Source organism: Euprymna scolopes, chromosome 15 (genome assembly GCF_053919585.1).
Source record: "Euprymna scolopes isolate OS-2025 chromosome 15, ASM5391958v1, whole genome shotgun sequence".
NCBI classification, from domain to species: domain Eukaryota; kingdom Metazoa; phylum Mollusca; class Cephalopoda; order Sepiida; family Sepiolidae; genus Euprymna; species Euprymna scolopes.
In genome coordinates, this window is record NC_136496.1 from 99,946,803 (window position 1) to 100,090,981 (window position 144,179).

The following is a 144,179-nucleotide window of genomic DNA, read 5'->3' on the forward strand; positions in this document are numbered from 1 at the left end:
ACAGACATAGTGAGATTTATATATTAGGTAATATATATCATATATATGAAACAGGTCGATGATTTACGTATTATTTGTAATCATGTTTTGCGTTTGTTTCTCATATCTTGAAGTTTTTCATTCAATAAATTTAAGATATTCGCTTTTTTAAGGAAGGTTCGTTTGTCCGAACGAAACCGGTCCAGTGATTTGTGTATATTTGTTTATGCTGTTATGGGTTTATGTTCATGTACGCATGCGCCAACAGAAATCGTAAACCGGATGTTGGGTTACAACACCCGTTACAAGGTCATTTGAGTTTTATAATTATACTAGACTACCTGTGACCCGTTGGGTCAGTATGTTATATTAGCTATGGAATTAATGTATGAGAGTGACACTTGTGAGGCAAAGAAAATAGTTTTTGTGACATAACAGAACCATTTTTATGAAAGTATATTAAAATGAAAAAGAATATAGATAGATTTCTATGAGTCGTTCTGTTTATAATTGTTTATTTTTGAAAAAAAACTTATAGCCATTTAATTATAAGTGGTTTTCTACACTTATAGGTATAATTTAAACGCGAGAAAAACAATTGGGACGCTGAAAACGTACACAGTAAAAAACGTTTTATTGTCACGTTTATTATTTGTTTATGTACGCATGCGCAACCGGAAGTTTTAAACCGGGTGTTGGGTTACAACACCCGTTACAAGGTCATTTGAGTTTTATAATTATATATATATATATATATATATATATATATATATATATATATATATATATATATATATATATATATAGTAGCAGGGAGACCCGACGTTGCCCGGGATTCAATGGTGATCAACGAATATTTCACACTCTTATTTTTATTGCCATCGAAATCCGTGAAATCGCCCAGGAGGACACTTCACATGCCTTCATGCAGTAAGTTAGTCCAAAATATATGTTACTCTACATTGCACTCTAGAGAACCTACTGTTTCTTTTGTAAAATTATTTTATATAAACTTCTTTCCAGTTAACGAAAAAAAAACACATTAAGAGATTTACGCGCGGCGTTTCAACGTACAGACCATATCATGCATAAAAAAACATGTAAATTGCCAAGTCTTATAAAATCCTTTGCAGTTAATGAAAAATAATAAAGAAGTTTGAACCTACAGATCACGCTATGCCAAAAAAAAACAAAAAAAAAACTCTATTAACTTACCCACAGTAGAATTTTCATGGTCCGTTTCATGGTCCTGCTAAGCGATGACATGGAAAAAATGGCTTCACCGATGATAGATTACTTAAAATAACGGTTTCGATTATCGGTAATTATCGGGGGTATTCTGAGATAAAACTTAGCTAAGATCACTCCCAGACTTATACACTAAAGTTCTGTAAATTTTAAAGAAACTTTGTTCAGCCGTTTCGGAGTATTAGGAATGGACTTACACACACATACAAAGCAAAGTTCAATTTATATATATATATATATATATATATATATATATATATATATATATATATAAATATATTTAGTCATCCACATACAGTAATGTTTCGCTGTTTCACAGCTCATCAGTGCGGCTAGACAAGCAACTACCTCGAGCCAGGATCGAAACTCGATCGCCCAAACAACAGTCGGAGGTCCTAACCATTGCGTTATTCGGCTGCTGTTATGCAGGTAGTGAATTAACAATGTTTTGACATTATCCAAATACTTAAGCTCAATTTGTTTACACAAAGAGCCTCGCATCATATATATATATATATATATATATATATATATATATATATACTGGGTATGCAAAATCAAGACTTCAAAACAAGGTGTTGATGGCAACAAAAAGTGTATTTCATTTTACGTTACAATTGTTTCAATGTCCAGTTCGACAATTTCAAGCATTATATCGTTTGAAAAATTTTCAAAAACCAGCATTTCTTCAGACTTCATGAATAAACCCACTTTTGGCAATGGAGCATTTTTTGAAGAGAAAGAAAAAAGAGGGAAAATCCCTAACGGGAAAAGCATGCGAGAAACATTTACCTTGGCTGTGGTTACGGAAAATAATTATTGAATTATCTTTAAAGGTAAATAAATATTTCTTTAAAACAAAGCACAGATCGTTTTAGTTTTGTTGAATTTCAAAATTTTAATAACAAATAAGTAAACTTTTACAAAATTTAAATATCTCTTATGTTTACTGTATTTCACCAGCAATAAAGTGTCTCTTTTACTTGCACATTTTTAAATGGAAAAGAATTCCTTGTCTTTAGAAAAAGAAAATAGTCACTTTTGAACGATTTTGGTAATTCCCTTTGCAACTCGATACAACGGAAGAACTTCAGATTTCATTCTGTGATATCAGCAGATTACATGAATTTAGTGCAAAAGCCATCTTTACGATAATGTACGAATTGTCTACCTTCCATTGCGCAAGAAGGTGACGTCACGAGAGAAGTGTTATTCCTGTTTTGGTTTCCACATTTTTTTAGGTCGAAATTCCGTCCACTTAGAAATTGATAATAGGTTATGCATTGTTCATTCTGTTAATGCAATTTCATAAACACTGTAAATGGCGTTTTCTGTATGGACAAGGTTTAAAAGACTCGGATTTTATTCGAGAGACTTTTAAGCGTAATCGGCATTTTTTTTCGCTTTTTCCCTCATTCCTTTATTGTGTGTATTAAAAAAAAAACAAGTTGATGTACAGTTCCGTATTATAGTGAAAAAGTTTAAGTAACAAATATAAACCTGAAAATAGATACGCAACCTCTGATATACGTTGTGTTTCAGTCAGCACTATTAGTAAAATAAAATCCTTATTTAAAATAACACGCTTTATCATGATAATTACGTTGACAGGCAAAAGATGAATATATGGGAAACACGATGTAGATAGGTACATTATCTAATAATTAAATAAACCATTCGCAGTGTGTAAGATAAATATCTTCCCCGGACTCACAAATAAAAGAAAAAAATGTCAAACTGAATTCTGGTTGTTATCCCACGGGAATGTCACTTTATCATCTTTATATCAAGCACAACCAACGCGCAAAGCAATTCATTCTAATTTAATAACAGTAAATTACGCACCCGATTTCCATCGGCTTTTAATCTATACATTCTCTTATCAAACGTTTTGGAATAATTTCGGCATTCGAAAGTGAAGATCACTTCAAATAAAATATTCACGCATAAAAAGAAAATACAACATTCTGTTAAAACTGAGAAAATAACCTAAAATGAAAATGAAACTTTCTCAGTTAAAACGTGTAAACATATGTGTGTGTGTGTGTGTGTGTGTGTGTGTGTGTGTGTGTGTGTGTGTGTGTGTGTGTGTGTGTGTGTGTGTGTGTGTGTGTGTGTGTGATGGCATCTATATGTATGTTGGGGGAAATATGCTTATTCAATTATATTTCACCTATTTATTCATACCAAGTCTTTTATTTAGGAGCGATGTAACTACAGAGCATATATAAATAAATGACAAAAGGTCCGTATTCCAACTTTCCAGATCTTGTCAATCTTACTGTTTATTTCTTTCACCACGTTAAAATGTTTAATTCCTGACAGCACCTGTTTCACAGCAGAATTATTCATCTAATTATTATGTCAATTTTTTAGTTTATTCGATCCTTTGCTCATCAGAAGAAAAGGAACTCCTCAAATTTAAGAAATAAAGGAATATGGGTATGATTACAAAATCCGAAAATCGGAAGAGAAGTTACAATCGTGTTTCTATTATTAACGCAATGATTGATTTTTTTATTTGCTTTTTAAGTTGATGAGTTCCTTTTCTTCTGGTGAGTTAAGAGCGAAATAAATTTTTGAATGACATAATAATTACATGATTATATGCGTTATGAAACAGGTGCTGTCATCCAAATAAAGAATTGCACATTTTAACATGCTTAAAGAAATAAAAGGTAAAATGGACAACATCCTGGAATTTGGAATGTAGACATTTTGTCATATATATATATATATATATATATATATATATATATATATATATATATATATATATATATATATATATTAAGTAATGTGATTTATAATTTAAAAATTAAAAAAAAAAAATTTTAATTTAAAAATCAAATTTTAATTAAATTAAAAATCAGTTTCATAAGAAGGAACAACAACAAAGTCAATTATCTGTACGATCGTTTCGGAAATCCGTGCTTTTTATTTGTGGTATACATGAAGTCACGTAAAACAATTATACATAGTTTTTTTGGTAAGCACGGTCTCCTCATCAGCAAATTTAGGAGGATTTATATTGAATTGAAAAGACACCAAAAATAAACCTAGCATTAAAAGTAAGGCAGATGAATCTGAAAAATTGAAGTAAAAGGTTTGGATTTAAAATTTATAAGAAAATTAGTATAGGTTAGAGATAGAAATGAGTAGAAAAAAATTTTTTTTTTTTTTTTTTGAATTTACATAATAAATTTGATTTAAAAATATATAGATATAGTTACCTTTTAGTTTTTCTTTTTTTTGAAATCAGGAACTGTATTTAAAGTAGTCATTTAGATGTTTGCTATAGCTTTTTATTTTATTGAATGATGAATTTTAAAAGGGCGACGCTCGTGCAGTAAATTGTTTCCGTTAGCGTATTTTGATTTAAAGACGCTACAGTTAATATCTATAGAGAGAGAATATTTATTTTGCAAGTTTTTAAGGGGAGATAATTGTCATGTGTTATTGGCTTTATTTATTATTTGATTTACGAGTCTAAGGGCGGTAATTGGTCTAACTTAATTTATTAAAAAAAAAAAAAAGTAATCTATTTTTACTAATGAGTAATTTTTAATGATTTAAGGTGGTTTATATTTATTAAATTTAAACCAACGTTTATGATTACATGATAGAAGCTCATGTTTTGAATTTACTAGTTTGGTTGTGCCTTTTATATCTTCATATTTTAAATTTTTTAGGGTTTCTTTTGTACATAATGTACAAAATTTATCTCCTGGTTTATATGATTTGCAAGTCTCAATTATTTGCCATTTTAAGTTGAAAGAAATATTGCTATTTTTTAGTTGCCAAATATAGTTGGATAGAGTAGTTTGGTTTGATAGAGAGTTATTTTTAAAAGAATGTTTGTGCGTTGAAATTCTATGTTTTATTGGGCCAGATGTGGAACCAATATATATTACCTCTTGATTATTATGATTATTTTCCGTTAGGTCTATTGTTGGATTATAATGTGGTGGGTTGGTTAGTAATTGATCGGTAGATTGATTTAAGTTGGTGTTATTATTTAATCTGGTAGTTGAGTTATGGCTGTTGATAGGTTCTTGTATATTTGGAGTTTTTGATACTGTGCAGCTATAGATAGCATTTTTAATTTTACATGAGCCTTGTAGGGGACATTTATTTTTTCTTCTACAGTTACAGTCCGATGTATTTTGTATAGTTGTATTTTGTAGTTTATTAATTTTATTATTATTAGAGCTAATTATTTTCTGATGAAGGTTAGGCATAGTAGAGTAAGAGACTTTAATTGTGTTCTTATTGAAAATCTTATTATATCTATGGGGGGGCTTTAAAGTTCTTATCTAATATTTTAAAAAATTCTCTAGCTATGTTTGTTTCTAGGTTTTTGGAATATGGGGGGTTGAACCATAGGATCTCCTTGTGTCTATTCTTACGTTTGCGGGTTTTAGTTTGTTGTTTATTTATATTATTATCTAATATTTGTAGTTTGGTTTTATCTTTTTTTGTCTCCTGGTTATTTTTCTTAACTCGTATACGGGAAGACATTGCCATATTATATGTTATTACGCTCTTAATAGGTTTATTTTTAATGCAGTTTATGTTTCTATCATTTTCATTTATGAATTTAATTTGTGAATTATATCCAGAGTTTTTAAGGGCTTCATTATAGTATTTTTCATTTTTGGTAAATATTGATTTAGTAGAAGACAGTCTAGAAATTCTTAGAGCGATATTGGGAACTATTGATTTTAATATTGATTTAGGGTGGTTTGATTGATTGTGGACATATAGAAGTGATTGGTTAGGTTTATGGTATGGTTCAAAGGTAGAATTTTCAAGATTTAAGGTTATGTCTAAGAAATTAACAATTTTTTTATTAGGGTCGATTTTTATACTAAGTCCATAATTTTTAAATAATTTATGTAGAGCTTTAATTGCTTTTTCATAATTTTTATTAGTAGAATTCGTTATGAAAAGTGCATCATCTCTATATAGCCCTCCTTCAAGTTTGAATTGTTTATGGAGTATACAATGTATTTCATTTAAAAGGAAAAGGCCAACTAGATCAGTGACCTGAGTCGAGTCCGTCGATCCCATTAAAATGTTGAAGTGGTTAGGGGTATTTTTCCTGGTCCAATATTTATTATCAAATGTTATTAAAGACTGTCTAGCTATAAGTATTAGTTTAGTTTCGTCTTGAGTTATATTAGTTAATTTTCGTGCCATTAATAGAGATTTATTAAGTAGGATAGGTGATATAGATTGGTAATATGATTCAATGTCAAAAGAAAGAAATTTAATATTATTTTTATTTTGAATATTAGAAAACCAGTCGATTACTTGGTTGGAAGATTGCCACAGTGGGTATTTTATTATGGATTTAATTTTGGGGATAATTCTATCTAATATGTTTTTACTAACCAGTCCTATATCTGATTTCGAGGGGCAAATGAGTCTAATAGTAGGGTTAATATTGAAGCTGTGTTTGTGGTCTTTTAAAGTAAATCTCGGGGTACCTGGTACCGTTATTTCTGTGTAATTATCTATTTTAAGTTTAGTTAAAATGTTTTTTGCATCATTATTTATTTTATTTAGTGCTGATTTATTAGTAGTTTTATAATTTTTATTAAGTTCTTTATATATTAGATTTTTATATTGTATATAGTCCATTGTGTAGAAATTTCCAGTTTTATCTGCCGGTACTATGAGTTTATTTTGGTGGCTTGTAGAAATAGATTTTGAAAATTTATTTATTTTTTTAAGTGTTGGAGTGATATATTTTTTATTTTTCTTAAATTTAATATTTTTAATCAGGTTGATTAAGTCATTTTCAAAATTTTCAGTGTCTATGTTTCTCTTAGGGTTTTTGTATGTTTTTAGTCTGTAGTATTTCGCTGCTTTTCTTTCTTCATTGTCTTGTCTGAGGATGGTTTCTTTTATTTCTCCAGGTTGGTGGTGTATTGGTTCTGTGGTTTCACTTTGGTAATTATCAAAATGGTAGGCTTTCCATCTCAAGTTCCTTATAAATGTATTTATACTTGTAATTAAGCTGATTATAAAGGTGTCTTTAGGGGGTATGGGGATGCATTTAGTTGATAATTGTATGTCCTTCTTATGAAACATATCTACAATTACGTATATAAACTCAACCTGTTATAGGGAGCTAATAATTTAAAGGAGATTAGAATAATAGTCTAAAGAGCTAAGTGTATTTTAATGTAATAGTGAAATTACTAGTTTAATTAAAATACAGGAAATGCTCGTTGTAATTTAGATATATAATAAGCTCGATAGTTAAATGTCCTAGAGCTAATTCAATATTAAGTAATGTGATTTATAATTTAAAAATTAAAAAAAAAAATTTTTAATTTAAAAATCAAGTTTTAATTAAATTAAAAATCAGTTTCATAAGAAGGAACAACAACAAAGTCAATTAACTATCGAGCTTATTATATATCTAAATTACAACGAGCATTTCCTGTATTTTAATTAAACTAGTAATTTCACTATTACATTAAAATACACTTAGCTCTTTAGACTATTATTCTAATCTCCTTTAAATTATATATATATATATATATATATATATATATATATATATATATATATATATATATATACTAGCGGGGAAAGACGTCCGGCTTTGCCCGGTCGTAAAATACGGTTATATATGATATTTAAATTTGTCCAGATTTCGTGTATATATCTATATAATTATAAAACTCAAATGACTTTGTAACTGGTGTTGTAACCCAACATCCGGTTTACAACTTCCGGTTGCGCATGCGTACATAAACAAATAATCACCGCTACAAAAAACGTTTTTCACTGTGTACGTTTTCAACGTCTCAACTGTTTTTTTTTTGCGTTTAAATTATACCTATAAGTGTGGCAAACCATTTATAATTCAATGGCTATAAGTTTGTTTTTTTACAAAAATAAATAATTATAAACAGAACGACCCATAGAAATCTATCTATATTATTTTTTCATTTTAATATACTTTCATAAAAATGGTTCTGTTATGTCACAAAACGGACCTTCCTTAGAAAAGCAAATATCTTAAATTTATTGAATGAAAAATTTCAAGATATTAGAAGCAAATGCAAAACATGATTACAAATAATACGTATAATCATCGACCTATTTCATATATACGATATATATTACCTAATATATAAATCTCACTATGTCTCTCTGTGTGTGTCTGTCTCGGTTTTTCAACTTGTATCTCCTCCTAGACGGATGATCGTTGGAAGGAGTGCAATAGCTCAAAATATTGCAGAATTTTATTAGGGTCATTTAATCGATAAAAACAATTGCTAAGGGCTTAAAAAAAGGGTTCAAACTTGAAAGCAATAACACCTTGACGAGCGTAGCACAATGTTATTGGTCGCATGCGTACATCGAGTAAAAGAGAAATATATGTATTAAGATATTTCACAAAGTTACTAAGGCTGTTGTACCTTTGGTGCAACGGATAGCCTGACCAATTATTAGCGCAAGTGTTGCGGTTTCGATCTCCATCAGCTCCTTGTTTTTACATTCTGATATTCTTGATTTTTAAATGTTATGTAATAAATACACAAGAACACTTTTATTAAAAACATACAGGAGAATGTTTTTGATTTACCAAACGAAAATGTCATATTCAAAATATATATGACATATCAGCTTATTTGTCACATTCCAAAAATCACATAAATAGATCAAGTAATGGCATTTGTATTGGATCTACTTCTAAACTAATTAAACGATCATTATGAATTATTATTATGTGTATATGCTGATATATTTCTATGTATTGGATTCACTTTTAAACTAATTAACCGATCATTATGTACATTTGTATAGTCATATTCCAAAAGTCACATACAATGATCAGTTTTAATGTGTTTGTGTGTACAAGAAATTCTATCAAAATAATAAGGTACTTGTGTAGTATAGTACTAATGAAAAAACAAAGAAAATCTTATCTGTGACATACATGAAAGTTAATAAAATAAAAATCACGTTTAATGTTCGAGTAGTATGACTTACATATGATAAATAAGGTGCTTCTTCACTATAGCACACAGATAACAAAACAAACAAATTCTTACCCCTGGCGTACAGAAAATGTAACACAACAGAAAATTATATAAACGTATCGAGTTTTTTTCATTCTTACATTAGAAAAAACGGTATTTGTACAGTATCCTACCCGAGAAATAAGGTACTTATACAGTATAGCACTCACATGAAAACAAAGGAAATCTGATTCGTGGCGTACATAAAAGTAATCCAAACCGAAAATTATATAATATATTCGCGTAGTATGATATTTATATAAGAAATAAGGTGTTTCTTTAATATAGCATTCTATTAAAAAACATATATATATACGAAATAGTTCGCCCAACAGAAAATATGTAAAATCATCAAGTAGTTTCATCTATATATTACACATAAGATACTTGTCCATTATCCTAGACAAGAAATAAGGTACTTGTGTAGTATAGTACTCATATGAAAAACAAATCAAATCCTACCTGTGACGTGCATAAAAGTCATTAAAACCGAAAATCCCGTTATATAATCGAATAGCATGACTTTTAAATGAGAAATAAGGTGCTTCTTCACGATAGCAATAGATTAAAATAACAAACAAATTCTTACTTTAGACGCACAGAAAATTTAGCACGACAGAAAATTACTTAAAAGTATCGAGTTCTTTCATTTTTAAATTAGAAAAAATGGTACTTCTACAGTATCCTACCCAGGAAATAAGGTACTTATACAGTGAATTACCCATATGAAAAACAAAGAAATTCTTATCTGTGACGTATATAAGTTATCCAAATCGAAAATTATGTCATATATTCGAGTAGTATAACATTTATATAAAAAATCCGGTGCTTCTTCACTATAGCACTCTGATGTAAAAACAAACACACTCTTAGCTGTATGTGATATACCGAAAATTAAGCACAACATAAACTTATTTAAATAATTTTAAATATGTGTTGTACATAAGCCACCCTAGGTAAGGAAATTTTTCCACATACGTACTGTAAATTTCCTATCCAATAAGGTAAAATTATTCCATACATAGGTTGTGTAATACCCGTTCTAGCGTAGGTAAAATATTCCTTGCTCAAGATGGCAAATGATATATATACATAAAAAATTCCTCTATTCTAAGAATAACAGGCATGTTCAAAATTTTTCTCATTGTCTTATACGGTCCCGAGCAACACCAGGTGACCTTGCTAGTACTAAATAATCAACGCGACAAAAAATCGTATTGTTTTACTGTGTACGTTTTCAGCGTTCCAATTTTTTCGCGTTTTAATTATCCAAATAAACAATTGTTAATACTTTCTGCTTTTTTTTACATCGTTCATTTCCGTATTACGTTTATTTTAACGCAATTTTCTTACAAATAAATCTAATTTAACCCGTTGACAACCATAAGAGCATTCTACAACGGCGATTTACACACCGCCTTCATTTTTTTTAATTTATTCTCCATTTTTTTAATACACCTTTCTTAAAAACATTCATACATTTTCTTTTACACTACCAACATAAATAAATAACCCCGAAAATATCTTGTTTGTTTTATTTGCGTTACAAATAAAAAATCAACGCGACAATAAAACACATTTATTTACTGTGTATGTTTTCAGTGTCCTAATTGTTGGTTTTTTTTCACGTTTAAATTAAAATATATATCAAAATTTGAATTTAACTTTAAGTATTATGGTATCTGTTCTGAGCACATTTACCTATAAGTGTGGGAAACCACTTATAATTCAATGGCTATGAGTTTGTTTGTTTTTTTGAAAAAAAAACAACGGGTCACGCGTAGTCGAGTATTTTTATAGATTCTTGATTTAAAAAGTAAATAAATATATATATATATATATATATATATATATATATATATATATATAAAAGTTAACGTGTCTGTCTGTCTGTCTGTCTGTCTCTGTGTCTGTGTGTCTGTCTGTCTGTGTACATTTCCCTACGCAATAACTCTGTCAATTTTTAGTCTATAGACTCGAAATTTGAAATACCGGGTACTGAGATTTGGAAAAACCGATGTCACGGGTGTCAGCCAGAAATTTTGCTGTTAAGGGGTCAAATTTCAACGATTTGACCTTTAAGAACTCTACCAAACTCCTCCGACAATTTTGGGTCTACACCCTTGAAATTTTAGATATAGGTTCCGTGGACATGGATCTAACGTAATAACTTGATTTGAGGCCAAAACAATAAATTTTCAGGGGTCATAATAGGGGTCAAAGTTTAAAAAATTACCCCCTTTTTTTTTGCTCAGCATACACCTCTAAACACACGGGCAACGCCGGGCACCCATGCTAGTATATATATATATATATATATGACATCAGCTAGAAACGAAACTGAAAGCAAAACTGTAGCATTCAAAGCTAAGGAGAATAGCTGTTTAAGCGTTGCCTTAAGGAGAAGTGTTTCCCAACACCCTGGAAAACCCTATCAGTATGTCCTGTATTTATGAATTCAGGTGATAGATCATCTCCCTCTCAGTACAGACCAATAAGTCTCATGTGCATCATGAGTAAATTACTGGAGTTCAAATTAAATAAAAAGAACTCAACCACCTCAGCAGAAAAAACCTCCTTAGTGACATGCAATATGTTTTCCGTTCTGATAGATCTACAGCAAATGTGCTAACGGTTTTATCTCATAGGATTAGCGAATCTCTCGACAAAGGCTTCCTTTCTAGGGCAATTGCTCTTGACATATCAAAGGCCTTTGATAGGGTATGGCATAAAGGCCTAATTTACAAGATTTCCAGCTACGATATAGCTCGAAATGTCTTCTCGATTATTAGATCATTTCTCTTTTGTGTCTTTGTTTTATCGTTATTTCCATGGCAAGTGCTCTTCTGAGCTCCAATCCCTGGTCCGCACTCGCCAATCTTTCACAATAAACACTCGTCTAACTGAAACCACTGTCAATAATTTTCCCAACTCTTTGACTGCGCCTAAATCAAAACGTAGATTCCATGAACAATTTCAAGTCAACATACACAAATTCTTGATGAACCGCCCCCTTAAGTTATCTGATCTACCAAATTTCCATTACTAACGATTACTACGATCTTATCCCATTGATTACTGTACACCCAATAACCCTTATCCTCGAGTGGCTTCCGGGCCTTGATAAGCGGTGACTCTCATGTAAAAAAGGTGATGACGTTACCACTGTAACAACGTGATACACATATAAACTGATTAAAAATAAACTAAGATGAATGTACAAAATGTATAATCCTAATGGAAATCTATCTATAAATAAATAACCCCTTTTCTCTTGAACGCTAACAATCTACTCCTTCCCACCTATCCGCCACTAAACTCCCACATTGCACCGCATTTGTAGTGAATTCGCGAACTTCCAGCCCCTAATCCTCACATGCAAACTGTTTTAATAGCCATCACTAAACATCTATAAATTTCTACCTCTAAGGGATTTAACAGCATAAACACTCAGAGGCAGGTATTTAACAACCAAAGTACTCAGAAGCAAAGCGATCTGCATTACATAACTGTCTCCTCGAGAGTTTTGCAACGATTAATACGAAATTGAACCGACACCCCTTGTTATGCAAAATGTCCAATGACTCTTACTTGAAAATACCTACAATTCCAACTCTATTCGCACCTACTGAAAACCTGCCCATATATCTATTCACCTAATTACGCATGACTCAAAACTTGCTGTTTTATCCATACTATATTGCACCTACATCTTAACCCTCCTATCATCTAAAATAGTTTGGGCATAACTCGTAGCTCAATTCTTAATACCTACTCATACTGTAAAATTATCCTAGACGTAAGCTAACATAAATAAAATAAATAAAAAGGGTAAGACTCAAACCACATTATCTCCTCCCTAACAAGCTTTCTTACAATCATAGATGCTTACACTGCATGAACTCCACTCATCCCCTTTATCCATTAACAATTAAATAGCAATATCCCTAAATCACTTTGAGGAGTGTAACTAATCAGCAGAGATATAACCCCCACAAACGAACCCAGTAACACTAACTAACCACGCGGGGTCGCAGAAATACCTGGATTAGAACCTAGGCGCGGAGAAAACCCTCTCAGTGCTGACGTACCCAGTAGCTCTGAAACTAAACCAAAGGGGAGGGAGGCCTCTTCAGTCTTGGATGACAACCTTCCTAGAGCTGGTGACTCAAAAAAATTCACCGGTTTGCAAACCTAAACTGCTTAAGGAGTAGATAGGTTCTGTCTATCGCCCGGCTTCCATACTCCTTCTTTGTCTATTAGTCAAGCGCAGAGACACTATCTCAGTGATTCGACAGAAACACCCAGCGGTAGATCTTGTTTCCTGGCTAGGGCAACGAATGCCGTTTTTCCCCATTCCCAGCACACCCCACCCCTAAAACTGGACATTTGGGAGTGCTTGAGTATGATATATGCCTGAGCAATTAGATTGGGTTGACCTTCTTCTAATGAGTTGAGGGTACCGGATTGGCAGTTCCTGGCTGCTGTTCCCGACTGGTAGTACAGGTGCCCTAACTCTTTGGTAGCGCTTAGAGCGGCTGCTCCATCAACAGTTGAATAATATCGGGTTGTTTGTAGTGCCATGACGCGCATGGAAAGGGACCCTGCACTCATCCCCGGTGGGCTTTCCTGAGGCCACAATCCTAATTGGAGAAAGGTCAGCTGATGGTCTACTTGTGATGCATGTCTGATGCTCTGTATAACCTCTTGTTTAGCTCCCCCTTACCTAAACCGAAACTCTTTAAAAAAAAAAATATGATGACAGTACAATCTAAAAATACGCTTAAACCAGGCCTAGGGACAAACAAATTCAACTTGCCTCCTCCCTTGAGGCTTGCATTCACAAATATCCGTGGGCTTAGAACTAATTTAGCTGATGTTGAAGCATTTCTCTTAACAAATACCCCGGATATCTTAGCACTAAGTGAGACTAACCTACACTCCTCCATCCCCTCTAACCACTTTAACATGCCTGGATATCTCCCCCTCTGCCGTAAGGACTCTGACAGACACATGCACGGACTTGGAGTTTACATTCGTAATACCCTCCCCCTGACTAGAGAAACAAACCTAGAAACAGATGATCAAGCCTTTATGTGCTTTAGACTAAACATGCAACACAACATTAGCTACTATTATTTTCTCTACCGCTCTCCCTCGACTCAGGACTGCACCATAATAAACAAAGTCTCTGACAGCATAGACACGGCACTGTCCCTCGACACTAGCGCACAAATACATGTATTTGGTGACTTTAATGTCCACCACAAAAACTGGCTTTGATTATCTACTGACACAGATGCAGCGGACAGCACAACTAATAGCTTCACTATATCTCACTCCCTATCACAAATTGTTACGTTTCCAACCCGTTTCCCTGACCAGGAAGAATAACACGCATCACTTCTAGATCTGTTTTTGACCACAGTTCCCGATGACTGCATAACGAAGGCCCACAGCCCACTCAGGAACGCTGCTCATGCAGTGATAAGTGTTGAAATCGCCCTAAACTCTAGAGCCAAAACTGAAGAGCTAGTGCTCAAAGCAACGAGATATTATAAAAAGGCTGACTGGGATGCCATCAGAGAACTAATCAGAGATGCCCCATGGAGAAATATTTTTCTCTCCCTGCTGAACAGTGTGCAAAAGAGACCACTGACTGGTTCAAAACTGCAATCGAAGCGCATGTTCCCATGCGGAAATTTTATAGTAAGCCCCACTCTCCCCAATGGTTTACGTCGACTTGCGCAACTGCCATTGCTCAAAAGCAGCATGCATACCGTAGGTTTAACCGACATAAGTCCAGTTCAAACAGACTGAAGTATATAGAAGCTAGAAATAATGCTAAGAAAGAAATAGCGGCAGCTAAGAGAGAATTTACGGAAACCACTAAAAAGCGCATCGAGGCACAAAAACTAGGAACTCGAGACTTCTGGAAAATCTATAACAGTGTAGTAAATAATGGGCAATCAACAATTTCCCCACTAACCAACAATCACGAGGTTGTCTCCTCAGCAACCGACAAGGCTAACATGCTTGCCAGTCGGTTTGCCTCAAACTCCACACTGGACCCTTCCAACCACCCTCTACCTGACTTTCCTATGCGGACAGACGCCACGCTAGACGATCTAAAAATCACTCCTGCTCAGGTGCATGCTATCATAAAAAACCTTGACACTTCAAAAGCATGTGGACCCGATCTTATCCCAGCTGTGCTATTAAAAAAGTGCTCAGCCGAAGTAGCTCCAGTTCTCTCCAAACTTTACAACAAATGCCTTAATGAATCTTGCTTTCCTGCCTGTTGGAAAACTGCTTCTGTTGTACCAGTATTCAAGAATTATGGCGAAAGGACTGACTCATTAAATTATCGCCCCATTAGCCTTCTCCCACTTTTTGCAAAAACATTTGAGACCTTAATTAACCATGCTCTAGTCCATCACCTTACAGATGCTAAACTTCTGACTGACCAACAATATGGATTTAGACAAGCCCGTTCCACAGCAGACATCCTAACTGTAATCTCTGAACGTATATACCATTCACTGGACAAAGCGGGGGAGGGCAGAGCGGTAGCTCTAGATATATCTAAGGCTTTTGACAGGGTATGGCATGAGGGTCTCCTCGGGAAAATTAGATCATACGGTATCACTGGTAGAATACTTAACATAATTAAATCCTTCTTAGATAAGAGACAAATCCAGGTTGTCCTCGACGGGCGTACATCTAAACAATATGATATAAATGCGGGGGTGCCCCAGGGATCTATCCTTGGGCCTCTATTGTTCCTGATATTCATAAATGACCTCCCCGACAAAATTGCCTCTGAGATGGGTATATATGCTGATAACACTACACTCTATGGCAGGCACGACAGGAAGACGAATGAACACATTTCTAAAGAAATGGCAGAAACACTAGAGGAAGACCTCCAATCTGTGGTGGAATGGGGACAAAAGTGGTTGGTCGCGTTCAATGCTACCAAGACTAAACTAGTTTCATTCAATAATTACAAGAAACCCTCTCTACCACCTAAAGCAATGGCCAACGACTCTTTTTCTGAGAGTACATCTTTCAAACTCCTTGGCCTAACGTTCACAGGAAACATGAGTTGGAACAATTACATTGAAGGCATTGGCAGGGCCGCTGCAAGAAAGGTGGGCTTTCTCTACCGTGCTAGACAATTACTAACACCCGAAAGTATCCTGTACCTCTATAAGGCCACCATTCGCCCATGTATGGAGTATTGCTGTCACATCTGGGCTGGTGCATCTGCTACTAGTCTCTCGCTCCTTGACAAGGTTCAAAAGAGAGTCGCAAACCTGATAGGCCCTGAACTGACATCTAAGCTTCAGCCTCTGTCCCATCGACGAAATATTGCATCCCTCTGCCTGTTCTACAAGTATTTTAGTAGTGAATGCTCTGACGAACTGCAATCACTTGTGCCCCCACGACGTGAGCACCCTCGACAAACGCGACAGGCTGCTAAATCCCACCCCCACACTGTAGAGATCCCTAGATGTAAAAGATCTTTTTACTACAATAGTTTCTTCCCCAGAACCGCTAGACTCTGGAATTCCATTCCAGGTCCCTGCTTCCCCAACAGTACGGACATGCAGAAGTTCAAGTGTAACGTGAACCGACATCTTGCTGCCCAAATCCCTACATAGTACCTAAGTAGTTGTTGCCCCTGATCGTAGCCCCCTACACCAAAGTGGCAATTTGCCTTGTTTGGGGTGAAAATGTAATTTAAAAAAATAATAAAATAATGATTTTTTTTCAATTTTGACCCCTTCTTCGCCCTTTAAAAAATATTTAATACCTTTAAAAGGACGGTCCATAAAAAAATCTAATCATTTGAGACCCCTAGCGCCGCTCTGCGACTTTTAGTTTCGGAAGAGATAGAGTTTGAAAATATGGGGACAGACAGACAGACATATAGCCTTTATATATATATATATATATATATATATATATATATATATATATATATATATATATATATATATATATATATATAATTGTAACTTTTATTTTCTCAGCTAAAACATCACGCCCCTGTTTCCTCGGATAGTCTTTCAGCTATGAAAGCTAATGTGTCGAGTATCGCACATTCCTATAGCAACACGTCAATCAATTCGAGGAATTTTGTCTGGAAAAAATCTCATTTTTCTACTGTTCTTAATTTTAATAAAAATAAAGATATTTATCTTTCCAGACCTGATAAGGGTTCCGGCGTAGTCGTCCTGAACCGAACTGATTATATTAATAAAATGTTATATATTTTAGATGATACTACGAAATTTCTTAAACTCGGTCCGGTCGACACATGCGATAATACTTTAAATATTGAAAATAAATTACAAAAACGCTTGCATTTCTTATTAAAAAAAAATTATCTCTCCAAAGAGATTTATGAGAAAATACGACCCACTGGATCCTTGAGACGTCGACGTTATGGTCTCCCTAAAGTTCATAAAAATAATGTACCCTGTAGACCGATTTTATCCATGGTTGGCTCTGCTTAACATGCCCTTGCCCAATGGCTCACTGAGTTACTTTCACCTGTCCGTGCACTCTATTCTACTTTTTGTGTTTCTGATTCGTTTACTTACTCCAAAATCATTAGAGATACTACTCCCAATCAAAACAATTCTTTCTTCTGCTCGTTTCTAGTTTATTTACTAACATGCCTATCGATGAGACTATTACTATTTGCTGCGATGCGCTCTATCGTAGTGAACTTGTTCTTCCTTCTTTACCGGAAAATATTTTATCGAACTCCTTTCTCTTTGCAAAAAAATCCGTCGAGTTTAGTTTCGATAACGTGATGTACCAACAAATTGATGGGGTTTCTATGGGCAACCCCTTAGGTCGTATTCTTGCGGACATTTTTGTTGGGTTTTACGAATTAAAACTTTTCAAATCACCACATAATACCCTTGCTTTATATTTCCGTTATGTGGATGATACGTTTGCGGCTTTTCTTTCCCAGGACCTTTAGATTTCTTTAAACGTCCCGATGCCTTACATCACTCTTTATCTTTTATTATGAAGATTCTGGACGTGTTGATTGAAAGGTCCAGAGCAGGTTTTCTTACTTCTATATATAGAAAACCTACCTTTACCGGTCTATATACTGAATGGTGTTCTTTTACTCCTAAAACCACGAAGTTGACGTTAATTTATACATAGGACCTTGGTTATTTGTTCCCCCTGTCAACTAGATACTGAAATTACTGAAATTAAGGAAATTCTAATCGATAATGGCTACCCAGAATTCTTAATTGATAAATGTATTGAATTTAAAATCAACCAATTTAATAAAGATATGACCTTTGGCTCTTCAAAGTGTCCTGTATATCTTAAGTTCCATGGGTTGGGGAAAAATGTGTCCCTCTCATTAATCAACTTAAACAGACTATCAACAATTGTTTTCCGTCTGTTTTACCTCGAATTATTTTCAATACGAAACATGCATTTTCTTCTTTTAAAAAGGGCGGTTTGCCTTGCATTAAACTTAGCAATATTATATATAAATTCCAATGTCAGTGTGATGCTGTCTATGTCGGGCGAACCAGCGTTCATTTTGAAACAGAAATTAGACAACATGTTCCTTCGGGCTTTCGAAATAAAAATAAAAATAAAATTCTCCTCAACTCCACCCACAATAATATAGATTCCGCAATTGGAAATCATTTATTGAATAACTCATAATGTGGGCAGACATATAAGGACGACTTTTTTCGATTTTATTCCGAGGCCGATCGAGTAGTCATTTGAAAACTCTCGAATCCGTCTCCATTGCACGCTTGAAACCCTGTCTCTGCAGGCAGAAACGGTTTGTGAATACTCTAGACCTTTAAGGCGAATGATAGAGATACTTTAGATATGATTCCCCGTCCCCCTCTCCACTATAATTATATGCATGTTATCATTCCCCATTCGTGATAGTTTAATTTTTTTTGTGAATGATATTCATTATCTATAATATAAAGCTGAATGTGTGTGTGTGTGTGTGTGTGTGTGTGTGTGTGTGTGTGTGTGTGTGTGTGTGTGTGTGTGTGTGGTCACGAATAGGCTCCTACATGGTTGACTACTTTAAAAACTGATTACATATAATGATAGAAGATGTATCGAGATACAGGAATGGGTATGTTTGATCTGGCAGAACAGTGGTTCATTAAAATTGTGGGGTCTGCGTTCGCGCCTGGTCCACAAAGTATGGAAATAAAAAATTTAAAAATAAAAAAAGACGTTTACAAGTGTTTTTGATATAGATGTAAATAATAATACTAATATAAGTATGTTTTAACTTAAATAGGGATGGTATGATAAAATTGTGGGGTCTGTATTCGCGCCTGGCCTCCATAGAATGGAAATAGACACAAACTTTAATAAAGACTTTTCATAGCTATCTGCGTAAGTATACTTTGATAATTTTGTTTCAGTTTGAAGAAATATGGTATAATAAAATTATGGGGTGTTCGTTCGCACCTGACCTCCATAGAATGGAAATATATCACAAAGTTTAACAAGGTTTTTTAATATAGATCCACAGAATATTGTGAGAAGTGTTTCAGTGTGAACAGGTATGGTATAATAAATTATGGAGTTTATCTATTTTATTTTTACTTTCATCATATTTTGCTTTGGTATTGATATCCACAAATTCAACCCAAATTTACAACACTTCCTTTTCATAACCTATCATACTTTCATAAATCAGAGTCCATTTTCTGTAGGCTGTTTCTGAACCCAGTCAACTACGGGTACTTTTGCTATTGATATATATATATATATATATATATATATATATATGTGTGTGTGTGTGTGTGTGTGTGTGTGTGTGTGTGTGTGTGTGTGTACGTTAATTCATGTTATTTTATCTTTTCCCTTTCCCTCTTCCCTGTACATATATTTTATTATCATTGTAAATAAGTCGTTCTCATTTTTATCATTAATTTTAATTTCTTCCCCATATTTTCTTTTTAAAAAAAGATAAAAAATGCCATCGTTTGCCCCTGATGAAGATGGTGAAAGACGTCTAGGACCCAAAAGAATTCTTTTTCTGTCATTTGTAAATTCTGTACCACAAATAAACTCTCTCTCTCTCTCTCTCTCTCTCTCTATATATATATATATATATATATATATATATATATATATATATAACTACTTAATTTACTCACATAAAATTAATATACGAAAGTATAGATTTATGCGTAAACTTTAAGTATTTACTTCAAAAGTGCTCAATACGTAGGTAGAGCTAGTAAGTAATTTATAAAATATATATGGCGATTACGCTACACTGAATATTCCGCGTTTCATCCACTCTCGGACTCTTCAGGCTTATGTGCGAATTCTGTGGTTGTTTATCGCGCATAAGCCTGAAGAGTCCTAGAGTGGATGAAACGCGGAATATTCAGTGTAGCTTAATCGCCATATATATTTTATAAATTACTATATATATATATATATATATATATATATATATATATATATATATATATATATATATATATATATATATATATATGGCCCTGGTCGCAAGGTGTAAAATTCGAGCTGTGTGGGGTTTTTTTTAAATATTTGACTGTACCAACTGCTGATGGAAATTCTATCTAGTTCATTAATAATGTTAGGAGTAGAGATCGTATACATGTTCAGGACGCTGTTTGATAATTTAGCACGGAATCGGTAATTGTATCGGAATCCGCAAAAATATGAGAATCGCCCCATCATTAGTGAAAACTTAAGATTAGAGGCTGTCTAAAGGTCATCTACAGATGTATTTCCTATTCTCTATCAGTGAAAGGGTGTATAAATGTGATGGCTGAGTTGTACACTTATGCGAGGTGAACAACACTCAAACGCAGTGTTGTAGTTCAGGATGATTGAACAGATATGATATAGAGCGCAAGATTAACCAGAGAGTTTTCTTCTCTTAGATAGATGCTCTAACAAGAAATACAGGTCCATCGCGCCTAGTGGACTGACTTCGGGCCTGGCTACTATACACATCTGCATGGAAAAAAACGCACATTCGGTTTCTACTTAGTATAGGTTCTCTCATTTCTTCCTCACAAAATTAATAGGCTTCACTCGAATAATTTTAGAAAATAAATTACTTTTACTGCAAGAAAACCTATCCCATCAAAAGTTGAGAGAAATACCAATGTCAATATGCATGTATCGCTGAGGGTAGAGAAATAAAGTAAAAAAATGGAAAATAAGGTAATTTACTTTTTTGTTTACTTTTGAAATCACTACTGTAGATTGAGTACAATAAAATAATCAATAGTTAATTGGCTCTATAATAATAAGTACGAATCTGCATAAATTAAAATATCATAGTTAAGTCTATTTTACGACTGGGCAACGCCGAGCGCCTTGCTAGTATGTATCTATAATATTGGGTATGTCAATACATTTATGAATGTGTATTTTCAAATCGATTTCTTTTAAAAAAGGAACATAAGCGTCTGATTATAGAATCAGCGATTGAAATCATAGATTCGATTGATGTTTCCTGATTGGCAAACTGACAGATCTTTATATATATATATATATATATATATATATATATATATATATATATATATATATACAGAGAGAGAGAGAGAGAGAGAGAGAGAGAGAGAGAGAGAGAGAGTTTCTTATTTGCACACACAAAACACAAAAAGCAATGGATATTGCATTAAAACAATACCAAAATTAAAAAAAAAAAAAAATGGTCTAGCCATTCACTGACTCGGTGTATTCAATTATCTGGGCATGCAGTTTCAATATCGGCATTGGCTTTATTATGAAGAAGCGGACATCCCGTCTTTGAATGCTACTGACCAGCAAACAATACCGATACTAAAATAAAAGGATTAATTCTCGTTCATTGCGATAAAGATGAAAGGCAGAGGGGAAAAATACGCATTCAGTTGATGACGTTACGAACTTATTTTTCCTTCTTTTTTTTATACTCTAACCATAGAAACACCGAGAAGTAACTTTGCTGGATAAAAAAGAATACCATTATCAGTATTTTTGTTCCGGATAATCTTGCAATGTTTTAAACAGTATATTTATTTATCCCCTCCCTCCAAATGTATATTATGCAGAAATATTACACATAATTTATCAAAAATGTATACCAATTGAAAGGATTGTAAAAAAAAAAGAATCATTTACTTCTTTTAGAAAAATATAAACACGTTTTACAGGCAGTGTTGACGGTAAGTAATTTTGATATATATATTTTTATGCTAAAACTATCCGCCATCAGGTGTGTACTAATTTAATTCTTATAATTATTTTTAACTGTATAACTTACATTGCATTAAAATATAAAGTAAATTTACAATCTAATTTATATATATACTAGCAGGGGTGCCCGGCGTTGCTCGGGTGTTTGGGGGTGTATGCTGTGCAAAAAAAGCAAAAAAAAACAAAAACAAATGGTTAATTTTTTAAAACTTTGACCCCTATTATGACCCCTTAAAATTTATTGTTTCGGGCTCAAATCACTTTATTAAGTTAGATCCAGGTTCAAGGAACCTATATCTAAAATTTAAAGTGTCTAGACACAAAATTGTCGGAGGAGTTTGGTAGAATTCTTAAAGGTCAAATCGTTGAAATTTGACCCATTAACTGCAAAATTTCTGGCTGACACCCGTCATATCGATCTTCCCAAATCTCAGTACCCGGTATTTCAAATTTCGAGTCTATAGACTAAAAATTGACAGAGTTATTGCGTAGGGAAATGTACACAGACAGACAGACACACACACAGACACACAGACAGACACACAGACAGACACGTTCACTTTTATAGATATAATATATATATATATATATATATATATATATATATATATATTCCAAATATAGTTATGTTTACTATTTATTTAAGTAGGATTTTTATCTTCATTCGATTTTGTTTTCCCTTATTATATTTTGGATTTAAATAAATATTCGATTAATAGACAAAAACTAATATGCACATATTAAAGTTACACATAGACGAGAAACACACACATACACAGACACGTTGGATTTTTTCTAGTTTTATTAGTATGCCCTAATAGATTTATTTATACAGAGATTCTGCATGGTAATACGTTTAACTACGAGCCACGTCATACCGAAAAGCCATCAGTAATACGTTAAGCTTGCTGCAAGAAATTTAGTATTTCTTGAGAATAGAAAACAGATAATTATCGGCAAAAGTCGACAAAAATCGGAAACATTTACGATTTACTATGAACCTCAACGTTTTCGGAAAATAGTCGGTACTTGTGCAGAATAGTTCACCAAATGATTTTACGAAGATTCTCGAGTTTTTACAATAAATTCCGAACTTGACCGAGATAAACAGATGATAAATTGGTCGATATAGATAGTTGGTTGAATTGTCTTCATTAACACAAACATTAACCCTAAGTCTGAGGTGGCAATCGTACAATTGGTGAACTTCATTAACCCAATTGCTAACGCTGTGTCAACGTATTATGATTAATCGTTTAGTTAATGAAATGCATTCTCGTATTAGCCTCTACAGGCAAGATCTTCCTTCGCAAAAAAAACAAACTTCCAAAGAATGCACATAAAAGATAATAATGAAAGAAATATAAATTACAAGACAAAACCATTAAAACATTGCACGGTAATCATGAAAAAATGTACAATTTTCGTTAAATAAATTGTTTGCAACAAAAAGAAAAATTAGTTATGTTCGTCGAACGTGTGAGTACCTACATCAAGACCCATAATTCTCTGTAAGTACTGAAATTCGTTGTTGTGCAATTCTGCAGAAATACTGAAAGACATTGGTGCAAAGATAGATTCGTTTTGTTTTTCTATCAACCAGATGCGTATGATTTTTTGTTTTGTTTTGTTTTTTGCGATGGTTATTCGAAATTTCCTATTAAGAAAAATCAAGTTAATATTTGTCTTTTTTAGAAGTCACAGTTAGTTTTACATGTTAGTTTTGTTTGTGTTAAAGGTGAAGCTTGTGACGATCGTGAAAAGACTGTTATTATTGTGTGTTCGGATACATTTTGTTAGGGCAAGGGTTAATTACTAGTTAGTCAAAGAAGTATACATTACAAAGTATTATATTCATTGTTTATTGTTAGCTGAATTTCGTTTTGTTGAATTCACTTTTTTCAGTCGTAAAATGTTGTAGAAAGGTTTAGCACTTTTTAATGTCTCTTTAGACAGATTTTTAATTTTTTAATCCACCGTATATATATATATATATATATATATATATATATATATATATATATATATATATATATATATATCAACGATAGCAATAATATATACTAGCACGTAAAGGATAAGATAAAAAAATGTTTAAAATAAAAGTGATTTTGAGATTATATCGTCTTTTATTGTCTTGAGAAAGCATTTTTTAAGTGATGAGTTAAAAAAATAAAACTCAGGAAGCTTCCAGAGCACTACTACAAACACTAATTAAAATTAAGGAGGCACTAAAAGCACTAATAAAACCAAGTTTATACCTCCCCTCCCTCCTTTAAGAGAAAATATTTTTTAAAATAAAGCCTGAAAAAAATCGTCAGAATCCACAGGAGCGCTACTAAAAGCATTAAATATAGTTATAAATATTATTATAGTAATATATTGTATATTTATATTTGAATCATTTTTTATTCAACGAGATAAATTACATTTATTTGTAAGGAAAAACGTTAAAATAAGCTAAAACAAAAAATATTGTTGATCTATTGTATGCTCTGAATAGCAGCAGTGGCTTTTAATATCGAACTTAAACTGGGCGGCTATGAAATATGTAAGCAGACGAATTTTTTAAAACCGGAAGTCACAAGCCGGATGGACGCAAGCAAGCAAGCAAACTGATCTTTATATATATATATATATATATATATATATATATATATATATATATATATATATATATATATATGATTACTTCATTAATATACGAAGATATTATTTTATGCGTAAATTTTTCAGTATTTACTTCAACAGTGTTCGATACATAGGTAGAGATAGGTAGTAAGTTATGAAAATATCTATGGCAATTAAGCTACACAGAATATTCCGCTTTTCATTCTCGTGAGAATTCTCACGAGAATGAAAATATTCTGTGTAGCTTAATTGCCATATGTATTTTCATAACTTACTCTATGGCTGACTGGGATAACTTCCATACATTCATATCTGATCTACCTCTGCATTCCATGTTTAAAAAGGATGTGTCCTCTATAGTATCATACCTGACCGAATGGTTAATTGCAGACATAGACCGATTCATACCATCCAAAAAATTCCAACAAAAACCTAACCGCCAGCCATGGTTCTCCCCGGAGTGTGCTGCTACCATCGCGCACAGAAATCACTTTTTCCATAGCTACCAACGTAATTAGATGTACTGAGACTAAAACTGCTTTCAGGAACGCTAGCAACCACTGTAAAAGAATAATAAAAAATGCAAGAGACCTATATGCTCAGTCCGTTAAACCCAAAGTAGCTGAGCAGCGGTTTGGTTCCCACCAGTTTTGGCAAATAACAAATAGGATCCTGAACAGAAGCGTGCGTTCTATCCCAATCATTATCAATGGACCAGGGGTCATCTCGTCAGCATCAAACAAGGCCAAACTATTTGCCAAGAACTTTGCAGCTAATTCTACCCTATGCGACGAAGGCCATCAATTCCTCCTATAACACACAACAACTGGCCCTGACGACATCCCAATTATAGTGTTAAAAAAGTTTCAACCAGAACTTGCTCCCATACTTACAAAACTGTTTAAGCGATGCCTTAAGAAGAAGTACTTTTCAACATCATGGAAAAGTTCATCAGTTTGCCCTGTATTTAAGAATTCAGGTGATAAGTCATCTCCCTCTCAGTACAGACCAATAAGTCTCCTGTGTGTCATGAGTAAGTTGTTGGAATCCATATTAAATAAGGAAGTAGTCAACCACCTCAACAGAAACAACCTTCTTAGTGACATATAATATGGTTTCCGCTCTGCAAGATCTACAGCAGATGTGCTAACGGTTATATCTCATAGGATTAGCGAATCTCTTGACAAAGGCTTCCTTTCTAGGCCAATTGCTCTTAACATATCAAAGAGCTTCGATAAGGTATGGCACAAAATTTCCAGCTACGGTATAACTGGAAATGTTTTCTCAATAAATCATTTCTCTCTGATAGGCTCATAAGCGTAGTGGTTGATGGAGGAAAATCAGAGGCCCGCAGTATTGATGCTGGAGTCCCTCAGAGGTCCATCCTGATCCCAACTCTCTTCCTGATCTACATCAATGATCTCCCAAAGCATATACTTAAATCATTCGTTGGCATCTATGCTGATGACACGACCATCTATGGCAACACATCAAAGGCTGCAAATGACAAAATTCTCTCTGATTCTCTCTCCTCTGATCTTGAGCGCGTGGTTCAGTGGGGGGAGAGGTGGTTGTTACCATAATGCATTTAAAACCAAGCTCCTATCCTTACATCATCAACGCTCTGATCCCCATCTGGCATCAATTGAAATGGATGGCTCTCGTCAAGGGGAGGCCCCATGTTTTGACAAGCTTTTGGGTTTGACCTTTACTCCTGATCTGAAATGAAACACGTACATCAAGTCTGTTTCCAAGGTCACTGGAAAAATGGTGGGATCCTTCTACCGCTCCAGAAGATATCTCACTACTGATGCAATTCTCTATCTGTAGAAAGGCCAAGCACGTCCAAGGATGGAATACTGCTGCCACATCTGGGCAGGAGCTGCTAAAAACAGCCTATCCTGCCTTGACAGAATACAAAATATACTTCGTGATTTAGTGAGGGATGCCCTTTTCTCTTCCCTGCAACCTCTCTCCCACAGAAGAGACGTTGCAAGCCTATCTTTGTTTTATCGTTATTTCCATGGCAGGTGCTCGTCTGAACTCCAATCTCTGGTCCCCCTCGCCAATCTTTCACGATAAACTTGCGTCTAGCCGAAGCCACTGTCAAAAATTTTCCCCAGTCTTCATCTGTGCCTAAATCAAAACGTAGATTCCATGAAAAAAACTTCTTTCTTAGAAGTGCACGCCTGTGGAACTCTCTGCCGCTTGATTGTTTCCCTCCTGACTTCAACTTGGATGTCTTCAAGTCCAACATAAACAAATTCCTGATGAACCGCCCCCCCTAAGTAATGACACTTTATCAAATCTCCAATACGAATGAATACTGTGACACTATCCCATTGATTACTGTACATAAAATAACCCTTATCCTCGATTGGCTTCTGTGCCTTGATAAGTGTTGCCCTTCATGTAAAAAACATATATATATATATATATATATATATATATATATATATATATATATATGGTGCTTGTGTGTAGAGGTGTAAGGCTAGTTGAAAAGAATCGCATCAGAGTGATCAATTATTAAGAAAAAAGTTTATAGTTACTTATTTATATATATGTATTACAGAAGATCGGCAGAACATCAGTGTCGTCGGTGTCAAATTTAAAGAAAGGGTCGACTATGTTACACTCTCATCAGTCTCTGAAAATATCAGTTGAGAGTCTGTCCTAGGAGACCAAACATAAGTCACCTCTATTTTCTTCGTCCATTTCCTTTTTATAATTTTAACCCGCGTAGACCTAAAAAGTCAGCAATGTAGTCCCTTCCTTTTTGAAAACTTTGGTGATCCCTGGTCTATACTACTACTACTACTACTACTACTTCTACTACTACTATTATTATTATTATTATTATTATTATTATTATTGTTATTATTATTTATTTATTTATTTATTGATTTATTTATTGATTTATTTTACTCACTGCAGTTTTCTCTGTGGTGTTCCCTGAAGTGTAGGTGACAACAAGTCCCCCCAGATTTTCAGTACTCTCCACCTCTTTCGATAACTTTTGCAAATGAACTTTCGTTATCTTAACTGCCATTAACCATTGATTGGGCCTTCACTGAAATTTCGGTAGCAATAAGCCTCCACAAGGTCATTACATGGAGATCTGGGTAGTATCTCTCTCCTCGGTCTTTTCATGACTCCTTGCCTATTTGGTATAGTGTCACTTAATGCCGACACTACAATTTTGGAAGAGGGGTAACTTAAAATTACATGGTTTCAGCCTTCTTGATTCCATATAGCGTTCCTATATCTTTTTGTTTTATTACTGTCTTCTGATTTTCTCTTTGAAAGTTGATTTGATGGTGTCTGCTTCCAGAACTCTCATAAATTTGTAGATGTTATGTTCGCCTAGTGTCCTCATTTCCCCTTCGTTGGGTAGCCTTCCATTGCTCCAGTTTTCCTTTTTTATAACTAGTAGTGCGCGCTTTGCCCATTTCGAATTCCGTTGGAATATCCTGGTTGAAGATTTTGGTTGTGCTTATTCGTGTTCATAGTTCCTTTTTGTTTCTTGCAAAAAGTTTTAGGTCGTCCATATACATTAGATAGTTCATTCCTTTATCTGTATTAGTAAACTTTATCTGGCTTGGCACTTCCATAGTATATTGTTAAGAGCATGGCTATGACGAACAAGAGTGGTCATAGGGAATCTCCTTGGAAAATAAATATTTGCATTTTTAATCTCAGCTGTGTGTTGTTCTGCGGCGACCAGTTTATTGCTTTTTCAATTAAATTGATAATCTTGTCTGGTATTTTGTACATCCTCATTCTTTTTGTAGTCGATCGATGCCATTGCTATTTTTCTACTTTTTATCCTTTAGGATCTTTTGGTCTTTGTATAGTGGTTAAACCATGTTCCTCCTTTTTCCTTTTCGCTAACTTTTCTGTTTTTTCGGCGAGCAGTTCACGATTATTAAGAGAGTGGTAAATTTGTTCTCTAAGCTGTATTAAAATTTCCAAATGTTTGGTAAGTAATTTATAGGTCTGTAGTTGCTTGTGATGGTTCCCTTTTCAAGTTCTTTTTGTATCAATGCGGTTCCACATTTGATCATCCATTCTGGAACATCTGTTTGGTGGATACATTTTTCCAGGTTTTGAATTAGCCTTTCATATGGTGTGATTTTTTTAACCAGTATGCGTATATTCCGTTGTGACTTAGTGCTCTCCAGTTTGCTATTTTTCTTAGGGTTGACTTGAGGGTTTCTTTGCTGATTTCATTCTCTGGACCTTCTTCTATTTGGTGTGACTGTTCTTTCATGTCTTTCAGCCATTCGGCGTTTCTATTGTGATTTTGTCTCTCTTCTCTTGTTTTTTGTGGAGTTTTGTTTCTGTCGGTCCGGTTGTTCTATTTTACATTTTGATAGAATTGGTTTTCATTTGTTCCAAAGGTTCTATTTTGCTTGCGCTGTTCTGATTTGTATCTGTACCGAATTAGTTTGTCGTCTCTTGCTATTATTTTTCAGCATTAGTTCTTAATGTTTCTTGCTTAACCTCTCCCTGCGAAACACATTTCTCTTTTTCTATCCTTTTTCTGTTCGTTATCATCTTCTAATAGCTTTGACTTCATTTTAAGTATGTTGATCTGGATTTCCAGTCTGACTTTCCTTCCATGTTTTGTCCGTTCATTTTATTCCCCGGCTTTTCTTACATTCACTTTAAATTTCATACTTACCGTGTTGTTTGCTTTTTTCTACTTTTGCTGCTTCATTCTCTGTTAGTTCTGTTGTTTTATAGACTCTGGTTGCATTGTTTAAGTTTTGCAGGTCTTCTAAAATACAGCTAGAATGCTTAAAGTCAAAGGTAACTGATCTGATGTTCAAGAAAAAAATCCAACTTAAAATCATCCAAAAGTTAAAACTACTATGAAGTAACAACAACAACAACAACAACAACAACAACAACAACAGTAACAACAACCACAACAACAACAATAATAATAATAATAATAATAATAATAATAATAATAATAATAATAATAATAATAATAATGTAGCGAGAGACACGGAAAAAACAAAAAAAAACAGAAAACAGAGAGACAAATAGTAAAACAAGAGAAGAAAAATGGGAAGAGGAACAACTGCACGGGAGATTCGGAAGGATAACAAAAGACAAGTATAACGAAAACACCTGGATGTGGATGCGGAAAAGACACGTAAACCGAGAAACTGAATCTCTCATAACGGCAGCACAAAATAACTCGATAAGAACCAACCACATCAAAGTAAAGATCGACAAAGCAAAGGCGAAACGAGAAAGCATATAGTAAGTGAATGTAGCAAACTGGCTCAAAAGGAATACAAGAACAGGCACGACGAAGTAGGAAGGGCAGTACACTGGGAATTGTGCAAAAAACTGCACTTCGAACGCACGGACAAATGGTATAAACATAAGCCAGCAACAATAATTAAAAATGAGAATTACAAAATCCTATGGGACATGGACATATTAAACGGATAACCCCATCAAAGCAAAAAGACCGGATGTCGTAATTATTTACAAGAAAGAAAAGACCTGCCAAATCGTAGACTTTGCTGTTCCAGCTGACCACAGGGTGAATATCAAAGAACAGGAGAAACGGAGTAAATACATCGAGTAGCCAGAGAGCTAAAAGGGATGTGGATGATAAAAAAATCAAAATAATAACTATTATAGCAACAGCACTAGGAACAATTCCAAAAAAGTTTGAAAAGAAAAAAGAGGGAGAAATTGGAAGAAAGATACAACGAATAACAATAATGAAAACAGCTGAAATATTAAGGAAAACCCTTGAATGCGGAGACTAATACACATAAGCCACATGCACGGGCTACACGAGCTACTGCAGAGACAAAACATGAAGAAGCGTTACATTGAACTAGGAACATTGAAGATGCATATCCTGTCTCCTCCCCCACCCCCTCCATAATTCCCCCCCCCCGAAAAAAATGATGCCAAATAGTCGTGAAGCGTTAAGGAGGATGGAAAGACAGAGGAGAAAACACTGACCAAACCGCCATTGGACAGGTGTGAAGAGACCTGGGACCTTGGGGAGGCATTGCCACTCAAATTTCAGTGGAGACCAATGGCCGTTGCTAGCGAGAAATCAATGGTAAGCGGCTGTTGTGATAATGCAAATTCATTTGTAAATGATATCAAGAGGGGGAGAGTACTGGAAACTGGGGAGACTTGTTGTCACCCAGCTTCCATGGAACACCACAGGTTGTTTTCAAGGAATGGTCCTTTAAAACATGTGTTAAAGCTCCTTGTGAGCCATTAATAATAATAATAATAATAATAATAATAATAATAATAATAATAATAATAATAATAATAATAATAGCTAGCAGGACGTGTGGTAATTCCACAGCGAACTCTTTTATATGTAATACATTGATGTTGGCATTCTGTGGATGTTCAACGTAAATGGAAGACGCCCTGATATTATTGTAGCTCTTTTGTTAAAACTGCAAAAGTATTTATCTAAGCTAGGAGGGACGACCGGCGTAACTCGATCATAGAATACGCTTAATATGATATTTTAATTTATGCAGATTTCGTATATATTAATATCGAGTAAATTTTCTATCGATTCTTACATATCATAAAGTTGTGGCTTCAAAAATAATATATATATATATGTGTGTGTGTGTATATGTGTGTGTGTGTGTGTGTGTATATATATATGTGTATGTGTGTGTGTGTAACTTGGGTGCATCAGCTTTAATCGAAACCCCAAAATCAAAACTTATGAGATATATATATATGTGTGTGTGTGTGTTTGTGTGCGCGTATATATATATATATATATATATATATATATATATATATAACTTCAGTTCCTTCAGCTATAATCGAAACCGAAACCAAAACTTATGAAAAATTCTTGGTAAAATCATTTATTACAAGAAATAGGTCATAACAATTAAAAGACAGTCACTCGGAAGAAAAAAGGTGTAAGCATGGCACAAAATAACACACACGCTATCGTATTAATATATAGATGATGATGACGACGACAACAACAACAATAATAATAATAGTAGTAGTAATAATAATAATAATAATAATTAGTAGTAGTAGTAGTAGTAGTAGTAGTACATTATCCTAGAAGAATGTCTTAACAGTTTATGAATTTTCAACTGAAATCAAAGTGAGTAAAAGTTGTGGTGTTTATAACGCAACATGTACGTTTAGTCTTTTAATAAAATTAAAATTTACACCTTCCGATTCATTCACTTCGAGTGTCGTTTCACAAAGAGGCTGGAACGAGACGAAGAAAAAGGAATTATTTAAATAAATTAAATAAATAAGCGGCGAAAATATCAATAAAGTAGAACCCTAGGATACGGTTTTTTCACGTTAGAATGTGGAATACGATGTTTTTCCGGTCCCTGCTTATTGTATTTGCCTCGCCTGACGGTGTTGTTTATAACGTTATTTTATTATATACATATGTATTATATACTGTACTGTATTTTGTAACTAATGTTTAATATGTACTGTATAGGATTTTGCCTAGGCCCCGCGATACAGGTCCTGGATATGACCTTAAACTATATCCAGTGCCACTGGATTCCAGTGGTGAGGCCCCAGCTTGCGGGCTTTGGGGAGTGTGGAGCCACCCTTTAATTGCCATTGCTCCCAGGTCCACTCTGACCCGGAGTGGTAGTACCTGGTAGGATCCCAACTATGGGTTAAATAGAAACCGACTTGAAAACAACAAATATATTCTATTAAAAAGATTTTCTTCCGAATCTTTGGATTCGGCATTAAATAACTTGAAAAGGGTTGATATGCCGTAAAATAAAAACAACCAACCAACCCGCGATACAGCGATTTCACCTTACGATCCCAACTCCGGAACGGGATTAGTCACGTATACCGGGGTTCTACTGTATCACCATTAGTAAAGAACAGAAGAATACAAGAGAAACTCACTAGAACGAAAAGCTTTCATGGGGGTGGGGGGAGACACAAATAGCAAGATCACTGGTAACGTGGAGAATACAAGAGAAGTCAACACTATCATACATTCAAAACTATTATTACTTCAGCAGTGAAGGGTGAAAGAAGACTTGATTCTGACATAAAACATTATCAACTGGAATTAAAATTTACATTTCCCCGATTTTTTTTTTACTTTAGTGCTAAGTCGTAGTTTTTACAATTACGTGCAAAAGATTACCACCTTTGCTTCCAGCTCAGTAGAAGAAAGGTATCATTCTTTGTTCGTCTTCCTGCTCCGTGGAACAACCTGCTAAGGTTGGTCGTGTCTAGTTTAAAGTGGCATTAGACAAATACTCAGACTATAGGTGGGTGTAAATATCTTTTATTTGTCTTTTGTTTTATTGCACTTTATCTAATTTTGCCAAATAAATTACCAAAGGGCTAAATTTGGCTTAATAAATTACGCTACGATAATTGGCTAACGAAACAAATAATTTACATAACAAGGGGAACGACACGGCTGATTTATATACCTTGGACAATAGTTATTTAGTTACTTTTTAGCATCCAATTGTTCACAAATTTGTTTTAAATTCGCTTAGCTTGGAAAAGACACCTTCCTTCGCCATCGCTAACACAGCACACAAGGTGATGATATTTTGCGGGACGTGATCGGTTATTACTTAATATAATGAAACCACTTAAACGTATATAAATTCCCAAGTAGTGAAGCGAGCGTGACGTAACAGAAATAAATGTATAAATAGACATCGGGATCGGAGGAAGAAGTGAGGAAAAAGAGGCTAGAAAGCGCGTGTTGATACTTGACTTTTGCATTTTAAACTTTATTTAAAACATAAAATAAAAATAAAATTATAAAATCAGCAGTAGATTCTCTACAGTGCAATGTAGACTACAGTGTATTATTAACTAAGTCACTGCGGAGAGCCACGTGAAGCTGTCTACCGGTGCTTCAACTAGAGCAGCCAATTAATCGATTTGATTGAAAAAATGGGCGAGTTCACCGTTTTCGATGAAAATATATAATATGGGAATGTGAAACATTCGTTAATCGTCATTCAATCCCGGGAAATGTCGGGTGTCCCTTCCAGTAGCGTATTATAATAGTTGCTTGCCGTAAATGGTTCATTAAAGGCTGTAAACATGTTTTTATTCAAACTGTTTGTTTGTTTTTTAGTTTTTGTTTTTTTGTTTTGTTTTTTAGTTTTTCTTTTATCTGTGTTGTTTATTACTATTTTACATTTACTTATCTTTTAAGAAAACGTATTTCTATATCTATACTCTTGCTAATGTGTAAGATTTGTCATGCTACAAGATGATGACTCCAAACGATACCAACCATGGAATCGTTAATAAAAAGCACATTTTTTTTTTTGGCAATCTAACCATATTTGATATAAAGTTTACCATAACCAACAGACTAAGTAGCCATTGTTGAGATGGTTTGTTTCCTGTTGACTAAGGTATTATCTAGACCTGTGCGGTTCTAGGAGGTCCATTCTGCCAGGCTTTGCCTTTTCCCTTTCATAAGAACGGGTTACGTTTTTGCTAGCCGTCTGAGGCGCCCTTATCAGGGAATATCGATGGTGATACTCATGCATCATTTTTGCAGGCCAGAGTGCTCTTCATCTAGGGCGCTGGTTTTTCAAATTCCCCTTTAGTATATGTCTGACTTGTCCACCAAGTTTCAGTCACGAATGTCCAACAGCCATAGTTTTATCACCGTTTAATGTTAATCGACTTATCAACAGGAGGTGTGATTCTGAATGGGCTTCATGTTCACAAGATCAATGTAACAGAGCCGGCGACGCGTATGTAGCAGCAGCGGTACGATACATATGCAAATGACCCAGCCAATGCGCGAGGTGACGTAACGGCGTAAGAAAAGAAGGGGAAAAATCGGAGACAATAAAAGGAACCGAGTGGGCGACGAGAGCAACTTGGAAGCACATGTGAATGCGTGAGGAACTTTTAAAGCAATATGCAATAAAAAATTTGAACAAAAAAATGGTCGGACGACTGTGTACTGTGGAACAAGCTGCAGACATAACAGCGAAAAGTAAAACAGAGATTTGAAAAACTCGCGTGGCAGCGATTAGACTTGAGCAAGCGTGTCGACGTGGGAGGAGAAAAAGCATGTGTCTGACATGGCAGAGTTTTGTTAACTACATGACAAACGAAGAGACTTGCAGAACCAAGATGCAGGCGTAGTTCGGAAAGTACCATGAATAAATGACTTTTATTTCAACTAAACAAAACTGAGTTGAATTTCTATCTTTCTTTTGTTTTTCTTTGCGACTGTTTCTGCATGCAATGTGTGGATCCGAATGGAAATGTAAGAACAACGTTACATTAATTCTCGCCCCTCAGATTTTTATCTGTCGGATTATTTCAAATATAATGTTTATCAAACCAATCTTCACATACTATTTTTGGAACCGAAGAGAGCCATCACAGTCAAAATCAGGGCAGCGTTAAGAGATGTGTATGTCAAAGTTATTGACAAGTTTTGCGTCGTATCTAGATATACTTACCATTGAACGTTGATAACAACAAAGAATGTTGAACACTTAGGATCAAAACGTCGTGGACAAGTTAGACAAAAGCTGTAGTTTATTCGCACCAAATATGGTTAAGTCGCAAAAACGATTGTGAATTTTAATAACGATACATGGGTGACATTTTAGGGCGGTCATCTTACATAACTTATATTATTATTATCATATTTGATGATGCCAATATCTCATTGCAGGTTGCGTTTAAAAGACCGAAAATTAAAGTTAGAAACTTTTAAAAGGCGAAGACAGCACCTTTTATCTAAATGAGAAACAAAGTCATTAATGAGATCCGCCACAATAATTAAGTTCGGAAATCAACACGTGATTTGTTTTGGTGAAGGCTTTGCGCGAAACCAACCACACTTTTTAGTACAACCGCTAATCTCAGTCGGTGCAATGGCTGTCAGAGGACAGAGTAGACAATAGACCTCAGATTTGACATCTGACTTTTCTTTCTCCTAAATGCATGTCTTAACGAAGACCGAGAGAGCATCTCTTCCAGTGGAATAAACGCGCCCCAAATACCAACCTAGGAATTTCTACGTGCCGGCGCCGTATATACAGGTATCCAGCACTGGCCAGGCTTATCGTTGTTTGTGTATATATAACGCCAGTGTCTATTAATAAAACTTGAAAGACAGAATTTTTAATAATCTATTGAAATTCAAATCGACCAGACCAAATTTAATTTGGGCGAAATTTTCCGTTATAAGTACGGTTTTTAGTTTACCGGTGCAATTTTTTACTTTACCAGTATAAAATTTTAGTTTACCGGTGGAAATTTTTGTTTACTGGTACAAATTTTTAGTTTACCCATATAATTTTTTAATTTATCGAGATGTTTCTTGTTTTTGTTTATTTGTTTTTTGTTTTATTTTTACTTTACTAGTACAACTGTTAAGTTTGCCAGTTCAATTATTTTAATTTATTCATATTAATTTTTTAGTTAATCGGGAGAAATCTTTTTTTTTTCTCAGTTTTTTAGTGTACTGAGATAATTTTTTGTTTGTTTACCGTTGCAATTTTCATTTGAACAGTTCATTTTTTTTTTTTTAGTTTACTGGTACAATTTGTTTTTACTTACTAGTACATTTTTTGTTTGTGTTTAACGGTAGAAATTTAGTTTACCGGTATAATTCCGTTGTTTAGCAATACAGTTTGCTAGTTTACTGGTACATTTTTCATTTTACCAGTTCGAATTTTTGTTTACAGATATAAAATTTATACAACGTATTTAATTGTTGAAGAGATATCTGTACTAATGTCAAATTTATTTAAGTTTCTAAAGGTTCACTACTTTCTTTACTAATTTTAAGTATTGCTTTAAAAAATCTGCTTATATCAAGTATGTTTTTCGTACGCTCTATAATAAATAGCATGTAATTGTTCCTATTTTCTTGTGTTAAGTTTAGTACTAATATTTACACCGGTAACTTAAAATTTGTACTTTAAGATTTTGAGCATGGGCTCGGTGATAGGAAAAGGCGTCTCGTTGATTCCTTCATATTCAAGCCAAACTAGCTTCGGTGTCGGAGAAACATCGAAAATAAAATATTCCTCCGAAATAAAACAAGAAGAGAAACAGGAAGACGATTACGTTACGTGTCTGAGTCAATGGACAGATGAGGTGACGTACAAGTATATCGCTGTGGCTTTAACAGCCGACCTAGAAAGCAATCCTCGATCCAAAACGGGCGATCATCCAGACCCATCAACAGCATACATGTCTGATATCAGATTAGAAGAAGAAGAAGAAGAAGAAGAAGGGGGAGAAAATGAAGAGAAAGGGGAAGAAGAATCGTCGATAGATAAGATCGAACTCGGAACTTATTCGGAAGCAAATGATTATCTGCATTCGCCATCAACGGAGTCGGATTGCAGCCGAGTGACTGAAGAAAGTGAAGAGGAAGATAAATCGTGTTTGGAACTGGAAAATAAAATCCTCCAAGACTACGACCAGGCAAAAGCGTGCAGATCGTTGCTTTCAGAGGTGAGTAAATGTTTGCTTCTCAAAGTCATGTTACATTCATTCTATGTTTGTTTGTACACATCTGAGTATTCACATCGCTTGACCAATTGTCACCAAACTTGATTAAAATATCGGTCATCGTTTAAATTCTAACTGATTTAATTAAGAAATATCTAGGTCAAAATTCAAAGTCACGCTTTTTACCATAATTTCCATTCTGTTAACTGTAGCAACTCACTATTTGGTCCATATAGTAGCAAATCATTACCTTGCTCTTTGACGTTGACCTTCAAAGTTTGATCAAGTTTGACATTTTGATGAAATTTCTGCTTACGGTTTCAGTCAGAGGTATGCAGTCTCACAACTAGGTTAATTTATTTATTTATTTAAATTACTAGGATATCACAACAGGAGGTACAATAATTTGCTTGACAAAATTCTATTTATAATGTAGTTTTATAAACTGCTACAAGTGGCCTTTGTTGTCACTTTTGTATTTTTCATGGCTGATTAGAAAATTTTTATCAAAGTTAATCTACTTGCACGGTCTTACTTTAAAATACATCAGAGCAGTAATAATCATTTATAATAATAAAAATCTCCACTTAAAAACAAAACAAATAAATTAGTATTACATTGAAACATTAGCAACACTATCAAAACTCTGTCATCTAGTTCGAACCAACAGCGGTAGCAATGGTGTCAACGTAATAAAGTCAAATTTACCTGATTAACAGATCGATCTCTCATCAAAATTCAGGAAGAATCAACATCAAGATCCGTCGTCCTCTTGTTGTCTCTGTCTTTGCGTGTGAAAAACAAGGAACTGCAAATCCATTTGAGTGAAAATAACAACGTTGATTCTAAACATGTGCAGCATATTCCTTTTTGTGTTATGGAGTAAACCTTTCTTGACTCCGTATGCAATCACTGGATTGTAATGTTCTGGGTGACGGGAGTTGAACCACGGCCACCGAGAGTAAGAAGAAGGCCTGTTAACTGAAAAATGTCTGTAGGCAATGTAGGTAAGATTTGTCAGACTGTCAGTACTATATGAGGGCCGTTTGAAAAAGAGCAATAAAACATTTTTAAAAAGAAAAAGGAACACAGTTCGATTACTACTTAAACTGAACTTTATTCAATATAAAATATAAACATTAGCTATGTAAAATTAAGTAATTTTAAAACAATATACAATTTAATACTGATAAAACTGAATTATGAATTTAGGGAACAAACAATTAAAGAAACATTAAACAAATATTTTTTGGCCTTCGGAACAAGATCAGTGTAGTATCTGTTTTGATGCTACACTTTACCTTTTCTGTCTTCGGTCGGTGGAGGAGAAATCTTTCATGACTGAGATTATTTTTGTTCCTATCCAGAGTGCCACTTATTGGGAAGCTGGATTTTTTCCACAAGATTATATCTTGAAATATTTATATAACTATTACTTTAAATACAGGAATTATATATAAAGTTTTGGTTTTCTGTTCTTCTGTGTCCATTATTCCCCCATGTTTTTCATCAAAATGTGTAGCGTATTAGTTATCTCACAAGCCATCATCAGTGATCGCTCACTGGCAGTAACCTGTGGTGTTCCCTGGAGACCAAGTGACAAGTCTCCCCAGATTTCCAGTGTTCTCCACCTCTTGACCACTTGTGCAGATGATTGCATGTTATCGCAACAGCTGTTGTCACTGATTTCTCGTTGGCATCGGCCATTGGTGTTTCCTGGGGTTTAGATGACAAAATGCTTCCCCAAGGTACCAGATTTGAACTGCACACTTCCAGTGGAGATTTGGTCAGTACTCTCTCACCTCGGTCTTTCCATCCTCCCTGATCCTTCACAACTAGTTGGTGTGGTGTGGCGCCAGCCGATGTCATCCACACCAGTTTTTTATTATCATTATTATTATTATTATTATTATTATTATTACTATTATTATCATGATAATAATAATAAGGGTGCTTGTGCAGTGTATGCACCTGTATTTTAAATATTATTTTCAAGTTAAATTAAATTTTAGGTTTGTATTACTGTACACATAGATTCGAAAAAGTTGTCAAAAACAAATATATCACAAATAAACATTACCAAATGCAAGATAAGTTACTCTTCTACCTATCTGGGAAGGTTTTAGTGGTTTTACTCACTTTAAAACGTGTAATCGCTTCGAAAATCATACAATGTTTATCAATATATTTTAAAAAGAAAAATGTCGGCATGTTTGTAACATATCTTGCCTTTGATAACATTTATTTGTTATATATTTGTTTTTGACAACTTTTTCGAATCTGTGTACAGTAAAACAAACTTGTTATGTAAATTATTTACAGTTAAAATGTTATAAAAAACAAAAAATTGAAGTTTTAAATATATTTCAAAGAAATGAATTACGCCCCGTGCTAAAATATTGATAATTCACCAATCGAAAAAAAAAAAAAAAAAAAAAAAAAAACACCGCCGTGAAAAATGCTTATTTTAAAATATTTGAAAATACTCAGTGAAAAGTTTTATTTATTATTAAAAGAACAGACTGAAAAATATTATATAAAAATTGGGGTTTGTATTACTTTACACATAGATTCGAAAAAGTTGTCAAAAAAACAAATAAATGTTATCAAAGGCAAGATAAGTTACTTTTCTACATAACTGGATATGTTTTCAGTGTTTTTATTTAATGTAACATGTTTATTCAGCTCGAAAAACATACTGTGTTTACCGATGTATTGGAAAATTCTAAATGGCGCCCGACTCTCACTTTAACACGGTAAGTTTTGAAAAAGGTGCTATAAATATAAAATTAGACAAAATGCTGTTAGAAACTGGCTCAATATATATTACCGTGACATAGGTTGACATATATTTGGTGGTTTTTTAATAGTATTTTGTCTAGTTTATTATTTATAACACCTTTTCCCGAACTTACCATGTTAAAGAGAGAGTCAGGCGCCATTTTGAATTTTCCAGTACATCGGTAAACAATGTATGTTTTTCGAGCTAAATAAACATGTTACATTGAATAAAAACACGAAAAATATATCCAGTTTGGTAGAAAAGTAACTTATCTTGCTTTTGATAACATTTATTTGTTATATATTTGTTTTTTGAAAACTTTTTCGAATCTATGCAGTAAAAATAAATAAATAAATAAATAAATAAATAAAATGAAATATTCGACTTTCTCCAATAAAAATAAAAGTTCAAACACGAATTCACTTACGATATTTTGATTAAAATTATCCCAAATGTGCAATTATAATAATTATTTTCCGAATGGAGAATTTTTCTTTTTCTTTAGAACATACATGGACAATCGGTAACACATATTGGTAGCCATATTTTTTATGCCTTTTAGCATGATCACGTGGTTGAATACCGTTAGCTGTCTATGCCTACAACTTAATTAGGAAGTGACGTTACGCTATCATATGCATCGGCCTTCTTTCTCGGTAGCCACGGTTGTAATTTTGTACATATAATGAGGGGGGACCTCGCGCAGGTCAGACACTCCTGAAGAATGATCTTCGTTGACTGTGCAGGTCTGATTTGTTGGATAGCAACAACAACAACAACAACAATAACACCAACAACAACAGCAAGCAGCAGAAAACTGTACAATTATGATTAATTATTTTTTACATAGAAAAAAATGACTATTAATAGGTTGCAATATCTGAATTAACTTCGTTAAATTGCATTTCAAATCTCTATCCTCGACATAAGCTTTCTTATTGTTTGTTGCTTTGTTCACTTTCTGCTTCTTCCTTTAACACTCAAACTCGGGAATCTTTTTATCAAACTCTGAAATCCTTCTGTCGAACTCGGGAATCCGCACGGAATTTCAAACGGAACTTTTTATTTAATTCACGGGAGCTTCGTTCCATCAGCCATGACTGGGTAGAAGTCTTAGGTAATTCACAATTGTATTTTAAGTGTTGCCCACACTGAGGTTTGAACCTTCAAGGTCCAGAAGAATATAATTTTATAAATGAATTTTATCGAATACTCTCTCTCTCTCTCTCTCTCTCTCTATATATATATATATATATATATATATATATATATATATAGTCAAACAACCTCGCAGCTCACATGAGCCATGAAAGCCAACAACCCGGAAATCTATTTATTCTACTAATCTGGTGCAAATAGCCACCAATTCCACAAATATATGGAACTAGAGTACCTTCATGTTCTGCAAGGTCGCGATTGGCGTAATACTTCCATTGACGCCACACGTAACGAAGAACTGCCTTTTTCCCCTCCAAATCGTAGTCTTTTATTTATCCGTCTCAAATCTCGCCTGGTCACGTGGGCTTATCACGTTTTATGTCTTCTTACATAAAACCAGGCACACTTCTTGCGTTTTCTCTTTTTCCTTCTTCTTCTTTCCATATACGGGTGGCAGAAAGAACACACGTTTTGTCTATTTACGGTAAGGCTATTTGTGGCATTACTACCACACTTCATAAAATGCGTCGGAACAAATTGTATGGTTTCCTCTAAAAAATAACTGGATACATTAAATGATCACATGTAAGAAGGCTCGGAATCTGAATCTAACCCATGTATCCAATCAAACAAACCGACACAAATCAGTGCGTAGTATATAAATCTTCTGCAGGTTGCAAGATTTCTAGAACTCATCCAGCTAAAAGGAAAGGTTGGGTATACCCTATTATAAACAATATGGGTATAAGTAGAACGCCCTTCTTGTGTCTTTTTGGAAGCTGGTGTAATCTAGATCGCAGCGACCCAGGGGATCTATCATGTCATAAATCTTTTGGGGGAAGAAACACTTATTTTTGAATAAAGAAAAGAAAACGTTTCTGAATTTTTATCTCGATCTTGCAAGTATCAACTGCTATGGGACCAAGATTAAAGAATGTAGATGTATCGCTGAGAATGAATAACAATTTTCAGACGTAATCTGCACGACCCATTACCACAACTCCAGCACATTTACCTGGTTTACAAATATACGTATTAGCTTTATATACCTGTAATTTTATATATCTATCGCATATATGATCTAAATATAGTTTTATGTATCTATTTCATTTTATAACATACTAGTATTTCAGCCCGGCGTTGCCCAGGTGTTTGGAGGTGTATGCTGAGCAAAAAAAAAAGGTCAATTTTTTTAAACTTTGACCCATATTATGACCCCTTAACATTTATTGTTTTGGGCTCAAATCGAGTTATTAAATTAGATCCATATCCAAGGAACCTATATCTAAAATTTCAAGTGTTTAGACCCATAATTGTCGGAGAAGTTTGGTAGGGTTCTCAAAGGTCAAATCGTTGAACTTTGACCCCTTAACAGACAAATTTCTGGCCGAAAACCGATCGCATAGATATTGCCAAATTTCAGTACCCTGTATATCAAATTTCTAGTCTGTAGACTGAAAATTAACAAAGTTATTGCGAAGGAAAATGTACACAGACAGATAGACAGACACGTTCACTTTTATATAGATATGTATAAGTTTTTAATACTTTTACCGTTTTAAATCGCATCTAATTTCAGATAAAATTACTGTGATGAGTGAAAGCGTAGCTATATCGTTGGGCAAAATCAACGAACCTCGATTCATCGTACATACATTAACTAGTGAAAGTATATTGTTTAACTTGAAAAAAAAAACTCGAAAGGAGCAGGGGGTTTCTCTTCATTAATATTAGCAGCGGAAATGCAAAAATCTATCAAAAATCTAAAAAATATGCGTTTGCTTCCATTAATCATATCACAACTACATGATTAATGAAAGCAAATTATTTCATTACTTACATGTGGCAGTTTTATAAAGCCTGAAACCATATATGATATTAATCGAGTTTACGAATTACATTTTTCAAGACTTTAAAATATATATATCAGTTTTAATAACTTTTACAAATTATATTTAAGTAACTTACTAAACTTGAACACCTTACAAAATTTGATATCATATCGGATTTACAAATTATAATTGAGAGTCTTACAAAGTTTGAAGAGACTTACTTACGAGGTGCCTTAAATAGGGGCCCCTGAACATTGTCTGCTGATAGCTGTCTGTCAATGCATTTTTTTTTCGCTTGGTTAATCAATTCATGTCCTTATTTGTTAAAATTCTATCGGATCTGCTCTGAGCCGCAAACTGTCAACTGTGGCAAACTGAAATCTGCCGTAAACTAACTCAAAACATCTAAATATATTAGCTTCAAGATCAGAAATCTTATGTCCGGACCTTTTGTTTTACTTAGCCACACCCAGCTGACTATTCATTTTACTTCCGATATTTATCCTATCGCTTTTTAAGCCTTGTGACTCATTTTTAACCATTGTCATGGCTTTTTTATAGTCCTGACAAATTTTCCTTTTTATGAATCACTTCCTAACACTCTGCAGGGGCTTTCATACTTGCAAATATATGAGATTTCCATCATTCATTCTTAAGACTAATCTTAAGTGTTTTACAAAAACTTTAAATAGATACTTATTGATTATTTTTACAAATTATATATCAGAATATTGAGCATAAATGCAATTTTTAATAAAAGACGATGGTAGTTTGAGAAGGATTTCTGGTAAATAAACATGTGGATATTTATGAAGAATGATATCAATGCAGAAAACCGGAATAGTGTTAGAGAATTTAAACAAAAAAAATCAAAAACAATATATTAATTTCCGCAGTTCTCTATTTTTCAATAGATCTTTTACATGTTATAAAAGTAAATACAAAACTTACTGGTTATAGCCAATATTGTCTGCTCTTTTTCATTTCTTGTTTCTGCGTCGCGTACTGGTCGACAGTGACAAGAAAAATATGATCCATTCTGATTAATGATTATTTTCTTCTCGGGTTTTTGTTTGTTTGACCATGTCCAGACAAATATATATCAGATACCAGAAGTAAAAAGGAGTAAATGATCTTGACTATAACCGACTAAATGTAAGTGTTAATTTTTTTAATGCTTTCTGTGTTATCCTGTTATCTTTTTATGTGGTTCTCCCTTCAAACAGGCAGTCATCTTGGACGTTTTCTTTCTTTAGATAGACTGAACGTTTGTTTTCTCTTTTAGAGTAGGTGAATGTTTCTTCCGAAATATCAAAATCCTGTATTTTAATAATACTAACAGTAAGACTTTACTGTTATAATATATGAAAGAGCTATAGAAAAATATATAAATAATTGTGAATACATAATTGAAACATTGCTTCCGTTTGGTTTTCTTTTTGATTTTCCGCATTGTTATCATCCTTCATAAATGTACACATACTTATTCTTAATAACTTTTATAAATTATATTTAAGTGGCTTTTAGAACTCATGAATCAAGAATGAAACACGTCTATTTTTATTTTTGTATTTTTGTTTCTTCAACTTGAAAATGTACAAAAGTTAATCTGTATTATTTTTGAGAAAAAAATTTTTGATAATAAAGAAAGTAAACTTTCTGAATTTTAATACTATCCTTGCAAGTATCAATTGCTGTCAAGTTTTAAAAATTTAAATGCATCGTTGAGAATTAGCAAAAAATCCAGACGTAATCAATTACTTCCAGCACTCTTATATGGTTTACAACAATAAATGTGTTACATTTGATAGATTTATAAAATATATATTATGTTAAAATCACTTTATTATTCTAGAACTACTTGAATGACATTTAAGCTTCATAAATGTTATTTTCAGCTAAGTTCTCGCCGCAGTTCACGTCGACCGATGGGTATATTCGATGCTAATGGAGTCAGAGATAACTTCGTGACCGGGTTGGAATCCCTCGACTGACGGTAATCGTGACTCCATACACTGATAATTCCTGAAAGTATGAACCACTAGTGTCTGTATGTATTAAAAATAAATATAGTAATAATAAAATATATAACCTAAATATGATTTTATATATCTATAAAATTTTAAGATATAACTTAGAACTCTCATCTCTCACTTCTAATATTAATTGCTTTATTTAAACCGTGTAGAGCTTCTGCTATCTTGATAGATTTATTTGCTAAAATATTATTTGTATCTTTATCACTATTATTAATTATCTATAAAAATTTATGCCCGTATTTGGCATTTATAGGTGTTAAATTTCACTTAATTCGCGTGGCAATTGATGCTGACCCGGAGGTAATGTCCTCGCAAATGGAATCAAAGGTAACTTTATAGTTGAGTTTGAATCTCTCAACCAGTTGTAATTGTCCTTTCTTACACTGATGATTGCGAAAGCATGAAATACTAGTGTATCGAGGTACAAAAATAAGTATTAGTATTTATAACTAGCATTTACGCCCGGCGTTGACCGGGTATTTGGAGGTGTATGTTGAGCAAAAAAAAAACAAAAAAAAAGTGGTAGTAGGAAGGCAGGCTCGAACTCGTACCGCGAAGGAGGAAAAGAATGGGAAAAAAACGTGACGTCTTTGCTGTTACGACCACCGTCAAATTAAGGCTAGACAATGGAAAAGAGGGGGTGACTTTCGACAATATCGGCAAAAAATCAACCCCTCCCTGTAGAAAAGTGCCCAGTTGAGGGTGAAGAAATTAATGTTTTTAGCCAATTTTTTTCGATACATACATTTACATATTGGTAGCTCAAATTTTCGACCCAAACCGATTAAAAAGCTTGCCCTATCTCTGAATACCCTTTATGTAAAATTTCAAATGTTTAGACCAGAAATTGTCTGAGTAATTTGGTAGAGACCGCAGCAGTCAATTTTTTTTAAAACTTTGACCCCTATTATGACCCCTTAACATTTATTGTTTGGGCTCAAATCGAGTTATTAAATTAGATCCATGTCCAAGGAACCTATATCTAAAATTTCAAGTGTTTAGACCCCAAATTGGCGGAGGAGTTTGGTAAAGTTCTCAAAGGTCAAATCGTTGACCTTTGACCCCTTAACAGCCAAATTTCTGATCGAATACCGATTTTAAAAAATTTTCCTAAATCTCAGTACCCTGTATATCAAATCTCAAGTCTGTTGACTGAAAATTGACAGAGATATTGTGTAGGACAGATACTTTCAGTTTTATAGATATATAGATTATAAGCCTATTTAATATTATTAAAGTTGAGCCCTGTCTGAGAAACAAAAAGACAATTAATTAACGTCATGAAATGTTCATGATTTCCGCTCGTTTGAACATTCTTGATTGTTTTACTATTATGCCCATATTTGACATTTATAGTTGTTAAATTTCACTTATTTCTCGTGACAACTGATGCTGGATCGGAAATAATTTCTTAACAAATGGAGTAAAAAGTCATTTGGTAGCTAGTTTAGAATCTTCCGGCCAATAGTAATTGTCGTTTCCTGCACTGATGATTGCGAAAGCATGACACACGAATGTGTGTAGGTATAAAAATTATTATTATCGGCTCACGTGGAGCTTTAACACAAGTCAGCAAACAATCTGATCTGTGGTGTTCTCTGGAAGCTGAGTGACAACAAGTCTCTCCAGACGTCCAGCTCTCTCCTCCTCCTTCGATAGCATTTGCAAATAAATTTGCATCATCGCAACAGCCTCTTACCATTGATTTCTCGCTGGCAGTGGCCATTGGTTTATACTGGAATTTGAGTGGCACTGAGCCTCCCCAAGATCCCAGTTCTCTTCGCACTTGTCCAGCAGAGGTCTGGCCAGTGCTCCCTCCTCGGTCTTTCCATTCTCCTTGACCCTTCTCGGCTCTTTGGTATCACTTTTTAGGGGGGTGTGAAACAACGGAGAGATGCATGATGGGGGGTGTAGAACATGTAGATCTACAGCTTCGGTGTTCTTCATTCCCCGTAACGCTTCTTCGTTATATTGTCTTGTGTTATTCTCCGCATTCAAGGGTTTTCCTTAATATTTCATCCGTTTTCCTTGTCGTTAGGCGTTGTATTTTTGCAGCTATTCATCTGATTCCAATTTCTGCCATTCTTTTTTCCAGGTTTTTCGGGATTGTTCCTAGTGCTCGTACTATTATCGGTACTATTTTGATTTTCTTCATCATCCAAATCCCTTTTAACTCTCTGGCTAGTTCTGTGTATTTGCTTCGTTTCTCCTTTTCTTTCATATTCACCCTGTGGTCAGCTGGGACAGCAAAGTCTACGATTTGACAGGATTTCTCTTTCTTGTTAATTATTACGACATCTGGTCTTCTTGCTTCGATGGGTTTGTCCGTCTGTATGTCCATGTCCCATAGGATTTTCTGGTTCTCGTTTTCGAGTGCTGTTGCGGGTTTATGCTTGTACCATTTATCTGTATGCTCAAAATGCAGCCGTTTGCACAATTCCCAGTGCACCGCCCTCCCCACTTGGTCATGCCTGTTTTTGTATTCCTTTTGGAACAGTTTGCTGCATTCACTTACTGTATGGTTTATCGTTTCGTCTCTTTGTCCACAGAGTCTGCATTTGCTGTTTTCTTGTGTTTTATCGATCCTTGCTTTGATATGGTTGATTCTTATCGAGTTATCTTGTGCTGCAGTTATTAGAGATTCAGTTTCTCGGTTTATATGTCCTTTTCGCATCCATGTCCAGGTGTTTTCGTTATTCTCATCTTTTGTCATTCTTATGAATCTTCTGTGGAGTTGTTTCTCTTCCTATTTCTCTTTTCTCGTTTTGTCGTTTGTCTCTCTGTTTTCTGTTTTGTTGGTTTTCTCCGTATCTCTCGTTGCCATAATTATCCTTTCAGTGTTTTGCATTATGTATTTTTCTAGTTCTTTTTTCGTGTCCTTCACACAGTTTTCTATACAGATCAGTCCTCTCCCATCGTCTTTCCTTTTCATGTAGGATCTGTCAATATCGTCCTTTTGGTGTAGTGCATTATGCATGGTCATGAGTTTCCTGGTTTTCTGGTCGAGCTGTCTCAGTTCTTCTTTTGTCCATCCTATAAACGGTCCAGAGTATCTCACTAGTGACATTGCCCATGTATTTATACCTTTTATTAGGTTTCTGCTATATAATTTCGTTTCTAGGAGTTTTCTTGTTCTCCTGGAGTATTCCTTTCCAATTTTCTTTTTCATTTCTGTTGCTCTGATGGTGTCCGCTTCCAGAATTCCCAAGTATTTATAGTCGTCTTGTTCCCCTAGTGCCCTCATTTCTGTTTGGTTGGGTAGTTCCATGCCTTCTGTCGTTTCCAGTTTTCCCTTTTTTTATAACTAGTAGTGCACACTTTTCCATTCCAAATTCCATTTGGATATCTTGGCTGAAGATCCTGGTAGTGTTAATTAGTGTCTCTAGCTCCTTTTCGGTCCTTGCAAAAAGTTTCAGATCGTCCATGTACATCAGGTGGTTCATTTTTTCCTCTGTATTGGGGAACTTGTATCCGGTTTGGCACTTTCTCAGAATACTATTCAAGGTCATCATGGCTATGAGGAACAGTAATGGTGATAAGGAGTCTCGTTGGAAGATGCCTCTTTGTATATTAATTTCTGTTATGTGTTGTCCATCTGCTGTCAGTTCCAGTCTCCATGTTTTCATTGCATTTCCTATTACATTGGTGATCCCGCTTGGTATTTTATACATCTTTAGGCATTCTATTATTCATGCTTGGGGGATCCTGTCGTACGCTTTTTTGTAGTCGATCCATGCCATGGCTAAATTTTTCCTCTTCCTTTTTACCTCCTTTAGGATCTTTTGATCAACATATAGCAGATCATGTGTTCCTCTTTTCCCTTTTTGGCATCCTTTCTGTTCCTCGGGATGAGTCCACGGTTATTCAGTGAGTGGTAGATTTGTTCCATCAGTTGTGCTGTCAGTATCTTCCACATGGTGGGTAGGCACGTGATTGACCTATAAGTGCTGGGGACGGTTCCTTTCTCCGTGTCCTTCTGTAGCAGTGTGGTTCTACCTTTTGTCATCCAGTCTGGCACGTTTGCTTCCTGTATACTTCTTCTCAGGTTTTGGGCTAGCCTTTCGTGTAAGGTTGTGAATTTTTGAACCAGTATGCATGTATCCCGTCGTGCCCTGGTGCTCTCCAGTTTGCCATTTTCCTATGGTTTTCTTTAGGGTTTCCTTCCTAATTTCATTCGCTGTTCCTTCTTCTATTTGTTTTAATTCTTCTTTCATGTCTTTCAGCCATTCGGCATTTCTATTGTGATCTCGTCGCTCTTCCCATATGTTACTCCAGTAAAATTTTGTTTCTGTCGGATTTGGTTGTTCTGTTTTTGTTTTTCCTCCGTTCACATTTTGGTAGAATTGGCGTTCGTTGATTTCAAATGTTCTGTTTTGTTTGCATTGTTCAGATTTATATCTATATCGTCTCAATCTCGCTTCTTTTGCTTTTATTTTTTGATCCAGTTCTTCATGTTTCTTGTTTAGCCTCTCCCTGAGAGTTACATTTCCAATATTCCTTTTTTTTTCCACATTGCTTTCTTCCTGTTGATCATTTTGGTTTCTGTGTTTGGGTTTCTAGTCTTATTTCCCATCCAGGTTTTGTCGGTCCGCTTGTTCCCGGTTGTTTTTCTGATTTGAGATTCATACTTACCATTTGGTGCCTGCGTAAATGAGTTTGTTTAAGTCTGTGATTGTGTTTTTTGGGATGTGTGGGAGGAGCTTGTTAACCTTCTCAGTTTCTGTTTTTAATTTCTTCTGCTCTTGATTCTTTAACGATGGAAGTTTTGTTTTTTCCTCGTTCATAAATTGTGTTATTTTATTTATTTCATTTGCTTCATTCTCTGTTAGTTCTGTTTCATAGTTCTCAGTTTCAACGTTTTTAGTCTTTGGTCTTCATAGGTCCTGGACCTTTGGTGTTTTTACTTGTGAGGTTTCAATTTGTGGGGTTTTTCTACGAGCAGTTCCATTGGGGGAGGGTGTTTCTTGTTCAGTTTCCTCATTTATTTTTCGCTGAATTTCTGCTAGTTCTAGGTTTAGAGAGCCAGCCTTTCTTGAGTATCAGTCTTGCTTGGTCCGCAATTCTTTGTTCTGTCGCTTGGTGGTCACTGGAGAGGTCCCATAGTTCTTTCATTCGTTTCCGATAACCTCCATATCTATATTCAGGATGACTTCTATTCTCTTTTGTTGTCCATTTCTTTCTTCGGTTTTTTCTGTGTTGTGTTTATTCGGTATCATTTTGTTCCCTGAAATTAGAGGTTATACTTACCTGTTCAGCGTCCATGTTATTTGAGTTTCTGAAATTAAGAAGTTGGCCAATATTCACAAGATGACGACCGGGTCCCCCATGCTGGCTACCGAAGGAGCACCTGCCGATCATGACACTCAGATCTTCCTTCTGGGTCCCATGGTTTGAATTATTTGTACTTGACATTTTTCGTATTTTGGTGTTTGTACTTGACATATTATTATTATTATTATTATTATTATTATTATTATTATTATTATTATTATTATTATTATTATTATTATAATATTGAGCTCTTTCTGGGAAATAAAAAAGCAATCAACTAGCGTTATGGAATCTTCACGACTTCTGCTCATTTGAACACTCTTAATTAGTTTACCGTTATGCCTGTATTTGTCATTCATAGGTGTTAAATTTCCCTTAATTCTCGTAGCAATTAATGCTGGCCCGGAGGTAACGTCCCAGCAAATGGAGTCAAAGGTGACTTTGTAGTTGGGTTCGATTCTCCCAAACATTAGTAATTGCCACCTCCTGCGTTGCTGATTACGAAGGCATGAAACACTAGTGTCTTTAGGTTTAAACATAATTATTAATATTTATCACTAGCATACTGCCCTGTATTGAACGTAACGTTAAATTCCTTTTAAAAAATGAAGTAAGAAAAACGGAAAGAAACTGAGAGATGTGCATGCGAATATTATATTTTTTTAAATAGTTCCTGTAAGTAAAAAAAAAACATACTCGAGCTGAGATCGAACCCAAAACTTAGTTAGTGAGTCAAGTACGATAACCATTAGACCAGCTTGACAAGATCTTTCAAAAGTGTTTTCAACCCTACTTATTCTTAACATAAGTAATCTGCCATGTAAACGATTGACGCTTCGCATTTGTAAAACAGTTAGCAAACAGATAAAAATCCGATGACCCCCCCACGTACCAATTTTTCAATTTTTATCCCTTTAGCAGCCCTTTTTCCAGATGAAACCCGATTAAAAAGTTTTCCACGTGTCTGAATATTCAATATATTAAATTTTAAGTCTGCAGATCAAAAATTCATTGAGTATATAGGTTGAGAAGTGTCCTCACACACACACATTCTCACTTTTATAGATATATAGATTATATACATTCAAGCACGTCTCATTGACCACTCATTTAATACCGGGGCAAATATGTTAACTGTATTCAATAACTAACAAGGAATTAAATAAATAAAATATAAAATAAGAAAAACGAAATTAAAAAAATAATAATAATTCGCCCCTAACCATCCTGCACCCACCTTTATATAATCAATAAAAAAATAAAAATAAAAATAAATTGCTATCAACACACCAAGCCTCAATAAAGAAAAAGGAAATGTACAACAACAATCGCTCCTGACGACGATCGGATGTACCGATAGAAAGCGCTTGATAAGAATATGGCTGAACAACAACTTGTCGGCGCCATAATATAGAACATACGAGCCGAAATAAAAAAGACCGCTCGGCGAATTAAAATCCCAAAAAAAGAATAACTGTCGTGTTCAATCAGACGTGCTTGAATAATGACTTGCTGCCAAAATATACAGATTATATATGCATGTGTGTGCGTGCGCGTTTAATTTTCTTATTTTTGTTTCTTCAACTTCAAAAATAATTATAAAGCTAATTTGCATTCTTTTCAGACGAAACCAAGGATTATATCATTAATGTGTTTTCTAACCTAAAATCTTCGTTATTTCCCTATCTTTCTCCGCGTTTTACTTAATCCCTTTGTTTTCTCTTTTTACTTTTAAGGACGATGTTCAAGATAATTTCTTAATTACCCATCAGTTTTCAAAGCAAGAAAAGTTCGTTTTCACTAAAACTGACCTGATTCAACCGGCCTTTTGTGCGACTCAATAGAAACCGGGAAACAATCATCTTAATTAGCAACAACTTTTTTCTTTTATTTCCTTCTCTTTTTCTTCTTTTTTTTTTCATTTCTTCATCCTGTTCTTCCTTCTGTAATTGTTTATTTTTCTTATCTTAACATTCAGTTTCATTCGACTTTCTTTATATTTTTGTTCTTTCCATTAATTTTATTTTCGGCTGCATATTTGTTTCCTCATCTTTTGCTCTTTTCGATTTTCATTTTTAGATGTAGTGAAACGGTATATTAGTTACATCCAAGTAACTATATAATAGTCTATTCTATCTATCCAGTTCGATCCCCACTTATTCTATTCCCGGGCGTGTTTTAGACAAAAAAAAGAGTGGGCAAGAACCAAATGTATATAAATATTACCAAAAGTTAGGATAAGTTTCTATTTTTGTGTGTTTTAACTTATTTTAAAGTATTTTAGTTTGAAACGCAATATTTCTAAAAAAAAACACACACACACACACACACGAATAAACCTAGAATCCCATCCTCCAACGTAGAACCCTACTACCATGTCTCTTTCTCTAACATCTTCCAGAGGTTGAAATCCAATTACAGGAGACGAAACCGGACATATTCTTTCTAAGCGAAACTGGTATAGGGCCGACCACCTCCCTAGATGAGTTCATAATTAAAGGATACTCTAACTTAACATCTAAATCTAATTATAATTACTAGGTAATTGTTACGGCTTTACCTTATCATGTGCTACAAAAAAAAACATTTCCTATCTTTTCTCTCTTACTTTCCCTCTCTGCTCTGCTCTAACCAACTATACTGACCTGTTCCACAAACCCCAAAATCTTCAACATGAAATATCTCAAAAAAGAAAACACGAATAAACCTAGAACCCCATCCTCCTACGTAGACCCCTACTACCACGTCTCCTTCTCCAACATCAGGGGTCTACGTTCTAACCTTCCAGAGGTTGAAATCCAATTACAGGAGACGAAACCTGGCATATTCATCCTAAGCGAAACTGGAATAGGGCCGACCACCTCCCTAGATAAGTTCATAATTAAAGGATACTCTAACTTAACATCTAAATCTGACCTCCAAGATCGCCATGGGCATAGAATATGTGCCTACATTAAAGATGGCTTCCTATGTGGCAGGGATATCTCCAGAGAATAACCTAATTTACCTTATATGTCCTTCGGGGTTGCACTTGCTTACACCACCGCATTTATATTTGCCCTCTATCGCCCCCACAACAGTGGAGTTACAATCTTTAAGAGTATATATGCGAAAATTGACCACATCTTGTCTGCTCATCCCTTGGCTAACATTCACATTTGCAGTGACTTCAATGTCTATAACGTGGAATGGCTGACTCAGTTAAATAAGACAGATGATGAGAGGGAGATTCTGTCATGATTTTGCTATTGCCTATGACCTCACTCACATTGTTCGCGAGCCCACCCGTGTGCCCGATACTACCGGACAGTACGCAAGTCTTCTAGACCTTTTTCTCTCAACTTCCCCTGAGCTATGTTCATGTTCCGTTCTATCTCCTCTGGGATCCTCCGACCACTCCGATGTATCAGTTAAGATAAAAATGAAATGTAATAAGTCTTCAGAAGTACCTCTCCACCGTACTGTATACCGATACTCTATGGCTGACTGGGATAGCTTCCGTACATTCATATCTGATCTGCCTCTCCATTCCATATTTAAAAAGGATGTGTCCTCTATAGTATCAGACCTGACCGAATGGTTAATTGTAGGTATAGACCGACTCATACCATCCAAAAAATTCCAACAAAAACCTAACAGCCAGCCATGGTTCTCCCCTGAATGTGCTGCTGCCATCGCGCAAAGAAATCACTTTTTCAATATCTACCAACATAATAGATGCATTGAGGCTAAAGCTGCTTTCAGGAACGCCAGCAGCCACTGTAAAAGAGTAATAAAAAATGCAAGAGAGCTATATGCTCAATCCGTTAAATCCAAATAGCTGAGCAGCGGCTTGGTTCCCACCAGTTTTGGCAAATAGCAAATAGGATCCTGAACAGAAGTGTACGTTCCATCCCAACCATTATCAATGGATCAGAGATCATCTAGTCAGCATCAGACAAGGCCAAACTATTTGCCAAGAACTTTGCAGCAAATTCTACCCTATGCGACGAAGGCCATCCTATAACACACAACACACTAAGTAACATACAAATATCTGTGCGTGAGGTCGCCAAGCTAATCAAGAACTTTGATTCCAATAAAGCAACTGGCCCTGACGGCATTCCAATTATAGTGTTAAAAAAGCTACAATCAGAACTTGCCCCCATACTTACAAAACTCTTTAAGCGTTGCCTTAAGGAGAAGTGCTTTCCAACACCCTGGAAAACCTCATCAGTATGCCCTGTATTTAAGAATTCAGGTGATAAGTCATCTCCCTCTCAGTACAGACCAATAAGTCTCCTGTGTGTCATGAGTAAGTTGCTGGAATCCATATTAAATAGAGAAGTAGTCAACCACCTCAGCAGAAATAACCTTCTTAGTGACACACAATATGGTTTCTGTTCTGCTAGATCTACAGCAGATGTGCTAACGGTTATATCTCATAGGATTAGCGAATCTCTCGACCAAGACTTCATTTCTACGGCAATTGCTCTTGACACATCAAAGGCCTTCAATAATGTATGGCATAAAGTCCTACTTCACAAGATTTCCAGCTACGGTATAACTGGAAATGTTTTCTCAATCATTAAATCATTTCTCTCTGATAAGCTCATAAGAGTAGTGGTTGTATGGGCAGAAATCAGAGACCCACAGTATTAATGCTGGAGTCCCTCAGGGGTCCATCCTAGGCCCAGCTCTCTTCCTGATCTACATCAATGATCTCCCAAAACACATACTTAAATCATTCGTTGACATCTATGCTGATGACACGGCCATCTATGACAACACATCAAAGGCCGTAAATGACAAAGTTCTCTCTAATTCCCTCTCCTCTGATCTTGAGCACGTGGTACAATGGGGGAAGAAGTGGCTGGTTACTTTTAATGCATCTAAAACCAAGCTTCTATCTTTATATCATCAACGCTCTGATCCCCATCTGGCATCAATTGAAATGGATGGCTCTCGTCTTGGGGGAGGCTCCATGTTTTGACAAGCTTCTGGGTTTGACCTTTACTCCTGATCTGAAATGGAACACATACATCGTCTGTTGCCAGGGACGCTTGGAAAATGGTGGGATCCTTCTACCGCTCCAGAAAATATCTCACTACTGATGCAATTCTCTATCCGTATAAAAGCCAAGCACGTCCAAGGATGGAGTACTGCTGCCACATCTGGGCAGGAGCTGCTAAAAACAGCCTATCCTGCCTTGACAGAGTATAAAACCGACTTCGTGGTTTAGTGGGGATGCCCTTTCTCTTCCCTGCAACCTCTCTCCCACAGAAGAGACGTTGTGAGCCTATCTTTGTTTTATCGTTATTTCCATGGCAAGTGCTCGTCTTAGCTCCAATCCCTCGTCCCCCCTCGCCAATCTTTCACGAGAAACACCCGTTTGGCTGAAACTACTGTCAATAATTTTCCCCACTCTCTATCTGTGCCTAAATTTCATGAGCAAAGCTTCTTTCTTAGAATTGTACGCCAGTGGAACTCTCTGCCGCTTGCCTGTTTCCCACCAGACTAGAACTAGGACGTCTTCAAGTCCAACATAAACAAACTCCTGACAAACCGCCCCCTTAAGTAAGACACTCTATTAAAACCCCCAATACTAATGATTACTACAATACTATCTCATTGATTACTGTACAAGCAATAACCCTTATCCCTGAGTGGCCTTCGGGCCTTGATAAGTGGTGACACCCATGTAAAAAAAAATGGCGATACGCTTGTTAAGTTGTCATTTCTATCAAGTTTGAACCCCTTTTTGAATCCCTTATTTTAACCGATTAAATATCTCTAATCAAATTCTGCACCCAAAAATTTTTAAATCTAATCAAATTCTGCACCCAAAATGCAATCTTTTGAGCTACTGCACGCCTACAAGCGACCATCCGCCTAGGGAAGTGGTTCTCAACCTTTTTTTACTCATGGACCCCTTTTCCCTTCTTTTTATCTTGGTTGACCCCTTCATAACTATTAGTCATAAGACAATCTTCTATTTTTCACTCATAAATTTTGAGGTTTTAATAATCAAAGAAATATTATTATAATTAAGCTTTATTTTTAAATGAAAACTAATTTAATGCAAATAAAGTATTCTACAACAACTATAATAATAATGATAATAAGTTTTGTTATGTTTTGTCTGTGGACCCTCATAAATATTCCATGGACCCCTTGGATCCATGTGGACCCCGGTTGATAACCGCTGGTCTAGGGAGAGATACAATTTGAAAAACGGAGACCACACACACACACACAGTGAGATTTATATATTAGATAAGTGCAGAATATTTTAGCATCTCTCTGTCCTTCTTAAATGCTATCACTACTTTAGTATTTATTGTTTCTTCTTTACTAGCGGCGGGGGGCGCCCGGCTTTGCCCGGGTGTAAAATACGCTTAAATATGATATTTTTATTTGTCTGGATTTCATATATATCTAGTTATATAAATGCCACTTTGTGTATGTTAATTCGTTCCTTATAGACTCCGAAACGGCTGAACAGATTTTCTTTAAAATTTGCAGAACTTTAGTGTATAAATCTGGGAGTGATCTTACTTAAGTTTTGTCTCGGAATAACCGCGATAATTACTGATAATCGATAATCGAAATCGTTATTTTAATTTATCTATCATCGGTAAAGTCATTTTTGCCGTGTCGTTGCTTACCAACAATGATAGAACAGCAAGCCGTGAAAATTCTACTGTTGGTAAGTTGATAGCGCGTTTGTTTTTGTTTTTTTGTTTTGTTTTTATTTTTCGTTTTTTTTTTGGGGGGGGGGTCTTTTCTTGTTTTTCTTTTATTCTATGGCGTGGTCTGTAGGTTCAAACTCCGCACGTAAATTTCTTCTTTTTTTTTTCATTAACTGCAAAGAATTCTATAAGACTTGTTTGTTTGTTTTTTGTTTGTTTGTTTGTTTGTTTTGTTTTGTTTTTGTTTTTTTTGGGGGGGGGTTAAACCTCGCACGTTTATTTCTTACTGTTTTTTTTTACGTTAACTGGAAAGAAATTTATCTCTCCCTCTCTCTATCTCTCTATCTCTCTATCTCTACATGATGATGATTGCAACGTCTTGTCAGACGAGTGCCACTCCCTCGGTCACTAAAAGTCCATGAGCCCGAAGATAACCTTTTTTTTTCTTTTTTTTTTTAGTCCTGCCAGCGAATTCACACGCCCAAGCAGACATAACATTGAAGACGGTCCTTGGCATACATACATGTATATACATATACACACATACATACACATACATACCCATAAACATACACAGATGCACACATCCATACATCCATACATACATACACAATACATGTAACACATACATACACACATGCACACACATATACAGACATATGCATACACATATATACAATCATATACAAATACATACACATATATACATACATATTCACATACATATACGTACACATGTATGCACATATACATGCATGCACATAAAGTTACCTACATATACCAACACATGCATATATATGCACTTATACGCATACATATATATGCATATATACCTATACATACATACACACAAATATATATACGTATATACATACAAACACACATAAACATATATACACAAAAAATAAATAAATAAAGATATATACACACATATATACATACGTATACAAATAGGTATACATACACATACATACATACACTAATACATATATTAACATACATACATACATACACACACACATATGCATATATAGAATGATGGCAGATCAATTATTACATGCTTCCAGCATTTCAGGGCTACACACGTGACACTTTTTCCATCGCCACGGACAATTTTTATAGACAAATGCCTGAATAAGTACCTGTACAAAGATGATGTTACAGAGTTTTAGCTTTGTACGACAGCTAAGTCTCTCTCTCTCTCTCTCTCTCTCTCTCTCTCTCTCTCTCTCTCTCTCTCTCTCTCTCTCTGTGTTCAAAATGTTGAGATCCAGCAACAAGCATGAGCAAGATAGCCAGCAACAAATCAAACTGCAGACTAGCTTAATGCTGGTACTGGTCTCCCGCTTTATGTTTTTTGTTCTGTTTTTTTTTTAATCAGAGATTTGCTTCACCCAGAGGGGTTGCCTTAACAGAGCTTTTGGGAGTCCTCTCCACCCCACACACATATTGAAATAAAGATATACACGTACACATACAAGCATGCATACAAACAGATGCACGCAAACATACATACGCAAGAACAAACACACATGACAACATGCACATACACACATACATTCATACATACACGCATGTACATACATATGCACACACATGCGTACACATAAACGTACATGTAGAATATATATGAAGGAGCATTTATGATGACGATGATGATGGTTGTTACGAATAGGTAAATTCAACATGAATAAAAGAGTAAAACAATCCCAAATATACAGAACATAGAATAGTGAGACGTTCGCTTCGCCGGTAGTACAACTTTTAAAAATGAACACGCGTTCATAACGGCACAAATCCTAAACGTTCATGACGACGACGATGATGGTTGTTACGAATAGGTAAATTCAACATGAATAAAAGAGTAAAACAATCCCAAATACACAGAACATAGAATAGAGAGACTTCGCTTCGCCTGTAGTACAGCTTTTAAAATGATCACGCATACATACATACATGATGATGATTGCAACGTCTTGTCGGACGAGTGCCACTCCCTCAGACATTTAAAATCCATGGGCCCAAATGCCTGAGGGAGTATCAATACAAAGATGATGTTACAGAGTCTTAGCTTTGTACGACAGCTAAGTCTCTCTCTCTCGGTTCAAAATGTTGAGATCCAGCAACAAGCAAGAGCAAGATAGCCAGCAACAAATTAAACTGCAGACCAGCTTAATGCGGGTAATGGTCTCCCGCTTTATGATTTTTTAAATCAGAGATTTGCTTCTCCTAGAAAGGTTGCCTTCACCACGGCTTACGGGAGCCCTCTCCACCCCAATACACATGTACACACACACATATATACACGGTGCTAGTTGGCCGTTGACCCAGAAAAAGACTTCATTCGCCCTTTGGAAGGTCTTGTTTTTAATCTTCCAGGGAGACTAGCCGCCCTCCTCACCAAACAAGTCTGGTGGGGGAACCAGTTTAGTCGCCGGTGACCCGACCATTAGGCAGGTAATACTGAGTTACATGGTACCAGTAGCATATGACATGACCTGACACATACATACATACATACATACATACATACATACATAAAAGTACTTTGTGTGTGCGAGTATTTTTTATTGCATTTACGTCATTTATTTATTTTCTTCGGGTTTTTCTCGCAGACTACTGCTGCCATTACTTAAGTATTTTCTCTTCTGTTTCATTTACATCATTTTTACGTCACTTTCTTCCCATTTTCTCAGACGTTGTTGTCGCTATGACTACTTTGGTACTTTTTATTTACGTTATTTATTTATTTATTTACGTCATAATTTAAATGTGCTTCTCGTACGGTACTACTGCTACTGCTACTTGTTTATTTTCGTTTTCTTATTTATTTACGTCATTTAATTATTTACGTTGCACTCTTCCTTAATGTTACTGTTGATACTATCCCATTAGTACTTATGCTTACTTCTTTGTTTGCGTTATTTATTTATTCACACCGTTATTTTTCTGTTCTTTTCGGTCGCTACTACTGCTGCTTCTGCTTTAGTATTTTATTTTTCTTCTTTTTGGTGTTATTTATTTACATAATGTTCTTAAATTACAAGTGTGCTGCTGTTATTGTTATTATGCACTGATTTTCGTGTTTTTCGTCCTTCTTAATTAACATTTAATGTGCAAAAAGCCAAGCAAGCAAAACTAGCGATGTTCCAGTATTATATAGATATAAATCTACTCATTGTAATCACGACTTTTATAAATGTAAGCAATCACTCGCTTACCCAGTTGTAATTTAAATGTTATTGCTTACATCATACGATTACTTTCTTTGTTATCTGCTTTTACGTTGACGTCCGAATTTATTTTTATTACCGTGGCGATACACTGAGAGCAATAGTCACAAGCTTAAAATTATTTGGGAACATGTATAACCACCACATCTGTATAGGACGTGCAGAATTGTCAATAACGCTGACGCACTGTTCGCGCCTTACTGCCTTGATTTAGGCTGCGATGACCGTCTTGCGCACAACAGTAATTCAGGGATGGTTTTGATAGATATTATCTTTGAGATAATCTCCGATAGAAATCTGGAGGGTGAAGTTCTGGTGAGTGTAATGTTTATTCGGAATTATAACTCCTGCTGTTGAAAGGTTAGCTCTTTTCAGTACGCGTTTAATGTCGGCCTTGTGTCATACTCGGCCTCCGTAGGGAGGTTGAAGAAGAAGATCATATTATACATCATTATGTGATGTGAGTACCGTCGCAGGAATAAACAAACAAAGGAAAGAAATAAAAATCCGACTCGGCAAAGTGCAAATGAAATGCATTTATTTGTGGCTCCTCCAAAACAACGCGCTTTACCATCATGCAAAAGTTCTTTCGCACACACATGTGCTTTTTAAAAGTCTTACTCGCCTTCGATTTTACACGTCCATTTTACTCGATATATAACTTTGCTTCTCTCTCGATTACGTGGTTTATTTTTCTCTCCTTTTCTTGAGGCGCAAGCTCACGCACACTTGCTAATTTGCGTACGTGCATTAACGGCTGCTGCTGCTGCTGCTGCTGCTGCTAATATTTTCGCTAGCCAGCTATCCCTCAGCTACTTCTGATAATTTCACACGCGCCCTATTACAGGAGAACGAACAGATAGATGAAAAATAGCACGATTTAGATCACGACTGGAAGGGCACTGGGAGTACTGGAACCTTGAGGAGGCTTATTGTTACTCAAATAATTATTATGTTCTAGTGGCTTTTAGCCTTGACAAATGGTAACTTATCATAATTGGGTGTTGTTTTGTAAGTGGTAACTCAGAAAAAAATTCAAAGACAGTCATCAGTCGTTAAAACTTCTATTTTAACAGCGAACAGCTGATGCGAGAATGCAAAATAGATAAAAGGTGATAGAAACTAATGAAGGATGCTAGAAATCTGAGGAGACCTGTTGTCACTTAGACTCCACAAACACTGTTTTCGTTTGTTTGTTTGTTTGTTTGTTTGTTTGTTTTTTTTACCGGTGAACGCTTCTTGGTAATGACTCGTTTGAGAACTTGGATTGTGTAAGAAATACTTACAGAATTAACGCATATTGCACATCTGCCGTGCCATAGGTGCAATTATGCCCAATAGATTTGGAGCTCCAACGTGTACATTATAGTAGTAGTACTAGTAATAGTAGCAGTAGTAGTAGTAAAATTTTAATCTTTTGTTTCTGTCTTTTGCTGTGTCCGTCTACCTGTCTGTCTCTCCCTCTCTCTCTCTCTCTCTCCCTCTCTATCTATATTTGTCTCTCTCTATCTATCTATCTATCTATCTCTATCTCTTTCTCTCTCTCTCTCTCTCTCTCTCTCTCTCTCTCTCTCTCTCTCTCTCTCTCTCTCTCTCTCTCTCTCGCAATTCTGGTTTGTCAAATTGGGTACCAATTCAGTCGTTGAATTCTTCGCGCATTTTCCTGTCTTTAAATAAATGTCTCATCGTTGAATATCTGACTATGATGCGAAAACGAAAAGACGAATGACAAAAGAAAAAAAACAAATATCCTCATTCCTGTTTCTGATGACGACGGCACCTTAAAGTTAGAATAATTGTTCGCACAACGGCTGCAGTTACCAATTGTGCACACGTTCCATGATTAGCAGCCCAATTTGCAAGTGAATTTCAAACAAGTCGATGTGTGCAAATCGTTTTACCCCGTAGACACCTGTTAAAATCGGACAGGTTTTTTTGCCTTTTTATTCTAGTATTTATTTAAGATACTTAATCATTGAATTAACCTCTTCTTCTACTCCGGGGAGGGGCGGTTTTCTTTGTTTATACCTTCAATCAAAGAATGTTTGTTTATTCGGGGTATTTTTTCTTTTGAGGCACATGCATTAGACATTGTTTCAGATTGTGTATTTTACAACATCAATAGTGCATTTAGGCGTTGAGGTCACAGGTCAATGTCCTTGAAATGGAGAGGGTCAAATAAAAAGCTTAGTGATTATATGGTTGGTTACGATTTGGCTTCCATTGGAGACGTAATTGTGAGGTTAATCAAAGGCCAACGCAAGGTGGCGGAGGCTTGCAGCACGAGAGATGATTATCAGCCTCGGGAAATCACAACAGGCAGACATGATTGAAGTTGGGAAGAGAAGACAAAGACAGACAGAAAAATGGGAGACGGGGGATAGAAAATAATAATAAAGCGGGTGTAGTAGAGAAACGGTAGCTCCGACACAACTCAAAATTAGATAATTAACGACAACATTCAATGGCCTCTGTCCTTGGTTAGATGCGTAGTTAATTGGTACGGTTTGCCGGTCAACTTCGAATATTCAAATAAGTTAAACAGTGGTAGATATTTACTTGCTGATCACCATCGCAAGATGTGACACAAGGTCAGAAGGTTCAAGCCAGCACCGCTAAAAAATTGCTTCGACAGCCCTGTCGGTATTCCTCCGTCCGGGCTCCTCAGGCAACAAGTAATAAACTTGCCCCACCCGCAAGCCAGATTGCAAAGCCTGGAGGGTGGGTCTCCTAGGTCCTACTCAGGCGGCGTATCTCAGTCCGACAGGTGCTGGCCCAATTCTTGACTTCGCACCTGTCGGGCTGATTGTAAAGAACATGTTTTTGGCAACTGAGACAACCAGGAGATTGGATGGTCTGGTTTAAACAAAGAACTTGCGACAGCTGTTTTAAATTTTGATGTTAACCGTACCGTTCAAAATTCATTCTTGAAATCTGCATAAAAAAACCTACTAGATCAATTTTGTGATTTTTGGAAGAGACAATTTTCATTCCGTGATAAGTAGGCACAATATAAAAGTTTTTTTTGTTTTTTTGTTTTTTTCGTTGATCGGTATGAGTGCCAATCAGAATAATCGCCAAATTAAGTAATATACTACCATATGTAACTCCACGTCGAAAATGAAATAACGCAACATATTATTTTAAATGAGATTTAATATTTAAGCGCTAAGTTTGCTTTGCATCATTTCTTAGTTCCTAGAAAGATATTTTTGTCTATTGTATCGGATCAAAGTCCAATTTAGAGAAATTATTCCCACGTGATAACTTTGCTGAAGGCTTTAAAGAAATTCAAAGCCCCTGCTGTTTCCTAAAATGGGATCTGTAATTGATATTTCCGTTTGGAAAACATATCTGGGTTTTACTCTACGTTCAACTTGTTACAATAATTAAATCGTGTTTCTTCAAGATTCGAACTTCCTTCTTCATTCTAAAATGACCCTGCATCATTCCTTTATTCGGGAACTCTACTCAAGCATGATATATTTACACGCCATGAACATAATTGAATTTTTCAGCTTGCTGCGATAAAAGAAATCGCTAAACTCTAAAATCTACAACTTAAATTTCTCAGAGATAAGGGTGTTTCCCTATCTGTGCGTTATCTATGGGGCGCGATCGCATTTTTCGGCTATATGATCAAATTTCTCTCAATCCCTTGTGAGAAAGAGTTCATTACTGTCGGCCCACGACGAATGTATTTGTCCAGTACTCCATGTGTTAGTAATGGTAAAAAGGGGATTACCTATGGATTTGAATTGGCTTATCGACCCGGGTAACCAACGTTTTCTCTTTTCTAGCTCTGGGTAAGACAACTTGGGTTTTGAGAAAACATGCACTTGAAACGTGTTAATACGCCATAAGTAGTATACCTAAAATACGGATCTTAAAAATCTTTTTGTTTTGATGAATTGTTCACCAATGGGTTGAACCTGAAGTTCAATATTCATTGCTTTAACGAAATTGTAACTTTATATTTCAAGGAGACGGGATTCCGCCCAAGTATAGGTTATAATAATTTGAAGCATTCCACCTGAGATGGTATTGTAGGTTTAGATCTGATCCAGCGTTTGAAAAAGTTCAATTAAATGCCTAAACAGATTTGACTGGCAAACTCCAAATGGTGTTACTTTTTTCGGACACATCAGTTCCTTCTTGGGAAAAGGTTTTAAGAAAAATAAGGAACTACATTATTTCTCTTCCTTCGCGAATTCTTTTCGTAATCTTCCTAAATGTTCGAGTAACCTCATAGAGGGGGCGTTAAATCGTGTCTCTTCTTATCCTGATTTCTATTGAGAGGGGGATTGAAAGGAGTTTTTATTTTCTCACGACATTATCGTATTAGACAGAAATTCCGAATTGTTGTCTTATGATGAGGACAAATTTAAAATTTTAAAGAAATGATTGTTATGAAGGAGGGGAAATACCACGTTGATTTTTTTTGGGGGGGTGAGAATAAGGTAGAATCGAATTATGTCCATTCTTTGAAGATTATGGAGAGGGTGACGGACTCTCTAGAAAAAAAGGGATTTTATAAAGACTATAAGACTATATAATTTTTTTATGAGAGTATCAAGAGATGGACATTACTGAACCCATACTTGTATCTTGGGAAGACTTTGGAAATTATTATTAGATCCCGCATCGTCCTGTCATTAAACAAGGCACAGAAGTCACCACAAAAATTCGCACAGTTTTCAATAAGTCGTTTAAAAGACGTGGGGACGTTTCTCTGAATGATGCTGCATATGCTGGAGTCAATTTGACAGCCAAACTATTGAGATTTTTAGTAGCATTTAAGAAAAACAATTATATGCTTTCAGAACATTTCAGGAAAGCCTTTTTGCAAGTCTCATTAAGGACTGAAAAGGACAAAAGACGATTTTGCTTTTTCCTGAAGGATAGCGACCGTTTGCGTATTTTCTGGTGCAAATCTATTATTTTGGGCTTTTAGTGCCAGTCCATTTATCTCGAGTTCTATACTCAATTATCATTCCGAACAGTTCCCTTGTGATGGAACATCTGCTGTTTAATCCAACAAGTTTTATGTTGATAACCTGGTCAAGACCAATAGTGATTTGGAGTTGCTCAGGTTTATTTATTGTTGTGTTCGTGACCGACTGAAAGAAGCTGTATTTGATTTACAGTCTTGTAACTCCAATAATGAGAGTTTACAAGAGGAAATAATTAAGGATAGGAATGCTTCCTCTCCGCTTGCTATGTCGGAAAAAGTGCTGGGATATGTTTATTTATTTCCCTCGGCAAGATTCTGTGAATCGTGCGCTCACAGTGAAAGATAATGTTTCCTGATATGGGATCTGTATTAATATTTCCGTTTGGAAAACATATCTGGACCTTATCCAGTGTTCAACTTGTTACGATAATTAAATCATCATTCTTTAAGATTCGAGCTTCCTTTTCCAGTCTAGAAGGACATTGTTAGTATTTCGTTTATTCGGAAACTTTGTGCTCAATGATGATATATTTACCCGCCAAGAAAATTGAACTTTTAAGCTTTCTACAATAAGAAAACTCGCTAAACTAGAAAACCTATAATTTGCCTCAGTTGAAGGAAGAATTACCAGAGGCGCCTATAGTATGGAGGCTCACGTGAACTCGCAAATGGTTTTTCAAATACGGAACAAATTTCAAGATGAGTATCCTAGTTTGCGAATTTCTACACTTCAAGATTCTTTTAGCTCTGCGAAATAATTTCCACAGTATTGACTTTTAACTAAATTTGTATTAATCTAGGTAAGGGAAGGAACTCTGTAAGGACTTAAAGATCCGTGGTTTAATGTTTAAGGTTAATCATGTTTTGTTATAAAGGCATTGTGAATGGCCTCAATATTTAGTCATTTATTAATGTATTATTTTATTTTATTTTATTTGAATTATTTTTATCTTATGAAGCATTCAATGTTGAAGTAAGTATCATCTTTATGTAACGAATATCGTTAGAGCCTAATCCTAATTATTATTACAAAGTGAGTATTTCGTTGAGTTCTAAGTGATTATTCAAGGATTACAATTAATTATTTTATTTTTGTTTATTTTATTTTTTGTTTGTTTTTGTTGGTGGTATAATTGGTGCTCTGTTTCTAAGTTTTTTATTTAGTTATTTAAATATTTACTTATCTATTTTTATTTATTCATATTTATTTGTTTATTTATTTTTCTAACTACATATCCGTTCTCTGATTTTGTAGCTCGGGAATTTATCAGTAAGTTTATTAGGACGCGTTGTGTTTATTAATCCATTTTATTTATTTACTTTAGATCAGCTGCGGTGGGTTCAGTTCCTAGATTGCATTACTGGCTAAGGTTCATTAATTGTTGGTAATTGTAGACTATGCCAGGTTGATGTTCTAATGTTTCTTTCTGTCAATTTTATGTGTATTAAAAACGTTCTTTCTGAGGTACACGTTAAGCAAATAACATTAAACTCATACACACGCACGCACACACACACACACACACACACACACACACACACACACACACATATATATATATATATATATATATATATATATATATATATATATATATATATATATCCAGAGGAAGTCTCGAAATAAAGACGAAACGTTAATGAACACATAACACGGTTTGTTCCTTTTTATTTCTCTATTTTGTCGGAATACTTTTTTACATTATTCTCATCAAATATATATATATATACATATATATATATATATATATATATATATATATATATATATATATATATATATATATATATATATATATATATATATATATATATATATATATATACTAGCTGTACCTGGTGACGCGTTGTTATGGTCCAGTTTGTTTAAATGGAAAACAAACAAAAACAAAAAAGATAAAAGAAAATATTTTTCGAATAAATTAAAAATTTTAGTTATTTCCCTTGTGTTTACGTCAAATGTCACGTGACAAAACAAACATAGTCGAAATCATTTTTTTTTTTTTCGTTGAATCATTGAAGACTTAACTAATTGTGACATGACAATTAGGTAGATAACATTGCTTATTGATGAAATGGACAAAAAATACAAGTAGTTATCATTGTTTTTAAATTAAAAACCAACTTTCGGCTGTCGGATTTCTCTACAATAACGAAGAAGCACGCTTTTTACCGGCTGACCTGTACAATGAACACCCCACATATACTTTTTGAAATTCTTGCAGAATTTGATCCGGATCCTCAGGATTCTCCGTCAATTATGGTTCGAGCTCGACTGCCCATCACTGGATGAAGCTGAATAAAATAACAGATGCAGACGAATATCAAAACAAACCAACCGGAAAATTAGAAATTTAAGAAATAAAAAATAACAAAAACCTACTGAAAATTTACTAAAAATATATATACATATATATATATATATATATATATATATATATATATTCTTATTTTTCTCAAGAAAAGTAGCATTTTGTATTTTTATTTACTTTATTATTTTTATTTATTATTTTTTTTTTTTTTTTGCAATTTTTTATCAACAAAATTTGGGATTTTTTTTTTCAATTGTTAGCCCGAGCCATAATTGACAGAAAACCCCGAGGATCCGGGTCAAATTCTGCAAGAGTACTAGTTTTTTTTTTAAATTTCGTCTTTATTTTTTCAATTTTTTAAGCGGATTGCAAATTAACAAGCTATTGCAAACTAACAAATTAAACTAAAATACAAAAATGCAAAAAATTTAATATTTAAAGATTTTTAGGGATGCTCATCTACCAGTTCCTGAAAAAAAAATTTAATGCGAAAAATTCAATATTAAAAGATTTTTAGGGGTCACTCAGTTTCTAATACAACGCAAGTAGAAGTTTGTGGTGGTTTCACGATGGACGTTGTTTTAACTTGGTATGTTAATGTTATTTTATAAGTAAAAATAATATTTATCTTTTGATATGAATTCAAAAATTCATTTCACTCTAAATAATTTAGGTGACTGAAATAGGTATTAACCGCAATTAATAAAATTGCCCTCAAACAATGATAAACAATTAAGCAAGCTCTTCAATAAATCAGTTTCGTGTATCCGTCGAGTGGTTTCAATATATAAGATAGATTTACCAGATTTTATATCAAATATTTTTAACACTCATTTTATGAACATATTTACTTTTTTTCAAAAGTGATTTGTATAAGATACATTTATAAAATTAAATAAACATAATAAAAAAATGATATTTTTCAGTCATTTAATGTGAAAATATGTGTAAAGATTCATCTTACAGCCGGAACAGATGCCACGCGATCGGTGAATCACCGGCAGTGATATTTCCCTATGTAATATAATTTCAACATCGTTACAAAGAAAACCACCTCATTTATTAAATAAAAATTAAGAAGAACGTATACTTAAAAACAGACATATAAAAACACGCAACGGTACACTGAAAATGCTATACCAAAATGCGAAAACAATCGTCCAGTAGTTTTTAGATTATTGGTAAGTAACAAACACACATTTCCATATATATATATATATATATATATATATATATATATATATATATATATATATATATATATATATATATATATATATATATATATATTCAGATTTCCGCAGCCAGATAGAACTTATCTCGTACCGAACAAGGAACGTGGTCATTGCAACCAACTATAACTCAAGCCAAGGTTTCACAAGTAGAAAGTTTATACTCCTAAGGACAATGCCATCACGACACGCTAACCTAGCTGATTGCTCGCTGTATTTAGATTATAAATGCCAAAAATTAACTTTTGGAATAAATCACATATTTGTACAATAAAAATATTTTTCTGACATTTATTTTAATTTAAAGTTCGCTGCATCTAAAAAAAAAAATAAAAAAAAAAAAACACAAAACTCAAATAGAAAAAGAGCAATAAACAGAGCCATCTATGTAAATTAGTTAGCAGGATAGAAAACAGTTAATGTGTGTCAAACAGCTGCCCCAATTAGCAATATTTGTTTTAAAATCATTAAAATTAAATTGTTTTTCCCCCTTCAACGATTTTATAAAGATATGTGTATAAACATCTTTATATATATTCTTTGTACACAAAAGGACTTTACTTTCATTTTTTGTTTTTAATATATAAGCAAATTGGGTGCATCCTTTTGAGCAGAACATTCTGACATCAATAGAAAAGCATAAAAACATTTATGCGTTTTCGTATTAGTCTAGAGTTATTAGTTTGAACAGCTTTTAGTTTTTCACTTTGGTATTTTTGATATTCACATAAAATCTTCTTTTGCCATGCTGTCACAATGACGTAATTTTTTGTGTAAGAGAGATTTTTTTTAGTATAAGCTTCTGGGACTGACTTTCACTCCAAACCTTAAATGTAGACTATCATCGGACTTTTCGCTAAGGTTGTTGGAAAAATGGTTGGATCATTCTACCGCCCCAGAAAGTATCTTATTCTTGACGGAATCTTCTATTTATCAGCGACGTCTGAAAATGGGGCATTGTTGTCTCATGTGGAGATGTGCCGTTCGGACCGCCATCTCTTACCTTGATAGTACAACATTGATTTAAACTTGGGATGTCCTCTCCTCTTCCTCTAATGTCGTGGGTTGAGACATTGCGCACACACACACAGGACGGTCTGAAGCTAAAGTACAACGAGCGATGGTGTGAAGCTGTCAAAACTGATGTCACGGGAGGTGAATAGGTCAAATAATTGACCCCACAACTGTCAAAGGAGAACAGGTCAATGTATAAGTATCAAGCAGTCAAAAAGCGACACCAGCATGAGCCGCCGCTGAATCCGCCATTTCCTGATCTCCTTCCGCCTGACGCTTGGAACGCACACACGAAGTAATAAATAAAATAATAATTTTATATTTTTCTAACAAACAAATTTTTGGTTTGAGTTTGTTTTTCTTGGTTGACGAGAAACTATTATTGTCTAACCCGACTACATCACACTACAGTTTCTTTCTCACAGAAGAGACGTAGCCAGTCTTTCTCTATCGTTATTTTCATTATAGATGTTTGAGTGCGAATCTCAAGTCCTCCCTACAAAACATTCAAAACAAAAACTTGTCTAGCTACAACCACTATAAATAATTTACTTTTCTTCATCTGCGTGCCACGAGTTGAACGGAACTTCTATGAACAGAGTTTCTTTCCTAGAACTGCTCCTATGTGGAACGCACAACCATGGGACTGCTGCACAAGCACTATAACATGTATGGAAACCGAGTTGCACATACAAGCGAACACACGAACACAAACTGGTAGCATTAAGGTAAACTTAATCATCGCTCTTTAATTCTGCTGTGTCAAATACCTACTTTTTCTCCTCTCCCCTTCACGTCAACATGTCTGTTTGAATCTAGTTGTTTTTTTTTCAAATCTCTTTTGCCGGCAAGTGCTTCGCCTCACTGTCTCCGCCCACGTGGTTCCAAATCTCTCTCCGCTTCCCCCCTTCTTCCTCCGCTGCGACATCACCTCGTGTACTGGCTTGATCATTTGCATATGTGTCATGATGTTGCTGCTGCGTATGCGTCAACGGCTCTGTTACACTTGGAGCGTATGTAAATGATTATCTCAAAGTTATTTATATATCTGTGTGTGTGTGTGTGTGTGTGTGTGTGTGTGTGTGTGTGTGTGTGTGTGTGTGTGTGTGTAAAAGAACGTTTTATTGGTGTCATTCAGGCCCAGGCTTCGAATTGTTCAACCGGTGGTACAATTATATAAGACACACTGATGACTGTGCTTCTGTTTCCATGATAGCTGCAATTTCTTTGTATTTTCTTTCTTTCTCACCGATGTGTTCATTCATCGTCTAGTTGTTCAACCCCTTCGCTGTTGTAGATGTTTATAACTTACGTTTAACCTTCTGAATGTTGGTACAATCAGATTAACAGGGAGCAAAGAAGGAATTTAAAAGCTCGCAATTCAAGAAAAAAAGGTATTAGAGTGTATAAAGCTCTACATTGAAAGGATGGGATTTCGTTGACTAACGAGTTGATATTTCCGCAAATTAGCACCTTGCTCATTGGAGCATATTCCATTAAAATGCTTGTAAAAAGGTACATGGATGTAATATATCGGCGATGGAGGTTGTTAGATAGTGTGGAACATTAGATTAGAGATCCGTTTTTTGGACCAGCTCAGATGTGACAAGAATAATCCATGCATGTGCGAAGTGCTTTCCCACGGAAGAGATGTTGCGAGCCTGTTTCTGCTCTATCGCGATTTTCATGGCAAGTGCTTGACTGAACTCCAATATATGCCCTCCTTTTGCCAAACTTTCATAAAAAAAAACACTCAATTAGCTACAATCACGATCTATAATTTACCCCATCTGTGCCTAAATCTAAACGCAGATTCGATTCCATGAACAAATCTTCTTTCTAGAACTGCCCGCCAGTGGAATATTGTCCCACTGTACTGCTGCCCGGTTGAATACAACAATGAACAAATCTTCTTTCTAGAACTGCCCGCCAGTGGAATATTGTCCCACTGTCCTGCTTCCCGGTTGAATACAACATGGTAGCCTTCAAATCCAATGTAAACAAATTCTTGTTGAGACGTCCTCATAAATAATCAAATTCTACCTAATTTAAACCATTAATAATTACTACATTACCGCATTACATTCATTGACCCTTATCCTCGAGTGACATTCGGGCCTTGATAAGTGGTAACTTCCAAGTAAAAAAAATGTAGGCAGATGTGAGAAATTTGCTGGCTCGATAGAGAAGTGACCATATTTTCTATCTGTTACGCATTTGTTATAATTCAGTTAGAATTGTTTCTAGACAAACACTGGGTATTTACGCGAGGGTCCACATGAAAATTGCTAACATTCTAAAATGTTTCTATGGATTTGAACCTAACGTAGATTATTCGTATTATTTGGATTCATCGGACTACTGGCTTCTTCTTGAGTGTGATTTTCACAATGTTTCAGTCGATGTAACTTCCGACCTTTTTCAGGTGTATCTTGTCAAACTCGGGAATGTTCCTGTCGAATTCGGGAATTTAGATGGAATTTCGAACGGAACCCTTTATTGACTTCACGGTGGTAGCATGCTGTTGTTCTGTCAGCCATGACGAAGTGGTTGGAGTACTTGGAAAAATTCAATTGGTTGAAGATTGAAGGTTCAATACTCAGTGTTAGCGACCGGAAAATGCAATTGCGAATTACTTAGGACCTTTATCCAGTCATGGATGACGGCATAAAAGCATGCTACCCCGTGAAATAAATAAAGAGTTCCGTTCGAAATTCCGTCCAAATTCCTAAGTTAGACAGAAACATCCCCGAGTTCGACAAGATACACCTGAAATAGGTCGGAGGTTACATCGACCGAAACGTTGTGAAAATCACACTCAAGATGAATCCAAATAATATGAATAAAATTCAAAAACGTCATTGACATGGTTTTTTTTTTTTTTTTTACACGGTGGTCACCACTTATCAAGGCCCGGAAGCCACTCAGGGATAAGGTTGTTAGTGTAGTTAACTACTTAGCCAGCATAATTGGCACATTTATATACATTAATGCACCAACGTTGACCCAACGGGTCACGGGTCGTCTATTAAGCATTATTGATTAAATGGATCGGATTTGCAAAAACTAATCGAGTTTAATAATAAAAAAAAACATAAAGTTACCGTCAGTTTTAGGCGGCGGTGGTTATTTGTTGCTCAAATTGGTGTGTTATCTTGAATTTGTCACCGATGACTTGCTCATTTCTCCAGAAGAAATAGGATAAATCACCGAATCTCACAAATTACCGAGCCATTGCTCAAACAAGCTTGGCAAGACAATTATGTCGTTAAAAGAAAGAAAGAGAAAGATGTTGGCTCTGGATCTAGTCACGTAATCACTTTTATGATGCAAGTTGTATAAGTCATGCAGTGTGCACTTAAACGCGCCTACCAACACCGCAAGAAAAACTGTTTTTTTGTTTATTTTTTATGAAATGATTGTTTCTGTGTGTCGAATGATCTTCAATGTGAAATCGCTTCTCCATAGCTAAACACACAATGGACGCATTTTAGTCTAGACGCGTAGAAGCATATTTATAAGAAGCTCTGTTTGTTGACATGTTTGCATATTCATCTATCTAATATCGGCAATAAACAATGAGAGAATATTAGCAGTTGGAATAATTTATTGATACAGTAGACACGTGCTGCCTTTCTCAACGAAACAAGGGAGATAACTAGGTTGGCGCATGTTCGCGTTGACATTGCATTTCCATCACAGAACGTGAATCAACGCATCATATTTTAGATGTGCAGGTGTCTCCATAAAAGTTTTAAACGCAATTTTCGTCGGTCTGCCATATTTCAATTTGAATTTTAAGATATCATTCTTCATTTGTCTGTCAGGCTTCAATGTGAAATAGCATTGTAGTCTGTCTGTCACGAGTAAACTTGAAATTACATTTTCCCCGGTTTTTACGATTAAATTTGAAATAATATTTGTGGTGGTCTGTCATTATTAACATTTTCGCCGGTTTGTCACGATTAGATTTTAAATAACATTTTCGTCCGTCACAATTTAATTCAAAATAGCATCTGAACACATCTCCCAACTGGGTGTAATTGTAACTCCCTGCACTGATGATTTCCGAACGGATGAAACACTAGTGTCCGGAGTCATTAAACAAATAATTATAGTATTCATTATGTCAGCCCCATTAAGGACTCGGTTCTAGTTGAGCACTCTAAGTTGAAATTTTAAAAAGTCGGTCACTTAAGCTCACGTGCGCAGATCATGATATTATAATCATTAGATCACTCTCGCCGACTTGACATTTATAGAAATGTTTATTTCAGCTCGATTTGTCGCGGTTAACGTTTGTTCCTTGCTAATAGAGTCAGAAATGGCTCCGTGGTTGTGTTCCAATCTCCCGACCGACTGTAATCGTAACTCCCTACACTGATGATTCCCGAAAGAATGAAACACTGGTGTCTGTAGGTATTAAAATAGAATAATAATAATAATAATAATATATATATATATATATATATATATATATATGTAGTCATCGACATACATGCTGTTTCGTTGTATCACAACTCATCAGTGCTGCTAGACTAGCATCTTTGCCAAGCCAAGGACTGAACCTAGAACCGTCGTGTTGACAGTCGGCAGTTCTCCCACTTGACCACAGAAGAGACACGCGCAAATAACTCGTCGGAATGTCTATTTAAATAGACATCCGCCACCACTCTTACAGTGCTCAAACCGCCTGTTTGTAAGCAAACAATCAACGAGCTTCGCATTTTTCAGCCAATTAAGTAGCGGGTGAGATTATTTACGACCGTGCTCTACCCAAATAGGGGGGCTTAAAATATATTTGTAGCCATCGACATATATATATATATATATATATATATATATATATATTGTAACATATGCGATAAAAGGGGGGGGAGTTAAGTAACAAATAAACTTAGGGGCATGAAAGGAAACTTACAATAAAAGCAAATAAATCATAACATGTTACCAAAGGGGGGGAGGGGTTAAGTGAATTTACGGGAAAGCAAAACCCAAGTATTTTATCGCACATGTGATACGGGTAAAGAAAAACAAAGGAGATACGAAAACCGAACACGACAAAAACACGAGAAAGAACGAAGTAACAAACACTTTTCCAGATAATACAAAAATAGGTTTATTGAAGGTAAAAAGGAAAGGTTTAACGAAAGAAAAAGAAAGAAGTTTCGGAATTTAAGATGAACTGAGTGAAAATCTTTGGGGAGGGGTCTAACAACGTAATTAGGATTTACGTGATACCACGAGGAAAAATTAAATTGTCAGCTTGGGAAAAGGGGGAAATCAAAGTTTTTTTTTTACACTCACGGGTCTTTTACTTTCCCTTTTTTGTTTCTTTTTCTTGTATGTTTCACAACTCGCTAACCACGCAGTTAATTCGAGGTATTCCCTTTTGATGGGGAAAAAGTTCAAATAGCAAATTCGCAGGTTCTCCTTTCTTATCGTCCGCGTTTCATACTAGGACGCCGGCGAGTTGAGGTCACTCTCCTCGTGAGAGGATGGGGGCGACTTCTTCCCTCATACAAGCGAATGCGAACATTTCCTCATGAAAGAGACGACAACTTCTTCTCCTCATGCGAAAGAGAGATACGGGTATGCGAAACGCGGATGACGCGACTTTTTCTTCCCTCATGCGAGAGAATGCGACTTCTCCCCTCATGAAAGAGACAGATGTATGAAACGCGGACGATAAGAAAGGAGAACCTGCGAATTTGCTATTTGAACTTTTTTCCCACCAAAAGGGAATACCTCGAATTAACTTTCATGAGGGAAGAAGTCGCATTCTTTCGCATGAGGGAAGAAAAAGTCGCGTCATCCGCGTTTCGCATAACTGTATCTCTCTTTCGCATGAGGAGAAGTTGTCTCTTTCATGAGGAAATACTCGCATTCGCTTGTATGTGGGGAAGAAGTCGCCTCCATCCTCTCACGAGGAGAGTGATCTCAACTCGCTGGCGTCCTAGCCGAAAAAGACCGACTTCCGCTAGTATCCAGTTAAAGAAAGACAGGAAGGGAGAGCGGGATCACTTCCGGGGGCCCCCTTCCTCTCTGCTTCACTAAAAATAGACTTGACTAAATATATTTTAAGTTTTAAAGGAAGGATAGATTAGTGGACTTCGCTCAGTTTAAAACAACGACTATTGTTTAGCCTCTCTTTTTGGAGACCATGTTCATTTTTCCTCGGCGACAAAATATAAAAACAACAAAAAAATCAACAAATCTCTCGTCAGCAGCCTTAAATTAATATTTAAATTTTCATTAAAATACATAATCCAATTTAAGTATTATGTCACAATATATATATATATATATATATATATATATATATATATGTATGTGCATATATATATATATATATATATATATATATATATATATATATATATATATATATTGGAAAAAAGAAAAAACCGAATGAATTTATAAAATGGTGTTCAACGTTTCGTCCCTTATTGTAGGGGACATCCTCAGGATATTAAAAGGAAAAATGCAGAAGAAGAAAACGATCATAGGCTATACGTAAGTGAAAAGGAAACAGTGTTAAAATCCTATCCATAATTGGAAGGAAACTATAAATGTGTGTGTATGGGAAGGTTTGATTATTCAATGTCTATATATATATATATACACTTTTAAAAATACGTTATTAAATACCTATGTACAAGCTTTTTTTTTCCTTATCTTACTCATTTTATTTAAATTATTTAAGGAAAAACGTTTTGGGACAATAGTATGAATTAACCAGGATCTGTCTTTATATTTTGTTCTTTGATTATTATTTTTCCTATATTAGGGTAGAAGCCCTTTCTTTGCGTAATAGTATTAGTGTTTAATATCAGTGCTGACTCTAAAAGTCTTCTTTTGGCTCTATCTATCACGAATTTTATCATTTTCGCGTGATCTAAGTTAAATGAATGATCGTGTTCCGCATAAGAGCAAAAGAGTGCATTTCATTTAGGGCGTTACTATTCCTTATATCTCTTCTATGTTCGTAAAGTCTTAGTTTCAATTTACGCTGTGTCTCGCCTATCTACGACACTCTTAATAGACTTGGTTTTCATTTGATACAAACAACTTCCACAACAATAAAACAGATATTAAAAACTACCAAGCACTCTCCCAAAACCCTCACATGCAAACGCCAGTATATATTCCATCCCCTATAATGATTTCCACAAGCATACATAGGCGTTAACTAACTAAAATTAACTAACTAAAATTAACAATAAATATTTTTTAATCATCTACATCATAATTCAGGTCATAAAGGGTTAAATGGTAATTCATAACGCCAACTCTCAGCGTCTATGCTCTTTGTCGGCTATCAAAAACTCGACTCACTATCCTCTCCAACTTATGCTTTTTATAGCCGCTATCCCCCATATGCAAATTAATGTCCCATGTAAACCCTGTGTATCGTTTTATTACAGGTCAATATTTTTTTAATTTTGAAATTGCTATGAAACGCAGAGCTGCTCAATTGGGTTTATATCTGGAGAACAAGGTGGCTATTACATCAAATTTTTTCCTCTAATACCTAATGACTTAAAGTTTGATGTGGTAGCCTTGGCTGAGTGGGTGGCGCATTGTCGTGCATAAGAATCAATTTGCGGTGACGCGCCAATGGAACCTCATCAAGCCATGGTGGCAAATGCTCATTTAAAAATAAAATATAAGACTGGCCTGTCAGTTTGACACCTTTTGGCTCTTGAAATGGTCCAATTAGTTAATCGCAGATAATTCCAGCCTAAAATAAGACATCTCCACCTTCCTGTTGACGACGGAATCGATGAGGGGTAGGGAATCCAAGAGGACTCCAAATTTGCCCACCTATCTAGTCCATCAAGGGTTGCCCTGGCCTCATCGGTGAAAAGAACATTTTCAAAGCTGGTTTTCATGTATTTCTGAGCCCAACGCCAAACGTTTTTCTTTATGAGTTTAGTTTAAAACAGGTCTTGTTTGGGCTTAATGCTTTTTGCAATTTCGTTTAAAACATTGCAGCATTTCTTTCTGGACATGGAATATATTCCAACCTTGTCAAATATAGCAGTACTGTTGCTACCTGGCTGCTTGATAAGTTGACTGCAAATTTTTCTAACATTACGAGCAGAAACTGATTTTCTTGTGTTTTTGTTTATCCTTCCTTGGCTTAATGTTTCGATTTTCAACGAATGAAGACAATGTTCTTTGATCTCTTCCAAGCTCCTTGGCCAGATATACGAGAGATAACCCTTCTGCAAGGCCTGCAACAACATGTTCCTTTTCACTAGCTGTAAATCGACCTTTTCTAGGCATTATGGGAGACCTGTATTTAAGAAGACCTACCTTGACAACCGATTTCAGTTACACCCTTTATAGATCCATAAATCTCCAGAGATGATTAGCAAGTTGTCATGTTTCTTACATGCGCATTTGTGTCTTGCACAGTCTACATTGGCTGATTGAAAACGTTTAGCGCTCTTGTAAATCTGCGCCTTCCGTTGTCTACGATCAGACGCTATGCATTCCTAATTGTCAGTAACAATACCAAAATACGCCAAACTCTCTTGGACACTATTTCGAATCACTTTTGGGTTCGTCTTAGGGTCTTATTCTAGCAAGAAGCTTACCATTAAACAACTTTTGAGGGAGTCTATAGTTGTTGTGTTATTGAATGTATATACAATTTATAAAATATATACACACTGACAATTCTTTTGTGACTATTCTCAAAATCAACATAGAGGCGAATTTCAAAGTATAAATTTTATCTACAATTTAGCTTCTAGAGAGAGAGAGAGAGAGAGAGAGAGAGAGAGAGAGAGCGAGAGAGAGAAACATTAGTTGTAAATGGGGTCAGTTGGTATGTGGCTCGCCGACGAAGAGGTGTCAAGATGTCAAATCACGCTCGCCGCTGTATTTGCTCTCTCCCGTTTTCTGTTGATTATTTTTATCTTATATAGTCACAAATCAACATTCCTGGAATTGTAAACATCAAGAATTACATTCTTCTTTTATATTTTGTATTACGCAAGTCATAACTTCTGACCTTACAATGTAAACAGTTCTTTGTTTTCGTCATAAGTACAATTCCGGTCATATTTATGGAACATCAAAAAATGTTAATTAACTTCCTTTAGGATGTGCGTGTGTGCACACCTCTGCTTTGAAATGTACATCGCCACGTCTCTGTATCCAACACAGTCATCTAGCAGTAAATGACCGACGCATCTGGTTCTTAATAACAATCGAACCAATGTTGGTTGTTTTATTTTTGACTAAAACACTTTTGTCTTGAATAAAACGGTTTTACTTCAGTCATAGAACATGTCTGAGGAAATATTTATTAATTTATGTGTACGTCGAGGCAGCAGAAACATTGAGTACAGATGACACAATGCGTTTTAGTTATCAGAGTTATATCACCATTTTCCAGTCGGTCAAACGTTTCTGATGCCTTGCTGATTCTCTGTCTGATTTCTATATCAAGACATTCATCATTTGGATAAAGTACTGACATGTAAGTAAAATACTTAACAAATTCAAGGCGCTTCTCGGAGATATGGACATTAGTTTCCACATATAGATTTCCATATTATATTACTGATGGGACGATTCCAACATTTTTACCGATTCCGATACAATTACCGATTCCGTACTTAATTCTCGATTCTGATACAACTACTTATTTCGATCCCGATTCTTTATAAATCTCTAAACATTAAACCATAAAATGGTTTTGTCTCGATTACCGTAAAAACACATCTTTAATGTCTATATATTTTCTCAAACATAAAAACACACTTACAGGAGGGGGTGATCTATAGATTTTAGTTTTACTAGGAGTTTAAATCAATAAATATTTATTACTTTATTATTACTACCAGCAGTGGAAGATTTTTTAAAACAAAATCAAATATAAAAAGAAAATTAAAGTAGTTGTTTTTGGCATTGGAAAATAGACACGATTTTTTCCGATTCCGATACACCAAAAGTTTCGATTTTTCTGATTTCCGATTCCGATTTCGATAATCATCCAAACCCTAATATATATATATATATATATATATATATATATATATATATATATATATATATATATATATATATATGTTTAAGTTTTTTTACGATTTTCGGATTTTGTAATCATGCTCATATATTTTTATTTAGTTGAGAGGTTCTTTTTCTTCTGATAAGTTAAGGGCGGAATAAATTCCAAAGTTGACAGAATAATTACATAAATGATTATGGGCTACGAAACAGGTGCTGTCAGGAATTGTGCATTTCAACGTACTTAAAGAAATAAACAGTAAGGTGGTCAACATTTTGAAATTTCTAATATAGACTTTATTTATTTATAAATATTCTGTAGTAACCTAGATCTTCATAAATTAATTGATTGGTATAAATGAAAGGTAAAATATAATTGAATAACACATTGCCCATAATCGAGCTTAGGTATTTGGACGATGTCAAAACATCGTTAATTCACTGCCCGCACAGCAGCTGCTGATTGGCGTAATGGTTCAAAGCCTTGACTGTCGTACAGGCAGTCGGGTTTCGATCCTGGCTTGAAGTAGTTGCATGTCTAGCCACACTGATAAGATGTGATACAGCGAAACATACTCTATGTGGATGACTATAGTGCTCCTTATCTTGAGTTGAGCATATTGGGAAGTGATACACGATATACCATTGGCGTATTAAGCGATGTTCTTTGTGTGAACAAATCGAGCTTGTAACAACCAGGTCGACAGTTCGTGTCGTTTATCCTTGACCACCGGCATCTCCGACAGAGGTAATAAAAATCAGTGAAATAAAAAAGAATCCCGTCATTTTTAAAAAGAAAAGAAACAGACGGTTGGGTTTTATTGCTCTAAATGCTATGGGCAGGCGGGATTAATAAAGGCAATCAGAGAATTAATTAGTGTGCAATATCAAACATTAGTTATTTATTTGTTTCGCAAATAAAATCTTTTTTTTTTTTTTCGGTTTCAGCAGTGGAATTTTAGAACGTTCGTTATGGCTGAATGCAGAAAACAATATATAAAACGACATAACTAAGCGAAATAAAAACAAATGTAAACTGCACTCAAGGCCGCACCTTGTAGGTATAACCTGTTCAAAATAAATAAGCAACACGGTTTTATTGTTCTAAATAGTTTTGCGCATGCAAATATTATAAAATAAACTGAAGTATAAGTAATCGCCATACAACGATCTTGAAATCAAAAACTTGAAAAGAGACTGTCACATGTTTCGTACGTGTGACGCTAAGTATGATTTTATTAACTTACGCTATCTTATGATCCTATTTCATAGTGCCGCATCATAATGATATTTATCGACTATAATATTACGTGAATGTTTAATCACAAAATGGGATCAACCGAAAAATTTTTGTTTAATAAAATAGAAAATATGAAAGATTCTAAAACATTTTGTTTATTGTTATTCTGTGTTTTGGATACTGATAATTTGTTATACTTTTCGTGCATGTATTATTCGTATCTGTAACACACACACACACACACACACACGCACACACACACGCACACACACACACACACGTAGGCTCGCACATACATACATGCATACATGCATATATATATATATATATATATATATAATAGAAGTTTTAAGTCTATTAATTCTATTTCTGATCTTTTCCAACTTCCGAATAGCAGTCTTCACTTCCGGTAGTGATGGCAACCTTCTGTCTCAAGAGAGACAATGGTGTTTTGCATCTAGTCTGGTGCACTGCAGCGTCTTCTAGAAGCTCGAGTTGCCTCTTCAAATGCAGACCTGAACGGGTGATAAGGAGATCTAGGTTTGCCTAGTTAACAGGATCCCCCTCTCGGCGTTGCAGATAAAGTCCAACGGAAAGGAAAGCCAAAAGAGTCGGAATAGTGCAGCGGCAAGGGTTGCTGGAAAGGTGTTGCAATGCTTCACAATCTGCTTATCGGGACTCCAAACCAGATTTTTGTCAGGGTTTACACCCTTAGCCTTTACCTTCTCCAATGCACCCACAGGGCAGTGAACATATTTGACTGTAGCTGGTTTAAATTTGAAAATATTTCAAATTTTGACTAAAATAACATAGATTCTCATGCTATATATATATATATATATATATATATATATATATATATATATATATATATATATATATATATATAATTTAAAGGAGATTAGAATAATAGTCTAAAGAGCTAAGTGTATTTTAATGTAATAGTGAAATTACTAGTTTAATTAAAATACAGGAAATGCTCGTTGTAATTTAGATATATAATAAGCTCGATAGTTAAATGTCCTAGAGCTAATTCAATATTAAGTAATGTGATTTATAATTTAAAAATTAAAAAAAAAATTTTTAATTTAAAAATCAAATTTTAATTAAATTAAAAATCAGTTTCATAAGAAGGAACAACAACAAAGTCAATTATCTGTACGATCGTTTCGGAAATCCGTGCTTTTTATTTGTGGTATACATGAAGTCACGTAGGACAATTATACATAGTTTTTTTGGTAAGCACGGTCTCCTCATCAGCAAATTTAGGAGGATTTATATTGAATTGAAAAGACACCAAAAATAAACCTAGCATTAAAAGTAAGGCAGATGAATCTTTTAGTTTTTCTTAGAAAAACTAAAAGATTCATCTGCCTTACTTCTAAAGTTGGTACTACGTTTGAGACCTCTGTTTATAGAAAACCTACATTTACAGGGCTCTATCTTAATTGGTTTTCTTTTGCCCCTCAGTCTAGAAAAATAAACCTCATTAGCGCTCTTATGCATCGTGCACTTATGATTTGTTCACCAAACCGTCTTGATACGGAACTTGGTGAAATCATAAATATTTTTCTTAATAATGGATATCCCATTAATATAATAAAATCTACTATTGAACGTAAAATTACTACATTTAATAGTGGTAAACATATTGGTCCATCACGTTGTCCCATTTATCTAAAATTACCATGGTTGGGTCCTGATGGCCTTCATATTGTTAAAAGGATTTCTTCTGCTACTCAACGTTGTTTTCCAGCTACTATGCTTAGAGTAGTTTACACAACTCGAACCTTTTTCTCTTCTTTTCGTAAAGATGTTTTGCCAACCATTCAAAAGAACTCTGTTGTTTATAAATTCGTTTGTCAGTGTGGAGCTGACTACGTTGGCAAAACACCCCAAAGATTAGAAATGAGAATATCCCAACATATCCCTCGGGATATTCGACTACACCAGGTTTCGAGAACATCCGGGCACTCCCAAGCTCATGAGTCCGCCATTGGCAATCACCTGTTGAGTATAAATAGGTGTGCCGATCAATATTCCGATGGGTGGTTTTCTGTTTTATACAGTGCTAGGTCGAACTATCATCTCAATATCATTGAGGCGTTAGTTATTAACAACTCTCGACCTAGCCTGTGTAGACAAAAGATTCTGAAACATCAGTTGGAGATATTCATTGATTTAAAACCACCTGAACAGTGAGAATTTTTTTTTTTTTTTTCACTGTTCTTCCAACTGAAACCAAAATTCCCCTCTTCCCTCATTCGTTTTCTTAGTTTTTAATTTATCATTCTGACGTTTCCTCTTAGAGGGTCAGACGATAAGGCCTTAAGGAAATTTTAATTTCACCTGCCCATTTCTTGTTTTTTGGTATTTAAATTAAATTATATCTATATATATATATATATATATATATATATATATATATATATATATAAATACGCACACACGTATATATATATATATATATATATATATATATATATATATATGATTGCAACGTCTTGCCAGACGATTGCCACTCCCTCGGACACTTAACACAGACAGAAGCTGAAGCTTATATGCCAGTTCAGGGCCTATCAGATTGGCGATTCTCTTTTGAGCCTTGTCTAGGAGCGAGAGACTAACAGCAGATGCACCAGCCCAAATGTGACAGTAATACTCCATACATGGGCGAATGGTGGCCTTATAGAGGTACAGGATACTTTCAGATGTCAGTAGTTTTCTAGCACGGTAGAGAGAGCCTACCTTCTTCGCAGCGGCCCTGGCAATGTTTTCAATGTAATTGTTCCAACTCAGGTTTCCTGTGAACGTTAGGCCAAGCAGTTTGAAAGATGGACTCTCAGATAGGGAGTCACTGGCCATTGCTATTGGTGGCAGAGAAGGTTTCTTGTAATTATTGAAGTAAACCAGTTTAGTCTTGGCAGCATTGAATGTGAATATGACAAATATGTAGTAGATTTATTTATTTTAATGCAAAAAAGAAACATATACAGATAACAGAAATACAACTATTACTAATAATATTAAATTTTTAGATTAACACCCTCAGATAAAAATGAGATTTTCCTTTTGTTCTAGGTTATTACATGTTAACGCCTTGAAAAACTTTGCGGAAAGAAAAAACAACAATAATTTTAGAATTTAGACAGGCAGTTAAATTTCGTATATAATGTTAATTTAAAATGGTCATAATTTCAATAATATTCTAACTTTGAAGGGATGTGTGAAATTTTTAGCACTAACCCTAAATCCGACTGGCAAGGTCGTAACTTCCTCTAAAAACGCACAGAATTTATCTCTTAAAGAAAAGTAATGCATTTTGGCTAACTGCTCTAAAATGCTACAACGTTTCGGAAATTAAACTCATTTCACATTAAATTAATATGTAAACAGATCCTAAATTCTTAAACAATTTACTTTTTTTGTTTGTTTTTGTTCTCACTAAGTTTTTCAGGATGTTAATACGTAATCGCCTAAAAGGGTTGAATCTCGTTTTAGTTTGGAGGGGTGATTATCTGAGGGTGTTAATTTACAACAACAATAAAAACAACAACAAAAACAACAACAACAAAATAATAATAATAATAATAATGATGATGATGATGATGATGATGATGATGATGATAAGAAGAAGAAGAAGAAGAAGAAGAAGAAGAAGAAGAAGAAGAAGAAGTTCGTATATAGTAAAAACGAAATGATTCATTAAAATATAAGTTTTTAATATGAAAAATAATTGGGAAAATTTTTTAACTCATAAAACACAAGTTAAATGTCTTTAGAAAAATATTTTAAAAATACACCTACATTTGGAAAATTTTCAGTCTTTTACAGTGGAACTACCCAAAGGTCAAAATCATTTTTTATTGGTAGTCTCGATTCTACAGCTTTCTATATCCACCTCAATCTTAATTAATATTGTTTTACAATCTGTATATAGATATGTGGTGGGGAGGTGGATCTACCTTCAGGCTGAAAACGGTAGATTCCTTTGACTGCCTAAAGCGCCACATGAATTACTAAGTTTAAGTGTAAGTAATACAAACAGAATCAAAGAATTGACGCCAAACATTATTTCACATTTTCATGTAAAAAATTCACAAATTGATTTATACCTCATTTAATTCAAAGTTGACATTTTCTCATACGTCCCTCCCCCTTGTGATATTTGAAAAAGTCTACCAGACAAAACCCGGCGAGGTAGAAAAATCGATTTTACCCTTTTATAAACAACAGTAAATAAGTAAATTCTTTTTATATTAATATAAAAAAAATAAGGGGCACTCTGGATGTGAACAAAAATAAAAATTGTCTCAGTCATGAAGGATTTCTCCTCCACCGACAGAGGACAGAAAAGGTGAATTGTAGCATCAGAACAGATATTACTTCACTGTGATCTTGTCCCGAAAGCCAAGAATTGTTTGTGGTTTATGTTGCTTTAATTGTTTGTTCCCTAAATTCATAATTCAGTTTTATCAGTATTAGATTGTATATTGCTTTAAAATTAAGTAATTTTACATAGATAATATTTATATTTTATATTGAATAAAGTTCAGTTTCAGTATTAAATGAATTGTGTGTCTTTTTTTTCTTTTTTAACATGTTTTAATGCTCTTTTTTTTTTAATGCTGTCATATGGTATCGACAGTAACAGTTCGACAAATCTTACCTACATTGCCTGCAAGCATTTTTCAGTTAACAGGCCTTCACTTGGGTTGGGGTAGCAATAAGCCTACCCAGAACGAATTTCTTGAAACAGAATTGCAGTTTCCCAGGAATTTCATATTATTTCAGCTTTTTTTTTTTCTTTCCTTTCTTAGTTAATCAAAACATTTTTTAAGTAAAAAAAAGAAAGATAATGTGGAAACTCAATATTTAACGAATTAAAACAAAAGTAAAGACCCATTTCGTTTTCAGTATTTATTATTTGTGATAAATACAAACACTTTAAATTATGGTTGCGTTGTTATGAGTTCGATTTTAATAAAAGCTTACTGAATTAAACATGATTTGTAGAAGTTGGCAAAGATGTACACTCTACCGAGTACCAGTTTAATTCTTTAAGGTATTTTGAATTTTTAAATGGCTGTTCTTTCTTTTGTTTTGTTTTTTAGGGTCTTGCAACACATCCAACCTGTAAGTCTTTCTTCTTTTTTTTTCACTATCTACGAGGGTCGTTCCAAAAGTAAAGCCTCCTAATTTTTTAACTCAAAAAGTTGAAGAGCTACAAAGACAAGAGTTATACCATTAAAACGAGTGACCTTTTCTACCACAGAATTTAATTTTCTACATTGTCACCGCCATTATCAATGCACTTTTGTCATAAATTCAATGACACATCCCTACTTTTGACGCACGTCTATGACAGAAGTCGCTTCCTTAGATCTTACATCGTCAATATCTGCAACAGAGAGATGAAACTTTCAGATCATGAATACATGAGTTCAGCCATCATAACAATGCAATTTGCAATCTTATGTGGCCCATGCGTGCGAAATAAAAATATAGGAAGCTTTATTTTTGGTATGCACCTCGTAATATCATTTTTTTTTTTTTTTTACATGGAGTTCACCACTTATCAAGGCCCAATGGCCACTCGGGGATAAGGGTTATTGTGTGTACAGTAATCAAAGGGATAGTGTAGCAATAGTATTGGAGAATTGGTAAGGTGTCATTACTTAGGGGGGCAGGAATTTATTTGTGTTGGACTTGAAGACATCCAGGTTGAAGTCGGGAGGGAAACAGGCAAGCGGAACAGAGTTCCACAGGCGTGCAGTTCTAAGAAAGAAGCTTTGTTCATGGTATCTACGTTTTGATTTAGGCACAGATAGGGAGTGGGGAAAATTATTGACAGTGGTTTCAGCTAGTCGGGTGTTTTTTGAGAAAGATTGGCGAGGGGGGACCAGAGAATGGAGCTCAGACTCGGAGTTTTTTTTTTTTTTTAATTTGTCAAACTTTGTTTCCTTAAGTCGGTTTTTTTTCTCATAGACTTTGATCACATAAAATATATGTTAAAATATTACTCAGTTTTGGAGGTATTGAATTATGTTTGAAATAAAAAAAAAAATCTGTTTTAATTGCTCTAATCAGGTGTAATTTACATTTTACTACGTTATCAATCTCTTACTAAATTTCTATATATTATTTTCACCCTCTGTCATTGTAGGTTGTTTGACCCCATGCTTTTATCTTATACAGTGTTTATTACTCTCGCTTCTGATAAGCATATGCACGCACTCTTTTCTTTCTCTCCTCTCTCTCTCTCTCTCTCTCTTTCTTTCTTTCTTTCGCTCTTTGTTTATTAAAAATTAATGATAATAATTCTAACTAAAATAGAAAATTGAAATAGTCTATTATGAATAGTAAGGAATATCACCACATATATTGATGCTATTTAACCTTTAGCTGAAGAAAAGAGAAAAGGCGAGAGAAAGAAAAGGGGGAAAAAGGGAAGGAGATGTAGCGAGCAGAAGCAAACTAATTTTGAATTTTGTATTTTTATTATTTTTGTAAAATTTTACTGACTTTGCAAACTCATTTTTCCTGATTCATACAATATCATCCGAGCTCAGAGAGTGACTCAATGGGTCACGTTTATTTCGAGTAACTCGTAAAATTCTTAAATAAAATAGTTGATATTTTCATATCTTTTTAACTATTATATCGACGGCGGGATTTTCCCAGTGAATATCTTTCATGGCATTTTTCTGAGTAAAGGTGGGTGGTTGGAGTTGGAATTGGCAATTTTTACAGAAGTCGTCAGATTATTTTCAGTTGAACATGATCAGAAAATATTTTTTACAGGAATTCAACTCAAGATAAAAAATTTTCAGAGTCGGGTATTGAATATTTTTAAACCGGATCCTTACCTCTGACATAAATACCATGATATGATATTTACCTCCTTCCCACCGTGGAAAGATATGACACAAGGTCAGTAAGTGGGGATTGAAAACCCAGTACACAAGAGGCGATGCATTCTGGTCTATAAGATATCTGAGCAACCCCATTGATATAAGATATTAAATAGAGGCACCTTAAGCGATTAGCAATAAATCAACCCCCTCTCAAAAGAAAATCCTGTGAGAATCGACCTTTAAGAACTACACAGAATCATACCTCAGCTCGACAGAGCAAGTAACCGGCGTCAAAATGGTCGACACATTGTTGGATTGATTAACGAAGACGTATCCTCGACTTGTATGTTTGGCGCCTAAAGAGATATGAAGACCCTGATTGGTTGAATAAGATATAGTTTTTTATATATGATTCATTTAATAAGTTAAAGTAGTTTGCTTGAAGCATTGCCTTCTATAAACTTACATTTCTTTTTATAATTCATTTGCCAAGTTGCAGAAACTTATGGAGACAATTTTGCGTAGTTGGTTCGGACAACGCTAAGTAAGCTGGACGATTATTATTGTGATTGTTATTGATATTGTACCTATTTACTATGCCTCCCCACGGGACAGAGTTAGACACCAGGGTCGTTTTTTAACGTGGAGAAAAGGTACAAAAATAAAAATTGTCTCAGTCGTGAAAGATTTCTCCTCCACCGAAGGAGAACAAGAAAATGAAGTGCAGCATCTGAAGAACAGATACTACACTTTGATTTTGACCAAAAGGCCAGCAGAAACAAATGGAACTTTTTTCTTTTAACGAATCAATGCCTCTCCCCTGTGCTATTTGGCCACATACAGACTAATCACTAGGGGTACGGCGCATTGATCCTTCCTATCCCCTAAGGAATTCGGCCAGCATCCGGTTTGAGGAATAAGAACTCTTCCTTGCTGAGAGAGACACCAAACGGAACGGACCTCTTTTCTTCTCTCTCTCTCTCTCTCTCTCTCTCTCTCTCTCTCTCTCTCTCTCTCTCTCTCTCTCTACCTTGGTGTTATTTCTAACAGTATCGACGATTCCACTGGAATAACTACCGCGATAGCATCAGGTGGCTGGAGTCCAGCTTTTGACCAGGAACATATCACATTCTCCTTAATAAACCTTTTCTGTGTTACCTTTTATGAAGTTGTTGTGTTCGTCATTTCAGAAGCTTGTATTGAATTATTTATTTTATTGGGTTGTGCCCTAAAAGCATTAAAATCCTAAAATATTTGTAAAAATAGAAACGGAAAAAATGTTATCAAGGCTAAAGGTATTCATAGATAAAATTAGTTATGTTAAAATAGTTCCTAAAAATTGTAAACTTGGTGAAAAGGGATGTTAGTTTTCATAACTAACATAAACAAAAATACGTGACGAAGGTGGATCATCCGATTTGTGTCTTTGATCAAGTGGAGTTAATGACGTAACGAGATAGTTAGAAATACACTTAGTAAGTTAATTCAATACCCAACGCGTTAGCGAACAGACGGGGTTCTTGTGGTCCTAGGTTTGAACTTGACGTACCTGGGAGTGTTCTTATATAGGTTTATATTGGAATGCGTCCGATACGTGTCGAAAAGCGATAATAATAATAATAATAATAATAATAATAATAATAATAATAATAATAATAATAATAATAATAATGAAAATCCGAGTAAAGAAAAAAGCAGTGCGATTTGGACTAAAGTTAACACCTTTATATAGCCTAACATCATACGTGTATTTGAGAAGTTCTATTACTGCAAAAACAGAAGAGCCATGCATATAAAAGCAACAGTAGATTCTTTGATAAAACAAAGGTTGGTTCGAAATTAATGTTTCTGGTTAGAGAAAATTGAATCATGATGCTTGATTTTGAATTTTAAACTTTAATTCAAGTCATTTATAAAAATAATTTTATAAAATCAACTATCGATAAATAGAGACCGTCTCTAGCTAAGATAGCTTAAAACAACTCTGCCAATGCATGTTCTGTGTGTGTGTGTGTGTGTGTGTGTGTGTGTGTGTGTGTGTGTGTGTGTGTGTGTGCTTCCATTAAAAGTTGACATGACATTATTGATCTAATAATAGGTAATATTAACCCGAAAGAGGCACAATCAATAAATATATAACTAAAATATTTAATGGGCCTGACCAGTGCTAAATGGTAACCATTTGGAAAGACTGTGTTATCCGTAACAAAAATCACTTCTAAACAAATCTTATACGAAACTGGAAGAACACACGCCCCAAAACAGGTAAAATTAATTTCCTGAAAAGTTCTGCATCTGAGTTATGTTCCCTGCGGAGGTTAAAATTAAAATATAATGCGACTAAGCCTCATGTTTACAATGCTTATTCACATTTTTATAAAAATCCGTTGCATGATTTTGAGTAAAGAAAATGTTTAAAATTTAAGGTTTAAGTTAAAGAGTTTTAAGATGAAATTGAAAACAGAGGATCTTACTTGATTGAGGCTAATGACTATGTAATCAAATTTAATGCAAATCTGAAATATTTTAATTTTGAAATTCTTATTTGTACATTAAAACATTTCAAATTTACAAGTTCTGTTCATATTATGCCTCATAAAACTCCTTTAAATACCTCTGAAATATTAAATATTTATGAATTGATGTCTAATACCTATTGTTAAAATTGCACAAAAAATCGGAGTTATCTAAATTTTCACAAGAGATTTCCTCACCCTCTTTTCCAGTTTGAATAAAAATAAATTAAACTAAGTATAGCCCACATTATTTATTATATTACTACCCAATCAACATCGGATATCCCTGGGAGAGAAGTGACTAGCCGACATTTGAACTGGTGACAATGTTATGGAAATAACAAAGTGTTTTGATAACGGTAGAATGTTTTAAAATGGGACTGGAATTTAATGTATAAATAATTAAGCCAGAAATATGTAAAACAATAACATGTTTAGAAGGATGTTTAATAATATCGGATTGGGATGTTTAGTTCGAATAATCAAAGATGCGTGACTAAAAGATCAGGCAAGGAATTTCGGTTACATAGATACATGACGCAACAAGTTTAGAGACACCCTTGAAAGTTATCTGGTTAGTTGAGCCTCTCACAGGTAAGGCACCCAGCAGAGGCAAGATCGATAATCAAGGTTAAGATAGGACTCTATCAGTGTTCAACCTTTTCGAAGATGGGAACAACATTCTGGAATAAAGGTTGGTAAAAACAAACGGAAGTCTGTGGTTCCTGGTAGTTTCCGCCTAAAACAAGATCAAGATGGGCCAAGTGTGTTCTCCAATTGGCCAAATGTTCTAACCCTATAGAATGGTATTCGTCCCTTTTGGTGAAGGTATGTCCTTCCTTTGTCCGGCAAAAGACAAAGATGTTTATTCCGTTCCTTATTTGTCGTTATTTGTGAACATGCACCAGATAAGTTGTTCTGTGACATTTTGAAAACTTGGCAATAACACGCAAATACATGTAAGAGCAGACACACGTTCAATAAGACACTTGTTACATACACGTGTATATATGTACAGAATATATACGCACCCCACCGGAATACAGGATATAACCGTCTGGTGCCGTTTCAAAACACCTCTATATTACATATCTCCGTTTTGATACTCCGCTATGTAACATATTCACAGTCACGCCTATTGATTGATTTCTAACATTCATAAACATAGGTTAATTAGTTTAAGAGTGAATCTTATACATAGAAATAATTAAACATCGACACATATCTAATTTTATATGAATAAAGATAAACATATATTGTCATTAAATGACCCCATGGGGTTGACATGCCAGTAAATACAGCAAACAGAATAAAATCACATTCGTAATAAATTGAATAAATATTTGTGAAAATAACCATTAACAAAGAACTGGTGGGATAGAGTTAGGATTAGTTTTATATTAAAATGTTTCCTTTTTCTGAAAACGTTTGTAAATGGTGTAATTCATGAAACTCAGTTTTCCACTTTTTAGCATCTTCGTAAAATATACATAGAACAATTTAAATGTGTTTTTAGGACAATTGATTCGTTCCATTAAGATCATTTTACTAATTTGTTGCTTTTTTTGCAGCTGAAATCAATGAAAGCCAACTCGTATCGAACTGTGAAGACTTCGTGCCAAATCCAGAAGAGTGAGTTGCATGTCATTTGTTTTTGTAATGTTATTGGAAGTTTTTAATAATACTGGTCAACAAAAAAAAATTATAGTGGAGCAGATTGCTGAAACAATCTTTCACTTGGGGCTTGTATCAGATTCTTATGGAACATTTAGATAACCTGCCCCACTTTTGTTTGTGTTTTGTCAGCTGATGTAGGACGAATCTGATGCGCTGAATGAAAAAATTACATTAGTTTTGGCCAATATGGCTACATATCGGGGTTTTTTTTTACGTTTTGTTCACGTGTACGCATGTGTGGCCATTTTAGAAGTTTGTGGATGTAAACTACCATGTTTTGATTGGAAATGATTATTTTAATGACAATAAGTGTTCAGGTCCGATAGTTCTGGTTGATTATGTTGAAAAGAGATCGATTTAAAGTCATAAAACTCTGAAATCTTCCAAAAATTGGTCGTCAGCATACACCAGCAAGGACTGGCCTGTACAGGAGGAATTAGGAAAGGAACATTATCTGGTGCATGGGGACAGAATTAACCGTGATAATCGTCGTCAACATAACCACCCGCAAAAAAGTTAAGGGTGGCAGTGTCGGTAGGAGAGAAGTAGATTTGTTTATCGTGCGTGCGTACAGACCTGGCAGCCAGTGAATTACAGTGTATAATACAAGTCTTTATATCTCTATAGGTACTTATCTCCCCAAAATTTGAATGATATTTTTTAATTAGCATAGTCGAAAACCTATAAAAGTCGTCATTCTAAAGAAAATTGTGGAGATGGACTTAATGTACAAATCCCCCCTCCCCCAATAAAAGTTAACGTGTTCGCAATCTCGAGAATCAGTCCGAAAAAAAGATAATTAAATAAAATACTCCACAGAATTCAAAATTGGTGAAAGCACAAGTAATTAACAAATAATTATTTCCCTATGTAATAAAATTTAAATTAAAACGGTAGCGTAGGTAATCGGTGAAAATAAATCGGTAATTGTGCATAAAACCAGACCATAACTTTCAAACACGCTGGCAGGTTTGTCAATTGAGGTATGGAAGCACAAAATGGATACAATACTTCCGCTATTCTTTAAAACTGCTTGCTTATATATTTAGGGAAAATATTAAGATATTTTTTTTGTTGATATATTTTTCAAACATAGTTCGTTTTGTTTTTTGTTGTTTTTTCTGTTTTTGTTTTTTTTTTCAAATATAGTTACGTTTTTATGTACTTTATTTAAATATACTTTATTTAAATATACTTTATTTAAACATGCGCAATATATTACCATCGTCGCCGATTTAAAAATAAATGTTTTGGCAATATCATCTACTGGATTCGTAGTTATGTTGTTTGAATTTGATGTTTTTAACATATATTCACAATTTAAAACTGTTAAACTATTTTCTGTTGCACATTCACCTTTTTGAAACTGCTCAAATTGTAAAACATGTGACATCTTCATTGTTTGCTTTTCGTATTTCTGTAAATAAATATATTTTGAAATATCTAAACAGTTTGACAAAATATATAACATATAAACTTAAATATTTCAAAAGATATGCGATTAAAAAATAAAAAGTCAATCGATAAAAATGTTGATGTATTTTTATATATCTTTATTACAAGATGGGTGAAAAAAGTAAACATAGAATATAGTTAACTATAAAAATCGTTTAAGTTTTAAAATGTGAATATTTCACATATGTTAATAAACATTGAATTCAAACAACATAAGTACGAATCCAGTAGATGATATTTCCAAAACATTTATTTTTAAATCGGCGACGATTGTAATATATTGCGCAGGTTTGAATAAAATATATTTAAATGAAGTACATTAAAAAAAACGTAATTATATTTGAAAAAATATAATTAATTACTGAAACAACTGTACAAAGCGAGAGAGAGAGGGGGGGAAATAAATATTTTATTGTTTTTCTTCAGCATTGCCGTGTAATTTGTTTTTCTTCGGCATAAAAAAATGTAAAAAAAGCGAGCGAGACAGAGAGCGAGACAGAGAGAGAGAGCGAGACAGAGGCAGAGAGAGCGAGGGAGAGATAGATTTGGGAAAGAATAAATATAGAGAGGGGAAGATAGAGAGGAAATGCAAACTTACGCCGTTAAATCTAAGAAAATGAACGCAGCAATTTACTCAAAGGACAAAAGTAGGTATCATTGTGACGCCATATTTGAATGGTACATTAGCGTTCGTTTAGCATGCGAATATCGTTAATCTGGAATATAGGGATGGTTAGAGCTCAGCCAATCAAAATGAGCGGAATTAGTCTGGAGAGTCTTTATTATTTCTGAATCGGAAAAGGGAAAGATTATGTTATGTCTATGAGTTTATGATCCAGTTATGAAAGGTGCAAGCACAATATCTCTAGAATGTGTATATTTCCTCCCGTTGTTGACTGAGGAGTATAAGGATTTGATTTTTAGAGGGAAAAACAGGAACTACTTCCTCTAAAGATGGTTGCGAATGTGATGATATTACTCCTAGGGGGAAAAGTAGGATTTTATTACAACGACTAAATGTGTCTAGAATGTCGTTCTAAAATTACATAAGATAGCGGCTAATAGTCTAGGCATAATAAATTTGTATGTGGCATCTGTTGTTGCAAACCTATGGTACTTTGGTCCAGAGGAGAATTTCTGAATATATGGAGATATGTGTTTTGACTCTGCAACGAATCGGCGACGATCGTAATATATTGCGCAGGTTTGAATAAAATATGTTTAAATAAAGTACATTAAAAAAAACGTAACTATGTTTTAAAAAATATAATTCATTACCGGAACAAATGTACAAAGCGAGCGAGCGAGAGAGAGAGAGAGAGAGAAGAAATAAATGTTTATTGTTTTTCTTCAGCATTGCTGTGAAATGTTTTTTTTTCTTCGGCATAAAAAGAAATGTAAACGAGCGAGAAAAAGAGAGAAATTTGGGAAGAATCAATACAGTGAGAGAGAGAGGGAGACAGAGAGAGGAAGAGATAGCGAGAGAGAGAGAGAGAAAGAAAGGAAATGCAAACTTACGCCGTTAAATCTAAGAAAATAAACGCAGCAATTTACTCAGAGGGCAAAAGTAGATATCATTGCGGCGCCATATTTGAATGGTACATTAGCAATAGCTCTAATATTTTTGGATGATTCAATTTGTTTATACATCCGGTGAATCTGTGTGTGAGAGAGAGAAAGAGAAAGAAAGAGAGAGGAGGGAGAGAGAGGATGTGTGTGTGTGTGTGTGTGTGTGTGTGTGTGTGTGTGTGTGTGTGTGTGTGTGTGTGTGTGTGTGTGACATTCTAATAATGTTTTTTATTCTGGTCGACCTACATTTCAATCAAGTATCAATTTCCATCTATTTATCTTATTCTTATTTGTATTTATTTTTTTCATATGGATTTTAATATCACGCAATCTACCCACATATTTTTTTTTGCAATAACATATCGCCCATCCCTGTACTTAGTGTTTAAAATTTTTATCCGTATGCAAGATAGTGACTGTATATTTAATAATAACTCTGTTATAGATTAAGTGGTCTGGAATAGATATAGAATATAAAATAAATGTCAATGGTTCAAAGGTTAAATTTGACAGGCATGAGAATTGTTTAAGCGAAAGATGGAAATGTTAGGATGCCGGATAGTGGTTAGCAGATGATAGTTTTTGTCTTCTTTTTTTTTAAAATATACTGTTAGAAGCAAATAGGGAAGGATTTATAAAATGAACTCTTAAAGCATTAGCAGAATAAATCTGGTGCTCTCTTCCTCCTCCTCCTCCTCTCGTCTCTTTTTCTCTCCTTCTCTCTCTCTCTCTCTCTCTCTTTCTTTCTTTCTTTTTCTCTAAAGGGTAAATACTACTAATTCTTGTTATATTCCCTTTTGGTTATAATGAACTATTAAAATGTTTTATTATTTCCTTTCTTTATTACCTCCTGCTGTTCATTAGCAGTAAAAGTGATGGAAGTAAGAGTGATACATACCGTATAAAGTAATAGCGAGAAGTCAACAACAAACAGCAACAGAGAATGAATGGTAGAACTCTAATAAGATCTCTCCCCCTCTCTTTCTGTCTATCTCTCTCTTTCTGTCTCTGTATAAATACATATTTATTTATTTTTATATATAAATGTATGTATGTATGTATGTATGTATGTATGTATGTGTAATCACACTATCTCTGTGTTATATCTTAACCTACCGTGCATGCATAAATTCCTTCACACTCTGTGTAGTTTAAAGCTTAGCTCTTATTTTATACTATTCTCTTTCTTTCGCTCTCTCTCCCTCTCTCTCTCTCTCTCTCACACACACACACACAATCTGGGCGTTTTATACACATGTGTCGTCGTTGTGAATCCAAGTTGTTGATCAGTAGATAACACAAACCACACATACACCAATAATCAGTTTTCAACTAGGTTAATATTTATTTCAATTTTTTTTTTTTTACATTTTCACTCCAAACAAGGCAGATTGCCACTGTGATGTAGGGGGCTACTATTAGGGACACAGACTACAGGGGTACTAGGTGGGGAGTTGGGCAACAAGATGTCGGTTCACGTTACACTTGAACTTCTGCATATCAGTACAGTTGGGGAAGCAGGAACCTGGAAGGGAATTCCAAAGTCTAGCGGTTCTGGGGAAGAAACTACTGGAGTAGAAGGCTCTCTTACATCTAGGGATCTCTACTGTGAAGGGGTGGGATTTTACTGCTTTTTGGGTTTGTCGGGGTATTTACGTAGAGGGGGTACAAGTGCTTACAGTTCGTTGGAATATTCACCGTTAAAGTACTTGTAGAACAGACAGAGGGATGCCACATTTCGTCGCTGAAGCTTGGATGACAGTTCAGGACCTATTAGGTTGGCGACTCTCTTTTGAACCTTGTCTAGGAGTTAGAGACTAGTAGCAGATGCACCAGCCCAAATATGACAACAATACTCCATACATGGGCGAACTGTGGCCTTATAGAGGTACAGGATACTTTCAGGCATTAGTAGCTTTCTAGCACGGTAGAGAGAACCTACCTTTTTCGCAGCAGTCCTGGCAATGCTCTCGATGTAATTGTTCCAACTTATGTTTCCTGTGAATGTTAGGCTGAGGAATTTAAAAGATGTGTTTTCAGATAAAGAGTCTTTGGCCATTGCTATTGGTGATAGAGAAGGTTCTTGTAGTCATTGAAGGAAACAAGTTTAGTCTTGGCAGCATTGAATGTGACCATCCATTTTTGTCCCCATTCCACTACAGATTGGAGGTCATCCTCTAGTGTTTCTGCCATTTCTTTAGATATGTTTTCATTTGTTTTCCTGTCGTGTCTGTTATAGAGTGTGGTGTCGTCAGCATATATACCCATCTCACAGACAATTTTGTCAGGGAGGTCATTTATGAATATTAGGAATAATAGAGGTCCAATGATAGACTCCTGAGGCACTCCCGCATTTATATCATATTGTTTAGTTGTACAAACATCGAGGACAACCTGGATTTTTCTCTTATCTAAGAAGGATTTAATTATGTTAAGTATTCTTTCAGTGATACCGTATGATCTGATTTTCTTGAGAAGACCTTCATGCCATACCCTGTCAAAAGCCTTTGATATATATATAGAACTACCACTCTACCCTCCCCTGCTTTGTCAAGTGAAGAGTATATACGCTCGGAGATTACAGTTAGAATGTCTGCTGTGGAACCGGCTTGCCTAAATCCATATTGTTGGTCGGTCAGAAATTTAGCATCTGTAAGGTGATGGACTAGAGCTTGGTTAATTATGGACTCAAATATTTTGGCAAAAAGTGTGAGGAGGCTAATGGGGCGGTAATTTACTGGGTCAGTTCTTTCGCCAGAATTCTTGAAAACTGGTACCACAGAAGCAGTTTTCCAGCAGGCAGAAATGCAAGATTCATTAAGGCATTTGTTGTAAAGTTTGGAGAGGATTGGAGCTACTTCAGCGGACTACTTTTTTAATAGCACACCCGGGATGAGATCAAGTCCACATGCTTTTGAAGTGTCAAGAGTTTTTATGATAGCATGCACCTGAGAAGGGGTAATTTTCAGATCGTCTAGTGTGGCGTCTGTCCGCAAAGGAAAGTCCGGGAGAGGGTGGTTAGTAGGGTCCAGTGTGGAGTTGAAAGCAAACCGACTGGCAAGCATGTTAGCCTTCTCGGTTTCTGAGCAAACAACTTCATGATTGTTGGTTAGTGGGGGAATTGTTGATTGCCCATTATTTACTACACTGTTGCAGATTTTCCAGAAATCATGGGTTCCTAATTTCTGTGCTTCGATGCGTTTTTCGGTGGTTTCAGTAAATTCTCTCTTAGCTGTCACTATTTCTTTCTTACAGTTACTTCTGGCTTCTATATACTTCTGTTTGAACTGGATTTATGTCGGTTAAATCTGCAGTACGCGTGCTGTCTTTGCGCGATTGCAGCTGCACATGTGGAAGTAAACCATTGGGGAGAGTGGGGCTTGCTATAAAATTTCCGTATGGGAACATTTGCTTCAATTGCTGTTTTGAACCATTCAGTGGTCTCCTTTGCACACTGTTCAGCAGGAAGTGGAAAGATATTTCGCCATGGAGTGTCTCTGATGAGTTAGCCTTTTTATAATATCTCGTTGTTTTGAGCACTGGGTCTTCTATTTTGGCTCTAGAGTTTAGGGCGATTCCAAATATTATCACTACATGATCAGCATTCCCAAGTGGGCTGCGGGCGTTCGTAACACAATCATCAGGAACTGTGGTCAGAAACAGATCTAAAAGTGATGCATGCTGTTCTTGCTGGTCAGGGAAACGGGTTGGAAACGTAACCATCTGTGATAGGGAATGAGTTATAGAGAAGCTATGTGTTGTGCTACCAGCTGCGTCTGTGTAAGTAGAAAATCCAAGCCAGTTGTTGTGGTATTTAACATAGAATAGTTACAGAGACAGGTTATTTTCCACTATATATGGGAGAGCAAACTGGAGAGAAAGAAAGGCCGATAGAGAAACAGATAGCTCGTCCTACTGCATTCGATCACATTGTCCCCATTGGGAACAGAAGTAAAACCAATCATTTCCGTTGAAATCTCATCAGGTAAGAAAGAGAGAGGGGGTCTTCACTCGGAAATCACGTTGTCTAATGTCACTCTCTGACCATTGACCTTTAAACTTTTCCATTCAAACACTCTGTAGAAATGTAAAAAAAAAAAAAAAAAACAACAAAACAAAATAGTCTACGTAAAATTCGTGACTGTGTTGTTTAATTACAATTAACAGCGACACATAGTTATGTATGAACTGATATATTTTACTTACATACACATAGCTATAGTCACCGCCTTTAGTCTTCTCTGCTTTTTAAAACTAACATCTAATATTCTATTTTTATTTTTCATTTACAGTGCAGCTTACACTCAGTTTTCAAGCTACACACCGAAAGACCTTGCTACTCTTAAGCCTATTACTGAAACCGATTTTTCTATATCTACCAATGAGGACTAAAACTGGTGTCGACAACGTCTTTACTCTTCAAGAATCCAGATTAAATCCTCACGGAATGGCCACGAACTGGAGCCCTAATCATAAATTTGAAACACACACACACACAGACGCGCGCGCATACGCACACGCATACACACACACACACACACATATATATATATGTATATATATATATATATATATATATCATGTAATTATCTATAAGTGTGACCTTGCTATACAAAATGATACATATTTTTATTGTTTCTCAACTTACAACTCTTATAATGAAAATCATTTTGAAAAAAAAAAAACAGTTAACTTGTTTGAAACAATATTATTTCTTTTCTGTTGTTAGCGTTTTCTACAATATCGCTTGCCTAATAGATATATACACATTACTATATGAACGTATTTTGCATCTACAAATTACTCATGCATCGTCAAATAGATAATTTATTTTACTTACACAGAAACGCGTCTTTTCTGTAAATATTGAAAAACAAAACCAAACTCACGTTCCATCTACAAATTTCGATTTCCAACCTTACCCTAACCCTAACCCTAACCCTAATCCTCAACTTTTATGATTTACTTGTTAAAGCAGTTGTTGTCTTGCTTATATTACAAATAATACTGATACTTCGGTCAGCTGTTGCTTGTTCTTACGTTCGCTTGAATATATACTGGACTAGAAGAATACCCAGGTCAAGTAAAATTAACAGTTTTCTACACTACTTTTATGTTCTCTTACCTAGATTAAAATCAAGATATCATAATACTAAACCTTGCGTCTAAGATCCTTATTCCAATTTTTATCAAAATCTACTACAGGGTGGAACGATAAAATTGTCGCTAAAGAATAGACGACATGATTCCATTTCCATTTGATTAAAAGCGGTTTTCTTTTTGTTGCAGATCATCTACTAGTTGGCTAGTTGTGTACAAATCCCAAGACCGATAGGAGCCTTAGATTATGTCTGAAAGTGACACAATGTTCAACGAGCGAGATCGGAGATGCGCCGCTCTACAACTTATGCTTTCTACTGATCCAAGTTATGACAATAGGACCATTGTCAGCACCCTCAAAATGCATCGCTGGATTGTCACGAATAACAAGGACGTGTTCAGGGTGATAATAAAGTTTCCGGCCACGATTGTGGTATTTGGTGTGGATTGAAGTAAGTCTACATCATGCCAGCTTACATCTTTGAAGTCGGCTTGAAATGCAACACTAAAGTGTACCTAGATGTGCTGAAGAGTGTGTTGACCCCTGGTACAATTAGGTGGTCGCTGGCAGACCCTGAGTATGGCAGCAGGACTCTGTGCCGGCCCACAAATCCAAAGAGACCAGGCCTGGCTTCAGAAAAGTGCTACGATATTGTAACCTTCTCTCACTTGCCACCCTTCTCCCCCGACCTGCACTCACTGGACTACTTCGTTTGGTTATACGTCGAGAACATCACCAACATGACCACCCATAACACCAAAGCTAGCCTGATCGCTGCCATCCGCACTTGTGGAAAAGGTATTCTCCCAGTTCCGGACCCGTATCCAGGTGGTGATTAAGACTGAAGGTGGCTACATTAAATAGATGTCAGCTCCACTACATGATCAAGTTACCTGAATTGATTTTTTTCAATAAAAGCTTTAAAAACTGTAATATCATTGTCTTTACGGCGACATTTTTATCGTACCATCCTGTAGATGATTTTTGTTTCTAGAAAATGTTTAACATTTAAGGCTTGAGTTTGAGGAACCTTAAGAAGAAATTGAAATTTTGTAATTAAAAGAAAAATGCTTAATTGATGTCTAATAATTAAAAAGTATTCGAAATGGAAATTTCTGTCAATATTATGTCTCCTAAAAAACTTTTAAATATTCCAAAGAAACTGAATTTTTTTTAATATTTATTAATCGATGTCTAATACTTATTGCTAAATTTTTACAACATTCGGAGGTATCTGAATTTTCACTAAGAGCTCCCGTCCCCTTTTTACCCATTTGCTTAAAACTAAATTAAACAAAATATAAGCCACATTTAATTTCTTATGCTTAATAGCTGTGTTACAAAATTCATAATGATCGGTTTATTAGTTTAGCGAATTCTGTACTTAAAAATATATAACATATACATGTATCTAACTTTATATTTATAGATATCTTAGTGTTACATGCAAATAAATAGCTATTTATACCTGTACATATTAAAAGCAGAAACAATGCATATTATTATATTATACATTAGTATGATTCAATTATTTCATATTACATTTTGGACGTATTGTTGTCATAATCCTAAATTAAACTTTTAGCTCATCCCATAATGACTATAATAACTGATGAAGTATTGGAATATTTGATATTCTATTTTTTTCATGTTTTAATTATTTATTTTCTTGTTTTTTTTTGTTTTGTTTTGTTTTTGTTTTTTCAAACAGACGGTCGACATTTTTTTATGTTGGTGTTATTGTGGATATCACATGGTAATGGGAAGAAAGATAAAACCAATGCAGTGGAAGCACTTGAACTCATCATCTCCAAAGAAGGCAAGGGTGCAGTCTTCTGTTGACAAGGTCATGCTCACAGTTTTCTTAGACTAGGACAAAGAAGTGATGATAGATTTCCCGGCAAAGAGTACCACAATTACAGGAGCTGATGGTGCTTCACTTTTGAGTAAATTAAGAGAAGCTAACAAAATCATGGGGCGAAACAAAATCAGCAAAGTTATCCTCCTCCTGCAAAACTATTCTCCAATCCACAACGCACATGTCGCCAGTTTCCCCACATGATGCAGCCTTGATTACCAAAGTCATGTCCTGGTTTGAAAAGCAACCTGGGATGCTCTACAAAAACTGTTCTCAGAGTTGCATTAAACGATGGAAGAAAGACGTATCTCTGGGTGGTTTGTACGTAGAGAAAGTCTAATAATTTTGCTAGGTTTCGTTGCTCTACTGCTATGAGAATGGTTCAGAGGTATTACTTATTGAACGCCCCTTGTATATCTTTTTATTTTTACAGAGAAATTCTATCAAAAACAAACGTATGAGGGATATACGAAGCAAAGCATGATACATAAAGGAAGATGAAAATCACAGACGTAGCTATTAACTATATCTTCAAATGTTTATTTTCCCGTCACAATCGATAACTAACATGTATTGCTAGGGTAAAAAAAAGAGAACGGGATTCGATAAATAATATGCAAATAAATAGAAAATTACCTGTATCTAGACCAAAAGAGATATTTTCAAGACTGTTGATACCTCAAACCTTATTTAGTTTGCTTTTTGTAACGTGTTTGAAAAAATATTTAATGGTGCTTTATCTTAATAAAAAATAAAAATGACGATAGATGGAAAAGTACTCTCAAAAGAAAAAATGATAAGCACAAAAACAACATTCATTTTTTTTTTTTTTGACAATGTGTTATGAAAACCAAAAGTAGAGAGTTGATGTAGCTAGGGGAGGTGGGAGTACGAAGTAAACAATGTTGGGTGTACCTCGACCTCTACTAATAAGAAATAAAAATAAAAGAAATAAAACACGTGAGATGAAGGTAAGAACAATGAAAAAAAGAAGAAAAAACTCGTTTGTGCAATAAAATAAAAAGGTGACATTTATTTAGAAGAAATAAATATACGAGCTTCAGAATAAAAATTCACAATTCAGCGAGTCAAGTTAACAGAAAAATCGCCACCAAATGATGATGATGATGATGATGATGATGATGATGATGATGATGATGATGATGATGATGGTGGTGGTGGTGGTGGCTTTCTTGGCCGAAGTCACAATTGGGTGACGATGCTGATGCATGGCTGTTGTGATGATGCTTATCCTGGTCGAAGTGTTTCCACTGTTAATTTTTCATACAGATCTTTGCCTGACAGGAGAACAGACTGTAGATATTGATGATGATGATGATGATGATGATGATGATGATGATGATGATGATGATGATGGTGGTGGTGGTGGTGGTGGTGGTGGTGGTGGTGGTGGTGGTGGTGGTAAAGATCAGGCTAGTGTTAGCTTGTTGATACGAAATGGACTACTGTAGTTACTGTATGACGGTAACGTTAACAATGATAATAATGGCGATGATGATGATGACAGTTGGATCTACTTCTGTTGACTGTTGTGGTTGTAATGGTGAAATGGCTCTGTAATGTCTGCTAAGGATTCATTGAGCAGATATAGTTGGCAGGGACAATGGAGACAGCGTCTCATTGGACATTAAGGCCAAGGGAATAGGCCGCTGAATGAAAAGACGTACCCTTCTGCTGCTGATGATACGACGCTCTGGTGAGATTTGAAATGCAACTATGTAATAAAGAATGAAATCATGGTGATTTCTGTCACACGAGCTAAGTTATAAAAAATCAAACCTCTGCTTTTGTGAGGAGTGCCGAATCATCAATGGTAATGGTTCAGGTTGTCAAAAAAAAAACATTCAAGATGAAAAAGTTGTTTAGCCTGTAAGAAAAAGCTAAGTAGTTCGATTGTTGTTGCGTGAGCTTTTTGTGTCTAAATTCAATAAACATTGTAGATGTGTGTATATTAGTTTGTCTCTGATTTATCAGTGAGAAAATCTGTGTGTGAACTAATATGTACGTGATTTCAGTGAGTACGTATATGCTGGTGTTGTGCATACAGTAGTTCATGAGTATCTCTAGTTGCATCTGTTAGTATTTTTAGCCTCGTTCTTACTTGCGTCGACTGTAAAATAAAAAGGAAAAAAATAAAAAGCTGTGTGTTTGAGTTTTTATATTACGTGTGAAATTTCCGTGGCGGATATTCTTGCTGTTATGATTGGCTAAAAGAAACTGCTGATTCGAGGTTTTGTCCAAACAAGAGTCAATACGTAAAAACACAATTCACTGCTGCTGCTGTTTCCAACAGATCAAATCCCCTGAATACTTTAAAGCAATTAAAAAATATGTGTTAGTATGGTACAGTGAGAAAATAGAGTTGCGACAACTTAAGTTATGAGCTTATAATATTTTATACATACTGTATAAAAACTTTATACATACCGTATAAAAACGTTATACATACCAATTAAAAATTTTATACGTACCGTATAAAATAAGAATGAGAGCTTAAATAATGTATAGCGAGAGAGAATGAAAATGATAGAAGCCTCTCTCTCTCTCTCTCTCTCTCTCTCTCTCTCTCTCTCGCTTATATTTTCACCTACCTCTAATATGTATAAACAACTTTAATGACTGCTGTTTCTCATATGGCAAAATGAAGGCTTGGCATAAAAGATGTTTGTTATTTTGTGTCAGTATGGCGAATAATTTAAAACAAACACTGATTTCAGTAATTCAAAAATATGCTTGAATGAAAATGATTTTTTAAGCATAAAAATACATGGAAATGTTATAAACAAAATCTATTATTCTGAGATTTAATCTGTACACAAAAAGGAAAAAGAAAAACAAAAAGAATCGGCGTAACAATGAATTATCATGACAGTAATGAGCCCCAAATGAGAAATGAACTCATGAACGTAAAACGTGAGCTTGTATTTATTTAAATAATAAAACCACACAAAATGTGACACAAGGCAGAAGTGAGAAAAAGTGTAAATCCATAAATTGAATTTGCGGATCAAAATGCAGTAAATGTCGAAAAAGGTCTCAATGGTTATTCACAGTGCGTATAAAATATGTATAAAAATAAAACTCAAGGGTTTTATGAGATAATATCTGTCCACAAGCACACACACTTTTAAACAATGTTAATGAATCAGGTTTTACGGGCAAATAAAATCCAGTTTTGAAAATGTGATCATTTATGCAATCACTTTATTATACAAGGTTATTATCTTCATATATTTTGTCAGACAAATCAAAGCATTAGGTCACTTAGAAAATCATCGCCTATGCTACAATACACTAACTACTATTATACTAGCAGGGAAAGCCGAAGTTACCCGGAATTGAATGAGGATTAACAAATGTTTCACACATACTTTTATTGTCATCGAAATCAGTGAAATTGTCGATTTTTTAATCAGATTGATGGATTGCTTGCTCTAGCTAGAGATCCACTGCGGTGTACCGGGAGTAAACTTCATATACCTTCCTGCAGTGACTTAGTTTATAGTACATTGTAGTCTACATTGCACTGTAGAGAACCTACTCTTGATTTTTATAAAATTATCTTTCATATATAATGGCTTGCATTAAAGTTTAAGAGGTAAGTCAAGTATCATGGTTCAATTGTGCTCTAAACAGAAACATTCATCTCGCACGTGCCCCTGTCTTATCAAAGAACCTACTCTTGATTTTATAAAAATATTTTCATATAATGGCTTCACTTAAAGTTTAAAATGTGAAAGTTAAGTATCAAGGTTCAATTGTGTCCTAAACAGAAACATTCATTTCAATCTACTGTTGATTTTATACGTTGAGCTCTTCTGCTTGTGCGATGATAAAACTTTTAAATGCACTTGTGATTTTAGGCTTTATAAGGTGTTAACTTTGTTTAAAATCGGACAGTTTTGTCTTTAATCGAATTTTTCGATTACTGATTAAAGATTTTCGATACTTATTAGAGGCATTCCTATACAAAACCTATTTAAGAACACTTCTAGACATAAAGTATATTTGTGTGAAATTACATTAAAATCGATCCAGCTGTTTTTGGAGTCCATAGGGAACAAACTCACGTACACACACACAGCGTGCTTTTTATATATAAGTAGAAATAGAAATGATCATAAAACTATTGGACACTAATCCACAATATGTAACTATACTGTATCTTTAACATAACAGGTGTACAACCATCATCATCATCATCATCATCATCATCATCATCATCATCATCATCATCATCATAGCCTTGAGCCTCTGGAGGAACATAGGTCATCCACAACAGCCCACTAGCGTCCACAGTCCTGGACAATTCGCTCCAGCTACTCCCAGAAGTAGCCGGTCCTCTTAGCGTCTGCCTCCAGGTCTCTTCTCCAGGTGTTCTTTGATCGGCCTCTTCTAAAAAGGTTTTCAGCATTGAAACGTCCTTTAGGTTTGACTCCAGCATGTCATACTTTCTGCAGGTTCAAGACCTTTCTCTCCCAGAACCGGATCCTCTCGAGTTTTTGTGGATGCTTTTGTAGCAAGGAGTTCTTTTTTTCGGGGTGAAGGTGCTAGCCCCACGCCCAACCTTCTTAAAAGGTAGGTGGAGTGCTCTTAGTCTGGCCTCTACCCGTTGACCTGTCTGACATGGGTGGTCCTACCAGAAGACGAATCTCCCGTCGGCTTAGCTCTTGGGGTTACTGAGACACGCAAACTTCCCAACCAACACCAAGGTTGCACTCTCTTTGGGAAGAGGTGTACAGTGTGATAGTCAAAATCCAATAGGACGTAATCAAGTTAGGAATCTATCTTTTTATCTACTATTATATAAAGGAACTTTGTGCGTGTGTGTGTGTGTATGTGTGCGCGCGCGTGCGTGCGTTAACACCTTACACAGCCTAACATCACAAGTGCATTTGAGAAGTTATATTACCACACAAGCTGAAAGATTCGACATATCAAATCAACAGTAGATTTTGTGATATGACACGGGGTGCGTTAGAAAAGAAGGTTTCTGTTTAGAGTACAATTGAATATATAGTAATAAATCCGAAATCTGTATTAAAATATCACCCATCCATAATTGTGACAATATATATATATATATATATATATATATATATATATATATATATATATATATATATATATATTTCAAGAAAAAAAAATAATAATTCGTGAGTCGAAAATGAATTATTCCAGTTTGATTAACAACCGGTGTTTGTTTGTATTTTAAATAAACAAATTGGGAAAAGAAAGCGCAAATCATATAAGAAACCGAACGTCCGAACATCCGAACATCCGAACGTGTTAGCGTATTCCAGTGTTTGTATGCACAAAAATAGAAAAAAGAAAAAAAAGAAAGAAACACTGCCTGAAGCGAAGGTGAAAATAAATAAATAAAATGTATAAGAAAAAAGGCATAAATAAACCTTCGATTCGGTTAGGTTCAATGCTGCGTATCACCCAGTGGAAAATGAAGGTTAAGGCGACACTAATCCAGTGTTTGTATGCAACCGTAGTTTCCTCTTATTTTAAGTAAATAAACAAATCGGCAGAAGAAAAAGCGAAAATCAGGGGAAAAAACGAACGTGTTTTTAATAAACGACCCCCCCCCCAAAAAAAAAAAATTTAAAAGGAAAAGAATAAAAAGGAAAACACTGCGGGATGTGAAGGGGAAACTAAATAAATAAATAGAAAGCTCTAAGAAAAAAGGCATAAATAAACCTTCGATTCGGTTAGGTTCAATGTGCTGCGTTTCACCCAGTCGAAAATGAACGTTATAATGACATCATTCCTGTTTTTTTAAGCAGCCGGTGTTCCATCGTATTGTCCATTGTGAACGAATCAGAGACGGTGTAAAGGGGGTGGGGGAGGATGAATCAAATAAAGAGAAAAGATTATACAACTTCCATTGATTCTATCCGACTTTGGCGGTGAACTCTCACCGGAAAAAGTATATGAATGTAAGATTCTCGAAGTGTAGAGGCAATAGGCCTATAGCACACCTCAGATCCTGTTCTGCAGTTTTTTCACATTACATTTGCATGTAATGTTTTGATTTTTAATCCTATTAAGGTCAAACACACACTGAAAAAAATGAGTTCATTTTATTTATATTTATATATATATATATATATATATATATAAGAAGAAGAAGATAGAATGAAAGAAGAATAGATAGAAACGGATAGAAGATAGAAGAAGAATAGATAGAAGAAGATAGAAGATAGAAGATAGAAGAAGAAGATAGATAGATAGATAGATAGATAGATAGAAGAAGCAGAAGAAGAAGAAGAATAGATAGATAGATAGAAAAAGATAGATAGAAGAATAGATAGAAGATAGAAGAAAGAATCGATAGAAGATAGAAGAATAGAAGATAGAAGAAGAAAGAAAGAAGATAGAAGAGAAGATATATAATTTTATAAAATCAACAGTAAGTTCTCTACAGTGCAGTGTAGACTACAGCGTATTGTGTACTAAATCACTGCAAGAGGCATGTGAACTTTTTTTCTGGTGCAGCGCGATGGTCCCCAACGAGAACAGGAAATCAATCGATTTGATTAGAAATTGAGTGATTTTTACCGATTTTGATGACAATAAAAATATGGGATTGTGAAACATTCATTAATCATCATTCAATCTCGGCCAACGTCGGGTCTCCCTGCTAGTACTAGCTATAATGTTTACACAAAACATCAACAATCCTCGGTTAACCAAACCAAACTTGTGGTTGGTCAACGTCACACTGCTTGTTTAAGCGGGTTCGTTCTGCACTTGAAAACTTTTCTTTATATTTTGACTGTTTTCATCGGTGCCATTGCTTGAATGATGTCAGTCTTTCCCTTGATTCCAATAAACTCCTAAATTGTTTCTTCAAAATTTTCGGAACTGTCCCTGGTGTGCACACAATGATTTACATGTTAGAACGATCAAGTTGTTGCCCTAAAGAAAACAACACTACAGCTTTATTTTAAAACTTTTATTAAAAAAAATAAATTCAGGTAACTTGATTATGTAGTAGATCTGACATCTATTCAATGTAGCCGCATTTAGCCTCAATCACCACCTCGATACAGGTCCAGAAATGGGAACATGCATTTTCCACAAGTGACAGCGGCGATCAGGCTGGCTTGATGTTGTGGGAGGTCATGTTGATGTACATGAAGTAGTCCAGCAGGTTCAGGTCGGGGGAGAAGTGGGAGGAGGCAGTGAGAGAAGGGTAGTAGTCGTAGCATTCCTGAAGCCAAGCCTGAGTCTCTTTGAACTTATGGGCTGGCGCCGAGTCCTGCTGCCACACCCACGGTGTGCCAGCGGTCACCTGATTGCACCAGGGGATCACCACACTCTTCAGTATATCCAGGTACACTTTGGTGTTGACTTTCAAGCCGACTTCGAAGATGTGAGGTTGCATGATGTGGCTCTTACTTGAAACCACACCAAAGACCATAACCGTGACCGAAAACTTTGTTGAGCTGTTCCCTCAAGCGTTGAACTGTTCGAATTTGCATTTTGAGGGTGCTGGCAATGGTCCTGTTGTCATAATTTGGATTGGTAGAGAGCATGAGTTTTACAGTGGTGCATCTCCGATCTCGCTCATTGAAATTGTGTTACTTTCATACATGATAGAAGACTCCTATCGCTCTTGGTATTTGTATACAACTGACTAACTAGTAGATAGCCTGCTACAAAAAGAAAACCGATTTCTGTCAAACAGCAATGGAATCATGTCGTCTTTTCTAGGGCGATAATTTTATTGTCCTACCCTGCATTAACATCCTAGTTATTTTCTTTTATTTAAAATGTAAAATTATCAAGTTTTTTATGACTAATAAAATGTCACACACGGAATTGTTAATAAAATTCACAATCCTTTCCGCAATCTAACCATATTTACTGCAAATAAATTTCAGGCTGATTTGTCTATAGAGTTTTTATTTGTCATGAATGTCAAATAGTCTTTTTATTGCAATTCAATATAAAGCACACATGGAAACGACATGCTAAATTGCTAATGACGCTAACATGCTATTCTCTTGGCATTACCTTGATTCGGGCGTTAATGGTTCCCTTCAGTTCATGAATTGTTTGGGGATTGTTTTGATAGATATTATCATTGAGATAAACGGACTGATTAAAATCAAGGAATTTCCGATCTGATGAGTATCACACTTCCTACTGAATAGACAATCACCAAAGTGTCTCTCCATACCATTGTGATAAAATAAATACAGTTTTATGGCATATCAACTCATTTCTTAGTGATTGTTGTGATTGCATAATGATCTGGAAGAAAAAAAAATGGCAATTAGATGAAACAAAATATATTGAACATTAAAGCAAATGCAACAAATAAAGAATGTGAGTATACGTCAGTCCGACTGCCACGAGTGCAAGATTTGAGCCCAGCCATGTTTTAAATATTTATTTATAAATATACATACAAAATAAATATAAAATGTGGAACAAGACCAAAAATGGGAGAGAGGGGGTAATCATGACCTATCTAACATTTGTTAACTTAACTAGACTTTTTCACCAGAAAACCAGAAGCACTCCATCAATAACCTACCTACAAACCCGAAATAACAATATATATATATATGATGGAGAGGGGAGGAAATAAAAATTTTGCATACAAAAAACGAATGAATTACAATTACAAATGAAAAATTGAGTGATAATGTAAGAACCCCCACACCCCCCACTAAGAAATGTGGTAGATAAGCAGTTTTGCCAGTTGAAAAAAGATTAACTTTATACACACATCGAAAATGGGCCTATATCTTTGGAAAAGCAGCAAATCTATCACCTAATTAAGATCGGGAATGAGGATTATCAAACCAAAATAGTGGTATAACAAACCGAGTGGGAAGGGACAAAAATAGAAGGAAGCTTTATGATGTCATACATACATTAGTTAAGAAAAAAAAAGGAAAATCTAAATTAGCCTACTTTAGTCTAACTGGTTTGATGATTAGTCAACATTCGTCTCAAACAGATCCCCTTACCATAACCCCATATAGTTCCTTACGGTACAACATTCAGGTATCAGAGAGATTTTCTTTCACTTGTAGAAGGAGCTTCAAGAATTGTTGACACTTGTGAGAAAAAGAGCACCCGTTTTGGGATAATCTGCGTGTTTCCCTCTCAGCTGAGTGCATACTTTTCAAAGCTGGAAAGGCTTTCTTAGCATCTTCTTTCCAGGATTCAACGTTTCCCTCACAAGGTGTAAACATTTGGTCAAGGTAGATTAGGTGAAGTGTATCTCGATGAATCTCCACACTTGACATACCTAGACCGATTTCAGACGGATGTAAGTAACAGATCCTCCTCTGGCTTGTTTTCCACGCCACAAGGACTTGAAAAGAGAACACATTAGAGGTTTACGGGAGTGGAAGCATTGACAGATGGTAAAGGAGAATAAAATGAAAAGATAAATCTGCGAATTGCACTGCTGCTGCTCGACCTTCCAAAGTAAGGTTTCTCAAGAACCACAAATGGACTATGGCCTGAATGGCTTTCAATAACCCTGCCCAATTTTTCTCCTACTGGAGATCAGGGCATAACCAGATGCTGAGTATCTTGCAAGGCTCATCCGTTTGATTGAAGAGCCTATGAATGGGTACCCCTCCCCCAGGCACCAATGCATAAGCCAACAGACACCAGTAAAAGCAGACAACTCTGATGAATTGATCTGGACAAAGTGAAAGGCTTCCACCTCACACGATTCACCGCTACTAGCGCATTGGATTTTGTATATAAGATGTGAATCCAGAAGTGAAACTAAGGATCAAATCCAGCCAAGGAAAGAACAGCTTCTAGGTAATGATGATCGACCTTATAAAAAGCTTTGGATTGATTTAAATTGATCAGTGCAGCGTCAGTGTTGACTTTTTTCAATAATCAAGTGTATTATGTGCAAGTTATCCTGGATCGTCCGGCTCTTAACGAAACAGAAGTTTGTTCAGGACTTATAAATCTATGCAAAAAGAGTTACAGATGATTTAACCTTGTATTTAACATCATTAAGGGCTAGAAATTACTTACACCACCATTTTTAATCCTTTCATAGCAATTTTAATGATCTCCCTGGTAAAATACGGAAGAATAACCCCATTGATAAATCAGCAGTTGTATGTTACGGCCAACAAAGAAATAAAAATAAGTATCCATCCCAACCTATTTCAGGGCCTCCAAGATTTCTTACTCTTTTATACAACCTTCACACCAACGAGAAAAGTCAGCTAAATAGGCTTCGACTTGAATCATTGTCAGACTATGCCCCCTGGTAAAAAGATCCTGAAAATAGGAGCGTCTTCAAGATCCCATCTTTTGTGGTCACAGTACGTTCAGTCGACAATGTGACACTAGCGATTTGTCGATCAGGAGACCATAGACGCTCCTCTGTGCACGTTTGTTGCTTTGTTCAGCACTCTCTTTAACCTTGTCCTAAGATTCCCTGTTGTGAGCAGTCGTTGATAATGACTTGTGTGCCAAAACGGAAGGAGAGGGTAAGTATTTTTTTTTTTAATCTACCAAAAATCAAGTAATTATCCAATCAATACGAAATTTTCACCGATTATTAAGTGAAGAATGAACTTTATAGTGGTGTACTTTTTTTCATAATCGAGATATATATATATATATATATATATATATATATATATATATATATATATATATATATATATATATATATATATATATATATATTGCCTACAGAACCCCACCTTCTTTGTTTGTGGTTACAAATATGCTTAAAGTAATCAACCGAAACTGAACAAAATATATTGTATTATGGGGATGGTAAGGATTGTAGATGAAACAAAAAAAGCAACTGTGCACGTATCAGATATTATGGTTGAAAATCCGAATTTTGAATGTGTTTAATTTTTCATTTTTTGTGTTTTGAAGTGTAAAATTCGTTGAATATGTTAATAATAATTATTCTTTAAAATTAGCAAAATATTTTTTCCCATTATTTTTACAAAAAACATTACTTTTAAATCTTTGAAAAATAAATTAATAATTTTCTCTTAGTAAGCCCAATATTGCTAACATACCATTAAATAGGAAATGCTTTGAAGAATCAAAAAGGAAGAAAAAATCGATAAATAACAGCGCATTTTGCTAAAAATACGATAATTTCTTTCAGAAATTTGTTGTTACGTGATATTACCACACCTATGGTAGACTCTAAGGCCTACAAACAGTTGTTATTTCTTCCTTTTCCTTTTTGCTGTGAATTACGCTTGACTTAGTTTAAAGTGTGGGGGACTTGGATCTACCATACTCTCTTGTCCAGAAACACTTGGTTCTGATGGCAAGACAGGGTCAAGACGATCAAGCGTGATACTAGATGCAGGAGTTGTCTCCAACACATACGGCATCTAGCATTCCCAAAAATGGTCACCTATCTGATATTGGCCAGCCTCGTCATTGCTTAACTTCGAGGGCTACGTAGGCAACAAATATATATATATATATATATATATATATATATATATATATATATATATATATATATCCTGGCTTGAGGTAGTTGCCTGTCTAGCTGCACTGATGAGCTGTGATACAGCGAAACAGTACTGTATGTGGAAAAGTATATAGCTCCTTATCTTGAGTTAAGCATATTAGGAAGTGATACACGATATACCATTGGCGTATTAAGCGATGCTCTTTGTGTAAACAAATCGAGCTTAGGGATTCAGACGATGTCAAAACATCGTTAATTCCCTGCCCGCACAACAGCTGCTGATTAGCGTAATGGTTCAAAGCCTTGAATGTCGTATGGGCAGTCGGGTTTCGAGCCTGGCTTGAGGTAGTTGCCTGTCTAGCCGCACTGATGAGCTATGATACAGCGAAACAGTACCGTATGTGGATGACTATAGTGCTCATTATCTTGAGTTGAGCATAATGGGAAGTGATACACGATATACCATTGACGTATTAAGCTGTGACACAGCGAAACAATACTGTATGTAGATGACTATATATATATTAACTTACTATATATATATATATATATATATATATAGTAAGTTATAAATTTATATGGCAATTAAGCTATACAGAATATTCGCGTTTCATCTATGCTAGAATTCATCAGGCTTATTGTTTTTCATAATCGATATATATATATATATATATATATATATATATATATATATATATATATATATATATATATATCGCTTATGAAAAACAATTAAACCCTTCTAAAGTTGATTCTTTAGTTAATCGTCAAAACAAACGTGAAAAATACATGAAAATTTACAAGACTAAATGAACTCCATTTAGTCATGTAAAGGCTACCATAGTTTTTTCCTACTATGATTAAATTTTGGATTTTTTAATTTCGCCACTGTGAATATATAGAGTGAGATAAAAGATGGAATTATTTGAAATTCAGTTATTTATGTTATATTTTTGCATATTTTTAAAGCTAATCATCCTATTTTTTTTTTTGGACAAAAAATAATACTTAATTGAAAAACTTTTTTAAAAAATATATTTAAATTTATCGAGACAAAAAATTGGCGATGAATGGTGTTTTTTGTTGTGGGGGGTTAAGATTCTATTAGAAATAGTAAAAAAAAAATTATATTATTCTGCTTTTTATATGATTAAATTCGGGCTTTTATCTTTCTGGAAAAAAAATTGCTCAAGAATAATGGACTTTAATAGATTTAAATTCGTCTATATAAAAAAAAAAAAAAAAAAAAAACGACTTAGTTTTTCTTCCATTTTTTGGCCGTGCCTAGGGAAAAGTCATAGTGTATAAAAATAATATCGAAGTAAAATAAAGATTTGGACTGTGCATTTTTTTTTTTTTTTTTTTTTTCGCTTGTACAAATGGGAAATAGCATCGCAGGACGCACAGCTCCATTTAATTCTGTCCATACGTTTTAGGTTTGCTTATAAGATTATTGCTTATTTGCTTATAAGATTATTGTTTTACAGTTTTTCACTGTCCAGCGGGAGACAACTCTCGTTTACTAAAAGATTCATCCATTTTTTTCATACCATAATTTAGGACGCGATATTTTTTCTTAAATTAAAACGGCACTTCTGCATGACAGTGCCATGAGGCGAATGTGTGTATTTTAGTTTCAAGAACGGCCGATAGAGGGCGTGTGGCAGTCGAACAGGGGTCGATAACGCATATCACTCATTGAAAAAAAGAAAACAATATTATTAAAAATTTATATGAATTTTTATAAATAAATAAAAACTTCTTTATTAAAATTATATTTTGCTCTATTGACAAACCAAAAATTATATTTTGATATATGTTAATCTTACTGAGAAAAAAACATCTTTGTGTAAAAAAATATATTTTTAAACCTCTATAAATGTTTCATGTTTTTTAAATTATATTTTGCTACATTTTGCTAAAATTATATTTTGATATATTTTCATACAATCTTATTGTGAAAAAAAACAAAAAAAAATAATAAATTTATTTTATTTCCACTTATAAATCACTCTTTTAAAAGAAATAATATTAAAACAATAAAATTATATTTTTTATACAATAAATGTTTCGCTTTTCCTATATTTTTGTGTTATTTATTTCGTTATTATATATTTTTGCGTTCTCAGAGACACTGGTTTATATTTGAGGTTCACAGAACGGCCGGTAAAGGGCATTTCTCATTCAATGAACAGGGGTCGATAACTCGTCTCACTCGCCTCATGGCACTGTCATGCAGAAGTAGGTGTATCAGAATTTTGGGGGAATTTTTGACATCCCTAACACAAAACTGTGAATAAAATATTTTTAAAAAAACTCGTAATTTCTCTTTTTAAAGTGGGTTGTTTATTTGCTTTATGGGATATACTTCAAAAACAAACTATTAAAGTTGTTTGAAAAATAATAGAAATGCCCAGTCTGTTAAATCCAAAGTAGCTGATCAGCGGCTTGGTTCCCACCAGTTTTGGCAAATAACAAATAGGATCCTGAACAGAAGTGTGCGTTCTATCCCAACCATTATCAATGGACCAGAGGTCATCTCGTCAGCATCAGGCAAGGCAGGATAGGCTGAATCCACTGTGAAAACGTTTCCCCACTCTTTATCTCTGCCTAAATCAAAACGTGGATTCCATGAACAAAGCTTCTTTCTTAGAACTGCACGCCTGTGGAACTCTGTTCCGTCTGCCTGCTTCCCACCTGACTACAACTTGGATGTCTTTAAGTCCAACGTTAACAAATTCCTAATGAACCGCCCTCTTAAGTAAACACTTCATTCAATCTCCACACTAACGTACTGTACTTGCAATAGCCCTTATCCCTGAGTGGCTTCCGAGCCTTGATAAGTGGTGACCACCGTGTAAAAAAAAATAAATAAATAAATTATTTTTTATTTAAAAAAAAAAACAATGTTTACAAAGTGCCGGCGCGCGTTCATGCAGCCATTTTTTTTTCTTTTTGCGTATGAAATCAATTGAATTTTACCAGTTAAATTTTTTTCAATTTTTAAACTTTAAAAATCTATCAAAATTTTTCTATTGGTTCAATTTTTATGATATTTTCAGGGTCAATGTTAAATTTGATGCTCTTATCCAATAAACCGAATATAATATTTTAGACAAACGTTTTTCTTAAATTCACCCCCCACCCCATTTTGAAATGTCAATTAAAATTTAAATCATTAATTTACCCACCAAAGTTTTATATAGCACAAATTGAAGGTAAAAGATCAATAAATAAAATAATCTAATTTGAAACAAAAAAAAGAAGTGTTTTTTTTTAAATTTACCTATAAAGTCCAAAGTGTAAAAGTTTTTTTTAAACCACGTTGATTTTTTTTTAAGTGAAAGCTCATGTTATGCTTAGATTGTCAAGTAAATATCAGACGCTGACAACAATTTTTTTATTTCATTCAATGTTTTATTTTTTTAGATATTAAAAATAATTCACTCGATAAAATAGAAATAAAATATATTAATTAAAAACTCGAATAAAAAAAAATCTGTAGAGCGGCAAAAACTTATACGTGAATGTGTTCATTTTTTACTTAAGGTGACCCAAAAATACTAATTTTGGTTTACAGCACGCAATAGAAAGAGACATTAATTGTGGCACTTCGAAGCCACCGGAAGATAAACGCGAAGAAAATCAGAAATTTGTCTCCCTTTATTTGAACAGAGAAAAACATCTGAGTTCGCGTTTTTTTTCTTTTTTAAATCCTTGTTTAAAAATTTATATTGTTTTAAAAGGACATGGAATATCATTATATTATTACGCTTATCGCTCCGTCCGTTATCATGCTGTGCATCCCTAAAAAAGGAAAGTGGAATATTCCAAAAAGTGGAATATTCCAAATAAGCCTTGTCCCCCTTGAAAAGAAAAACAAAAATTGGTGTCGCTGTTGAGGGAAAGCTAATAAAAATGATTTGTCTTTCTTGGCCTTTTGGCTAAGATCAAAGTGTAGTATCTGTTCTTATCAGCTTACGAAACTTTTGCTCTTCCAATTGTCTGAGAGGGGATCTGCCACCGGGCTCTTGAGCCAGGTTCAAGGCATTTGTTCACGTCTGCAAGGACCAGACCCCCTCCTTTGGGGAGTCAGGACCTTCAGCATAGTCTAAGGTTTTTTAGTTTTAAGTAGTTTTAAGTAGATTTAAGTTCTTCTTTTCTCCCTCTCTCTGGGAGGAATGTCTACTTCTCACTCTTAATTAACTAGCGGCACTTTGACCCGCTAGTCTTTTGTCTTCCTTCGCTGCTCTCCCGTTGGATCGAGCAGACCGGGTCTCTTTATCGCTTCCTGTTGGGGTTGTTTAAGGGAAGGGTTTTGGGGTTAATACCTTCGTTTTTGCCTTCTCTCTGGGCAAAGATGCCTTTCCCTCTCTCCTCTTAATTGCGACGCGGCACTCTGACCCGCTAGCCACCACTGCGTCTTTCTTCTCTGCTCTCCCCCCGCAAGGGGGGATCGAGCTGACTAACCCGACTTCCCCGCGAGGGGAGGTCAAACCACTTTCTCTCTTCGCCCCTGGCCACCCCCTCCATCCCTTTGTCCCCCAGACTGTTTTATTTTTTCCTCCCTCCCAGGTCTGGTCTGCGTCAGCGACCAACGCCCCCACGATGCCGAGCAGGCGGGGATCATCACCCCAAATGCGGAGCAACGTGCCCCCAACTAAATCCCCGGAAAAGGGAGTAAAAGCCCGGCCCCGGGCCAACGAAGAGGAAATGGAAGGCAAGGTAGGGCCGCAGCCCGCGGCGACCTTGGACACCATGGGTGGGGTAGGGCCGCAGCCCGCGGCGACCCCGGATCCTGCTCCCCGAAAAGGGCACTCCAAGCCCGAAAAGAAGGAAGAGGCGACAAGCGAGGTAAAGAGTCATGAGGCCCACGAACCACAAACGACGGAGGCCACCATGTCTCGATCCTCGCAGGTCGTTTCCAGTACGAGCAATGAAGCTCCCCTAAAGGACAAAAATCTCCCAAAAGGGGTAGCGAAAGAAGAGGCGTCCACGGTGACAACTGCAGAGCAAAAGCCGGTGAAGACAAGTGTCACCGGGACTCCAAGAAGGACACCAAGTCCTCCAACCCCCCAAGAAGTCAACTCCCCGGCCCAGGGGGAAGAAGAAGAAGAGGACGAAGATGACGCCAATCGAAGAACAAAGGCGCTCATCGATAACACCATCACGTCCCTCAAAAGGCTATTCCAGGTGGAACGGGTGCCGGACAACCAAAACGCACCCACGGAGGATAGCTCTATAGGAGTATGTGGGGCTGAGCTACCATCACTCGGCAAAGCCCCTGACTCCAAAACCAAGGCGTCAGCGGCAAAATCACCCAGTCCGCAGACGCCCAACAAGAAGAGGAAGCCTTCCCAAGCGGAAAAGACGGAGGAATGGCCGACTCTAAATGCAACATCAACCAAACGACAGGCCCAGCCGATGCAGCAGCAGCAGCAGCAGCAGCAGCAGCAGCAACAACAACAACAGGCCAAAGGGACCAAGTCAGACACTCCGTGCCCGGGACCATCAAAACCCCAGGCGAACGAGGCAGCGGCTTGGGGCCCTAGGAAAGAAAACCAAATGACACCGGAGCACTACAGGACTCTGTTCAAGGAAACTTACCAACAGTATACGGAGGGGATCAACATCATTCCCCTGCCGGGACAAGTCGAAGAGCTCCAGAATAGAGTCCTCTCCCTGGTCACATCCAATCTAAAGACCAGGGGATGAGCCGGTGTCAACAAAGATGTCATGGTGGAGATGTTGATGGCCTTAAACATCCCGGCCAGCTACATCTGTCGCAGGAGCTTCGCCATGTGGGACATCCTGCTGCCTACCAAAGAAGAGGCAATCCGCCTGTCCAAGACGAACCTGAGCTGGCGAAACATCAAGCTCCAGCCAGAGTATATGAACAAAAGGAGGACGAACGTCTCCATATTGAACGTCCCGTGCCATTTGGAGGCCAAACAGCTGGGGGCTATTATGAGCCAGTACGGAGACGTGGAAACTGTGTCCCCAGTCCGCGGTCAGCGCAATGTCATGACCGGGGACTATAAATTAACTATGGTCCTGGAAAGAGCCGAATTTGACAGGGTTCCAGCGATGCTGAAATTCGGCAAATGGACCCTGGCAATAATAGTGGAAGGCAGGAGACCACATTGCTGGCACTGCCAGAAGCAGGGACATATGGCCCGTGACTGTCCAAAGAAGCCACCATCAAGACCAGCTACCAAGGCCGCAGGAAGCTCCCAACCCTCGGCCACGGTCACAGCCGCTCCCGCGACGTCTGCACCAGCAACCACAACAGAGGGTGAATGGTCAACGGTCACCAGAAGGAATGGAAAAAGCAACCCCAAACGGACGGTGGCCGTGGACCAAACTGACAAGCCAGCCCCCATGGACACGGAGACTCCTCTCTCCTCGACCAAAAGGAAGTTACAAGAGTCAGAGGAGGAGGAGGTGGTGTCCGAGGAAGAGACCAACCCAGCAACTGAGGCATCCTCAGACGAGGTGTCTAGAAAGTCAAGAAGGAAGAAGAGCAGGAAGACAAAGGGGAACCCCACACCCCCTGAGAAAGACTTTTTCAAAAAAGCCGAGGCTGAATCCCCCAACCTACCACCCCCCTCACAGCCAAAGCAATCAACCTCCACCCAATCCTCATCCCCCAGAGACTCACAACCATCCCCAACACCCAACTCAACCCCTGCTCTTCCTCCGCCTCCTACACCATCCGAGAAGGAGAAAGCACCGGTTCGCACGGAGCGAACCAAGAAACTCCCCTTTCTACCCGGAAAGAGACTGTGTGAAACGAGTCGTCTGCCAGCAGCCCATGAGTTGAAGGGCAAGCAGAAGACTCAACACAATAAACTGAGGGATTTGGTGTACATTGGTTGTAACAATGTCACCGATCCCACTCAATTTCCAGACGCTCCAATGTTGACCAACTTTGTGCGAAAAAATAAAGACGCACGGACAGAATCCCTGTGGTCAATGTTGGAAGCAGCTAAGGAGGCCATACAAGGCCAAAAAATAATTGATATGGACCACCCTTCGCTGCTAAAATTAGCAGTGAAATGCGAAGGAAGGACTCCCATCTATGTCCACCCATCACTATACAGGGCACTAAAATTAATCTTTCCCCTGGATGTTGGAGGTGTGGCCAAGGATGGTCAGCCCGGAGAAGACTTACTCACCGGAAGCCTTGGTCAGGCCTACCACATCCTGTCTGCCAAGGATTTCAGACCCGTCTGTGACACTGCTTAAAGGTAAGTGAACATGACTTTAAACTTGGCTACATTTAATGTGAGGGGCATCAGGTGTCGAAGCAAGGCCTCGCGCGTTGTTAGAGACCTGGTGTCCCTTAAGGTAGATATCGCCGCTATCCAGGAGACCCACTTTATTTGTGACGAGGATTGTCAGGGGCTGGTAAACGATTACGATGTTTACTCAGCATATGGCAATACTTATAGTCGTGGAATCTCCTTGCTAGTGAAACGCACCCTGTCAGCGTCGGTGAATGTTGTTCACGCAGGCGAGGACGGGCGGGCGCTCGTTGTTGATGTTGCTGTTAATTGTAGTGTTTTTCGGATTGTTGCTGTTTATGCTCCCAATGCTGCTGTAGAGAGGGCAACCTTTTTTCGACGGTTAGAGGGCTTCTTAGTGGATCCGGAACGGTTAGTTTTAATGGGTGATTGGAATGCAATCCTTGATCCCAGTATAGATAAGGTCGGGGGAGCTAGTGGGTCGGCGTGGTGTGACAGCTCTCTGTCTGACCTGATGGCTTCGTGCGATCTCGTCGACAGATTTCGTCTTGATCATCCAGGGCGGGAGATGTGGACGTGGCATTCTGTAGTGCCTTCCCATCCGAGTACTTACTTGGATCGGATGTTAGTTAGAAGAGGCGATGTAGACTTCCTATCTTGCCCCACGTTCCACTTGCTAGGACACTCGGACCATAAACTCGTTATGGCCCGTTTGAACTTAAGTGCTAGGCCTAAACTGGCCGGATACTGGAAGTTCAACATCTCCTTGTTGGAGCTGGAGGACTACCGGTTGAAGGTCACTGAGCTAATTCAGAGGGCTTTAGTGGGGGCGGTTACAGGGAGTAAGTGGTGGGTTAGTCTTAAGGCCAAAATTAGGCGCTTCTCTGTCAAGTATAGCCAACGCCTCGCGTTAGATAAGGCTGAGGCAAAGAGGCGCTTAGAGGATAAGCTGACCCGGGCGGTGGAAGGGGGGGATCCCCTAGAGTTAGCACTAGCTAAACAAGATCTCAACCGCTTGGCTAGCGAGCGGTATGAAGGTCAAGTAGTTAGGGCTAGGTTAAACAAAGTTTCTAACGAGGCTGTGAATGTTGACGCTGTTGAGCGTAAGGCTGCTTTAAGGCGCGGTTCGGATGGGTACATTCGTAAAGTATATAACCTGGAAGGACACGCTTTAGTATCGACTCGGGAGATCTGCGAGTGGTTTCGGGAGCATCTATCGGTGCGCTTCACCCAACTACCCAGGCTCAGGGTTGATGAGTTTGGCAGCTATTTGGCTGACTCGCCCCGCCTCACGGCGGCTCGAGCGGCTAGCTGTGATGGTCTTATTACTGAACATGAGGTCATTACTGCGTTGAAGCAGGTCGGCTATAACAAATCTCCGGGACTTGATGGTTTACCCTACGAGTTTTACTTGAGGCTGTCGCCCATGTTGGTCCCTCTTCTGAAGGATATGTTCAACCATTGGTTTGCCCAGGGCTCCATCCCTGGACAGGTGACCAAGGGTGTGATCACATTGCTGAGGAAAGGTCAACGGCATGGCGGGAGGGAAAACTTTGATGATTTTAGGCCCTTGACTCTGCTAAACACAGAGTTAAAGATTTTGGCAAAGATTCTTGCGAATCGCTTGCAGGTTGTCATCACTGATTTGATCGAACCAGACCAGACTTATGCTGTGAAGGGGAGATCAATTCAAGACAATTTGCATTTGATACGCTCGATCATAGAGGGTACAGAAGACGACGCCGAAGCCGCGCTGATCAGTTTGGATCAGTCCAAGGCATTCGATAGGGTCGACCATCGGTTCCTAGGATCTGTGTTAGAGGCCGCCGGATTTAATCCGGACTTCCGCAAGTGGATCTTTGTTCTGTATGACAGGCCAACGGTGGCGGTGCAGATCAACGGTAAGCTATCGGAGTCATTCGCTGTCTCTCGGTCGGTGCGACAGGGTTGTCCGCTGTCGCCTCTGCTGTATGTCCTGGCGTTGGAACCCCTCCTTCGCAATTTAAGGGACGAGGCGACTACACCAGTCCTGCGCGGAATAGCTCTCCCTGGAGGCACACGAGCCAGGGTTTCTGCGTTCGCCGATGACGTCACCGTGTTCGTGTCTTGCCTCACGGACATTCAAGCGGTGGTCGAGGCGCTCGCTCGATGCGAAGAAGTAACAGGGGCCATCTTCAACCGTAGCAAGTCTGCTGGCCTGCGGTTGGGGGCCTGGACCGGGGTAAACTCGCTTCCAGGTATTTTCAGCTGGACCGATGGACCGGTCCGTATTCTCGGTGTCTGGTTTGGACCGGGACTTCAGCTGGAAAAGAATTGGTCGGAAGTACAGTCTAAGGTCAAATCGTCAGTCAAGACTTGGATTGGAAGGAAATTGTCCTTGAAGGGTCGGGCGGAGGCGTGTGCTACATACGTCTTTCCGCTCATCCTTTACCGTTTGTCTGTACTTCCTCTCCCTGCAGAACGCCTAACCCGCTTACAAGGGCGCCTCGATTCACTTTTGTGGAACGAGGGTAAGCACTATGTCTGCAGAGAGGTCTGTGTTCAAAGTCCGAGCGAGGGAGGCCTGGGTCAGCCCAGTCTCTTGTGTCATAGAAACGCCGAGAGATTGGCTTTCCTGGGTCGTTCGCTTGAAGGAGACGCTCCTTGGGTCCCTGCGGTTGAGAACTCGTTTCCCAATCTCAAACCCAACCCTTCGGTAGAAGGTCGTCGTAGACCGAAGGGGGAGTCCAAGTTCTTCTCCGAATGCCGGACCGCTCTTAGAGCTTTGCCGGGGACCAGTGTCCTCGATCAGCCAAGGAAGGAACTGTATCGGGAATTAGTGGAGGGGACCGCGAAGGATCCACTTTGTAGGCGGATGGGATGGTCGATGAAGGTTGTCCGTTCTCAATGGTGTTGGGCGCCGGGACGGGAGATTCTGAACAACTCGGAATTCTCCCTGACTTGGCGACTGGTCCGAAATGCGCTGCCCGTCTTCGACGAACTTTTCCGGTATAAAGAACATACCAGGCGCTTCTGTCCGTGCTGTGACGAACGCGAGCCCGAAACAATCGAGCACGCGTTTTTTAGTTGCAGCCGGATACAGCCCCTTTTAAAGTACGTCGAGGGGGTAACAGCTCGCATCGATGCCGAGTGTCCGCCCGATCTCGACGTAGCAACTTTTGTGTACAACATGGAGCCGCCGTTCCCCAGGGAGGAAAGTTTGGTTTTCCTGGCGATCCTAGCAGTAGCGCGCATGGTCATTTGGATCACGCGCCTCAAGTTGGTCCGCGAAGGGACATCTGTTCCGGATCGGGATCTGATCGTTTACTTTAAACATTTGCTTAAAGTAAAGATCAGATGCGATTGGAAGAGGTTGCCCAGAGTGGAGTTTGACAAGAGGTGGGTGCACAGCACTAGTTTGTGCATCCGTCGAGGAGCCAGGTTTCAATTTGTGTTCCCTCCATAAGCATGGCACGGGCGGTGCTGAGTCCTTCGGAACCCATCCCGCCTAGGTTAGCATAGTTCAGTAAAGTGACTCTTGACTGGTGGTACGAATGAGATCCTGTCCCTGATTTTATTTCTTTGGTACTAGAGAACCTCTGAGTCTGCCCAACCCCTCTGTTCCTCATGTTTATTTTCTGATGCCCCCGGTCATCCCCCTACTCAGAGGTCACCTTCCTACCCCCTCCATCCGTTGTTTTTGATTTTCTCCCACCTCTATTAAGGCCATTTCCCCAAACCCATTAGGGATGCCCTGCTTGTTTTCGGTGCCCCGGAAAACAGTGGGAAATCTAACCACATAGAATAGCACAGGGGGGTCTTACTAACAACACATTAGTAGTTTTTTCCCTTATTTTTTGGAAATGAACATTTTTATTAGTATAGTCCCACTCCACGAACATTTTATTCCAAATTAATTCAAGAACTCTTTTAATGAAATTGAACTTTATTTTCTCACACATGCACATACAAAAAAAAAAAAAAAAAAAAAAAAAAAAAATGCACACACAACACACAGATAAGTTTTTACAAATTGTACATAAGTTATTTTTTACACTGAACGCTGGGGTATTAGTTAGATTAAGAGCCACAGAATGATTGAGGTATTTTGGTAAATGTTGCCAGTCAAGAGTAAGACTTCAAAGTCCCTTCTGTTAGATAGTCATAAAGACCCTGTACCCTCCCCCTCCCAATTTCTTATAGGGCCTTGTGCCTAATTTTGTTGTGTTAATTTTTGTTTTTTATAATTTGACATTGTAAATGCATTTTTTGACTACAATAAAATAAATAAATAAATAAGATCAAAGTGTAGTATCTGTTCCGACAGATACTGCACTTAAGATAATTTGTACCAGTCAATGGAGGGGAAACCCTCTATACTGGGACAATTATTTTTGGTAACCAGAGTGACCCCTTTTAGGGGAGCTGGTTTTTACCTCACATTAAAAACGGCCTTGTGCCTAATTTGCTCAGTGGGGGAGCAAATAAATACCATCTGTTCTTCAGCTTACGAAACTTTTGCTCTTCCAATTGTCTGAGAGGGGATCTGCCACCGGGCTCTTGAGCCAGGTTCAAGGCATTTTTTCACGTCTGCAAGGACCAGACCCCCTCCTTTGGGGAGTCAGGACCTTCAGCATAGTCTAAGGTTTTAGTCTTAAGTTTTAGTTTTAAGTAGTTTTAAGGTTTTCTTCTTTTCTCCCTCTCTCTGGGAGGAATGTCTACTTCTCCCTCTTAATTAACTAGCGGCACTCTGACCCGCTAGTCTTTGTCTTTCTTCGCTGCTCTCCCGTTGGATCGAGCAGACCGGGTCTCTTTGTCGCTTCCTGTTGGGGTTGTTTGTGGGAAGGGTTTTGGGGTTAATACCTCTTCGTTTTTGCCTTCTCTCTGGGCAAAGATGCCTTTCCCTCTCTCCTCTTAATTGCGACGCGGCACTCTGACCCGCTAGCCACCACTGCGTCTTTCTTCTCTGCTCTCCCCCCGCAAGGGGGGATCGAGCTGACTAACCCGACTTCCCCGCGAGGGGAGGTCAAACCTCTTTCTCTCTTCGCCCCTGGCCACCCCCTCCATCCCTTTGTCCCCCAGACTGATTTATTTTTCCTCCCTCCCAGGTCTGGTCTGCGTCAGCGACCAACGCCCCCACGATGCCGAGCAGGCGGGGATCATCACCCCAAATGCGGAGCACCGTTCCCCCAACTAAATCCCCGGAAAAGGGAGTCAAATCCCGGCCCCGGGTCGATGGAGAGAACACTGCGGAACTTGGAAGCAGCAAGGTAGGGCCGCAGCCCGCGGCGACCTTGATGGAAACTGGAGGGGTAGGGCCGCAGCCCGCGGCGACCCCCGGAAAGCTACCAGCATCCCCCAAAAAGGGACAAGCAGCTCCCCACAAGGGAAACCAGCCCAATGAAGGTGCCCCAAGAAAGCAAGGCGGGAGAAGTACAGAGGGACCAGGACAAGCAACCGCCCAGGTCCCGAAAGTTATGGTGGAGACACCAGAACAAGGCTCCCCCGCTCCCCAAAAGCGGGAGCCCCCACCAACAAAAGGGGAAGAAAATGATAACAGTTCCGGCAAGAAATCTGAACAGGAACTGTTCGACGAAACCATGGCCTCCCTACAATCCTTATTCGGGGAGGACACAACCAAGCCGTTGACCCTCAACGCTCCCCAAGAGGGCAACGGAGAAAAGGAAGCGGCTAAGAAGGAAGCGGTGGAAAAAGCGGCTAAGGTCCAGGCAGGAAATACCAAGGCCCAGCCAGCAGAAACCCCCCAACCAGTAGCCACGACACATTCCGGAAAGGCCTCCCCAGGAGGGGAGGAACTGACGGCCGAGACTAGCAAAACCCAGCCTCGGAAGAAAAAGAAGAGTGATTCGGGAAGTGACTCGGAAAGCCAGGAAAGCCAGCACGCAACGACATCTGCGGACTGGCCTAAACTGGCCGGAAAAGGTCACACTCCCAGGCCAGCGACATCACCAGAAACCTCGCCGGCCCCCATGAAGCAGCCAACTCCAGCCACAGCTCCTCCAACCCCAGGGACATCTAAAGCAGGAGGATCAGCATGGGGATCTAAAGAAGAGGCCAAGATGTCCCCCCAAGATTATCGAGAGCTCTTTCTGACCAAATACAGTCAGTATACAAAGGGCAACACCATCCAGCCCCTTCCAGGTCAAGTGGAAAGCCTGGAAAAGAGAGTGCTCTCGTTAATCACGTCCGACACCAAGGCAAGAGGTCTGACGGGAATAAACAAAGAGACAATGGTGAAGATCCTGATGGAGCAGAACATCCCTGCTAACTACATTTGCAGGAAGAGTTATGCAATGTGGGATGTCCTGCTCCCAACCCCGGAGGATGCCGTCAGACTCTCTAAGATGAACCATCAATCTAGAAACATTAAGCTCCACCCAGTTTACCTCAACAGGCGGAGGACAAATGTATCAGTACTCAACGTCCCCTGCTATATGGATGCGAAACAGCTGGGAGCCATCCTCAGCCAGTACGGGGATGTGGAGGAGGTGACACCTTGCCGCGGCCAACGTAACATTATGACCGGGGATTACAAGGTGCAAATGGTGGTCGACAAGGTGGGGTTCTATGGCATCCCTGCTACAATTCAGTTCGGGGACTGGACCCTCTCCTTGATCGTAGAAGGAAGGAGGCCGCACTGCTGGCAATGCCAACAACAGGGCCATATGGCCAAGGATTGCCCCAAGAGAAAGACCAACAAGGCTGCCACCAAGGTAGCGGGAACATCCAAGGCCACAGTCGCAACCGCCGCTCCTGCTCACGCCGAGAATCCCGCAGAAGCCAAACAGGGATGGGCGACAGTCACTAAAAAGGGAAAGGCCATCAAACAATCTTCCCCACAGACAGTGACCATAGCCCAGCCAGAAGACAAGCCGGAAGACAATGCAAACATGGACACAGAGGTCCCCGCCTCCTCGAACAAAAGGAAACTGCAGGAGTCCGAAGAAGAGGTGGCGTCCGAGGAGGAGGGGGAACCCTTGCCGGCAAGACCAACATTAAGCGCCACAGAAATTAGGAGGGCAAGGAGGAAAAAGAGCAGAAAAATGAGAGCTGCCTCCCCAACCCCCTCAGAGAACATTCCCGATAAAGCAGAGGCTGAACAACCCATAACTCCATCGCCCCATCAGCCGAAGCCACAAGAATCCCCCTCACCCTCTCTCCCGGTCCCACCCAGAGAAGCTTCACGCCCCGTGTCTTGCGAAAGGCCTACCAGCGTACCAGCAAAACAGGACACCCCCACCCATAACACCTCTTCCCCTCCTCAACAACAACAAGAGGACCCCTCCCCGACAACAACAACAACAACAACCAGAACACAAAGAACTAAAAAATTACCATTCCTACCGGGAGGTAGGATCTGCGAGACGGATCTTCTGCGGAATATACCAGAGCTCAAGGGAAAGCAGAAGGTCCGTTTCAACAAGCTCCTGAACTTTGACTCAGTGGGAAGTCACAAGGTCACTGAGCCAGAACACTTCCCAGATGCCCCCATGCTGACAACCTTTGTCAGGGGGAATAAAGACACTAGAACGGAGGGTCTATGGGCGATGCTGGAGGCAGCCAAGGAGGCAATACGAGGCCAACAGCTTATCGACATGGACCATCCGTCTCTAAAAAATATAACCTACAGATGTGAAGGTCGCACACCCCTGTATGTCCATCCTTCCCTATACAGGGCATTAAAACTAACTTTTCCCCTGGACGTGGGAGGCGTTGCCAAGGATGGATTACCTTCTGCGGAACTGCTGACCGGAAGCCTTGGGCAAGCCTGCTACGTCCTCACTGCCGAGGACTTCAGACCCGTCTGTGACACTGCCTAAGGTAAGTGAACATGGCTTTAAACTTGGCTACATTTAATGTGAGGGGCATCAGGTGTCGAAGCAAGGCCTCGCGCGTTGTGAGAGACCTGGTGTCCCTTAAGGTAGATATCGCCGCTATCCAGGAGACCCACTTTGTTTGTGACGAGGATTGTCAGGTGCTGGTAAACGATTACGATGTTTACTCAGCATATGGCAATACTTATAGTCGTGGAATCTCCTTGCTAGTGAAACGCACCCTGTCAGCGTCGGTGAATGTTGTTCACGCAGGCGAGGACGGACGGGCGCTCGTTGTTGATGTTGCTGTTAATTGTAGTGTTTTTCGGATTGTTGCTGTTTATGCTCCCAATGCTGCTGTAGAGAGGGCAACCTTTTTTCGACGGTTGGAGGGCTTCTTAGTGGATCCGGAACGGTTAGTTTTAATGGGTGATTGGAATGCAATCCTTGATCCCAGTATAGATAAGGTCGGGGGAGCTAGTGGGTCGGCGTGGTGTGACAGCTCTCTGTCTGACCTGATGGCTTCGTGCGATCTCGTCGACAGATTTCGTCTTGATCATCCAGGGCGGGAGATGTGGACGTGGCATTCTGTAGTGCCTTCCCATCCGAGTACTTACTTGGATCGGATGTTAGTTAGAAGAGGCAACATAGACTTCCTATCTTGCCCCACGTTCCACTTATTAGGACACTCGGACCATAAACTTGTTATGGCCCGTTTGAACTTAAGTGCTAGGCCTAAACTGGCCGGATACTGGAAGTTCAACATCTCCTTGTTGGAGCTGGAGGACTACCGGTTGAAGGTCACTGAGCTAATTCAGAGGGCTTTAGTGGGGGCGGTTACAGGGAGTAAGTGGTGGGTTAGTCTTAAGGCTAAAATTAGGCGCTTCTCTGTCAAGTATAGCCAACGCCTCGCGTTAGATAAGGCTGAGGCAAAGAAGCGCTTAGAGGATAAGCTGACCCGGGCGGTGGAAGGGGGGGATCCCCTAGAGTTAGCACTAGCTAAACAAGATCTCAACCGCTTGGCTAGCGAGCGGTATGAAGGTCAAGTAGTTAGGGCCAGGTTAAACAAAGTTTCTAACGAGGCTGTGAATGTTGACGCCGTTGAGCGTAAGGCTGCTTTAAGGCGCGGTTCGGATGGGTACATTCGTAAAGTACATAACCTGGAAGGACACGCTTTAGTATCGACTCGGGAGATCTGCGAGGGGTTTCGGGAGCATCTATCGGTGCGCTTCACCCAACTACCCAGGCTCAGGGTTGATGAGTTTGGCAGCTATTTGGCTGACTCGCCCCGCCTCACGGCGGCTCGAGCGGCTAGCTGTGATGGTCTTATTACTGAACATGAGGTCATTACTGCGTTGAAGCAGGTCGGCTATAACAAATCTCCGGGGCTTGATGGTTTACCCTACGAGTTTTACTTGAGGCTGTCGCCCATGTTGGTCCCTCTTCTGAAGGATATGTTCAACCACTGGTTTGCTCAGGGCTCCATCCCTGGACAGGTGACCAAGGGTGTGATCACATTGCTGAGGAAAGGTCAATGGCATGGCGGGAGGGAAAACTTTGATGATTTTAGGCCCTTGACTCTGCTAAACACAGAGTTAAAGATTTTGGCAAAGATTCTTGCGAATCGCTTGCAGGTTGTCATCACTGATTTGATCGAACCAGACCAGACTTATGCTGTGAAGGGGAGATCAATTCAAGACAATTTGCATTTGATACGCTCGATCATAGAGGGGACAGAAGACGACGCCGAAGCCGCGCTGATCAGTTTAGATCAGTCCAAGGCATTCGATAGGGTCGACCATCGGTTCCTAGGATCTGTGTTAGAGGCCGCCGGATTTAATCCGGACTTCCGCAAGTGGATCTTTGTTCTGTATGACAGGCCAACGGTGGCGGTGCAGATCAACGGTAAGCTATCGGAGTCATTCGCTGTCTCTCGGTCGGTGCGACAGGGTTGTCCGCTGTCGCCTCTGCTGTATGTCCTGGCGTTGGAACCCCTCCTTCGCAATTTAAGGGACGAGGCGACTACACCAGTCCTGCGCGGAATAGCTCTCCCTGGAGGCACACGAGCCAGGGTTTCCGCGTTCGCCGATGACGTCACCGTGTTCGTGTCTTGCCTCACGGACATTCAAGCGGTGGTCGAGGCGCTTGCTCGATACGAAGAAGTAACAGGGGCCATCTTCAACCGTAGCAAGTCTGCTGGCCTGCGGTTGGGGGCCTGGACCGGGGTAAACTCGCTTCCAGGTATTTTCAGCTGGACCGATGGACCGGTCCGTATTCTCGGTGTCTGGTTTGGACCGGGACTTCAGCTGGAAAAGAATTGGTCGGAAGTACAGTCTAAGGTCAAATCGTCAGTCAAGACTTGGATTGGAAGGAAATTGTCCTTGAAGGGTCGGGCGGAGGCGTGTGCTACATACGTCTTTCCGCTCATCCTTTACCGTTTGTCTGTACTTCCTCTCCCTGCAGAACGCCTAACCCGCTTACAAGGGCGCCTCGATTCACTTTTGTGGAACGAGGGTAAGCACTATGTCTGCAGAGAGGTCTGTGTTCAACGTCCGAGCGAGGGAGGCATGAGTCAGCCCAGTCTATTGTGTCACAGAAACGCCGAGAGATTGGCTTTCCTGGGTCGTTCGCTTGAAGGAGACGCTCCTTGGGTCCCTGTGGTTGAGAACTCGTTTCCCAATCTCAAACCCAACCCTTCGGTAGAAGGTCGTCGTAGACCGAAGGGGGAGTCCAAGTTCTTCTCCGAATGCCGGACCGCTCTTAGAGCTTTGCCGGGGACCAGTGTCCTCGATCAGCCAAGGAAGGAACTGTATCGGGATTTAGTGGAGGGGACCGCGAAGGATCCACTTTGTAGGCGGATGGGATGGTCGATGAAGGTTGTCCGTTCTCAATGGTGTTGGGCGCCGGGACGGGAGATTCTGAATAACTCGGAATTCTCCCTGACTTGGCGACTGGTCCGAAATGCGCTGCCCCTCTTCGACGAACTTTTCCGGTATAAAGAACATACCAGGCGCTTCTGTCCGTGCTGTGACGAACGCGAGCCCGAAACTATCGAGCACGCGTTTTTTAGTTGCAGCCGGATACAGCCCCTTTTAAAGTACGTCGAGGGGGTAACAGCTCGCATCGATGCCGAGTGTCTGCTCGATCTCGACGTAGGAACTTTTGTGTACAACATGGAGCCGCCGTTCCCCAGGGAGGAAAGTTTGGTTTTCCTGGCGATCCTAGCAGTAGCGCGCATGACCATCTGGATCACGCGCCTCAAGTTGGTCCGCGAAGGGACATCTGTTCCGGATCGGGATCTGATTGTTTACTTTAAACATTTGCTTAAAGTAAAGATCAGATGCGATTGGAAGAGGTTGCCTAGAGTGGAATTTGACAAGAGGTGGGTGCACAGCACTAGTTTGTGCATCCGTCGAGGAGCCAAGTTTCAATACGTGTTCCCTCCTTAGGCATGGCATGGGCGGTGCTGGGTCCTACGGAACCCATCCCGCCTAGGTTAGCATTAGTTCAAGTAAAGTAACTCTTGACTGGTGGTACAAATGAGATCCTGTCCCTGATTTTATTTTTTGGTATTAGAGTACCTCTGAGTCTGCCCAACCCCTCTGCTCCTCAGGTTTATTTTTTGATGTCACCGGTCGCTCCCCTACTCAGAGGTCACCCTCCTACCCCCTCCATCCGTTGCTTTATTTTCTCCCACCTCTATTAAGGCCATTTCCCCAAACCCATTAGGGATGCCCTGCTTGTTTTCGGTTCCCCGGAAAACAGTGGGAAATCTAACCACATAGAATAGTACAGGGGGGTCTTACTAACAACACATTAGTAGCCTTTTCCCTTATTTTTTGGAAATGAACATTTTTATTAGTATAGTCCCACTCCACGAACATTTTATTCCCAATTAATTCAAAAACTCTTTCTAATGAAATCGAACTTTATTTTCTTACACATGCACATACACAAAAAAAAAAAAAAAAAAAAAAAAAAAATGCACACACAACACACAGATAAGTTTTTACAAATTGTACATAAGTTATTTTTTACACTGAACGCTGGGATATTAGCTAGATTAAGATCCACAGAGTGATTGAGGTATTTTGGTAAATGTTGCCAGTCAAGAGTAAGACTTCAAAGTCTCATCTGTTAGATAGTCACAAAGACCCTGTACCCTCCCCCTCCCAATTTCTTATAGGGCCTTGTGCCTAATTTTGTTGTTTGATTCTTTTGTTTGTATAATTTTACATTGTATTTTCATTTTTTGACAACAATAAAATAGATAAATAAGATCAAAGTGTAGTATCTGTTCTTCATGTGCTACATTTCAATTTCTTCTCTCTCAGTGGAAGAGAAATCCTTTACGACTAAGACAATTTTTTCTCCACGTTAAAAAACAACCCTGGTGTTTAAATCTGTCCCGTGGGGAGGCATTGTGAATAGGTACTATGTTTAATGTAACAAAGTTTTAATATTAAAAAAGTAACTGGAAAAAGTTATTTCTGATTTGATTACAAAATGCCTTGGAAATGTCACTTCTGATTAATTATAAAATGCCCTGGAAAATGTCCGTTCTGATTATTATTTATTTATTTTTTGGTTACTTACCTCCCCACAAGGGCAGAATTGGACATGAGGTCGCTTATACATTTAGGAGGAAACCAGCTCCCCAAAAGGGGCACTCTGGTCAATAACAAAAATAAAAATTGTATCAGTAATGAAGGATTTTCCTCTATTAACCAAGACCAAAAAAGGGGAGATTTAAGTTACTGGAATGCTGAAACTGATACTATACTCAGAAATTCATGTTGAAGCAATGGTTGCCTAATCTCTAACCGTGTTAATGTTTTTATGTATTACTTTCAAAAAGCTGCTGAAACAGTTTATGATTTAAACATTACTTTATTTCAAGTATATTTTAAGCAGTGGGTTATGGGATATGAAGTCATCTCCGGAAATTACTCAAACCGTTTACGATTTAAACATTACTTTATTTCATGTATATTTTTAACTGTGGGGTGAGGGATATTAAATCAGTCCCGAAAATGGGTGAAACCGTTTACGCATTACACATTACTTTATTCAATGTATATTTTTAACATTGGGGTGGGAAATATGAAGTCGGTTCCTGAAATGGCTGCAACCATTTACGTTTTGGACATTATTTAATGTATATTTTTAACAGTAGGATGGGAGATAAGAAGTCGGTCTCGGAAATGGCTGAAAAAGTTTACGATTTATACATTACTTTATTTCATGTATATCTTCAACAATGGGTTGGGGATTATAAGTCAGTTACAGAAATGGCTGAAACAGTTTACTATTTAGACATTACATTATTTCATGTATATTTTTAGCAGTGGGTTTGAGATATAAAGTCAGTCCCGGAAATGGCTGAAACAGTTTACTATTTAGACATTACATTATTTCATGTATATTTTTAGCAGTGGGTTGGGGATATAAAGTCAGTCCCGGAAATGGCTGGGACCTTGGGGAGGCTTATTGCTACTCAAATTCCAATGGACACCAATGGCCGCTGCTAGTGAGAAAAAGTTTACGATTAAAACATTACTTTATTTAATGTATATTTTCAACAGTGGGGTGGCGGATATGAAGTCAGTCCCGGGATTGAATGAGATGTGCAAATATATACTATCAGAAAGCGTCGCCCAGTATTGAATGAGATAGGTGGTTATTTTGCTACTATATAGTAGCAAAATACCCAGTGTCGCCCAGGATCGAATGAGGTAGGTGAACGATATATATTAGCAGAATATTCGGCGTCACCCGGGATTGGATAAGATAGGTGAAACATATATACTATGAGAATGCCCAGAATTGATTGATTTGTTTGTAATGAAATAATCATCCCAGACAATATATCAAAGTTATTATTTAAGTAAGGGGAAGCGACATAGTGGGTTAAAGTTATGAAAATTATTGTCGAAATTAGTAAAATATCCAAGAATTATGAAAAATGATGAAATGTGAGTTACTTGATTGGTTTGTCTGTTAATGATATAATAAGCCCAGACAATATATGATATAGGAGGGAGAGGCGTAATGTGGGATTTTAATTATAAAAATTATTGTCGAAATTAGTAACATATCCAGTATTATGAACAACGATTAAATGTGAGTTAATCGATTGTGTGTTTATAATAAAATAATCAGCCCAGGAAATATATCAAAGTAATTATGTTAGTAAGAGAGGACGATAAGGATGGTTTAAATTATGAAAAATAATTGTCGAAATTAGTAACATATCCAAGAATTATGAAAAATGTAATATGTTATTTAATGCATTAGTGTATTTGCAATGTAATAATCAGTCAAGACAATATATCAAAATTGTCATTTTAGTAAGTGGGGCGATGATGTGGGTTAAAATGATGAAAAATGATTGTCGACATTATTAACATATCCAAGAATTATGAAAAATGACAAAATGTGAGTTAATTGATTGGTGTGTTTGAAATGAAATAATCATCCCAGATAATATATCAAAATTATTATTTTAGTAGTGGGGGGTTGATAATGTGGGTTAAAATATTAAAAATAATTGTCGAAATGAGTAACATATGCAAGAATTAAGAAAAATGATGAAGTGTAAGTTAATTGATGGTTGTGTTTTTTATGAAATAATCAGCCCAGAAAATATACCAAAGTAATTTTTTTAGTAAGAGAGGGCGACGAGGATGGTTTTAATTATAAAAAACTATTGTCGAAATTAGTAACATATCCAAGAATTACGAAAAAATGATGAAATATTAGATAATTGATTGGTGTGTTTGTAAGGAAATAATAAGCCTAGACAATATATCAAAGTTATTATTTAGTAAAGAGGGATGAGCGAAAATGTGGATAAAAATTTTGAAAAATGATTGTTGAAAGTAACATAGCCAAGAATTATGAAAATTATTAAATGTGATTTCATGCATTAGTGTGTTTGTAATAAAATAATAAGCCCAGACAATATTTCAAAATTATTATTTTATTAAGGAGGAGGCGATAATGTGGGTATAAATTATGAAAAATGATTGTCGAAATTAGTAACATACCCAAGAATTATGAAAAATGATGAAATGGAGGTTAATTAGTGTTTGTAATGAAATAATCAGCCCAACAAATGTATCAAAGTTATTATTTTAGTAAGGTTGGGCGACAACGTTGGTTTAAATCATAAAAAAAATATTGTCGAAATTAGTAACATAGCCAAGAATTACGAAAAATGATGAAATGTGAGTTGATTGATGTGTGTGTTTGTAATGAAATAATCAGCCTAGACAATATATCAAAGTTATTATTTTAGTAAGGTGTGCGATATGGTGAGTTTAAATGATGAAAAATTATTGTCAAAATTAGTACCATATCCAAGAATTATTAAAAATAAAAATGATGAAATGTGAGTTAATTGATAGTTGTGTTTTTTTTTTTTATAAAATAATCAGCCAATACAATATATCAAATTTAATATTTTAGTAAAGGGAGGGGCGATAATGTGGGTTGAAATTATGAAAAATTATTGTCGAACATAGTAACATATTCAATAATTATGAAAAATGACAAAATGTGAGTTAATTGACCGGTGTGTTTGTAATGAAATAATCAGCCCAGGAATTATATCAAAGTTATTATTTTAGTAAGGGGGCGATACAGTTTTAATAAAAAGAGTATAATAATATGATTGTGCCTTCATTCATGCTGAACAGAACACTCACATCATGCCCAGCAACAATATATTAAATATGAAAAATGCTGCTGTGGAATTTCCACAGGTCCCGCTAGTAAGTATAAATATGGATAAATTCTTAACAATGGAAGTACCTATTGAATAGTATTTTTTATAGATAAGTGATTTTTTGGAATTTATATATATTTTTTATAATCGAAGTAAGTAAAATTTCGTTGATTTTCTTTAAATCTTTTTTAAAGAAAACTGATTTAAAAAAACAAATATTGCATAATTTGTTATTAAACCTGTTATTTTTTTTTTAATTTGGTCTTTGCTCCTTTAATTGAAAAAAAATTAGGGTTTGAATTATATTTTTCAAGTAGTTATAAGCTTCGAAAGATAGTAAGTTGAATTATTCAAGTTCTTATCACGCATTTTTAATGGTGGCTTCTGATACACCCTAATGCAGAAGTGCCATCAAAACATTAAAAAAGAAAGCTTCAATGATTTTTTTTTAATGTAACAAAGTTGATAACAAATATCGTTTGTTCGTTGGTTTTAGGATCGTAAATTATGATATGAAAATAAAAACGATTCTCTTAAAAGTATTGTAAATACTACATTTTGTTACATTAAAAAATCGTCGCAGCTTTCTTTTAATGAACGAATACAGGGTTATTCAAAAATCAAGAGACTTTATTAAAAAATCAAGAGACTTTATTCAAAAATATAAATACTTTATTCAAAAATCAAGAGACTTTATTAAAAAATATAAAGACTTTATTCAAAAATCAAAAGACTTTATTCAAAAATATAAAGACTTTATTCAAAAATCAAGAGACTTTATTCAAAAATATAAAGACTTTTTCAGATATATAAAAAAAAATATTTTTAAATTTTACCCTTAATGGTAGAATCAAATCAAGGTATGGAGAACAATATGAACTCGGATGGTTCTCTTGATTTTTGAATAACCCTGTAATTTAGTAGACGAGAGTTGTCTCCCTCTGCACAGTGACAAACTGTAAAACAGCGCCAGATTATTTTAACCATTCCAATTTAATTCTTATTTGTTTTATTCAGCTAAAACATCAATCTATTCAAGGATGGGCATAGAAGGGAGATAAATTTAACAACAAATATAAGGGAGATAATTCTGGTAGATTTTTAAATTAAAAGCTGTGGATATTCTATAATTAAAAGCTGTCGATATTCTATATATATTTCTTTCTTTTTTCTTTTTTTTTTTCTTCTTTTTACTTCAAATGAAGTCAAGAATTACACAGCATTCAATTTTTTTATTCATCCCCCGACAAAAGGAGGGTGAACCTGTAAATTTACCCTTCTCCGTTCATCCGTTCGTCTGTCCGCACTTTTTTCAATAACTATGCCTTGGAATTTTTTTTTCACAAACATTAAACATGATATGAGTAAAAAAGTAACAGAACGGATTTTCCGGGGAAACCCTGATCTCCCCTCTCCCCCAGGGGGTCCTTTCTGGTTAAAATGGCTAAAATTGACACTTTTGTGCTTATTAAAAAAATTGATGGCTTGGCTTTTTATAAAACTGTCTGAAAAGTTGTAACTAACTGATTTCTATATAATTTTTTTTGTCTATATTTCGCAATAACTCTTGGGGCTTTTTTATGGCTAATAAAAACACTCCATTTAGGGGACTATTTTACCATATTTGTCCAAAATTTTCTGTGTATGTCTATTTAGCAGTTTTGCATGATGCGGAACTCAAATTTAAATATGTTAAGGCCTTGGGGACTTTTGGACCTAAATGAGGGGGGGGGGGTGCAAATGATGGACTTAGTCATTTCTTTTATTGCATGGTGCAGAACTCAAATTTACATACGTTAAGGTCTAAAGCTGCACCGTTTGTTCATTTTGACATTTTGACCAAGATTTGATGTCCTCTGGGGACTTTTGGGGCTAAATGGCGGGGGCGGGGTGAACTTAGTCATTTTTTTTTTTTTGCCTCGTTCACTGGGGTCATGCATGCTTCACTTGTTCTATTAGAAGTATCTCCTTGTTTTAGATTTATCTCCGTGAATGTGTACTGTCCTATTTTTTTTTTATTTTTTTTTTTTTTACCGAAACTAATGGAAAATGAAGTCCACATTGTGCCCCACCTCTTGCATTTCTGGTGTCGTTTATAAAATTATTCATATTATTACAGTTTCTCTTCTTTTTTTTCTCTTTCCAGCTATTGATTAAATAATACTAATAATCATGTTGTTTATAATAGACTAGCCTGGATGCCTGGCGTTACTCGAATGTTTGTAGGTGTGAGCTGAGCAAAAAAAAAAAAAGTTGTGGTAGGCAGGTAGGCTCGAACACATGACGCAAGGCAGAAAAGAAAGTGGAGGTGTGTGTAAGGGTGTTGTTTTTTTGTTTTTTTTTACACAGGCATCACCACATTATCGAGGCCAAGAGGCCACTCAAGGATAAGGGTTAAAGAATGTACAGTAGAAATTGGACAATATAGTAATCATTAGTAATGAAAATTCGGTAAATTTGTTAACTTATATGGAACGGCTCATCAAGAACATATTTACATTAGACTTGAAGACAACCATATTATAGTCAGCCGGAAAGCAGGAAAACAGAAGACAATTCCACAGGCGTGCAGTTCTAAGAAAGAAGCTTTGTTCATGAAATCTACGTTTAGGTTTGGGCACAGATAAAGAGTGGGGGGGGAATTATTGATAGTGTTTTCAGCTAGACGAGTGTTTCTTGTGAAAGTTTGGCGAGGGGGACGATAGACTGAAGCTCAGTCGAACACTTTCCATGAAAATAACGATACATCAGAGACAAACTCGCAACATCTCTTCTGTGAGATAGAGGTTGCAGGGAAGAGAAAAGGACATCTCCTACGAGGCTACAAAGTCTATTTTGAACTCTATCAAGGCAGGCCAAGTCCTTTCTAGCAGCTCCTGCCCAGATGTGGCAACAGTATTCCATCCTTGGACGTACCTGGCTCTTATATAGATAGAGAATTGCATCAGCAGTGAGATATCTACTGGATCGATAGAAAGATCCCACCATTTTTCCAGCGACCTTGGCAGCAGATTTGATGTACATGTTCCATTTAAGATCATGAGTAATTGTCAAGCCCAGAAGCTTGTCAAAACTTGAGACCTCCTGAAGACAAGAGCTATTCATTTCAATTGATGATCAATTGTGGATCAGAATGTTGATGATGTAAGGAGAGAAGCTTGGTTTTAGATGCATTAAAAGTAACCAGCCACTCCTTTCCCCATTGTACCACGTGCTCAAGATTAGAGGAGAGAGAATTGGAGGGAACTTGGTCGTTTACTGTCTTAGATGTGCTACCATAAATGGTAGTGTCATCAGCATAAATGTCTACAAATGATGAAAGGATGTGATTTGGAAGATCATTAATGTAGATCAGGAAAAGAGTTGGGCCCAGGATGGACCCCTGAGGGACACCAGCATTAATACTGTGAGTTTCTGACTTTTGCCCTTCAACTACTACTCTTATGAACCTATCAGAAAAAAATGATTTAATAATTGAGAAGACATTTCCAGCTATACCATAGCTAGAGATCTTGTGAAGTAAACCTTTATGCCATACCCTATCAAAGGCCTTAGATATGTCAAGAGCAATTGCCCTAGAAAGGTTGCTTCTGTTGAGAGATTTGCTAATCCTATGAGATATAACTGTAAGCACATCTACTGTAGATCTAGCAGAACGGAAACCATATTTAGTGTCACTAAGAAAGTTATTTTTGTTGAGATGGTTGATTACTTCTGTATTTAACACAGATCTCAGCAACTTACTCATGACGCACAGGAGACTTATTGGCCTATACTGAGAGGGGGATGAGCGATCACCTGAGTTCTTAAATACAGGGCATACTGATGAGATTTTCCAAGGTGATGGGAAGCTATTCTCCTTAAGACAACGTTTAAACAGTTTTGTAAGTATGGGCGCTAGTTCTGGTTGTAGTTTTTTGAGTACTATAATTGGAATACCGTCAGGGACAGTTGCTTTACTGGAATCAAGGTTTTTGATTAGCTTGGCAACATTACGTACAGATATATGTATATCACACAGCGTGTTTTCTGATACAGGAGGAAATATTGGGGGTTGGCGGCCTTGGTCGCAAAGGGTAGAATTAGCTGCAAAGTTCTTGGCAAAGAGTTTGGCTTTGTCTGATGCTGACGAGATTACCTCAGGTCCATTGATGATAGTTGGGATAGAGCACACGCTTTGGTTGAGCAAAAAGAAAAAAGGAAAATTGCAAGTGCAAAAAAAAAAAATTTAGGAGTAGTAGGCAGGCTCGAACACGTAACCGACCAGAGGAAAAAGAGGGGAAAAAAACGGTCTTATCGATGCGCTTACTGTGATTGTGACGTCACAGGCGGTCGAAATAACGTCTTTTATGTGACGTCGGTGATGCGAGGTTTGAATGACTTGCAAAAATGTCAGAAAAAAAAATCGACCCTCCTTGTAGAAAAGTGCCCAGTTGAGGGTAAACGATTTAATGTTTTTGGCCAATTTTTTCGATATTTGTCGTCCGAAGGGTCGAGCTTCAAAAAGATACTGATCTTGTGAAAATCTGTCGCCTCTGTCGAAAGTTTTAGGCAGGCATACATACATACATACATACATACATACATACATACATACATACATACATACATTTAAACAGAAAGGTGAGATTTATATAATACTAGCTTGGGTGCCCAGCGTTGCTCGGGTGTTTGGAGGTGTGTGTTGAGCAAAAAAAAAAAAAAGTTGCAATCCAACTATATTTGGTACAAATAAAACGTCAGTCTGCACCTGACTTGACCATCAAATTCCTGTTTTGCATTCCCAACAGTCTTTGTTTAATTACCGTTCAATTATAAGCACATCACAAAAGCTATCAGTGATGAGCTTCATCTCATTCATAGATGTAAACAACGCATGAAATCAAAGAAAGGCTTCCTCAGCCATGTCGAACCGTTAACAACATCTCAGGAAAACAAGAAGATATTCTAACAGTCCGTATACTACAATTGAACTAAAACTTTGGTAAATACATGAATCATATTTAAAGTGGATTTATGATCTGAAATATTATTTTCAATTAATTTAAGTTGGAAATAAAATAGATTTTAATTTATTTTGTTTGTATTCTTTCTTCTGATTTTTTTTTTTTTTTTAAGTTTTAAAATATTTTAGAATGATTGGTACTTTTGAAAGATTTATTTCCCTAAGAGTCACTTATTAACGTCAGGAACAAACAATGATAGACATTAATGCGATGGATGCTTAGTTGGATGATGAAGAATTTTATGAGAGGATTAAAAATGATGAATGGAATGATAACACTTGAATTCTTATGAGGATGGTTTATGACAAGTATTTGTTGACGTTGGATTTGAGGACTTTGCTGTAGTCTGCAGGGAACCAATCTCATGGTAATGTGTTCTACAGATCAGAAGTTCTTGCAAAGAGATTCTATTCAGGGAAATTCCGTTGGATTCTAATAACATAAAGGAAGAAAAGAAAGTTCTTTGTCATGGTAGCAAAATTCGGAAAATGAAATATTGAATTTCAAGTGAATTGTCATGTTGCAGTAACGAACATATCCAAAAATTACGAAAAACGGCCAATTAAAAAAATTAATTAATAATAAATTAATAAAAGAAAAATTAATTAATAATAAAACAGTTTAGACAATTAGCGAAAATTAAGTTTTGCTAACTTGGACCAAGATTTTCTCAGTTTTCAGAAAATATTTGACTCCCTTTTGATAAAATTAAAACTCTCCGTTTTTGGGGGTTTTTTGCAAAACTTAATCTTTGCTAATTGTCTTCAAAAAATATTTTCATTTGTAGCAGTTACCAATAATTAAATTTCTACCTTATTATTATTCGTACTGTGAAATGACAATTCAATAGATACCATTGGTTTCACTCAAATTCAATATTTCAATTTTCGAATTTCGCTACAATAACGGAGAAAAACCAAGGTCCTTGCATTTATTGTAATAAGGCGAGTTCTTGCTGTGACTGTCTTACAAGGAGGAATCAGATTGGAGCTCAACCGATCACCTTCCATGGAAATAACGATTGACAAAAGAACTAGCAACTCCTTTTCTGTGAGAAAATACTTTTAGAAAACAGAAAGAATCTGAGAAAAAACTGCCATTGTTGGCAGCATAAAATACTAGTAAACACATGAAATAATTTAGATTACAAGATGTCAATTTTCAAATAGGACAACCGATTTCGAGACAATTATATTCAAGTGGTGATTGTTGAAAGGGAAATAATCTAAGAAAAAAAAACAAGGGAGATTACTCTTCAAAATTCTAATATAAAGGAGCCGACAGAGAGAAACTGTAACTGGTTTTAAAATAAATATTTAAGATTACTAGTTCGATATTAACAAATTAGAAACCGTGTTCAATTTTAACGTTGCGAATAAATTTACTAGAAAATAGTGGGAAAAAAATCTATTTATTTGAAAATTCAATCAAAAAGCAGGTAATCAGGTTACGTAATAAATTATTCCGTTTAATTCAGGAGAAATAACTAAATATAGTCCAAGGGAGATCACTCCTGAAAATTCCAGCTAACAACATCATGTGTCCAAATATAGGGAGATTAAAAAAAAAAAATTTAACTTATTTAAGCCGTTTTATGAAATCATTTCAAACATTTGAATTCCACATCTTGACTGTGAACACGTAAATTGATGGAACAGCATGGTTCTAGAGAAACAGTAACGAACAACAGAAAAATGTATTCAATTTAGATATTGAAACCAATCTCATTACTAAAGACATCTTTAAAACATTGAAATAGTATAAGCCGCTTTAGAATTTATAGATTTATAGTTTAAGGATCGGGCTTCTATGCACTAGTGCTCTCAACGTCAGTTATGTGATGATAGTGTATGTGTCCCAACTTTTCACACATTTTTACTTTTGACCTGTCAGTGATATATAAATATATAATTAATGATTTTCAACTGATGTTTGATGCAATTCAGTCAGATATTGATTAAACTAAATAATTATAAAGAAATTATATTTTTTTTACGAATATATTTTTTAATTACTATATTTACAAGTGAAGCAGCAGTATTGAGATGCTATGATCACAAAAAGTCGTTGGTCATTCAATGCGATGCAAGTGAAAAAGGCATGGGAGTTGCATTGTACAGGAAGGTCAATCTTTAGCCTATATCAGTCGAGAACGTACAGACACTGAATTTCACTATGTTTTGGGATTTTTTAGATGAGGATTGATAATTTGGATTATTCAGACTATTGTTCTCATCTCGGATGTTTTTTTTTTGTTTTTTTTTTTTTAAATTGTTTAGTCATGTTCACCCAAAACAAGCCATATTGTTACTTGAACGTACGGGGTTACTATTTGGGATCATGTTTTTGGGAGATGAGTGAGATGTTAGTTTACATTGCATTTAAATCTCTGCATGTCAGTACAGTCAGGGAAACAACTAACACCATTTCACCA

At 36.4% G+C, this 144,179-nt stretch overlaps 1 protein-coding gene and 1 pseudogene across 1 annotated transcript; both read left to right on the top strand.

The window, feature by feature from the left end:
- Positions 1 to 36,730: 36,730 nt before the first annotated feature.
- On the top strand, positions 36,731 to 102,186 carry LOC145294248 (uncharacterized). Its single transcript, XM_080141349.1, has 4 exons — positions 36,731 to 37,673; positions 86,549 to 86,570; positions 92,379 to 92,439; positions 99,801 to 102,186. Exons 1-4 carry the CDS (start codon positions 37,146 to 37,148, stop codon positions 99,898 to 99,900), a joined length of 711 nt encoding a protein of 236 aa, XP_079997475.1. The 5' UTR covers positions 36,731 to 37,145; the 3' UTR covers positions 99,901 to 102,186.
- A 15,686-nt stretch (positions 102,187 to 117,872) lies between these two features.
- Positions 117,873 to 118,089, top strand: LOC145294311 (U2 spliceosomal RNA; annotated as a pseudogene).
- Positions 118,090 to 144,179: the final 26,090 nt, after the last annotated feature.

Bases quoted from the DNA above. Each gene is read 5' to 3' on its own strand.
- LOC145294248 (XM_080141349.1), top strand. From the start codon at position 37,146: ATGGGCTCGGTGATAGGAAAAGGCGTCTCGTTGATTCCTTCATATTCA. The intron at 37,674-86,548 runs GTGAGTAAATGT...TTTGTTTTTTAG, and splicing joins GCAGATCGTTGCTTTCAGAG to GGTCTTGCAACACATCCAAC. The intron at 92,440-99,800 runs GTGAGTTGCATG...TTTCATTTACAG, and splicing joins TTCGTGCCAAATCCAGAAGA to TGCAGCTTACACTCAGTTTT.